This window comes from Astatotilapia calliptera, chromosome 4, assembly GCF_964374335.1.
Source record: "Astatotilapia calliptera chromosome 4, fAstCal68.1, whole genome shotgun sequence".
NCBI lineage: Eukaryota > Metazoa > Chordata > Actinopteri > Cichliformes > Cichlidae > Astatotilapia > Astatotilapia calliptera.
In genome coordinates this window covers 24,110,991-24,237,007 of record NC_137425.1, presented here as the reverse complement: position 1 = coordinate 24,237,007, position 126,017 = coordinate 24,110,991, and the positions used below count along the sequence as shown (strand labels likewise).

At 39.9% G+C, this 126,017-nt stretch overlaps 9 protein-coding genes and 3 long non-coding RNA genes across 18 annotated transcripts; 2 read left to right on the top strand and 10 right to left on the bottom strand.

Annotated features, from left to right (window-relative positions):
* Positions 1-7,954: 7,954 nt before the first annotated feature.
* Positions 7,955-13,636, top strand: ccdc97 (coiled-coil domain containing 97). Its single transcript, XM_026165575.2, has 7 exons — positions 7,955-8,488; positions 8,602-8,778; positions 9,710-9,869; positions 9,962-10,050; positions 10,139-10,331; positions 10,462-10,585; positions 13,382-13,636. The coding sequence occupies exons 1-7, from the start codon at positions 8,339-8,341 to the stop codon at positions 13,503-13,505; spliced, it is 1,017 nt and encodes a 338-aa protein (XP_026021360.2). The 5' UTR covers positions 7,955-8,338; the 3' UTR covers positions 13,506-13,636.
* Positions 9,561-22,697, bottom strand: LOC145428584 (uncharacterized). Of its 5 annotated transcripts, XR_013908878.1 has the most exons (11): positions 22,438-22,697; positions 20,508-20,682; positions 20,302-20,364; positions 19,006-19,103; positions 16,131-16,377; positions 15,885-16,037; positions 14,954-15,211; positions 14,688-14,858; positions 14,409-14,541; positions 10,122-10,553; positions 9,561-10,035 (listed from the first exon to the last, which is right to left on the bottom strand). XR_013908878.1 is itself a non-coding variant. In XM_080300968.1 (10 exons), exons 2-10 carry the CDS (start codon positions 20,650-20,652, stop codon positions 14,154-14,156), a joined length of 1,443 nt encoding a protein of 480 aa, XP_080157094.1. In that variant the 5' UTR covers positions 20,653-20,682; positions 22,438-22,696; the 3' UTR covers positions 13,894-14,153. The 5 variants fall into 5 exon arrangements, 4 of the variants coding, with proteins under 4 accessions (XP_080157094.1, XP_080157097.1, XP_080157095.1 ...); XM_080300968.1 differs by lacking the exons at positions 9,561-10,035; positions 10,122-10,553 and adding an exon at positions 13,894-14,355 and having other exon boundaries at positions 14,436-14,541; positions 22,438-22,696; XM_080300971.1 differs by lacking the exons at positions 9,561-10,035; positions 10,122-10,553; positions 22,438-22,697 and adding exons at positions 13,894-14,355; positions 19,633-19,766 and having other exon boundaries at positions 14,436-14,541; positions 19,006-19,557; positions 20,508-20,575.
* Positions 22,698-23,866: 1,169 nt separating this feature from the next.
* On the bottom strand, positions 23,867-26,966 carry LOC145428583 (uncharacterized). The gene is made up of 4 exons (XR_013908877.1): positions 26,881-26,966; positions 26,209-26,326; positions 25,944-26,049; positions 23,867-24,709 (listed from the first exon to the last, which is right to left on the bottom strand). It is a non-coding gene; the product is annotated as an uncharacterized LOC145428583 (long non-coding RNA).
* Positions 26,967-27,192: 226 nt separating this feature from the next.
* On the bottom strand, positions 27,193-28,826 carry LOC145428582 (uncharacterized). Its single transcript, XM_080300967.1, has 3 exons — positions 28,107-28,826; positions 27,964-28,019; positions 27,193-27,705 (listed from the first exon to the last, which is right to left on the bottom strand). The coding sequence occupies exons 1-3, from the start codon at positions 28,384-28,386 to the stop codon at positions 27,568-27,570; spliced, it is 474 nt and encodes a 157-aa protein (XP_080157093.1). The 5' UTR covers positions 28,387-28,826; the 3' UTR covers positions 27,193-27,567.
* Positions 28,827-28,837: 11 nt separating this feature from the next.
* Positions 28,838-30,787, bottom strand: LOC113021119 (uncharacterized). The gene is made up of 3 exons (XR_013908876.1): positions 30,391-30,787; positions 30,120-30,271; positions 28,838-29,177 (listed from the first exon to the last, which is right to left on the bottom strand). It is a non-coding gene; the product is annotated as an uncharacterized LOC113021119 (long non-coding RNA).
* An 11,016-nt stretch (positions 30,788-41,803) lies between these two features.
* LOC113021570 (uncharacterized) lies at positions 41,804-56,108 on the bottom strand. Of its 3 annotated transcripts, XR_013908875.1 has the most exons (18): positions 56,030-56,108; positions 55,411-55,488; positions 54,736-54,798; positions 54,445-54,578; positions 54,276-54,360; positions 52,561-52,950; positions 52,418-52,473; positions 52,073-52,190; positions 49,838-49,926; positions 47,904-48,021; positions 46,032-46,214; positions 45,859-45,944; positions 45,509-45,626; positions 44,560-44,648; positions 44,111-44,228; positions 43,515-43,590; positions 43,344-43,419; positions 42,338-42,491 (listed from the first exon to the last, which is right to left on the bottom strand). XR_013908875.1 is itself a non-coding variant. In XM_080300964.1 (17 exons), exons 2-17 carry the CDS (start codon positions 55,472-55,474, stop codon positions 42,338-42,340), a joined length of 1,941 nt encoding a protein of 646 aa, XP_080157090.1. In that variant the 5' UTR covers positions 55,475-55,488; positions 56,030-56,108; the 3' UTR covers positions 41,804-42,337. The 3 variants fall into 3 exon arrangements, 2 of the variants coding, with proteins under 2 accessions (XP_080157090.1, XP_080157091.1); XM_080300964.1 differs by lacking the exon at positions 43,344-43,419 and having other exon boundaries at positions 41,804-42,491; XM_080300965.1 differs by lacking the exon at positions 43,344-43,419 and having other exon boundaries at positions 41,804-42,491; positions 47,904-48,018.
* A 2,445-nt stretch (positions 56,109-58,553) lies between these two features.
* LOC113021117 (GTPase IMAP family member 8-like) lies at positions 58,554-82,474 on the bottom strand. The gene is made up of 7 exons (XM_080300681.1): positions 82,317-82,474; positions 79,227-80,180; positions 72,052-72,138; positions 64,964-65,916; positions 64,435-64,481; positions 61,834-61,934; positions 58,554-59,825 (listed from the first exon to the last, which is right to left on the bottom strand). The coding sequence occupies exons 1-7, from the start codon at positions 82,372-82,374 to the stop codon at positions 58,870-58,872; spliced, it is 3,156 nt and encodes a 1,051-aa protein (XP_080156807.1). The 5' UTR covers positions 82,375-82,474; the 3' UTR covers positions 58,554-58,869.
* LOC145428581 (uncharacterized) lies at positions 73,245-75,841 on the bottom strand. The gene is made up of 2 exons (XM_080300966.1): positions 75,459-75,841; positions 73,245-74,384 (listed from the first exon to the last, which is right to left on the bottom strand). Exons 1-2 carry the CDS (start codon positions 75,741-75,743, stop codon positions 73,503-73,505), a joined length of 1,167 nt encoding a protein of 388 aa, XP_080157092.1. The 5' UTR covers positions 75,744-75,841; the 3' UTR covers positions 73,245-73,502.
* Positions 82,475-83,502: 1,028 nt separating the features above from the next.
* Positions 83,503-89,123, bottom strand: LOC113021115 (uncharacterized). The gene is made up of 4 exons (XM_026165568.2): positions 88,448-89,123; positions 88,242-88,310; positions 85,678-85,970; positions 83,503-84,655 (listed from the first exon to the last, which is right to left on the bottom strand). The coding sequence occupies exons 1-4, from the start codon at positions 88,665-88,667 to the stop codon at positions 83,768-83,770; spliced, it is 1,470 nt and encodes a 489-aa protein (XP_026021353.2). The 5' UTR covers positions 88,668-89,123; the 3' UTR covers positions 83,503-83,767.
* Positions 89,124-89,170: 47 nt separating this feature from the next.
* On the bottom strand, positions 89,171-103,811 carry sp100.1 (SP110 nuclear antigen, tandem duplicate 1). Its single transcript, XM_026165566.2, has 16 exons — positions 103,668-103,811; positions 102,016-102,181; positions 101,414-101,632; positions 100,136-100,255; positions 99,798-99,931; positions 99,660-99,704; positions 98,085-98,124; positions 97,407-97,469; positions 97,191-97,313; positions 96,760-96,896; positions 95,065-95,133; positions 93,701-93,837; positions 91,631-91,742; positions 91,455-91,529; positions 90,560-90,703; positions 89,171-89,878 (listed from the first exon to the last, which is right to left on the bottom strand). Exons 1-16 carry the CDS (start codon positions 103,809-103,811, stop codon positions 89,789-89,791), a joined length of 1,818 nt encoding a protein of 605 aa, XP_026021351.1. The 3' UTR covers positions 89,171-89,788.
* Positions 103,694-107,628, top strand: LOC145428580 (uncharacterized). Its single transcript, XR_013908874.1, has 2 exons — positions 103,694-103,950; positions 107,284-107,628. It is a non-coding gene; the product is annotated as an uncharacterized LOC145428580 (long non-coding RNA).
* On the bottom strand, positions 106,906-124,755 carry LOC113021114 (extracellular serine/threonine protein kinase FAM20C-like). Its single transcript, XM_080300963.1, has 11 exons — positions 124,638-124,755; positions 117,933-118,466; positions 115,542-115,720; positions 112,030-112,108; positions 111,809-111,901; positions 111,168-111,283; positions 110,862-111,042; positions 109,196-109,305; positions 108,906-108,987; positions 108,732-108,791; positions 106,906-107,446 (listed from the first exon to the last, which is right to left on the bottom strand). Exons 1-11 carry the CDS (start codon positions 124,733-124,735, stop codon positions 107,185-107,187), a joined length of 1,794 nt encoding a protein of 597 aa, XP_080157089.1. The 5' UTR covers positions 124,736-124,755; the 3' UTR covers positions 106,906-107,184.
* Positions 124,756-126,017: the final 1,262 nt, after the last annotated feature.

The following is a 126,017-nucleotide window of genomic DNA, read 5'->3' as shown; positions in this document are numbered from 1 at the left end:
AAAACTAAACTAAAGTCTAATGACTATTACATGTAATACATTTTTGAATCATAAAAATGATCTAAGCAGGGATTATGCTTTCCATGTCTATGAGTCTGCTAGGGCCCACTCAGGACCCAGTGACATAAAAATTACATTATCAGATGGTTAGCATAATGGTTCTTACGGATGTTCATGCACCTGATTGTTTTTGGGCACCAACTAGACCTGGTCCCCAGACGGCAGACCTCGAGTGGATGTCAAAGAAGTATAAAAAGAATGACTATTCCACTATCAGAGGTCTATCTTTCTGTGTCTGTGTCCACAACAGAGTATAACCTAGGCTTTAAACTAAACTGCACTGAATATGTAAAATTAAATAAAAATAAATAGAAATTAAAAAATGCAAAACTATAATAGCTATCACAAAAGGAGGAGGAGAAGGAGAAGGAAAAGGGCAGCTTTTCATCTATAAACTGCTTTAAAATCTAGTGAGGACAAGCTGTTTATGTGGCTTTTGCTCAAGCTACAGCCAGAGCCATGGCATGTGATGACTTATGCAGAAGAGTGGATTTGCATTTGATGTCCCATCTCTATCATCCAGGCTTTGATGATAACACATTTACTTGCAAACACTGGCTCTGTTTCTACACATTGCAAAGAATAGCAACTGATCTCAGTGCACTGAAACCAAAGCAAACAGTAGCTTGTCTAGTTCACTAGTGTTCTATAAATTTCCCGTCAAACACGAGAGATTTATCTGCAATGCACATGTGCAACAACCAGAAACAGCTGCTGTCCTCTCAGCTCGACAAGCTTGAACTTTCAAATTGATAAACTTGTGCGTACTTTCAACAACAAAGATCTGTATGCACTTGCCTGCCTGTATCCAAAGCTATTTGGGTTTTAGTCTATTATTTTAATCACTTCTTTCCCATGCTGTCAAAATCAATTCTTATTCTTCAGCTCTTCTCCATCTCCACTGCGTTAATCAGAGATCAATCTTCCACTTGTTCCATTTCTACTACCACAAGCATCTAGACTGCACAGGTCTTCTCCCGCTTCCTCCTCTGCTCCGCTCTGCTACCTCAGCATAGAGTCCAGTTGCCAAATAGGATATAATTATATTAATATAATATGATAAAAGCTTTGTACTTAAACAAATCTAGTCAATGTTTTCCAGTGAATTTCTCCTTATTGAAATTTCTGGTTTGGATTTCACTGGACAAGCACTGCTTGCCCTGTTGGACCACTGCCGCAAAAAGAAAATATGGAGCATCAAAGTAGGTTAAAGTACATTGTAATTGTTTCCAATATTGCTGCCAAAATATGCCAAAAAATGTTAGTTTCTAGTGGATTTTTTAACCAATTTTGTATTTCCATCTAGTGAACTGAAGGGTCTTCAGTTGTGGTTTTGACATTCAGCAGGAGAGTGTAGTGGTACACTCCTCTTGGAAAATACGTAGCTGTGTATCTCTTTCCCAAGATGATCTGTTTTCTCCCAGTGCCTAATTAAAGTGTATACAGTATACTTGCCTGCAGCCGTTCATGTTGCCTTTATCACTTTCCTTCAGCGCGACTGTCTTCTCCTCTCTGTGCCTGCGTGTCAGTATAAAACACCTGTTCCCTTCCATTGACAGTTCCATTCATCTCCATTATTAACGCCCTGTCCCAGGTGACATCAACTAATATGACATGACATTAAAAGAGAGCCCTTTCAAGGTGAAAAAAACTAAGCGCTCTATTCTCATCTGTCAGTTAGCATTACAAGGAGCCGATGGTACTTGTCATGTTTGCATTATGTAAAAAAAAAAATATATATATATATTTATATATATTATTGCCTGTGCTTCAAAAACAAAGAGCAAGCTGAAGATGAAAACACATGATAAAGCATGTGGATTTGTAAATGATAAGATCATATAGTGAGAATCTGCATATTTGTGTTAAACATGCAGGATGACTCCCAAGTGTGTTCTTGATACTGAGGGTGTTATTATGCGAGAAGTGTTGTCCCCAGGCAAAGAACTCCTCAGTGTGACAGGAGAGGGGAAAATGAATCAAGACTCTCATCCACCATTACTTCAGATAAGGCTCCAACCAAAATGCTGCCAGGGCTAATCCTGCTCTGCTGCATGTGCTCGTGTGTTTTGTGTGTGCAATTGTTTCCTGTCACAAAGAGTCTATCTACATGCACAAACAGTTTAACTATGCTCGACACTAATGTATCTGTATAAGCAATGTAAGTGCAAGATTAAGACTTATTATTAAGACTAAATATGTTTACATTGCTTTATATCTGAGTCAAACTTTTTAAAGTGCGTGTCCTGATATCAGTTGTAAACACTGAGATGAAAGCCAGCAAAGAGAATTGTGAATCTCCCACACAGAGGGCTATCTCTTGTTGTTCCAGATAATTGCAGATGATAATCTGTGGATTAAAAAACATAAATAAACATAACAGATCTCAGAGTAGTTCTTGAAGAAGTCATAGTTCTTGACCATTCAAACAAAGGAACAACCAGGGTGAATGTTTTAGTGACAGATTTTCAAATCACCATTGGGCCTCATAGAGGTAAGAGTGGTATTTGAGGGTGCCTGGGTGATTTGAAGAATAAGGTTTGGTGAAAAGTATCAACAATTGGCTAAATTAAAGAGAATAAAGCTTCAGCAAAAGTATAAAAGTATATAGAACAAGTTTATTGTTTGACTGACCTCAGCTTGTGGCCTCATTGGAGTTGTCATAAAGGTCGCACTTCTCCAGTTCATTCATCTATTGCCAGGGAAGCATGACTGTCTTTAAACCACATGAACATATTATCCAATAATGTCTCATTTGTGATCAGTATGTCAGACAGCTATTATTAATCATTTAGTTTTTTCTACTCTACATTTAACCTATTTTTTTTCTGTAATAGCTTATAATGAGCTTTATGAAACCCACAAGCTGAAATGTATTAAATACATGTTAAAATTGCCACTGGCGATTGCACCTCTTTAGATTTTAGTCGATACTCCAAGAACTTTGTAGTTGAAGTTGTGCCAGAAATCTCCCAAATCTCAAAATTGATCAGACATTGATATATTGTGCTGGCGAAGATTCTCAATATGTCGTAAATGTATTGCTGTGGGGATCTGAAAGTATATTTGGTAAGTGCTGTATAACAAAGCACTGTTATGGAAGTCTCCATTCCGGTGCTGCTTTACAGCATTTGACAGGAACAAAACATTAGCTCACTCAACTAAAAAGCTTTGAGCTGTTACCTTCATCCTTGTGCCAACTCAGCCAGCATAATAACATGGGAGATATCTGTCTGAAGGACTGCTGTGAAGGACAGTAATGAAACTCCATGCTGAAATACAGTTCTATGCATCACTCTTGAGTCATGTCTGATTTTTTATATTTAGCTGGGAAAATGGGAAATAGGTGAAGGTGAATTATTGAAAACTATGCAAACACATATGGAAATACAGTACACAAGGCAAAAACATTGCTGTACAATTCTAATAAGCTCTTCAACAATTGGTTTGACCACCTTTATTCTTCAGCATTGCCTGAACTCTCTTTGGCAGCTTTCTTATAATTTCTTAAAGTAGTGTTCAGGAATAGTTCTCCAGACCTGGTGAAGGACATTCAAAGCTCTTCTTTAGATGTTGGCTGCCTTTGTTCTGTTGTCTTTGAAGATGATCCCACACTGCTTCAAAAATGTTGAGGTCCGGGCTCTTAGGAGGCCAGATGATGACCTCACTATTGTCATGGGTGGTCAAACTTTGTGTCGAGGAACAGACAATAGTGTTCCATTGTGTGTTTTTCTATCCAGGTATCCATTCCGAGGGTGTTTGGGATCATTGTCATGAATGACGGTGTTGCCATCAGATGCTTTGAAGATAGTATTGCACGGTGAATCTAAATCAGATGGTACTTTTGGTTGAAATGCAGCCCCAAACCATGACAAAGCCTCCGCTGCCTTTTAAAGATGGCTTTCGATGCTTATTGTTTTACCTCTCTGCTGAGCTCTGTTGTAGATACTGACAAATATTTGAAACAAATATTAGAAATGTTGATTCATCACTCCATCTGACCTGTTGCCACTGATTTCCAGTTCTTCTCTAATGTGGCATGCCTCAGCCTTTCCTCTCTGCTTCCTTCCATAATAATGGCTTCTTGACAACCAACCTTCTACTGAGACCATTTCTGGTGAGGCTTTAGTGAACAATAGGTGTATCAGTAGAGCATTCAGATGCATCTGTCAGGTCCTTTGTCAGATTTTTTCCTCTTCGTGACTTTCAGATGTTGTTCATCAGCTACAGATAGTTTTCTTTTAGGGCTGCTCCTCCTTCTTTTTCCCTCCACTTGTCCAGTTTCCTCAAATTTTTTAAGGACAAACTGCACATCGTGTTGAGATGCTTATGCTTATAGCACTTTGGGAATTATCTTGTTGGTGGAAAAATAGCAACAAGGTAATTGCCTGTCAAACTGTCTTAACTTTTGCATTTTTTATAGATTAAACTAAAGAAACTGCAACAAATGATCTTCTTGTTCAACAGGAAGCTAAATACAAAGTACCTAAGGATACAATTTGAAACTGGCGCTTTGCTACATTTAAACACAACCGTGGATCATCTCTTGAGTTAGAGGCCTATTTTATGCTTCCTTGAAAATGGTCAGGCACCAAGGCTGGCCTAAAAATGGATGAAAAAAGCAGCCAACAGAAGATCTTTAAAAAGCCCGGAGAACTATACAGAGCACTTTGAAAAAGCACGAGAAAGTCTGGCTCCTTGGAAGCAAAATATAAAGAAATGAGGGTAGCTCATAACTGGCACACAGTACTGTGTGCATCACCTCTAAAGGCAAATGTAAAGGCGTACATAAAAGGATTTTAGCTGGCACGTACAATGAAAAATACATTTCTCTTAACAAAAAGTTGAGGAAACAGTCACAACTCCACTGACCTTTAAAATCTGCAATAACTTGTTATTGGGCCCTGCACACATGGAAGCAAACTATGATAACCTTTTTCATTAGATGGTTCAAAGGTATAATTTAACATTGTGACATAGTCAGAAGTTAGTTCATTTTAGATACGTTTTTGGTCGCCTGGTGATATTTCCTTTCTTTCTGGCCTGTTTTTTCACCCAACCCTTCAGCTGCTCAGTGCTCTGTTATGTTTACCATAGTCTCAGATGACTGTTTCCGCATGCTGAGCAGTATTGCAGCCCCAAGGCGCTTTATGTTATAAGGTAAAGATCATAAAATAACAAAGCGGCAGTCCAAACAAGTGATAAATAAACCAAAGGTTGCTTACAACCAACGCAGTTGTAATTACTGGGCCACCTTCTCCCCTCTGCTCTCCGTCACTGTCAAACACAATGTGTTCATCAATATCTAAAATGATTCTCTGCTGTGTCACAAAGAGGAAATTATAAGACCAGGTGTCAAAAGTCATTGCCTAGAAGCGGTCGCAGTAATCTAATGAGTCATCTTGTGCGTTCATTTAGAAGCTGACTCAATACTACTGACAGACCTCGAATGAATACAGGAAATTAAAGGCTGCAGTACACAAAAGAATATGTATCCAGGTAGCTAGTCGATGGATGCTGTTTATTTATTTCAAGTCTAATATTTCATCATCATGTCACACAAACTCTTTAAATGGATTAAAAAATAAAACCAGGTCTAGTCTATTTTATCTTTGAAACCTAAACTATACTACGCACATAAATCAACCTCTTCTATATTTTCATCATCCAGACTGCTGCTCTTCCCCCTGGTGGTACTGTTATGTTATTATGACTGTGCCATAACCACTTCTGCCTTCTATTTATTTCTGCTTTCCTAATAAAGACTCCATTGTCTCCTGTAAGAAAGTAACTGAGCAATTACAATTTTAATTAGCTGTTGACTCAGTGGTATCCATTTTTGGCATGTTTATCAGTATCTTTTTTTCTCTCCCTTTGGGTTCCCCTGAGAAATAATTGACTGCAAAACCAAAATACAGTTATTAACTATTGATTCACGTGTCAGTCAACCTGAAGTGTACATGGAAAGCAAACAGAATGAATTAGAGGCTCAGGGTTTTTTTGCAAACTATTCACAATAATGGGACCTTGCTTTGACAGTTCAGAAAGATGCACAAAGTTCTGTCACAGTGAAAACTGCACTTTGGGTTCCGATCATTTTATGCTCACCGGTTTGCTTTCCATATTTTAGTCAGCACATAATTTTTTGTGATTTGTTTTTTAAGGTTGTGTGGATGGTCTATTTCACCTCATTTCTTTCACTTTTCTCTAACATACCAGTCTAATGTATAATGCCTGCAGCTATAGTGCTGTAAATACAGATCGATATAATGAAATACTCATAAAGTGATTTGCTCTTTTCTTGGCCCCTAAGTTTAACCCTTTTCCTCTGTCAACACTCAGCCCTCATATCTCCCCCACGCCTCCTCTGATATTACATCTCTCTTTCCTCTAAACTCCCTTACTCTCTGCCATGGGTTTAAATAGCAGGACCAGCTGGCCACATCAATATACGCAGGACTTCTTTATCACAGGTGCTGGGATTACAGACACACACATACATGTGCTGTAGAGCTTTAAAAATGGGACTTGATGGAGAGTAACACTTGTCTAGAGAGAACAGTGTGTGTTCATTAACCAGACACCATAGATTCGTATTTGTTTCTATCTTGCAGAAATGAGAGTTGTAGTACTTCTGCTGTCCAGCGGGTGGAGACGTGCCATTTTGAAAAGGGGCCCGCAGCATACTCCTGTCTAAATAGTACAGTCATTTGAACAGCTGTGTCAGATTACTGTGAGCTCACTGTAACACCTCTGAAACACCAAAACAAGGCTAGAGAAGAAGATGATACTATGGGTTAAACATTATCCACGCTGATTCTTTTTCTTTAATCATCTCCCTCATGTTCTCCTGCCATTGAAGTATATGGTTGATCTGAAAACTGCATGCTAAAATATTTTGAAATCTGGTTGATGATAACCCTCTGATACTTTCCACTAAGTTTTATGCCCATGGCTCAAAAACTCCAGCACCACCAATGGGTTAAAGTTGGAGGTGCACTTCATACAACAGTTTATTTTAAATGAATTCCACAAGAAGTTTTAGCCAAACACAGAGAAAAACTCTGCAAGCATTATCTCATAGCATTCACCAATTTAAAAAAAAAAAAAGAATGTTCACTCTTAACCCAAATAGCAGCAGCAATCGACCTTTATTTTATTTTATTTTATTTTACTTAGTATTACTAGTTGGAGAAATGGCATAATACACATTTAGTGTTAAAGTAAATTCATATTTTGTTCCTCAGTTCTACCACAACAAGATGTAGATCTACCAGCCCTCAGAAGTTGCAGCAAAGGTGAAACCACGAATCCATCCAACAGCTCTTAATAGTAAAATGCACTTTTGCAAAAATACAACATAGTAATTCCAACCCTGACCACAAGACGCATCATTTCCATTACAAGAGCAGCTTTGTTTGTTTGTTTGTTTTCAAAGACTGGCCTTGAATGCCAAATCCTGCTGTACCTCCTCTTCTTTTTCTCCCTTCTTTGATTTTCATGCTTCACAGTCACACCTGAAAGTCTGGAGAGTAAGAAGAGGCTCTTACTCTCCAGAGTGGCTCTCAGACAGAGGACAGCTGTGACCTATCACTTATCTCTCTAAAGCTGAACAGTCCTTGCACACAGAAGCAGTTTAGGGTTCATTGTCTTGCTGAAGAGCACTTCAACCAAGACAAAGCCATGCACAGAGCCTCAAGGTGAAAACATTTCAACCTGACCTTGATAATATTTGGAAAAATACTGGTCATATCACCTAACATATTATTTGAAATCATAGATTTCATAGATTTAAAATAATAGACTATACAGTGATTAAACACCACAGTATGATATGTAAGCAATAATTGATAAAATAATAAAAAAGAAACCTGAGGTGACCCATGTGCAATTTATGTTTAATATTTATTTCTAAAATATTTCTCTATCTTGGAAAAAATTATAAGTATTAAAGTCTGTCACAAGGTGGCGACATATACATATCAAAGAAAAGGCTGTGGGGGAGGAACAATTCTTTCGGTTGCACAGAGAAAAGGGGACACACAAAAGTGACGGACCGTTATTGCGATGAAACGTTATACAAAATAAGTGAAAGGTAAAATAACACGCGAGGTTTCCATGAAAGAGATTTTCTCATCCAAGAGGTTTTACATTAAATTGTAAAAACTAATTGGTCGTTTAAAAGAAACAAACAGGGGAAGTTGGCAGTAGGCTGAGCTTTTCTTAGTGAACCATCGTTAGCTCCTGGGAAGACGGTGGCTAAGTGACACCGCGGTTAATGATGTGGGGAGAGATCGACCCTCCTGTTAAAACACAGCCAAGCTTGTGTGAGACTGAAGACGAGAGGAAAATAGAAGAGATAATACTGCCACGGAGATGTGACTCCAGCAGCTCTGAAGACACACAGCGGGTGGTGCAGGACATCCAGGTGAAGCAATCAGCGACAACAGCGTTTGTTTGTTTTTTCTTTTCAACCACAGTGTCAGGTGCGGTCTGCCATTATGACGCCTCGCTGATTTACTCTTTCTGCTCATCATACAGAATATAAACCTGAGCGAGTCCAGCTGTGTGAATGCCATGATGGAGGCCATAGCTGTGAGCGGCGTCTTGGTGAAGAGCCAGCAGATCGGAGAGGCTGAGCTGACCGTGCAGGAGCGCAGAGAGGAGCTGCTGCATCAGTACCGCAGCAGGCCGCTGGTGTTCCTGGAGAGGTACCATGTATGTGCCCACAGTTCAACGTGTGTGTGTGTGTTAGTGAAGGGCAACATCGCCCAATATAGATGCTTAGAGGCAATGACATTCATAAGTAAATCAAGGCAAACTTCTTTCCCAGTGACGTGCTGCCATTGATGGCACTCTTTATCACTTAATGTGTTACTCTGTTGGAACAAGGTGCCAGCATTGTAGTTCAATAGTAGTGACAGAGCATGAATCAAATTTAAGCAAAAAAGTAGCCTAGTTAGTGCTAGTGTCAGTAATTCCCACATCCCTTTTAGTGTTCCTGTCATATGGAGTGCAACCAGCGAGTGCTCAAATGACACAGTGGAGTCGTTTGTTGACATTTGGGTCACACATCATCAGCTGTTAGCATCTCCTCCTCCTTAGCCTGGCTGTACTTAGCTTTGTTTTTGCCTTAAGGAGTGAAAGAAGTGTGTCTTGTTTTCACTTTCAGTGGGAACAAATTCCTTGTATATTTTGCAGAGTACAGCATTGGCTGATGGTTGTTGAGCTATATATATTTTTTTAAGTACTAAATCATCCTCTGTAGAGGTGGGCCTATCGATCTAAATATCATTTTGATACCAGTGCTGGCATTGGTATTGGGTTTGTACTAGTCCGATACAACTGATACTTCTGTCCTCTGAGTTTAGTTTGCAGAGCACTGAATTGTGTTGAATAAACTGTTATTATTGTTTAGAAAGAAAAGATGTACTTCAAACATGCACTGAGACTGTGTGTTGACTGTTACGTCTACCTATAGCACATTAAATAACAGAAGCTGACCCAAAAGTTCTTTACAGACAGGAACATTTACATTACAGGTCTGCAAAAAATCCAGTTTCAAAATACATTAACTAAATATTGTGGTGTTGGTAAAGAAGTGAAGAATTCCATTATTATATTTTGTTTTTCATCTTACAATTTCCAGGCTTGCCTGAAGCCTCAGCATCTCTCAGCATTTGCACATGTCAGCTCAGACCCACGAGCACAGCACTACAGCAAGGTGATACAGAGACGGGCTGCAGGACGCACCGACAGGACCAGAGTCAGGAATCAGCGCTATGCTGCCCTCAGGGCTCTGCAGAAGGGTAGGGGCAGCAGCAGTTAATGATACAGTGGACCCATGCAGCATTTGTGCAGATAGCTTTAGTCTTTGATAGTGCCATTCCTCCTCTTCTAGACGGCCAGTACTTCAGTGAAGAACAGATGCGAATGAGGGAGCCGCTGCTGTACGAACAGTATATCGGCCAGTACCTGACAGATGAAGAGGTGAGTTCTGTTTATCTTGCGTTTTATATGTGATTATGTTTTTGTATATTTCAGAGTATTTTTCTAATTACCTTCATGAATGCTTCAGGTGCTACAGCGCTCCCAGGAGGCCATGCTAGATGGTGCACAGGGAGGACCCGGGGAGCCGGGGCAAGGTACAGGAGGACTCGCCAATCTGCTCCTCAACTCCTACCAGGAACGACTCATCCAAAATCGTCTGCAGGAGGAGCAGGAGAAGGAAGACGGCGCACTGGAGGAAGAAGAGGAGGACGACGACTACGGTCAGTCAGAGTTCGGGTTGAAGAAAAAACTTCACACTGAAGTTAAGCAAAGAAGAAAATTTAGGCTTTTTTCTTTTCTTCTTCTTTTCCCTCCATCTTTTCTTATTCTGCTCTGTGTTTCATGCTGTAGATGACAGAGACCAGCAGAAGGAATGGGAGCCGACACCAGAGGAGAAGGCTCTTCTCAGAGAGGAGTTCATCAGTCAGATGCACCAGCGTTTTCTGGATGGCAAAGACAAGGATTTCAACTATAGGTCAGTCACACAGCACACAGGAGCAGTTCAAAGACTTCTTCATCGCGTTGTAGCCAACCTAAAGCTGCCTTTGACAGCTCGAGTTCCTCAGACTATTAGGCTACGTTCACACTGCAGGTCTTAATGCTCAATTCCAATTTTTTGATCAAAGCCAATTTTTTTGTCTGCTTGTTCACACTACAAATAAAATGCGACAGCAAACGCGCTCTAGTGAAAACCCTCAAAGCGGCCCACATGCGCAAAAGAGGACGTCACACACAACACGCTCTGTTTAGACTCAGAGCAAACAGTATTGTTTGGCCCTTAATATAAAGACTTCGGGCTTCACGTTTCCCAATTTTTGCTTTAAGTTATTTTGTTATTTACATAATAATGTAAATAACCTAATAATGATCCTTATTGCTGTTTTAGAGGAGCGGTGCTTCAAAGGATAGTTGCAGATTTCTGTCAGAATCTGCAGATTATACAGTACAAATAAAATGTTCACGTTGTCTTCCCAACAGTTTCACTGACATCTACACTGGATGGCCAGGAAGCGTTCACAATGTGTTCTCGGGCGCTACTCCGGAGCTGATAATTGGCGTCTGTCTTGTGTCAGTGACGTAAAAGACGGATTTAATTCGACCTGACCGTTCAAACAGCAGTCGCTTTCTAAAACATCGGATATGTATCGGATTCAGGACCACATATGAAAGTGACCCAGATCGGATTTGAAAATATCGGATTTGTGCCGTTCACACTGTCATACCATGATCGGATATGGGTCGCATAGGGTCAAAAAAAATCGGATTTGATGCGCTTTCGCCTGCAGTGTGAGCGTAGCCTAAGTGTATGTTTGTAGGTGTTTGTAATGTAAGATTTTCAAATTAGTAAGCAGGCTTTTTGAGAATGTTGCTGAAAAAATAACTAGTTTTGTTATTAAAGCTTTGAGATGATCATTCCTCATAGATTAATCAGTTCACAGAATAACAGAACTCCGTAATCTGCCAAAGTTATTTTTGTTAAAGCTCAGCGCAGTTTAAAGGCAGTTCATGAGGTACAGACGACCTGTATTTTATTCATTTGTGTCCTGGATCACGATTTTTCATCTGTCCGGACACATATACACAGATTTTTCTTTCCACAGTACTTTCCACGTGTAAAATCATTTTATCAATACCAAATGCATTACATGGTTATGTGCAGGCACTAAAAACAACTTGGTTGGTGTTAAGAATTAAAAGCTGCAGGTTTAAGTTTAGAAAACGATCACAGTTTGGCCTAAAATTCAACGCTTACTAATTCTTTTGAATCTGTAGCTTTATGTCTGTGAAGGTTCTCAGTCATCCAGGTCATTGTAGTCAAAGGAGCTTGCAAAGAAAAGCGTCTGGACTTCTTTAAGTTGCTTGAAGACGTTTCACCTCTCATCCGAGAAGCTTCTTCAGTTCTAAGGTCAAATGGTGGAGAGTCCCAGATATAAACCTAGTGGGAGTTTCCCCCCACAGAGGGACAAAAGGACCCCCTGATGATCCTCTAATCGCCTGAGCCAAGGTGTAAAACTGGGTGTGGGTCCCAATCAGCCAGAGTTTCGGGTGTGTTCATTGTGAAACCTGGCCCCACCTTATTAAGAACGCCTCTTTGCGTTCTTAAAGTCAGCAAAGAGGCACAGAAAAGAAGACCAGACACCAGCGAGGGAGGATAAGAAGGACAGACGCAACAACATTGTCATCCCCTATGTAGCCGGTGTATCAGAAAAACTCAGGAGAGTTTTCTCCAAGCATGACATCCCGGTGTATTTCAGACTCAGAAACACGCTCAGACAGAAACTGGTTCACCCGAAAGACAAAACTCCTAAACACAAACTTAACAATGTGGTGTATGCTGTACAGTGCAGCGAGGAATGCCCAGACCTCTACATTGGAGAGACCAAACAGCCACTTCACAAGCGCATGGCACAACATAGAAGAGCCAGCTCCACAGGACAAGACTCAGCAGTCCATCTGCATCTTAAGGATAAAGGACACTCTTTCGAGGATGCTAATGTTCACATTTTGGACAGAGAGGACAGATGGTTTGAAAGAGGAGTGAAAGAAGCCATCTATGTCCACTGTGAGCGACCATCTTTGAACAGAGCCGGGGGTTTACGACACCAACTCTCTGCCATCTATAATCCAGTTTTGAGATCCCTTCCCAGACGCCTTAACGCCCACTCACATCCTGGGCCATCTGATCTCAGGAATTCGCATGATAAGGTGGGGCCAGGTTTCACAATGAACACACCCGAAACTCTGGCTGATTGGGTCCCACACCCAGTTTCACACCTTGGCTCAGGCGATTAGAGGATCATCAGGGGGTCCTTTTGTCCCTCTGTGGGGGGAAACTCCCACTAGGTTTATATCTGGGACTCTCCACCATTTGACCTTAGAACTGAAGAAGCTTCTCGGATGAGAGGTGAAACGTCTTCAAGTAACTTAAAGAAGTCCAGACGCTTTTCTTTGCAAGCTCCTTTGACCTGTAGCTTTATGGTTACCATAGTGACATGTTTGCCACTTGTCTGGGCATGTTGCGTGACACATGCTCAAAGTATGCTCCATACTGAAAATACATTACTAACAACTGAACTTTTTCACAACTGTTTTGTTTCATATTGACGCTGTGCTGCACAAGCTGTTGTGAAATCACACATGTTAATACAAGTTAGTAAAGAGACTCCAGAGGAGGGGAAAAGTTACAAACTGAAATTCAGTGGAAAATGACAAAAATCCCACACTGTGGGCTTTGAAAGTGACTTAAGGTGTTTATGTGTTTGTGTTACAGGGAGGTGGATGAGAATCCAGACTATGACAACTTGGACATTGTCAACAGAGATGCAGAGGATAAATATTTTGATGACGATGATGACGAAGAAGAGGAAGAGGAGGAAGAAAATATGACAGAATAGTACCCGTGTTATTAATAAATGAATGAACTGTAAATATAAATGTACAAAAAGAGTTTCCATTCTATTTTTTAGTTTGACATCTGAACACAAACAAAAGATGTAATAAACATGTTTTTGGGGTCTTTTGAAAATTTGTATAAATATGATTTTCTTGTTCAAAACTCAACAGAAACATGTATTTATTTAGGTTTAGATGTACGCGTGTCAGATTGCTTTGTATTGTGTGGACTGAAAATGAGTGACAAAGCAGCCAATGATGGCTGGAGAACTTTTGCTCAAGGCCACTTCAAAAAATTCAAGGAATGTATTCTTCTAATTACAATGCTGTTCCTTACAATGATTATTACAGGTTGGGCAAAGTCCAAAGAAAACAGTTTGACAACATCTGCACAATTTACCGATAAAAAGCATCAATGTTGTTTATTCAGAATTTCAAGAAGAAAATATCAGCTGTATGTGGAATTATTAAAACAAAGTAAAACACGGTGATCAGCAGTGTGAAAGGAAAACTGAGACAAAGTACAGTTTTATGATTTTGTTGCTTTTCTCAAAAGTAACAATTAACCAAAGAAACCTCCAAATAACGCATGTCATTTGTGGACATACTGCAGCCATTTTTCAAATTTAGCTTTACAGAAGCATTAATCTTCATTTTTTAAGTTCTTTTATTATCAAAGTGTAACACTCTTCTTGTAATTTTAAGACCTTCAGTTGCATTTTTAGTTTCTCCCTCTTCAGTTGATCAAGATCCGTTGTATTCAAACCAGAGCTGACTGAGGGCCCAGGCGACAGAGTCTCTGACATGTGAGAGAAATTAATGCCGACAGAGGTTTGACTTGCTGGAGATGAGCTGTGGAAAAAAGTTAACTTTTAAGATTGTTTGACTAAATTAAAAATCTTTACCTAAATGATAGGACAGCTACATCTTACTTCCTTTCTGGCCTCGTGGATTGTAATGCAGCTACATTGTGGCCAGAGCAGTGGACATCTTTATGTTCACACTCATCTGACGCAGCCCGAGGTTCACAAGAAAGACCTGTACATTTAGAAAACATATTGGGGAAAAAAAGACCAGAAAAGATTAAAAATAATAATAAAAAATAAAATAAATACATGAATTTTTTTCTCTTAAAAAAAGCTGAAAGAAATCCTGCTAGTGATTTCCGTTTTTGAACGACTCACTCATTTCCTCTTCTGTTTTTTCCTCCACATTCTGCTGTTTGATTGGTGTGTTTCTTTCCACGTCTCTGGTTTTTACAGTGACTTCAGATTTTGGCATGTTAGGAGGATCGTCTCCTTCTTTCTCATTCCCACAGTTTGCTGACTGTGCATCTCCTCTCTCTGCTGAGCTTTCTGTACAAAAGACAAAATGTTACCAAAAAGTGAAATTAATACACACATAGAAAGTATTTACTATTTTCCATTAGGAGAATTGTGGGAAATATCACCTTTAATAACACACTTGTCAGTGTGGTTAGAGGCAACAGCAGGTACAGCTTCAGATTCCATTCCTCCCGTTTCCATTTCATCTTCCTCTTCTTCATTCCCAGCATCTTCTGAGTTTACAACCTCGTTTTCATGTCCAGACCCGACCTTCTCTTCAGCTCTCTGCTCTGTTTTCACTGCCAGCTGCCCACTGCTTAGAAACTGGTCCTTATCTTCAACAATATCTCCCCCAGCTTCTTCTGCAGGCTGTATTTTTGCTTCTTGATAGGGATAACAATGCATTAGATTTATGCATGTACACTTTATAATTATTTGTAATTACTATTAGTAGAATCAAATAATTTCTCAAAATAGTTTTCAAGTTAGCAGCACTCAAACTGTGTGGTCTTCTGCTGTTGCAGTTCATCTGTTTCACTGTTTGGTGTTCAGAGATGCTCTTGTGCATACCCTGATTGCAATTAGTCATTATTTGAGTTACTGTTACTGTCTTTCTATCAGCACAAAGCAATCTGGTCATTTTTCTTTGACCTCATTTTACACCAGAGAACTGCTGCTCACTTGATATTTTCTCTTTTTAGGACCATTCCCTGTAAACTCTACAGATGATTGTTGGGAAAACCCGAGTAGCAGATTCTGAAATATTCAGACCGGTGTAACTGACACCCACAGCCATGCCATGTTCAAAGTCACTTCCAGTTGTGGTCATGCATTGATTATGGCCATGAATGTACGGAAGAGGATTAGGACCACCGGAGGGGAAAAAAAGCGGGCACGTCTTCCTTTCCAGAATTCTGAGAAAAAGTCAGAATTCTGACTTTTTCTCAGAATTGACTTTTTTCTCAGAAGAGATAGTAGGAATCTCTTCTAGAAAAACACTGACAAAATAAGAAAGCCAAAACACATGCAACTGTTTTTGGGTTTTGAAGAACTCACTCAGTAGCACTTTTGGCACAGTTTGTATTGCCACATCTCTGGTATTTCCACTAACTTCAGACCTGGACATATCAAGAGGATCTTCTCTATTTTGTTCTTTGTCATCCCCACAGTGCACTAAATGGCCGTCTTCTCTGTCGTCCATCCTTGCATCTTTGCAAAAGTCAACATGTCAATTAATCAAATATATGAAAAAAATGCACAGTGGCTATTAAATATTTATTTGATGTTAAACTGTTTTAATACCAGAGTTTAAGACACTGGATTCAGTTTTATTCACTATTTCCAAAGATGTGGAAGCTTCCTGTTCTTTTCTTTCACTGCTTTGTGGTAACTGGTCTTCACTGGCTTCCCCATCACTTCCATTGATGGATAGGTCATGTATGTGTGAGGGAGCAATGAGTGTCGCTGCTGCAGTGGGTGTGTTAACTTTTGCTGAGCTGCTGCACTCTCCTGGACGGGTCATCCACTTGGAGTGACAAGCACCTGTTCCCTGAGGCAAAATTAAACATTTAAATTAGATTTACATTTACAACACCAGATATTCATTTTTAAATTACACAGGTCTACAACCAAAAAACTGCATAAGATTTCAGATTTGTTCATTTTTCATCATGCTAAATAAGTTCCGGATTTTCTCTGCTGTATAAGCCACACTCAGTTTACATCCTGCATTCAATCTGGACCATGCACATGTTTTAGTTCTGTATTATGGCTCCAAGAGGTTGTGTAATTTCTCCAGACAACTTTTGTTTTATTTGTGGTGAATAAACTGTTAACAAAGGAACACAAGTGATTTTGTGAAGAAAGTTTATTTTGCTTACTTCAAGTTGAAACTTGGGAATCAAGACAAACCATGGGCTCCTCACAAGGTGTGTAGAAGATGTAGGGAAGATATGTTTTGGTGGTTTAAGAGTAAGAAAAACTCATTTCCTTTTGGTGTGAACTGCAAAACCACACTACTGATTGCTATTTCTGTTCGGTAGATTTAAGAGGCTTTAATACTAGAAATAAAAAGAACATATCTTACTCAAATTTTAGTTCAGCTATCAGTGCCTCATACCTCAGAAATACCAGTTCTACACCCACCTTCAAGTTAGATGATATCAGGAGTGATTCTGAGGACGGAGACACATTACCTCACCAGGACAAAACTACCTCAGATTTTTCTGTTGATGAGGGACCCCAGCCATTTTCTCAGAGCGAGCTTATTGATCTAGCCAGAGATTTAGGCCCTTCCAAAGATGGAGCTGAATTGTTGGGTAAAGACTTTTTATGTTTTGCAAAAAAACTGTATGTGATGGAGGAAAATTGAGATCATTTTGGATTCAGCACCCCAAAAAACCCACCAGTGTTTAAGATTAAACAATGGAAAACTCGCATTTGCTGTTTCCAGTGTTTCTTTTAATTGCTGTATGATCTTGTATGATGGTAAAAGACTGTGAAATACTGAAAACTAGAATTTTGAGTGGTATAGAGTGGCACTGGTCCCAAGTTATATATTACTCTTCTGTTTTAAAGAAATCCAAAACAGTTTGAAAAGGATCTGTTTGGCAAAGGGGTCATTTTCCAGCATGACAATGATCCCAAACACACTGCCAGGGCAGTAAAAGAATGCCTGAATAGAAATGGATGGATTGGCCTCAAGACACCCCGGACATCAACATTATTGAATCTTGAGAGAGAACTGGTAGACAGAACAATCAGCCGAGACTGCAAGACCAGACTGACCAACCTGTGCACTGCCTGGATTGATTACAAGAAGGCCTATGACTCAATGCCCCACAGCTGGATACTGGAATGCCTAGAATTGTACAAGATCAATGGGACCCTAAGAGCCTTCATCAGGAACTCAATGGGGATGTGGCGTACAACACTAGAGGCCAACTCCAAGCCCATAGCACAAGTCACCATCAAGTGCGGGATCTACCAAGGAGATGCTCTGTCCCCACTGCTGTTCTGCATAGGCCTGAACCCCCTCAGTGAGATCATTAACAAGACTGGCTACGGATACCGACTACGGAACGGAGCAGTTGTCAGCCACCTCCTGTACATGGATGACATCAAGCTGTATGCCAAGAGTGAACGAGACATCGATTCACTGATCCACACTACCAGGCTATACAGCAATGACATTGGAATGTCGTTCGGACTGGAGAAGTGTAGTCGGATGGTAACAAAGAGAGGGAAGGTAGTCAGAACAGGGGGGATTGAACTACCAGAAGGCAACATTGCAGACATAGAGGACAGTTACAAGTACTTGGGGATCCCACAGGCAAATGGGAACCATGAAGAGGCCGCTAGAAAAGCTGCAACCACCAAGTACCTACATATTTATATATATATATATATATACATATACACGGTTTATCCTTCAAGCTCGGGTCCTCTACCAGAGGCCTGGGAGCTTGAGGGTCCTGCGCAGTATCTTAGCTGTTCCCAGGACTGCGCTCTTCTGGACAGAGATCTCCGATGTTTTTCCCGGGATCTGCTGGAGCCACTCGCCTAGCTTGGGAGTCACCGCACCTAGTGCTCCGATTACCACGGGGACCACCGTTACCTTCCCCCCTCCACATCCTCTCGAGCTCTTCTCTGAGCCCTTGGTATTTCTCGAGCTTCTCTTAAACCAGATAGATAGATAGATAGATAGATAGATAGATAGATAGATAGATAGATAGATAGATAGATAGATAGATAGATAGATAGATAGATAGATAGATAGATAGATAGATAGATAGATAGATAGATAGATAGATAGATAGATAGATAGATAGATAGGTGTCACGTTAATCGTGATGATCCATGTTAACACTGACAGCCATAATTTTAGATCAAATTTCCAAGTTTCAGCAATTAATGCATTATTTTTTTATAGTTGTATTGGTGATATCAAGTTTAAATGATAGGCAAAAAGGAAATGAAACTTTGATGGAATTAAAATAGTTACTAGTAGAGTAACCAGTGATTTGTAGTATTACGTTTTACATTGAAATTCTGACCTGATGATATGGCCTGATTAAAAAATAAGGGTAATCTTATGTCATTAACATTCACACGAGGACCAAAAATACCAGACAGTAAAGTGTATTAAAATTTAAAAAAAAAAGATATATATATTTACCTGTCTTCCATCAAAACATCTCTTGAGAATAATTCTTAGTTCTTTCCCCCTGAATGGATGTTTCGCTGCTGTTGAAATTGTATGTTTTGTTGTCCTCTCTGAAAAGAGAAGAGTGATTTTCATACACAGACACTTTTTGTTAGGATAGTTACATGCCAATAGGAAATAACATCATTTAATTAATAACACTTTTGTCAGTATGGGGTAACAGCAGACACAGTCTCATCTTCTATTTCTCCCTCTGCCTGTTTCTCTTCATCTTCTTCACTCCCAGCATTTTCAGCTTCTACTCTCTCTGCTCTGTTTCCACGAGCATTTCCTCACTGTTTGAAAGCTGATCTTTACCTTCAGCATTATCATCTTCAGTTTCTTCAGAGCCGGATGATTGTATTTCCTTTTGATTCAAGGTTCAGGAAAAATGACCTTTAATTATCATTCTCAGTGTTGTTTTAATTCATTTTTGAAAATCAGAATTACAGTGCTCTCATGCTCAGATAAATTTCTAGTCTTGGATCTTCCTTTTCTGTATCCCTCGGTTTTTAGGTAACCTTTCTGTGAAAAGTTAGTTTGACAGTTTATTTAGTGAAATCTGATTTTCTTTGATTAATAGAAATGGGAAAAAAGTACCTTAATCCAATACTCCAGAGGTTGATCATCATAGAAAATAGTTGCTTTCCATTTTTTACACAATCCTTTCTCTGCAAGTATCTCAAATCTAGGGGGCTTATACCATTTGCCTTCATACTTAATACACGCCTTACCTAAATTGATCATCCAAACACACAGGAAAATTGAAATGACAGTAGAAAAGAACACTTAAAAAAATAAAGCTAACTTTTGACAAGTTAACATTTGATCCTCTTTAAAACAGTGCACATTGTTTAAAATTGTATATTTGAACCACAAAAGGAAAATGCTTTCTCTTTATTTTTTTCTTAATTCTTAAAGATGTTCAAAACACTCACACCTGATCTGCAATCCAATCCAAGGTTTAGAGATTTTTCTTTTTTAATGTAGGTTTGTATTTACTTTTCGCAGATGATTGATGGAGAGCAATAATGTTTCCCAGCTTTCATGAGATGGGGGGAAGGCAATTCAGCATCACCAATGCATAATCTATCATGCATTCATTCAGCTGGAGAGAAACTGATGACTACAGATCATTGAAGTCAAGTTCCATTTTTTATATACATGATTTTTATTTGTGGGCACAGTTTCAAAGAGTATAAAGTGTTTTCTTGTTTAATGGTTTCCATGAAATGTGCTTATGCTTCTCAGATGATTGTATTTGCTTACTTTGTTCCAGCTTCTCACAATCAAGGATGCCCTCTGTGGTTCCACAGATTACAGGCAAAAACTCTAAATTACAACAACAACAACAACAACAATAATAATAATTTCCCTATAATAAAATAATATGAATGTATTTTCATGCCATAAAATTAGAGAAACATATTCAAAAATCTAAAAAGATCTTCAGTGCTGGGTGACTAAGGACTTACGTTTTCCTTCTGTCTTCCAGGTTTTATGATCCTCCTCCTCCTTCTTGTCTTCATCATCAGAAGGTTCATCATATTCAGCCTTCCATCTTTTCCTTAATCTACAGTCTTCTTGGTCTTCCTCTTCCACAAATCTTTTCCTCTCCATTTATTTTTCAAAACTGAAAATATAGTCTTCCTAAACAGATTTCAGGGTAATCATTGATTTGTGTCAAAAGGTCTTCCCACCCGAAACAACATGTGTGAGCCCTTACCCGAGTGACATGATCATAAAAAGAAATAGCACAACTCAATGTTGAATTCTTTGTTCGTCTTTTGTTGTGCGAGAGACGAAAAATGTTTGCTGACCACCGCACAGATCTCGAGTTCAGCTCATACCGATACTAATGGTTTGGTCCTGAAAACAGTTCTCAGTATTAACATTTTGAGGATTTGTCATTGTGGTCTGACGACATAGTTTTCATGTCTTGTTTTATTTCAGTTTAGACTTCATTTGACAAAACTCATTGTAACTTTCAAATCAGTCAATTAATCAGATAGATGACAGATAGATATGTCTTCTGTTTTTCAAAAAGATGCACAACACCATTGACTTTTTAAAATATTTTGTAAATTTTATATATGTATTAAAATGTAATCTTCCATTACTTTTTAACATATCGGACTATATTTGAATTCCTTAGTGCAATATAATTGCGAATTAACTTAAAGAACACATCAGCTTGGATTAGCTGCTTTCTCAGTTGTTTTCAGTGCCGTCCTTGTGCCTGAATATTTCAGAGGGATGTTTCTTTTAGATTGTTAGGCCCCTTAACACTGACCTATGAATCATTCAAGCATTAAAAACACACCTAACTCGAGGGACTTATATATACAGTGTTGTCTAAATAACACTGTATATATAACAAATAACTTAGCAAGGAACCAGTATTAAATTGTATCTTTAGGTACTTTGTTACTAGCAGCCTGTCACAAAAACATACGATTTCTTCCAATTTCTTTAGTGGAATCTCTGAAAAATGCCACAGATAACACAGTTTGACAGGAATTTTCTTTTTTTATTGTAAACCAACTGATGTCCAAAGAGCTATTAGCTGAAAACTTGACATATCTCCGCATGACGTGTCCTGGCTCAAGACTTTTGCACAACACTGTAACTCTCTTTTATTTATTTCACATTTTGTCAATATGGCTGGACAAATTTGTATGAAAATGTTGTTTTTGTTTTGTCTAACTTCTTTAGAACAGTTATATCCATCTGTCACAGACATGATTGATATATTACTCGCTATGCTTCAAAGTCAAAGCACACCTCTTGTTTTTCTCTTGCAAATTTAAATCTGAAGACCTGACACGAACTGCTGTCAACACACTAAACACTTTACATCTACTTTAATGTAAATACAATAAAAGTAAAAAGTGAAATACACTATAGGGACAAAAGTTCTGGTCCACCTACTCATTATTCCTACAGGAGCTGCTCATGACATAGAAACCCACGTCAACAGTTTTATCAAGATGTTAATACCAGAGGATGCTTACTCTATTACTGATAAGCAAAATTTGGCCACTTTTATGAACCTCGGCGACTCCACTCCGTGCGACTCCGTGTGGCCAAGGCGAGAAAAAGTGACTTCTTAGTGACTGCTTCACAGTGGCATACATACATATCTATCTATCTATAGACACACACACACACACACACACACACACACACACACACACACACACACACACACACACACACAGCGGTATGTGAATGTGTGTGTAGACCGAACAAATTCTATGAGGTCTATCAGCAAACACATCAGCAACCACAGGAGAGCAAATAGAAAGCACATCTGCACATCAGTGCTAACAATCACATTATCCATGTATAAAAAACCCACTTGTTTTAAAAAAAGAGATGTGAAACTCCAGAATAGGGACTTACCTCTGTTGCCGACTAGACAGCAAACGATGTCCCACACAGGAAAGTAAAACTTTACTTTTCAGTTACACTGAAAAAAAACCCCACCCCCCAGTTATTAAAGTGTGTGCCCAAACACTGACTTCCGGCAATGACGGCAGGTTTTACAGGTAAGACGATTTAGACTGACATTTACAGTCGCTATTTATATATGGAGAGAAACCTCGAAACGGTTGCAAGTGCACGTACGATATGATTTACAAATGTGTATAATTTTGAGACGCATTTCACACTGCCCGCTTCACAGATATCCGCAAACTTAAGATGCGTTCATGTCCCAGTGTTAAACTGGGACATCTGACTTTCCTCGGTATACCTGCATTTTATCTATAAATTTATTCAAATAAAGTGGTCGCTTTTTCTAAATATAGCAGAAAATGTGATTTACCAATTAGAGGCAGTACACAGTAGCCCATAAAGGTTAATATATGGTTTAAATAATCTGATGCTACATGCTGGAGGATCTTCTGCTGGGAAAAGTCAGTCAGTGCTCAGCCGCATATGGGGAACACAATGGCTGTACATCACTTTGGATCAACTTCTGGAGTAAACATATGCTTGTCTTGGACAATCATTGTATATTTTTTTAATATAAATATAAACCAGGTAATATGGAATTGACAATTCTCTAATTGGTAAATCTACATTTTCTAGTAAAGTGGTCAAGAGCTATTTAGAAAAAAAAAACTTCCAATTTATTTAAGAAAAACAAAACAAAAAGTCGGTGATGTCAAGAGAAATACAAATAGAAAAAGCAAGGATGCGATGTCGTGATGTCCCAGTTTTACGCTGGATCTTAATACAGCTTACTACACAGTAGTTTATGCATATTTCTCTCCATATCCATGTAACAAGATACATCCACATTAAAGGAGTATGTATAGGTTTCAAATAAACTGAGGGAAAGTTTTTTTCATCTGAACAACCGTTGAACCACAATAGTTTACTACGATTTAAATTTTAATGTAAAATGAACTGATGTGAATGTCCTATGATAACTTCAAATGTTACCTTTGAGTTTTTTTGTTTTTAGAAGGGAAATACATTTAGTTAGTTATTTATCAAAATATTTATTTTTGAAGTGATTGAAACAACACAATTTTCTTTGTTTATTTAGTTGAGCCTTAATTTGCAAAAATCATTGGGATTTTCCAACAGTGGCCAATCTACAAAATTTTACATGGGATGCAAAGGAGGGGCAAGTTGTCTAGGCAGGGTGGCACATACATCTTCAGTGAAGTGAAATCCCCCTGTTTAAATGGAGTCAACAATACAGCCACAAAAACTCTTTAAAACTATTTATTGTATCATTGTCTCTAAGAAATCAAAGACAAGGTGATTTTTTTTTACAAGTTTTAAAGTAGAAAAACTTAGTGTAATAAAATCATTTGAATGTAATTATGTATGCCTTTATTTGAAGGGACAATAAGAAAGACAGTTTCATTTAGGCAGTCTTGGCTTGTGAAGAATGAATTTACACATGCTGATATATATTTGCATTTGCACAAGTAGGACAATAAGAATAGGGAATACCCTCAAAACAGTTATGTCACATTATTGATTTCAGAAGAAAACAGAAGATAAAGGGAATAACCCCATATCCCTTCTTCACCTAACTTTCACCCCCTTCTATTTCTGGACGTCACATCTTTTGAGACATATGAATTTTCATTCATATGAGTACACTTAATTTCATGTCTTATTCAGGGTTAGCTATTTTCTCTTCAGTTAGGTTTACGATTAGCCAATTTTTACACAAACATCCATTCTTACATGATATGTTTTACAGATAAAAATCATGTTTATTCACATTCTACAGAAGAAAATATCAGCTATTTGTTTAATTCTAAAAGCAAAGTAAAACATGGTAATCAACAATGCTAAAGGAAAACTGAGTATAGCAAAGAAAAAGTATGGTGTATAAATGCAGCACACTTCTATGATTTTGTAGCTTTTGTCAAAAGTAATGTTCCACCAAAGAAACTTCCAACTAACGTGTCAGTTTGTGGATATAAACACAGCAATCGTTTAATTTACTGTCTGCAATGTCAGCTTTACAGAACCATTAATCCTCATTTTTTAAGTTCATTTACTTTCAAAGTGTAATAGTTCTCTTGTAATTTTAAAATTTTCAGTTGCATTTTTATTTTTTCCCCCCTTCAGTTGATCAAGATCCATCGTATTCAAACCAGAGCTGGCTGAGGGCCCAGGCGACGGGGCCTCCGTTATGTCCGCACTGCAAGTAAAAACACTCTTGTTTATGGAATTTTTTTTAAAATATATTTTTTATACATTTTGTCTAGAAAGAAAACATTCTTAACAAGCAATTTTTGCACAAGAAAATTAAGCTCATTCAAGAAAAATGTCTGAATGTTCTCAGTCATCCAGGTCATTGTAGTCTAAGGAGCTTTGAAAGAAAAGTGTCTGGACTTCTTTAAATAGCTTGAAGACGTTTCACCTCTCATCCGAGAAGTTTCTTCAGTTCAGAACTGAATATTCTGGTTCTGATTCTTGAAATAAGAAAGATAATCTTATTCTAGAAGAATAAGATTATCTTTCTTATTTCAGGAGTAAGGCCACTTTAACGACTTTTCAATTTAAGAAATGCATAAAGGCAGCCAGCCCAGGTGTCACTGTCGGAGAAAGAAGACCCAGTCGCACACAGATAACAATTGATCACTTATCTGGCAAGTAATACTCAAATACGCAAACGGTCCAAGAATACTACCAGGCTTAGTGCAATACTTCAGCACTGACTGTCATTCAGTCACACCAATAAATAGTCCTGCCTAAGAGAGCGGCAGCACTAGGTAAACAATCGCCACAAAGCCGGAGAGAAAAAGGAAAGAAAAACAAGAACAAACAAACACAGGCAGGTCGACCAGTTGGGGAACCGTCCGGTCGACCAGGCTTGAGCCTGACCCATGGCCTTTTGTTGCATGTCTTCCCCTCTCTCTCCCTCTACTTTCCTGTCAGTTCTTCACTGTCTCTATCAATAAAGGCCAAAAAATAAAATATAAAAAATTTAAATCTAGACTTACCTATAGAAAGCTTTTTTATTTATGTGAAAATCTAAATTAAACACTAAAATAACAAAATAATTCTTTAAAATAGCTTGTTCAAGAAAGCATAATACTCATTATAGGTAAAAAAAATTTAATAATCAGTGTCTTTCCTTGTAATAATTCAAATTTTCTTAAATTAATCACACATTTTAGACAGTTTTGCCTAATTTAGGCATAAAACAGATTCATTTGCTAGTTTTAAGGATTCTAGCAAAACAACTTACCCAATTGGCAGATTTTTTCTCTCAAAACTAGACAGTTTTGTCAGATTTAAGAATATTTGGCTAATTTCAAGTAGAGTTGCTTTTGCAGTGCGAGAAATAAATGCCGTCGAAAAACAACCCTTTAAGACTGTGTGAATAAATTCAAAATCTTTGCCTAAATGATATGAGAGCTTTATCTTACCCCCCTTCTGGCCTCATGGATTGTAAATCAGCTACTTTGTGGCCAGAGCAGTGAACAGCTTTATGCTCTTGCTGATCTGACACGGCCAGAGATTCACAGGAAGGACCTGTACATTTAGAAAACATGTTGGGAAAAGACCAGAAGAGATCAAAAGAAATAATAAAAAATAAAACAAATACATGAAACTGGATTTTTTTTTCTAGAAAAAAAAAAAAAAAAGCAGAAAAAAAATCATGCTAGTGATTCTGGTTTTTGAACAACTCACTCAGTTTGTCTTCAGGTTCTTTCTTAACATTTTGCTGTTTGATTGCTGTGTTCTTTACCACATCTCTGTTATTTCCACTGACTTTAGATCTTGGCATCTCAGGATGATGTCCAGTCTTCTGTTTCAAAGACAGCCAATTATATATGAGTATCCTTATTTATAATTTCGTTTGAAAATAATAAAACTATTTTGAGCAACATTTAGTTTAATCCAAGTTTTGGTAAATGGACTAGTTCTTATATAGCGCTTTTCCACTCTTCTGAGCACTCAGAGCGCTTTACACAACTTGTGCATTCACCCATTCACACAAGCACAACTGACATTCACACACATTCATACTCCGATGGATGCATCGGAGAGCAATTTCAGGTTAGTATCTTGCCCAAGGATTTTGGCATGCAGACTAGGGGAAGCCGGGAATCGAACCACCAACCTTCCGATCAGTAGATGACCTGCTCTACCACCTGAGCTACTGCCACCCATTTTATTTATATAACACAGAAACTATAAAGAGTCAGCTCATGGTGCTTTATACTGTAAAGACCCTACAATAATACAGAGAAAATACCAACAATTAGATGACCCCCTATGTGCACGTGCTTTAGTGATAGTGGTGTTTTAATTTGTCTTTATTTTGAATGCTAAGTTTTTAATAAAATATAACAGTCTTACCTCAGGAAGGCTATTAACCACACCCTTTACTTCGATCTTCAGTGCAGGTTTCACAGGTGTCAAAATTGTGCTGGTTGTTGTCTTCTCTGAAAAAAGGATGATTAAAATATGAGCATACACACTTTGGAATTATTAGAATTAGTTTGATGTTGATGTTCAGTCTGAACTTCAGCAGATCATCTTGACCATGTCTCCATGTCTTTATTGAGTTGCTGTCATGTGATTGGCTGATTAGATTTTTGCATTAATGAGCAGTTGGACAGGTATACGCAATAAAATGGCCGTTTAATGTCTTTTGGAAAGTACAACTATTCATTACAGAACACACCCGACCTGTTTTGATCACAAAGACATGCGGAAATAATATTTATTCAAGCTGCAAACAAAACTACTAGTTAGCTGTGTGCACATGTGCTAACATATCTGTAAATGCTTACATAAAATAAAAAAAGCTCCTAATTTTAGCACAAGCCTGTAGAAGGATTTCACTCATTGTTTGGAGAACTTCAATTATCATTTCAGAACTGAGCCAAATTAACTGTACACCCACACTCATCTCACATAATCAGAGGTTAAAGAAGGACGAACCTGTGAACTTAGAAAATAGATTGAAAGTGTTTTTCTTCTACTTCAACAACAAAAAAAGCAAAAAACTAAATAGAAGTTGAATACAACCTTAAAGTGCTTTTAGTATTTGAACAACTCACTCAGTTTCTCTTCAGGTTCTTTCTTAACATTTTGCTGTTTGATTGCTGTGTTTGTTGCCACATCTCTGTTATTTCCACTGACTTCAGACCTTGGCATGTCAGGACGATGTCTAGTCTTCTGTTTTAAAGACAACAAAGAATATATTTGTATTTATTTTAAATAGTCGGACTGGATGTTGTCAAAGCATACATTTGTAATTTGTCATGCTGAACCATAATATTTGCCAAATTTCTATCTTAATGATGGTGATGGTGTAGAGCAGAGTACTCTAAGATGGTTAACATACTGAAAAGTTCCAGCAATGCAAAGTACAGTGAAACATTTAAATAAAATAATCTGTCTTGCCTCAGGAAGGATGTTAATGATACCCTTTACCTCTTTCATCTGTAATGCATGTTTTCCAGGTGTTGGAATTGCACTTGTTACTCTGTCTGAAAAAAGAGGAAGAGTTATTTTCATACACAAACAAGGTCTTTGTTATCCAAACATACCAATAGGAAATATATTGGAAATGTCACCTTTGGTACTACTGCTGTCAGTATGGTTAGAGGCAACAGCAGGCACAGTCTCTTCCTCATCATTATCATCTTCTTCATCCTCATCTTCCTCAGTGCTACGCTGATCGTCACCAACATCATCTTCATCCATATCCTCATCTTCATCTTCATCAAGATCTTCCACGCTTTCTTCTTCTTCATCAAGATCTTCCTCGCTTTCTTCTTCTTCAGAAGCGTTATAAATCGGTGTAGCATCTTCATCTTCGTTTTTCTTAGTGTCAGGCTCATTATCTTCATCCATATCATCATCATCATCCTCTTCTCCATCATCATCTTCATCTTCATCATGATCCTTGGGTTCTTTCAAGAGATGTTTAAATGTTTAAAATATTACAACGTACATGGAGATTTTTGTGACTTTTTCTATGCAAATACTCTTTTTTTTTCTGAAATCCTGTGGTGTATTTGACAAAACTACTGACGTCTTCAAACAGCTGATTAAAAACAATATAATAATGTTTGCATGCTTTTGATTCATATTCTCAAACATTCTCTGGTTTTGAGGCACAGATAAAATAAAATAAAATAAAAAAAAAAAGAGCAGACAAACCTGTTGAGAGTTTGTGGGACTCAAGGTCTGATGATTGTGGTTTTCTTTTCTTTTGTCTATATCCTGTAGTGGTTAGGTAACCTTTCTGTGATAAGTTAATTCAACAGTTTATTTAGTGAAATCTGATTTTTGTAGATAGATTCATAAAAATGCAACAAAGTACCTCGATCCAATAGCGTAGAGGTTTTCCTTCGTAGTAAATAGATGACTTCCAATTTCTGCATGACTCTTTTCCTGCAAGCTTCTCAAACTCAGGTGGAGTGTAAAAGGAGCCTTTATGTTTAATACATGCCTCACCTATATTTATAAAGAAAAAAGTAATCGTTTTTATGAAAAAGTTATTCATTGATTGATGTATTTATATATGTACAAAAGAGAAAAGGAAAGACTGGTAAGAAAACAATACTGTATGTACTTACCTTTTTTCATCTTCTCTTTATCCAGGATGCCCTTTTTGGGTCCACATTTTACACGCCAGGGTTCTGTTTTTTGAATCACCAAAAAAGAAGAAGTACTTTCTCCATAAAAATATATATTAAATGTATTTTCATGGTCAATTTACAATGTACTAATAATTTGCAATTGTAGAAGTTGTATAAAGAGAGATGCCAGTTGTGGGAGTATTTCCTACTTTCATTGTAATAGTTGTTAAATGTCACAGGGTGAACTTCCTGTTTCTAGAGACAGAGCGAGTAGTACATTTTGTTCTTTTCCTATTAAGAGTAAAATATGAACATATACTTTAATGCAACATAAAACTCATAAAAGCGTTTCCTCTTTAACAACCCCTTATGAGCAAGCACTTTGGTGACAGTGGCAAAGAAAAGCTTTTTAACAAGAAGACTCGGGCAGAACCAGGCACAGAGAGGGTCAGCCATTCTGTCACGACCAGTTGGAGTGAGGGAGGGAGACAGGACAAAAGACATGCTAAATGAAGTGAAAATGTTGCCCGTCTTATTGTCACTTTGGATGAAAACTTGAAATACATCAGTTTGCTCCATTATCCAACACTTTTTTGGGGGTTTTCTTTCCTTAAATATTACATTTAAATAAAGCCAAAAATGTCCTCCAGTTAAGGTATAATGTGATGCTAAGATCCCTGGAGAGTGTTTCCTAAACCTATATCTGCCAAAAACTTTGCAGTCACGTAAAATAATTTTAATGTAATTATGCATGTCTTTATCTGAAGGAACAAAAGAAAGGCAGTTTCATTTAGGCAGTCTCGACTTGTAAAGAATGAATTCACACATGCGTTTATATATTTGCATTTACACAAGTATGACAATGAAGAATATGAAATACCCTCAAAACTATCATGTCTCATTATACCCTGCAACTTCAACAGCTTCAGAGAATTATATTTCGCATGCAGAAATATATTTTAATAAACAGATCTTTAAGGTAAAATGACACAAAGGACTTACTGTTCTCATTTTTATCATCCGCAAATCTCTTTCTTTTCTTCAAGCCAATGCTTCCTTTTTTCCTTTTGGGCTTCTCATATTCTGGAAGCGGGCTTTCAAGGGATTTATCCATTTTTTATTTTTCAATATTGGATATCTCCTTCCTAAACAGACTTTAGAGAAGAAAAGTTATTTTCAGCTAAAATAACGCTCTTGAATCACTTAAATCAATTACAGTCACAATCATTTAATAAAAAAGTGACAAGTGTCACGAAGTACAAGGTGGACTCACGCGCTGGACTCCGAGGATGATGCACACAAGAGAATTTATTAAAGAACAATATCCAATGAGTGTATATACACAGATGCGGGGCAGTGCTATGTACAAAAGGTGAGGGGGGCAGGGCTCCTGGGAAAATCCAGGGGAACACGCTCGTCTCTCTCCACACAATCCAAACACGAATCCACTCGCACACCAGGGAAACAGTCCAGGGAATCTGCACACAAAGAAACGCTTGTTAGATTCTAAACACACACTGCACGGGAAAATACTTGCTGGGCCGCTCGACTTTCACTGACGCGATTCTCACAACAATCCAGCGAAGAACAGCCGTTGCTTCCTGTCTTAAATACCATCCACACTGATGAGGCACAGGTGTTTCTTCCTCCGAGGGCGTGGGCCAAGGGCGTGAACCCATAATGAGTTCAGCCCTGGCGAGAGAGAGAGGGAGAGAGAGAGAGAGGACTAGAGAGAAAGAGGGAGAGACAGCTGGGCCCTGTTTCAGGAAGCCGGTTTAGAAAACTCAGAGTGAAAAACGATACGCAGGGTTGAGTAACCCCGAACTGTCCAACTCGGAATATTTGGTTTCAGAATCAGAATCAGAATCAGAAACTTTATTGTCATTGTCATGAGAACAACGAAATTAAGAATGGTCCCCGATCATTGCATCATCCCTAGCAATATCAAAATATAAATAAAACAATAAAATTCAATAAATAAAATAGATAGAATACTTAAAATACTAATAAGATATAACAGTAAAACATTCACATACATTCCCACACACATGCTTCAGACCGTGCATAGATTAACACAAGAGTGGCGTGATGGACATTTTTTTGTAGTATTCAGATGTGTTATTGCAGTTGGATAACAGCTGTGTTTGAGTCTATTAGTCCTTGCTCTGATTGCCCTGTACCGTCTGCCTGAGGGCAACAGTTCGAACAGGGAGTGGCCAGGATGTGAGGTGTCTTTTATGATGTTTTGGGCCTTTTTAAAACAGTGGGTGTTGAGGTGTTACTTCCTTTGACAGTATCACAGTATCAGCTTAAAGCACTTGTTGCAGGCTGCTGAGTTTGCATATTTTGCTGTGAAGTACAGCCAGACTTTTGACCGCTTCGCCTTGGGCATTTTTAATCTGTAGCTCTGCATAAAAGAACGTACGTACCTGGCCCCGCCTACTATCCTCGGAAACGTAAAATGATTGGCTAGAAGTGTATCACAGCTCAGGAAAAAAAAGCACCGAAATAAAGCACCGAAATGTGCGCTGCTTTTCGGTCTGGTTACTACCGTTTATGGCACCGGACACCGGTACCCATCCCTAAAACTAGCTAGCAGTAAATATCAATAGTTACTAAATAATAAACGATATTGTGCAGCACGCAAGATAGACAGCGCACAGTGTGCTTTGAGGCAGCAGCCAAGAAAGCTGTAGTCCGCGTCTGTGAAAACCCATGTGTACACCTGTGTGCATACCTGTGTGGATCAGCATGCTTGCATTCCAAAGGTTTCTCCATGTAATGATCTGCTAGGGAGTGTGGGGGAGCCACAGCCCTGTCCTCTATGGTATCAAGCAGGTATGGAGGAGATCAAAACTCCAGACATCCAGAGGCCCCCAGAACACAAGAGACCAAGGAAGACCCACAGAGGGGCAGCCGCGCCACTGTCCCAGTAAGAGCTAAGGAGAGTCCCAGATGAGGGCTCATTCAGCAGCCGCGGAGCAGAAGCCAGGGGGAGTTGCAGTGACGCGCCCGTGAGCTCCGCCGGCAGCCAGCTGTGCCTGAGTGACCGAGCCCCAGGCCGAGAGGCCGGGGGCACCCCACCTCCGAAGTGGCCCGAGCGAGCCCCAATTAGCGGCCGCCAAGGAGTAAGCCGGTGTGTACCCGGACGCCCACCCCCAGATACAAAGAACCACCAACGCACCGACACCTGAGGGAGTCCGCCACTGGCAGGGGAAGTGGTGGTGGGTGGAGATAGGCCTCCAAACCTTGGAGGGCCCGAGATGTCCCCAGAGAGGTGGCGTCTGATACCCAACCTGACATATAGACACAGACATACAGGCACACACAGATACAAACATCCATTCCCACCCTCATGCTCTCATGTGCACTTCACACTCAACCGACGTGGAGACAGACATAAAGAGACGCTGTATACACGATCACACTCCCCAAGCGTACTCTACGAACCGGGTCTAGGTACCCTTGCCCCTGGAGGGGGGAACTGCACCCAGACCCAGGTGGTGTTACCCTTTTCCCTGCGGTGGGGAGAGGCAGACCGCCCCGACTCCGCAGCAGCAGGGAGGCCCCACACCCCAGTCGGACGGCCAACTCCTCCTAGCCCCCCCACTCCAGCAGGCCGCAGAGAACGGGGGTGAGAGAAGACTCCAAACCTCCCTCCACCCGCTCATTGTAGTGTTGATGCATGTGTGTTCTAAGGTGCAATTAAAACCCAGGAGGGCTTGGAGCTACCTGCCAGAGAGCAGCAGGTAAGCGCATAGTCCCTCCTGCTAGCCCTCAATGTCTACGTGTATTTAAAATTGAGAGGTGGGCAACGATGCCAGGGGTGAGGTGTACACCCTGATGGTAACTTGGACTCCGTGTATCGTGCCCACCCCCAAGATCCTATATGTATGTGTAATGAGGGTGTGAGTAATGTGAATGTCTAAGTTGTGGGATAAAATTGAGGCAGAGGCAGCCAGAAGGGGACAGAGGGGGGGGGGGGGGGGGTAGCCTCCTCTGCACCCTGGTGACATACCCCTACTCCAAGGCCCTGCATGTGTGGGTGGTTGTGGTGGAGCGGGAAGAGGGAGGCAGCTGGAGATGGGGAGGGAAGGAAGGGAGGGGCAGGTGACCCCTCCCTGGGGCCAGCTCCCCCGCTGACTATCTCTTTTTCTTCATTGCCAGCCTTTTTGATCATCTGGTTCACTGGTCCAATGAGCTCCTCTCTTTGTTTGAATAAAGCATCTTAGAAAGACTTTACTATATCATTGTACTGCTTTTTAAATGATTCCAGCTCCCGTGTTTTATCTAGTAAAGCTGCATCTAGATCCTTGCATCTGATACGTAGACAGTTCAGCTCTTTCTTAAGATTCTCCTTCGTTATTCCAACAAAGGGGATGCCTTCCACTCCGTCTACGTATTTCTTTTTCAAGTTGAGGAACATATCCCTAAATTCCACCTTTTCTTTTCCTCTGAAGTTCCAGGAATAAAGCTGAAAAGTGAAATAAACTAGAGTGACAAACGTTCTGGTCCACCTACACATTATTCCTACAGGGACTGCTTATGACACAGAAACCCACCTCAACCTAACTGGCCTATGATAACTTCATAAATATTACCTTTTAGTTATTTATAAGTTAATTTATTAACTTGTTTAATAGTAATAGTAAAGGAGGGGCAAGATGTCAAGGCAGGTTGGCACACCTCTTCAGTGAAGCAGGTGAAATCCCCCTATTCCCCTAATGGAGTCAACAAAATATCCACAAAAAAACTTAAAAACTATTTATGCATCATTGTCTCTTTTAAGAAAACAAAGAGAAGCTGATTTTTACAAGTCTTACAGTATAAAAACTGCATTTAAAAAACTGTGGCTGTATGGTATGCTGATCACAGCATGCACTAAGAAAAGCTACTGGAGCTCACATTAGAAATGATTGTGTTGTGGTTCTTTTACCTATGCTGAGATCCTATAGACTATAAGATCCCTCACCTACTGAATTTCACTTTAAACCCAGACTGTACTCATTTTACTTTCACCCTCTACAATCTAGGCACCAGAAAATTTTTTTTTTTTTTTTTTGTAAAATCCTTTTTCACTATGTAACGTATTCAATTGAAGCACATCCATTAGAATTAAATGTGAATATTTTTATCATCATGTACTAATAGTATTTTATTCTTATATTAAAATAACATACGAAGGTTCAGTTACCTTTGTACAAATATGATTAGTTGACTTGTGCTTTAAGGAGATTATTTTTGCTTTCATACTTTGAGTACAGTTCAGAGCCTGTATTCTTTTACTTTTACAGTATGGAACGCTATCAAACATGGTTTAGTTATATATTTCAGTTCAGTTCATTTTTATTTATAAAGTGAATTGTCACAACAACAGTTGCCTCAAGGCACGTTCAATTCTATTTCTATTAATAATAAGTATACTGTCTGTTTGAACTTATTTCAGTAAATATTCCTATAAAGAAGTGAGCTGTGGTTCAAGACTTTTGCAAAACACTATTTTTTATACAGTAAATTAATACAATTTATATGTTTTACATTTACCATATTGTTATTTTTATTTTATTTTTTAACTAAAATAATGTTCTTGGTCAATTACAGTCAAAATCATTAAAAAAAAAAGGAGTGACAAGAGTGAATATTGAATTCTTTGTTCACTTGGTCAGCACAAGGGAAGAAATGCAAAGTCCATCCTGGAATGGACTTTGCATTTCCTGGACTTTGCATACAGGAATGCAAAGTCCATTCCTGTATGCAAAGTTCCAGGGATAAAACTGAAAAGTGAAATATATAGGGACAAACGTTCTGGTCCACCTAAACATTATTCCCACGGGAACTGCTTATGACATAGAAACCCACCTCAACAGTTTTCACGAAGATGTTAATAAAAGAAGAATTCTTATGATGATTAAGAGTTATTATTGATAAGCAAAATTTGGGGACTTTTACACTACGCACCTCGGCGACTCCACTCTGTCTGGCACTTTGCATACAGGAATGGACTTTGCATTCCTGTAATAATAATGGATTGGATTTATATAGCACTTTTCAAGGCACCCAAAGCGCTTTACAATACCACTATTCATTCACTCTCACATTCATACACTGGTGGAGGCAAGCTACAGTTGTAGCCACAGCTGCCCTGGGGCAGACTGACAGAAGCGAGGCTGCCATATCGCACCATCGGCCCCTCTGGCCAACACCAGTAGGCAAGTAGGGTAAAGTGTCTTGCCCAAGGACACAATGACCAGGACAGAGAGCCCCGGGATCGAACCGGCGACCTTCCGGTTACAGATGCGATTCCCAACCCCCTGAGCCACGGTCCATAATAATGTCCATCAGTTTCTTTAATGTCCTTTTCTCTGCCACTGACACCAGAGTGTCCAGCTTCATGCCGACCACAGAGCTAGCCTTCCTGATTAGTTTCTCCAGCCTGGATGAGTCCTTCTTTGCTGTGCTGCTCCCCCAGCACACCACAGCATAGAAAAGTACTCCAGCAACCACTGGCTGGTAAAACATCTTCAGGAGCTTCCTGCAGATGTTAAAAGACCTCAGCCTCCTGAGGAAGTACAGTCGGCTTTGGCCTTTTTTATAGAGGTGCTGCGTGTTGCATGACCAGTCCAGTTTATTTTCCACCCACAGCCCGAGGTACTTGTATGTGTTGACCACCTTCACCTCCTCTCCCTCTATCTGAACTGGCAGTGGACCTGGTCTGGACCTCCCGAAGTCCACAACCATGTCACAGTTCGGCTGTGTGGCAGGCAGGAGAGGACCCAAACGCAAACTCACAGAGACAAAAGGTAAACTCAAAAAACACAGCTTTATTGCTGGCGTGAAGTGGGACACGAAAAAACAATACAAAATAAACTAAACTGGGAAAACTAAAGCACAAAGAACCACAGGGAAAAAAAAATCACACAGCTATGATGGAGGACGCAACACTGACAAAGAGAAACATGGGGCTTAAATACACTGAGGGATAACGAGGGGGAATGAGCCACAGGAGGAGAGCACAGCTGAGAGTAATTGAGCAGGACGAGGCAAGGGAAGCAAAACTAGAAACATTAACATAGAACAGACTGTGAAAGTAAAAAAGGAAACACACTGACGGAACTCAAGACATGTGGACTTAACAGACTGGGGGAGACAGAACATAGGGATCTGAAACATGGAACAGAAAGGCACAGTAGATCAACATGAACATAACAACGCCACAGGGGAAGAGTAAAACTGAACACGATGAACACAGAAACACCAGACCTCTTCACAATAAAACAGGAAACATAATGAGACGTAGACATGACAACCCAAACTTCACAATGTAAGACACAGACATGAAACACATGAAAAGCAGGGGAGATTTACCATAGTTGGAAACACGAGGGGGAAATAATAAGAACTAGAAACACTTAAGCATGATAACAAATGAACTTAGGAACCTGAAGGGCTTACATAAACTAAAACATCAAAATGAACTAAAACTCAAAACACTGGGTCATAAGACCCAGGATCGTGACAAACCAGTTCCTTGGTCTTTGAGGTGTTGAGTTGCAGGTGGTTTGTGTGACTCCATGTGACAAAGTTCCTCACCAGACTTCTGTACTCCTCTTCCTGGTCATCCCAGATACACCCCATGATGGTCGTGCCATCTGCAAACTTCTGAATATGGCATAATTCAGGGTGATAGCAGAAGTCAGAGGTGTACAGGGTGAAGAGAAGAGGGGACAGCACAGTTCCCTGTGGTGCTCCTGTGCTGCTGACCACAGTGTCAGACGTGGCCTGACGTACTGCGGTCTGTCTGTGAGGTAGTCAGAGATCCAAACAACCTAAACAATCCTGTTTAGTTTCTCCTGGAGCAGACAGGGCTGGGTTGTATTGAAGGCGCTGGAAAAGTCAAGAAACAGGATCCTGACCGTGCCTTTTCCCCTGTCCAGGTGTGAGTGGGCTCTATGTAGGAGGTACAGGATGGCATCCTCCACTCTGACATCCACCTTGTAGGTGAACTGTAGTGGGTCCTGGGCATGTTGTCGGAGGAGGCTGAGGAAGAGCCGCTGTAGAGTCTTCATAAGATGTGACGTCAGTGCCACCGGTCAGAAGTCATTCAGCTCATTGGGCCGGTTTTTTTTGGGGACCGGGACGATGCAGGATGTCTTCCAGAGGGTGGGCACGCTCCCCAGTCGCAGGCTGAGGTTGTAGACTCGTTTTAATGGCTCCCCAAGTTCAGCAGCACACGCCTTTAGCATCCTAGGACACACCTTGTCTGGGCCTGCTGCCTTCCTGGGGCGAGAGGGCTCTGTAGTAAAGGTGAGGGTGGGGTGGCACTGTATGCATCTCTCAAATTAGCATACAGTAGGTCAGTTGTCCTGTTGCTCCATGTGGGACAATTCACAAACTGGTGAAAGTCAGCCAGAGTAGAATCTATTCCTGAAGACTACTTAAAGAAATGAGAACAAAGCTGCATAAGAGAGTTCAGACTGTGTCGAAGAATAAAGGTGGTCGTACCAAATATTGATTGACTTTCAAACTCGTTGCCATTTTAAAACTCTGTATTGTATTTCCATGTATATTTCCACAAATCCTTACATCTACTTTTTCCTAGTAGTATAAAGACTAATCTTTACTCTCTTTATTAATATAAAGAAAAAGAGGTGGGTCAATACTTTTGTGCAATACATTTTTACAGTTCTGTTATCTGATTAAATATGAGATTAATGAGATAATATCAGATGACTATATTTTCTAACTATGGACGGAAAAATTTGTGTGAAAATTATTTTTGTTAATTAAATCAGTTCGATATATCATCTGTCACACATTTGAATGATAAATAACTAACACAGTAAAAGCTCATCTACTTCTTTTTCTTAGAAAGACCTGGTACTTTTCCTGGAATAATTGGACAAATCTTATAAGACACCACAATCAAAATGATTCCGATTCCACAAAGCCATTTAGCTGCTACCCCAAGATACCAACATAACAGTAGACACAATACAGCCAGTAACAGGATGCTCTTCATGAGGTAGGACTTGCTGCACAACTCACTGTTTCTTTAGAACTTCATGGCTTTCACATATTAGCCCATACTGTTGCATCCCAGTGCACAACCAGTATGAACCTTTTTATTATGTTCTTACATTGTGTACATAGCATTTATAATAGCATTTGTTGATGAATATGATAAAAAGCGAAGATTAATATGTTGTATGTGGTGTTGGGATACAATATATGGTTTGTTTTGTTTTTATATGCCTGTTGAAATATTTTTTCTTAGCTTACTTTTTCAGAAAATAAAATTTTGTATGATTAACCAAAATGATCCAGGCATTAATGATTCTTTTACTGCAGAAATTGCTATTACGAAATTTAACCACTGATTGTATTTATGTTATACTGATATTAGTCTTCTTATTATCCATAACTTAGTTGCTTTGCGGCAACAGATTCACTACTGAGCAGAGATCCAAGAGACAACAGGCTCCAGGTGGCCAAGCTGAGACGTGAGGGCGAAAGTTAAAATTAATTTTGTAATGGAATACATTTTAAAAGTAACCTTCCCAACACTGGCTATGACTTTAGCTATCCACGGATTGCTTAAGTACATAGTGTTTATCATCAATCCAAGCAAAACAAACAAAAAGAATAATTACCTCAGTTATGTCCACAGGCAGCTGATGATTCCCAAAGCAGTAAAAATGAAACTAGTAACTCCCACTACCTTACTGAGACACCCGAAGAGCTTCCGTTTTTCTACACCCACAAGCTTATGTTCAAACAACCTCCAGGGGGGTTCTCTAGTGTCAGCCTTAGCTTCATTGAAAAGGTCTGTTTATCTCACATGCGCATTAGAAAGACAGATAAAGCCTCACAATCAATAACAGCTGCGTTCTGATTAACTTAAAATAAATTATTCTCAAAATTTATTTTGTCTCTTTTATTTCTCCATATCACATTACAGCCACTGACATTTATACATGTTATTGTGAAGTCATACTACTAAAAACCTAATAAAATTACAGTTAATTTTAAAATTGCACATGTGTACAATGTGCACAATTGCAGTACTGTGCAAAAATCTTGAGTCACGTGTCATTTTTCATATGTTTTGGTTCCAAGGAGGCAGATTTTCTTTTCTTTTTTTTTTCTCTTTTAAATCTTAGCCTAACTCTTATCAGTCCAGTCCTTCTGTAGCTGACCACACAGTACTGTGCAAAAGTTTAGAGTTGCATATCTTTTTTTTCTCTGGGATTCCTTAAAGTCTTTCGAAGTCTTTTAATTTTTTTAGATTATTAGGCCACTTATAACTGACTATGAATCATTCAAGCAAAAGAAAGAAAAAAAAAAACATCATGCCAGTGTTGGATTCCCTTCTGTCTCCTTCGGGCCACCTGTGCCTCAATTTTATTCCACAACCTAGACATCCACATTACTCACACTCTCATAACACATACATGTAGGGCCTTGGAGGTGGGCATATTATACGCCATTCAGAGGACAGTCTGTGTATTCAACCTCACCTCTGGCGCCGGTGCCCACCTCTCAATTTTAAATACATGTAAACATTGAGGTTTCTTGGGAAGGGCTGTGCTGACACCTGCTGCTCTCTGGCAGGAAGCACCATGCCCTCCCGTGTTTTAAATGCACTTTAGAACAGCATGCAGCAACACTACATATCAGCGGGCGGAGGGAGGTATGGGGTCTTCACACACCCCCATTCTCTGTTAGCCATTGGGACGGAGGGGCTGGGAGGAGGAGTTGGCCATCCTGTTGGGGTCTGGGATGCAGGGCCTTTCTGCTACTGCGGAGCCGGGGACGGTGTGCTTGTCTCCACCCCAGGGAAAAGGGTAACATCTCCTGGGTCTAGGTGTGGGCAAGGGTACCTGGACCTGGGGTATAGAGTACATTTGGGGAGTGTGATTGTGTGCACAGTGTTCATTTGTTTCTGTCTCCGCGTTGGGTGAGTGCAGAGTACTTGTATATGTGTGCATGAGGGTGGGAATGCATGTTTGTGTCTGTGTGTGCCTGTTCGTCTGTGTCTATATGTCAGGTTGGATGTCAGACTCCACTTCTCTGGGAACATCTCAGGCCCTCCAAAGTATGGAGGCCTAACTCCCCTCACCACACTCCCTGCCAGTGGCTGATGCCCTCAGACGTCGGTGCATTGGTGATTCTTGGTGTCCGGGGCTAGGCGCTCAGGTATGTACCGGCTCACTTGCAGAGGCTGCTTGGCGGTACCTGGAACCCGTGGCTTGATTGGGCCCCTTCTGGGGGGGTGGGGGGCCCTCGAACCTCGGGCCTCCGGGCCTGGGGCTCATCCACCTGGCGCAGCTGGCTGGCATGGATGCCCTTCCGCTGGGCTCTCGCACTCTGGGTGCCTCTGGATGTCTGGGGCCTGGATCTCCTCCATGCTTGCTTCATGCCCTGGGGCACGGGGCTATGGTTCCCCACACCCTCTAGCAGATCGTTACATGGAAAAAACCTTTTGAATACAAGCGCGCTCATCAACACAGGTGTACACACGGGTGTTTACTGTTCACAGACACAATTTGCACCTTTCTTGACTGCTACCTCAAAGAACATTGTGTGCTGTCGGCCTTGCATGCTGGATAATAACATTCTATATTTAGTATTTACTGTTATTTACACGTAGCTAGATTATTGCGATGGTGTTGTGTTTATTATGTTGCTCTCTTTTTCCCTTGTTTTCTCTTTTTTTCTTTTTTCTGCTCTCAACAGGTGATTTTTTTAAGTGCACTTTCTCACTGTCCCTCTTCCCCTGTTTTTCTTTCCCTCCCTCCCTCTCTTTCTTTCCTTCTCCCTTTCCTATACCCCAGTCATGTCTGTCCTGTCTGTAAAAACTGAAAATAAAATAAATAAATAATAATAACAAAGGTCAGTGGCCTGTATTTGTATAGCACTTTACTTAGTCCCTATGGACCCCAAAGCGCTTTACACTACATTCAGTCTTCCACCCATTCACACACACACTGGTGATGGCAAGCTACATTGTAGCCACAGCTGCCCTGGGGCGCACTGACAGAGGCGAGGCTGCCGGACACTGGCGCCACCGGGTCCTCTGACCACCACCAGTAAGCAACGGGTGAAGTGTTTAGGATTCCCTTAGGATTCCCTTAGGATTAAAGGGGCAATCTTTAGGATTGCCCCTTTAATGGACCAATATAGCAAGGCTGTGATGATCCACTTGGTAAAGTAAAGCCGTTGGGCATCTTTCTTGGCCTTCAGACAATAATTCTGATGGCTAAAGAACCAGACGGGACAGGCAACAAAAAAAGAAAAAAAAAAGATATTGCAACATTTGTATCGCTACATAAATAAATGAGATAAAACTCAGTACTTACTTTTAAAGTTTACTCTTCAAAAGACATGAGATTTTTTTAAGTTTACTTTTTTTCTCCCAAGGAAAAAAAAATCTTCTTGGTGTTTGTCCGTGGTTGTCAAAAAGCTAGTTGGTTCATTAATGCCACCAACTGGCATGGAGTGTGGACCTGAATGTCAATTAAGAATTAGAGCCTATAGGATAATTAAATATAGCCTGATAACTTTTTTTCTTGAGTTATTTCACGTAAATCAATTGAATCTAGTCTATATATACCTAACTATATTTAGGTTTTGAATAAAAAAAGAAAAGAAAAATGCCAAAGATAACACACACAGCACTGAAACTCTCCTTTTTTCATTTTGTATTTTCTCATTATGGTTGAACAAATTTCCATGAAAATATTTTTGTCTAATCTATTGCTTTTGTCTTACAAATTTCTAAAATCTCTTGCTCCTTATGCAAAATATAAAGAAATGAGCAGTGGTTCAAGACATTGCATGATGCTGTTTACAGGCTATGTCTTACAATGATTACTGCAGCTTGGGCAAAGTCTAAAAGAAACACAGTTTCATAACATTTGCGCAATTTACAGATAAAAAGCATCAATATTGTTTATTCACATTTTACAGAAGAAAATACCATCTATCTATTCCATCACAGAAACAAAGTAAAACACTGTAATCAACAATACTAAAGGAAACCTGAGTATAGCAAAGAAAAAGTACGGTGTATAAATGCAGCACACTTGACTTTGCAGCTTTTCTCAAAAGCAACATTCCACCCAAGAAACCTCCAGATAATGTGTGTCAGTTTGTGGACGTAAACACAGCGATCATTTAATTTATTCTCTGCAATGTCAGCTTTACAGAAGCATTAATCCTCATTTTTTAAGTTCTTTTATTTTCAAAGCATAATAGTATTCTTTTAATTTTAAAACCTTTAGTTCCATTTTTACTTTTTCCCTCTTCAGTTGATCAAGATCCAAACCAGAGCTGGCTGAGGGCCCAGGTGATGGGGCCTCTGACATGTCCGCACTGCGAGTAAAAAAACGCTTGTTTATGGAATTTTTTTTTCATATTTTTTGTCTTGAAAGAAAACATATTCTTAACAAGCAAGTTTTGCACAAGAAAATTAAGCTAATTCTAGGAAAATATGTCTAACTTTTTCTTAATAAAATATTTCAGCTCATCTTGAGCTTTATTTACCAGTTACAGGCTACACTGCAAAAACAGCTCTACTTAAAATAAGCCAGATTTTCTTAAATCTGACAAAATTGTCTTGTTTTGAGAAAAAAAATCTGCCAATGGCGTAAGTTAAAGTTGTTTGGCTAAGGTCATTAAAACTAGCAAATTAATCTAACCTTACTCAATTCTGATCGTGGTTCTGATTCTTGAAATAAGAAAAATAATCGTTCTTATTCTGGAAGAATAACATTATCTTTCTTATTTCAAGAGTATGGAAAGGCCTGTAATGGCCTGTAATAAATTAAACACAATTAAACACAATTAAACACTAAAGTAAGGAAATAATTTCTGAAAACAGCTTGTTGAAGAAAGCATAATACTCATTATAGGTAAAGATTTTTTTTTAATAAGGATGTCTTAATAAGGTTGTCAGGGTGTCTTTCCTTGAAATAAGTCACATTTTCTTAAATTAATCCTAAATTTTAGACAGTTTTGTCTAATTTAAAGGTATAAATCAGTTAGATGCATGATAGATAGAAAATGTCTTCAATCTTCAAACATCTGAAACAAGCCCTATAAACTGCAATAGCCAACAGCTCGGCTAAAGCACCAGTATGACGCACACTGATCTCTTTTTCTTTCTACATCTTGAACAAAGGAAGACACGTGATTAAGGATTCTAGCCAAGCAACTTTTACTTACCTTAATGGCAGATTTTTTTTCTCAAAACAAGACAGTTTTGTCACATTTAGGAATATTGGGCTTATTTCAAGTAGAGCTGTTTTTGCAGAAATAAATGCAGTTAAAAAAAACTTTTAATACTGTGAATAAATGATAAATCTTTGCCTAAATGATATGACAGCTACATCTTACCTCATCTCTGGTCTCATGGATTGTACTTCAGTTACACTGTGGCCAGAGAAGTGCACCTCTGTATGTTGATGGTCATCTGACACAGCCCGGGGTTCAGAAAACATATAAAAAATTTAAAAAAAGAAACACACAGGTTTTTTTTTGCTTCTCTTGCTTTTTGATTACTGTGTTTGAGGCCACCACTGGTTTCCACTGACATCAGATCCTGAATTTACAATTTCTCTTTCATTTTCAGGCCCTGCCATCTCTGGTTTGCTATCCTCATGGGGACATCCCATTGACATAAGGCTTTCCCTAGCTGCTTACTCTAACAATCAAAAATGAATGCCTAACCCTAAACCTAACCACAACCCAATTGTAACCCTGACACTAAAACCACATTTTGAGTGTGAGGCCTTCAGCCCTGTGGGGACCAGGATTTTAGTCCCCACCAGCATAGTAAATTTCAGATTTACAGATTTTCAATTTACAAATTTCCAATTTTTAAATTGGATTTTTACCTTCTCCACTACAAAAATTGATAAATTCATAGGCACAAAACAACAACAACAACAACAAAACACAAATGCAGAATTTTTAGTGTTTGAAGAACTCACTGAGTTCCTTGTTGGGTTCTTTCTTAACATTTTGCTGTTTGATTGCTGTGTTTTTTGCAACATCTCTGGAATTTCCATTGACTTCAGATCTTGTCGTGTCAGGATGATCTCTAGCTTTCTGTTTCAAAGACAACCAAGAATATATTAGTATCCTTATTTATTATTTCTTTTGAATGGTAAGCTTGCAGAGAAAAACAAAACAGGAAAATAATATGCAGTTTTATTATGAAAATCATTTTGAGCAAGATTCAGTTTAATCCAATTTTATTTATATAGCACCAAACTATGAAAACAGTCGGCTCAATGTGCTTTATATTGTACAGACCCTACAATAATACACAGAAAACACCAACAATTAGACAATCCCATATGAGCAAGTGATTTAATGACAGGAGTGTTTTAATTATCTTTATTTTGAATGGTAAGTTTTTAATAAAATACAGTCTTACCTCAGGAAGGCTATTAACGATACCCTTTACTTCTTTGATATTCACTGCAGGTTTCCCAGGTGTTGAAATTGTGCTGGTTGTTGTCTTCTCTGAAAGAAGAAAAGTGATTAAAACATGAGCATGTGCACTTTGGGATTTTTAGAATTAGATTCATGTTGATGTTCAGTCTGATTTTCAGCAGATCATCTTGTCCATGTCTCCATGTCTGTATTGAGTTGCTGTCATGTGATTGGCTGATTAGATATTTTCATTAATGAGCAGTTGGACAGGTATACCAGAAAAAATTTAAAAACATGGCTGGATAATATCTTTTGAAAAGTACAACTATTCATTACAGAACACACCTGATCTGTTTTGAATACAAAGACATTGGGAAATAATATTTATTCAAACAGCTAACAAAACTACTATAGTAGTTAGCTGTGCGCACATATAATAATAATAATAATAATAATAATAATAATAATAATAATAATAATAATAATAATAATAATAATAATAATATATTGCATTTATATTTCGCTTTTAGGGGCCCTCAAAGCGCTTTACAATTCCACTATTCAGTCACTCTCGCATTCACACACTGGTGGAGGCAGCTACAGTTGTAGCCACAGCTGCCCTGGAGCAGACTGACAGAAGCGAGGCTGCCATATCGCACTATCAGCCCCTCTAGCCATCACCAGTAGGCGGTAGGTGAAGTGTCTTGCCCAAGGACACAATGACCAAGACTGTCTGATTACAAGACGAACTGCCAACTCTTGAGCCATGAACGCCCGAAATGTACTAAAATATTTGTAAATGCTGACATAAAGTAAGAAAAGCTCTTAAAGGACAACCTTGAAACTTGTAGAAAATAGACTGAAACTGTTTTTCTTCTACTTCAACAAAAAGTACACAAAATAGAAGCTCAACACAATATTCAAGTGCTTTTAGTGTTTGAACAACTCACTCAGTTTCTCTTCAGGTTCTTTCTTAACATTCAGCTGTTTGATTGCTGTGTTTTGTGCCACATCTCTGTTATTTCCACTGACTTCAGATCTTGGCATGTCAGGATGATGTGTACTCTTCTGTTTTAAAAACAATGAAGGATATTTTAATATTTATTGTGAATAATTGGACTGTATTGGGTAAAAGCTTACATTTGGAATTTGTTTTGTATGTCAAGCTGAACCATAGTATTTGCCACATTTCTAGCTTAATGACGGTGCTTGTATAGAGTAATCTCAGATCAGTGACATATTCAAAACATCCAGCAATGTAAAGTACAGTAAAATATTAAAATAAAATAATCTGTCTTGCCTCAGGAGGGATGTTAACCATACCCTTTACTTCTTTCATCTGTAATGCATGTTTTCCAGGTGTTGGAATTGCACTTGTTACTCTGTCTGAAAAAAGAGGAAGAGTTATTTTCATACACAAACAAGGTCTTTGTTATCCAAACATACCAATAAGAAATATATTGGAAATGTCACCTTTGATACCATTGCTGCCAGTATGGTTAGAGGCAACAGCAGGCACAGTCTCTTCCTCATCATTATCACTTTCTTCATCCTCATCTTCCTCAGTGCTAGGCTCATCATCACCAACAACATCTTCATCCATGTGCTCATCTTCTTGTTCTTCATCTTGATCTTTAACACGATCTTCCTTGTGTTCTTGTACAAAAGGGATATAAATGTTTAAAATATTACCATGTACACTAAGATTTTCATAACTACACTGAACAAAAATATAAATGCAACACTTTTGTTTTTGCTCCCATTCCCCATGGGATGGACGTAGACACCTAGAATTCATTCCAGATACACAATATAACCATCCCTCCCAAACAGTGGTCACAAATCAGTCCAAATGTGTGGTAGTGGGCACATCTGCTATATTGAGATAATCCATCCCACCTCACAGGTGTGCCACATCAGGATGCTGATCTGACATCATGAGTAGTGCACAGGTGTACCTCAGACTGCCCACAACAAAAGGCCACCCTGGAATGTGCAGTTTTTTGCGCTATTGGGGGTCTGGGGACCCAGAACCGGTCAGTATCTGGTGTGACCACCATTTGCCTCATGCAGTGCAACACATCGTCGCATGGAGTCTATCAGATTGTCAATTGTGGCCTGTGGAATGTTGGTCCACTCCACTTCAATGGCTGTGCGAGGTTGTTGGATATTCGTGGGAACTGGTACATGCTGTCGTATACGCCGGTCAAGCACATCCCGAACATGCTCAATGGGTGACATGTCCGGTGAGTATGCTGGCCATGCAAGAACTGGGACATTCTCAGCTGCCATCTGCCCTGAACAATGTGAACCATGATTCATCCGTGAAGCGCACACCTCTCCAACGTGCCAGACGCCATCGAATGTGAGCATTTGCCCACACAAGTCTGTTACGGCGACGAGCTGGAGTCAGGTCAAGACCCCGATGAGGACGACGGGCATGCAGTTGAGCGTCCCTGAGACGGTTTCTGACAGTTTGTGCAGAAATTGTTTGGTTGTGCAAACCAATTGTTCCAGCAGCTGTCTGGGTGGCTGGTCTCAGACGATCTTGGAGGTGAACCTGCTGGATGTGGAGGTCCTGGGCTGGTGTGGTTACACGAGGTCTGTGGTTGTGAGGCCGGTTGGATGTGCTGCCATATTCTCTGAAACGCCTGTGGAGACGGCTTATGGTTGAGAAATGAACATTCAATGCACGGGCGACAGATCTGGTTGACATTCCTGCTGTCAGCATGCCAATTGCACGCTCCCTCATTGCTTGTGGCATCTGTGGCATTTTGTTGTGAGACAAAACTGCACATTCCAGGGTGGCCTTTTGTTGTGGGCAGTCTGAGGTACACCTGTGCACTACTCATGATGTCAGATCAGCATCCTGATGTGGCACACCTGTGAGGTGGGATGGATTATCTCAATATAGCAGATGTGCCCACTACCACACATTTGGACTGATTTGTGACCACTGTTTGGGAGGGATGGTTATATTGTGTATCTGGAATGAATTTTAGGTCTCTACGTCCATCCCATGGGGAATGGGAGCAAAAACAAAAGTGTTGCGTTTATATTTTTGTTCAGTGTAGTTCTGAGCTAATGCATACTCCTTTTTCTGAACTTCCTTGGTATATTTTTTAAAGGTTTTAAAACAACTGATTAAAAATAATACTACAATGTTTGCATGCTTTTGATTAATATTTTCCAAAGTTCTCTGGTTTTGGGTTATGATAGAAGGAACAGCAGACAATAGAAAGAGAGCAAAGAAAATAGATTGCAACCGGATTTCTACTACTTCTACAAAAAATGCACAAAATAGAATTTCAACATTCAAGTGCTTTTAGTGTTTGAACAACTCACTCAGTTCCTCTTGGGGTTCTTTCTTAACATTCAGCTGTTTGATTGCTGTGTATGTTGCCACATCTCTGGTATTTCCACTGACTTCAGATCTTGTCGTGTCAGGATGATGTCTAGTCTTCTGGTGCAAAGATAGTCAATTATATATTAGTACCCTTATTTATAATTTCTTTTGAAAGGTAAGTTTGGATGGAGTAAAAGTAGATCAGGAAAATAATATGCAGTTTTATTATGAAAATCATTTTGAGCAAAATTCAATTTAATCAATTTGTATTCATATAGCACCAAACCATAAAAACATTCACCTCAAGTTGGACAGTTTTATTTTGAAAGCAATTTTAAACAAGATCCGTTTGAAACACATGTTCAAGTGTGAGGCATTGGTTGAAAATAAATTAGAAATATCTTTAACACACAATGGAACACTGTCCGTCATGGATTGGCCGCCCCACAGCTTTGACCTCAACATTAGTGAAGCAGTGTGGGATCATCTTGTCAGAGAACAGAACAGAAGGCAGCCAACATCCAAAGAAGAGCTTTGAATGTCCTTCAAAAAGCCTGGAGAACTATTCCTGCTTCTCTCCACCCCAGGGAAAAAGGTAACACTACCTGGGTCTGGGCGCAGTTTCCCCCTCCAGGGGCAAGGGTACCTAGATCTGGGGCTTAGAGTACGCTTGGGGAGTGTGATTGTGTGTACAGTGTCTATTTATGTCTGTCTCCACGTTGGGTGAGTGCTGAGTAATTGCATATGAGAGCATGAGGGTGGGAATGGATGTTTGTATCTGTGTGTGCCTGTTTGTTTGTGTCTATATGTCAGGTTGGGTATCTGACGCCACCTCTCTAGGGACATCTCAGGCCAGTGGCAGATGCCCTCAGACATCGGTGCATTGGTGCTTCTTTGTGCCCGGGGATTGGCATCCAGGTACGCACCGGCTCACTCCTGGTGGCTGCTTGTAGGGGCCTGGAGCCTGGGGCTCACTTGGGCCCCTTCGGGGGTGGGGTGCCCTCGGCCTCTCGGCCTGGGGCTCGGTCGCTCTGGCGCAGCTGGCTGCCGGCGGAGCTCACGGGCACGTCACTGCAACCCCCCCTGGCTTCTGCGCCACGGCTGCTGAGTGACCCCTCATCTGGGGCTCTCCTCAGCTCGTTCGGGGACAGTGGCGCAGCTGCCCCTCTGTTGGTCTTCCTTGGTCTCTTGTGTTCTGGGGGCCTCTGGATGTCTGGAGTCTTGATCTCCTCCATACCTGCTTCATACCCTGGAGGACGGGGCTGTGGCTCCCCACACCCTCTAGCAGATCATTACATGAAGGAACCTGTTACATAGAAGCGCGCTAATGCTCACAGGTGTACACACGGGTGATCACACACACAAACTACACCCCTTTTGGCTCCTACCTCAAAGCACACTGTGTGCTGTCGATCCTACGTGCTGCACAATAACGTTTAATAATAATTTAGTACTAATATTTAGTATTTACTGTTATATTCACATAGATCATTGCGATGATGTTGTTTATTATATTGCACTTTTTTTTTGCTTGTTTTCTCTTTTTCCTTTCTCAACAGGTGATCCAGGTGATTGATATGTGTTTTTTGTCTGCTTATTTTGTTGGTTTTTGTTTTTTGCCCTTTATCTCTGTTCCTCTTCCCCGCTGTTTTTCTTTCCCTCTTTCTTTCTCCCCTTTTTTTTTCCCCCAGTCAAGTCTGTCCCGTGTTTAGCAAGTGAAAATAAAATAAAATAAACAATAAAAGCAAAGGTGAATCAAATAGACCAATACGGCAAGGCTGGGGACAGGCCAAAAAAAAAAGAAAAAAAAAAAAGGACAATGCTGGATTAAAAGATAAAAGTAATTTTGAATCAGCTGTATTTTCATGAGGGTGGAAACTACCAGCACTGTAACGTGCTGTAAAATATTTTGAAGAAACTTCCTCCATCTTACCTCAGGAAGGCTATTAACGATACCATAAGCTTCTTTAATCTTCGGGGCAAGTTTCCCAGGTATTGAAATTGTGCTTGTTGTTGTCTTCTCTGAAAAAAGAAAAGTAATTAAAATATGAGCATGTGCACTTTGGGATTATTAGAATTAGTTTGATGTTCAGTCTGATCTTCAGCAGATCATCTGGTCCATGTCTCCATGTCTTCAATGAGTTGCTGTCATGTGATTGGCTGATTAGATATTTTCATTAATGAGCAACTGGACAGCTGTTGTCCTACTGGGAGACTTCAATGCTCACGTGTGCAACGACAGAGAGACCTGGAGGAGCGTGACTGGGAGGAACGGCCTCCTGGATCTGAACCCGAGCAGTGTTTTGAGGTTGGACTCCTGTGCAAACCACAGTTTGGTCATAATGAACACCATGTTCAAACATAAGAGTGTCCATAAGTATGGCACCAGGATGCTCTAAGCCGCAGGTCGATGATCGATTTTGTAATCGTATCACCAGACCTAATGCCATATGTTCTGGACACTCGGACCTGGCACACCTAAACGTATAGTGAGGGTGTGCTGGGAACGTCTAGGAGAGGCCCAGGTCCGTGAGATCTTCAACGCACATCTCTGGCAGAGCTTCAACAGCATTCCAAGGGAGACTGGGGACATTGAGTCCGAATGGACCATGTTCAGCATCTCCACAGCCAAAGCCGCTGCAGTGAGTTGTGGCCGCCATGTGGTTGGTGCCTGTTGTGGTGGTAACCCCCGAACCAAACAGTGGACAACAGAGGTGAAGGGAGCCACCAGGCTGAAGAAGGAGTCCTATCGGGCTTGGTTAGCCTGTGGGACCCCGGAGGCAGCTGACAGGTACCGACAGGCCAAGCGGAATGCGGTGCAGGCAGTAGCTGAAGCAAAAACTTGGGTCTGGGAGGAGTTCGGAGAGGCCATGGAAAAAGACTTTCAGACCGCCTCGAACAGATTCTGGCAAACCGTCAGGTCACTTAGGGGGGGAAAGTGGTGCTCTACCCACACTGTGTATAGTGCAGGTGGAGCACTGCTGACTTCGACTGTGAAAATTGTCGGGCGGTGGAAGGAATACTTCGAGGACTTCCTCGAAGTTGCCAATGTCCGGGGGCGAGGTCACTGAGGAAGTCAAAAAGCTCCTTGGTGGCAGAGCCCCTAGGGTGGTCGAGGTCTGCCACGCGTTACTGAAGGCTCTGGATGTTGTAGATGACACGCCTCTACAATTTTGCATGAAGATCAGGGGCAGTACCCCTGGACTGGCAGACCGAGTTGGTTCCCATCTTTAAGAAAGGGAACTGGAAGGTGTGCTCCAACTATAGGGGGATCACAGTCCTCAGCCTACCTGGGAAGCTCTCTGCCATGGTGCTGGAAGGAGAGTTTGTCCTTTAGTCTAACCTTGGATACAGGAGGAACAATGCTATTTTTGTTCTGGTTGTGGAACACTGGATCTGCTATTTATCCTCTCAAGGATACTTGAGGGTGCATGGGAGTTTGCCCAACCAGTCTACATGTGTTTTGTGGACTTGGAGAAGGCATTCGACCATATCCCTCTGTGTAACCTGTGGGGGGTACTCCGGGAATATGGGGTGTCTGGCCCATTGCTACCCGCCATTCAATCCTGATACAACCGTTGCAAGAGGTTTGTCCGCATAGCCGGTAATAAGTTGGATGTCACTGATTCTGTTTGTAATTTTTATGGACAGAATTTCTAGGTACAGCCAAGTAGCAGAAGGCTACGAAAGAGAGTCTAAGAGTAGAGCAGCTGCTCCTTCACATCGAAAGGAGCCAGCTGAGGTGGTTCATGCGTCTGACAAAGATGCCTCCTAGACGGGTGAGGTGTTCCGGCCATGTTCCACCAGGAGGAGGCCCCGGGGCAAACCCAGGACACATTGGAGAGATTATATCTCTTGGCTGGCCTGGGAAAGCCTTGGTGTTCTCCCAGACAAGCTGGAGGAGGTGACAGGGGAGAGGAAGGTCTGGGCTTCTCTGCTTGGGCTGCTGCCCCTGTGACTCGGCCCCGGATAAGTGGAAGAAGATGGATGGATGGATGGGACAGGTGTACCAAATAAAATGGCTGTTTAGTGTCTTTTGGAAAGTAAATAATACTTATTCAAACTGCAAACAAAACTACTATAGTAGTTATCTGTGTGGACACATGTGCTAAAACATTTGTAAATGTAAAAATGTAAATCAAGTGCTTTTAGTGTTTGAATAACTCACTCAGTTTCTCTTCAGGTTCTTTCTTAACATTCAGCTGTTTGATTGCTGTGTTTTTTGCCACATCTCTGTTATTTCCAATGACTTCAGATCTTGGCATGTCAGGATGATGTGTACTCTTCTGTTTTAAAAACAATGAAGAATATTTTAGTATTTATTATGAATAATTGGACTGGATGGGGTAAAGCATACATTTGTAATTTTGTATGTCATGCTGAACCATAGTATTTGCCACATTTCTAGCTTAATGACGGTGCTGGTGTAGAGTAATCTCAGATCAGTGACATATTCAAAACTTCCAGCAATGTAAAGCACAGTGAATCATTTAAATAAAATAATCTGTCTTGCCTCAGGAGGGATGTTAACAATACCCTTTACTTCTTTCATCATAGGTGTTACACTTGCTGAAAAAAGAGGAAGAGTTATTTTCATACACAAACAAGGTCTTTGTTATCCAAACATACCAATAGGAAATATATTGGAAATGTCACCTTTGATACCACTGCTGCCAGTATGGTTAGAGGCAACAGCAGGCACAGTCTCATCCTCATCATTATCATCTTCTTCATCCTCATCTTCCTCAGTGCTAGGCTCATCGTTACTGACATCAACTGCATCTATATCCTCATCTTCCTCTTCTCCATCGTCATCTATATCTTTAACATGATCTTCCGCACTCTCTTCTTCAGAAGAAGAGATAGAAATCTGTGTAGCTTCTTTATCTTCCCATTTATCTGCCCATACATCATCTTCATCCATATCCTCATCATCCTCTTCTCCATCCTCATTTTCTGTCGTGTCCGGGGTGGCGGACGTGTGGAGTTGAAGATGGGACCCAAAATGCAGCAGCTCTGATGCAGGTGAGTATTTATTGAACAGGACTAGATACAAACAGAAGTGGCAGGTGAACATTAAACTGGAAAACCTAAACTGGGCAAAACTAACAAAACAAACCAGAACGAAGATGCAGGGAGGTATGGGGAAATACACAGAGAGACGGACGGCGAGACGCAGGAAGACCGAGGGGAACAACACAGACAAACCAGCAACTAACAGAGGCAGACACGAGGTTTAAATACACAGAAGGATAACGAGGGAATGAGACACAAAAGGAGGGCACAGCTGGGAGTAATTCGACCTGACAAGACAGGGGAAAAGTAACCTGAACACACTGAGATCAGACACGGACCTTCAAAGTAAAACAGGAAACACATACATGTAATGACATAACACACCAACTTAACACAGACTGGGGGACACAGAACATAGAAACATGAACCATGAAACAGAAGAGTACCACCCAAGGTACCCAAAACCACAGAATAATAATGAACTAAAACATAAACACGGAGTCACAGACTCCGGACCATGACATCTTCATTATGAACTTCCTTGTAATATTCTTTCAAGAAATAGAAATGTTTAAAATATAACAACGTAAACTTAGATTTTTGTAACTTTTTCTCAGTTTCAATTCAATTTTCACACAAGTGCCGTATTGCGGGATTACAACAATAGAAGAACAAAAAAAAATACAGTTATCATTACAGAATAGTTAAAGGTAAGTGGCGTGGCACAAACTTGATACGGGTAGAAGTTAAAATCTAATTTGTTTCGAAGGCTAGCTTAAACAGGTGGGTTTTTAAACGTGACTTGAAATATTGAATGGATTCCGATGGACGGACATCAATCGCCAGAATATTCCAAAGTTTAGGTGGAGCAATAGCAAAAGCACAATGCTCCCTAGTCTTCCATCTGGACATTGGTTGCACTAAGAGCCATTGATTAGAGGATCTAAGTGCTCTCTTGGGGGTATATAGGTCAAGGAGGTCGATTAAGTAGCTGGGCGCCAAGTTATTTAAAATTAAAAGTGTACAAAAGGATTTCAAAAACAATACAGTATTTGACGGGAAGCCAGTGAAGGTTGGCTTACACAGGTGTAATATGATCAGGTCTTCTGGTGCCACTTAAAAAAAGTGCTGCAGCATTTTGGACAAGTTGCAGGCGTTGGATGAGGGAAAGTTGGAGGCCGAGATAAAGAGAATTGCAACTCTTTTTTTCTCAACTTCTGTAGGGTATTTGTCAAAACTACTGAAGTTTTGAAAGAGCTTATTAAAAATATTACAATAATGTTTGCATGCTTTTGGTTCATATTCTCAAACATTCTCTGGTTTTGAGGCACAGATAGAAGAAAGAGCAGACAAACCTGTTAAGAGGTCCTGGGACTCAAGGTCTGATGATTGTCGTTTTCTTTTTTTTTGTCTATATCCTGTAGTGGTTAGGTAACCTCTCTGTGATAAGTTAATTCAACAGTTTATTTAGTGAAATCAGATTTTTGTAGATTCACAGAAATGCAAAAAAAAAAAAAAAAGTACCTTGAACCAATAGTGCAGAGGAGCTTTCTTGTAGTAAATAGATGACTTCCATTTTCTACATGAATCTTTTCCTGCAAGCTTCTCAAACTCAGGTGGACTGTAAAAGGAGCCTTCAAACTTAATACAATCCTTACCTATAGTTATAAAGAAAAACGTAATCGTTTTAATGAAAAATTATTTATTTATTTATTTATATATTTATTTATTTATTTATTTATTTATTTATATATTTCACTGTATGTACAAAAATAGAAAAGGAAAGACTGGTAAGAAAGGTAAGACTGTACTTACCTTTTCCCAACTTCTCTACATCCATCCAACCCTTTTTGTCTCCACATTTTACACGCCAGAGGTCTGTTTTTTGCAACACCAAAAAAAAAGGAAGAAGTAATTTCTCCATTAAAAAAATAATGTAAATGTATTTTCATGGTCAATTTACAATGTACTAATAATTTGCAATTGTAGAGGTTGTATAAAGAGAGATGCCAGTTGTGGGAGTATTTCCTACTTTCATTGTAATAGTTGTGATAATGCAAATATTTATAATTCAATTCAGTTTTATTTATATAGCACCAAATCACAACAACAGGTACAGACCCTGCAATAATACAGAGAAAACCCCAAAAATCAGATAACCCCTTATGAGCAAGCACTTTGGTGACAGTGGCAAAGAAAAACAAGAAGACCCGGGCAGAACCAGGCACAGAGAGGGTCAGCCATTCTGCCATATCTGCCAAAATCATGCAATCACGGAAGATAATTTTAATGTAATTATGCATGTAGGCATATATATCATATATATGCATTTAACAACTAGGAGGACAATAGAGAATAGGAAGTACCCTCAAAACTGCCATGTCTCATTATAGCCTGCAACATCAACAGCTTCAGAAAAATTCTACTGCGTACACAGAAATATATTTTAAATAAATAGATCTTCAGGGTAAAATGACCCGAAGGACTTACTCTTGTCATCTTTCTCATCCGTGACTCTCTTTCTTTTCTTCAGGCTAGTTCTTCCTTCTTCCATTTTGTAATTTTAATCTATCAACACAGATAAATAAAAAAGTTTTTTTTTTTTCAAATATATGCACCACACTATATGTGGCACTTTTTATATGAGATAAATCTTGCATTTTCTATTAGCTTTTAACATTTTAATCTAATTGTAAGTAATTCTGTTGTTCCTCTGTGGGTGACAGGAAGGAAGGAAAAGCAATGAGACTGAAAACATCTGAATACAAAGATGAAGACTCTTACCACGTACTTTTACCCATATTATCCATATAGCTTAGCCGTTTAGACTTAACTGCTATCACTATCCAAATCAACAAATCTACTGTATACACAAATGCCCCTTATATAGATATGTGTGTGTGCATGTATATGTATAAACAAAGTTACATTCTGTAATTACAGTAACACTAAGGTCTATAACATCAGAAACCACAGGAGAGCAAATAGACAGCACATCTTTGCACAAGTTCTAGCAATCATACATCCGTTATCCATGTATAAAAACACTATATATTACTTAAAAAAAAAAAAAAGAACAGAGAGGCGAAACACCAGAATAGGGACTTACCTGTGTCGCCGACTAGATAGCAGATGATGTTCCAGAACAGGAAAATGAAACTTAACTTTTCAGTTACACTGGAAAAAATAAACACGCCCAGTCGTTAAGGTGTGTACATTGACTTCCGGTAAAGACGGCAAGTTTTACAGGTAAGACGATTTAAACTGACATTTACAGTCGCTATTTATATATGGAGAGAAACCTAAAAAAGGGCAAGTGCACGTACGGTATGATTTACAAATGTGTATAATATGTATAATTTTGAGACAAACTTCACACTGCCAGCTTCGCCGAGATCCGCAAACTTGAGCTGTGTTCATGTCCTAGTGTAAAACTGGGACATTTGAGGTTCCTCCGTATACCTGCATTTTGTTTATTTATTTATTCAAATAAAGTGGTCGTCCCTTTTTCTAAATACAGCAGAAAATATAATTTACCAATTACAGACAGTACACAGTTGCCTATATAATAATCTGCTGCTGCATGCTGGACGATCTTCCGCTGGGAAAAGTCAGTCAATGCGCGGTTGCAGAACACAATGGATGCACATCACTGTGGATCATCCTCTGGAGCAAACATATGCTAACTAATCTCTTTATATTTCTGAATATAAATATAATCCAGGTAACGTGGAATAACACTGATGTTAATTGACCTTTCTCTACTTAAAGCAGGCTAACATTAATGTTAGCATAATAAATAACTAAGGACATTTGAGTGTGTAACAGGTGAGTGTCTGTAATTGGTAAATCTATGTTTTCTAGTAAAGTGGCCAAGAGCTATTCTGTTTATTTAGAAAAGAAACGTCTGGAAGTGATAGCAGTTATGTAAAATGAACTGTTGTGACCGGTCGGAATTAGCTCATGATAACTTCATAAATCTTGCCTTTTAGTTATTTAGGAGTTAATTTATTTAATAGTAATAGTAAAGGAGGGGCAAGATGTCTAGGCAGGATGGCACACCTCTTCAGTGAAGTAGGTGAAATTCTCCTATATGTAAATGGAATTAACAAAATATCCACAAAAACACTTAAAAACTATTTATATGCATCATTGCCTCTTCTAAGAAAACAAACAGAAGCTGAGTTTTACAAGTTTTATAGTAGAAAAACTATTAAAAAACTGTGGCAGTACAGTGTGCTGATTAGAAATGATTGTGTGGTTCTTTCACCTATGCTGAGCCACTACACAGACTCACCTACTGAGTTTCACTTTAAACCCTGACTGTACTCATTTTACTTTCACCCACAATCAGAACAGAAAATAGTTATTTTTTAAAATTCTTTTTCACTGCATTTAAAGCACATCCATTAGAATTAAATCCGAAAATGTTTTATTATCATGTACTAACCGTATTTTATTCTTATATTAATATAATATACCATGGTTCAGTTACCTTTGTACAAATATGATTAGTTGAATTGTGCTTTAAGGAGATTATTTTTACTTTCATACTTTGAGTACATTTCAGAGCCTGTACGTTTTCACTTTTACATTATGGAACGCTATCACATTAACACTAGAGGATGCTCGGTACTAGAGTTGGATGTCTCGAGACCGGTCTTGGTCTCTAGACCACGTGGTCTTGTTCTTGTCTTGTCTCGACGGACTTTGGTCTTGGTCTTGTCTTGGGCTAGGATCCCTCGGTCTTGTCTTGGTCTCGCTGTCTCGGTCTTGCTGTCTCAGCTCGACAAAGTGGTTGGGAGAATTGGAGTCAACAGTATCCATGACACACAACATAACGTTCGATAATGTGTCATGCACAAAAGCATCACCTCTAAGAGCCGTGCTTACAGAGTGCTTTGTAGTGAATCAGAAGAGTCGACTCCTATTGAGCGAGAGCCGGCTCCTCACTTAATTTCCTTTCGCTGCTCAGCTCTCACACAGTGGCTCAGCTATGCTACAAGCAATATATATATATATATATTTTCAGCTCCAAGCTGGACACACGACCTGAGAGATCTACTGTTCACTGAAACCACATCAGGAATGGTCTCGGTGGAAAAGATGGCTGTCAAGATGTCATTTTTAAAGAAGGAAAAAAATCTAAAAAAGACTGAGGTATGCCAAATTACACAAGAACTGGACAAATGGAAAATCAGTGGCAACTGGTCATATGAATGAATCCAAAAGTGAAACTCCTGAGTTAAATCATTTGAAATTTGAACACAGAAAAGTACCATCAGATTTGATCCATCATGTGTCAATGTGTCAATCAGTGCTTCATTTTATGACATGACAATGATTCCAAACACACTGTTATTCCAGAAAAAGCATACCCGGATAGAAAAACACAATAAAACATTATCAGTCATGGACCGAGCTCCCCAGAGTCTGGACCTCAACTTCATTGAAGCAGTGTGAGATCATCTTCACAAAGAGCAGAACAAAAAGCGGTCAGCATCCAAAGACAGCTTTAAACATTCTTCAAGAAGCCTGCAGAACTATTCCTGAAGACTACTTAAAGAAATGAGAACAAAGCTGCATAAGAGAGTTCAGACTGTGTCAAAGAAAAAAGGTGGTCGTACCAAATATTGATTTTAAAACTCTGTATTGTATTTCCATGTATATGTCCGCATATCCTTGCATTTACTTTTTTTCCTAGTAAAATATAAAGAAAAAGTGGTGGGCCGAGACTTTTGTGTAGTACTTTAAATATTGTTTTCATTAGCATTTTTACAGTTCTGTTATCTGATTAAATATGGGATCAATGAGATGATATCAGATGACTATATTTTCTAACTATGGACAGAAAAATTTGTATGAAAATTATTTTTGTTAATTAAATCACTTCGATATATCATCTGTCACACATTTGAATGATAAATCACTAACACAGTAAAAGCTCATCTATTTCTTTTTCTTAGAAAGACCTGGTATTTTTCCTGGAATAATTGGAAAAATCGTAAAAGACACCACAATCAAAATGATTCCTATAACACAAAGCCATTTAGCTGCTACCCCAAGATTGCAACATAACAGTAGACACAATACAGCCAGTAACAGGATGCTCTTCATGAGGTAGGACTTGCTGCACAACTCCCCCTCTGCATCTTTTCTTGCCCTTTCCTCCTCTTTTCTCCACAGCTTTGTCTTCATCTTCTTTAGCTCTTCATCCTTGTAATGCTCCCTCAGATTTCCCTCCTTTTTGCTGATTTCTTCATCTCTCTCTGCAAGGATGCTTTCCTGTCTTTTTCTGATTTTCCTCTCCTTCTCAGGATACAGCTCTGTCTTGTAGTAACTACCTCCATTCAGGGCCACCAGGGTCTCGATCTTCTCCATAAAAGTTGTGACCTGCTTCTGGTCCTCCGGGGTTTTGTTGTTGAAGACGTGGAAGCCACCGCTACACTTGCGTATGAAGTTGCGGAGGTTCTCGTCACTCTCAGTAATGATGTTGTTTATTGTTTTGTCTTCCAGGCGATCCCCGTGGGTGAACAGCACGATGGTGTAGTCCCACACTCTTGGGCCAAACTTTGCTTCAATCAGCGTGTGGGTGTCTTGGTCTTCCTGAGTCAGCCTTCCTAAAGGAATAACATATGCAAAGACGTGGGGTCCTGGTTCCTGGAGTTTCAGGCGTTGAAGAATCTCTCGGATGATGTCCTCCTTGTTGCTTCCCTTCTCGAAAAGCCCAGGTGTGTCAATCACATCAACAGGTACATCTCCAACCACCGCGGACTCTTTTTCACAGTGAACAGTGATGCCGACCAGCTTCATCTCTGAACAGAACACCATTTTATTGAGGATGGTGTTCCCACTCGAGCTCTTGCCTGCACCACATTTTCCAAGAAGCATGATCCTCAACGGCTCTGTCAACCCAACAAAAAGCATTTTTAAACACTATTCAGAGTTCATGAAAGTCGTTGTGCCCTTCATTCTGACTTCTGATATTATTATTGTTTATTTGTAGAAATTCGTGGCTTTCACATATTAGCCCAGACTGTTGCATCCCAGGGCACAAACAGTATGAACTTTTTTATTATGTTCTTACATTGTGGCAAATGCAAAGCATTTTGGCATTTGTTGATGAATAAAATAAAAAGTAAAGTAATACACTGTATGTTGTCTCATGTTAGCATTTGTGGCTTGTTTTGTTTTTATATGCCTTTTGAAATATTTTTTTCTTATCTTACTTTTTCAGAAAATAGATGCCTACTAATCTTTTGTTAACAAGTTGCACCTCAACCAGAAACTTCTGGTAGTCATCAACAAGTGTGTGGCATAATGTTTAACCGTTCTTCTTTGCAGAACTGGTACAGTTTATCAAAATTATTTGCTTTGTTGGCAAAGAACCGGGTTTTAAGCTTAGTCCTGTTGTTGGAGACTGAAAGTCTATGATTGAGATGCAACTTGCTCAAAAACGCCCATCCCACCTTCTTCTTCTTCTTCTATGTTGGATAACACCTCCCACCCACTCCATGACATGTTGGTCAGTCACAGGAGCTCGTTCAGTGAGAGACTGAGATTACCGAAAAGCACCACTGAACGACACAGGAAATCATTCCTGCCTGTGGCCATCTCCCTGTACAACGCATCCACTTAACACACTGTTTGCTGCTACAACTACACATGTTTCTTTTCCAAATATTTATTTATAAGTGACTTATGTATGTATGTATGTATATATATGTATATATTGTACTATTCTTAGTTAGCGTATTGTCTGTCTTGTCTTAATGTTGGTTTAAAATGGAGCACTGTAACAAAAAATAATTTCCCCCAGGGATCAATAAAGTATTCTGATTCTGATTCTGATTCTGATTCAAATGCCACAAGAATGGTGTCAAACGTTTGCGCTGCAAAAATTTTCTTTTGTGCCACTATCATTTTAAATATATTAATAAAGGCTTCTAGAGGTCATCAGAGGTCAACCATTCATGTGATGAAAATTTCCAAAACATTGGAAATGTTTCTATGCAGGCCCTTAATGAAGGTCTTAAGGTCTGTTGCATCATCTTGTGTGGGTTAAAGGTATTCTGTTTATAAATAGCCTATAATTAAATGAAGTGTTTTTAGCTCAAATGAAAAGGCTGCGGATCACTAACTATCAATGTTTCATAACATTATATTACTCCAGCAAATAATTTTTTTCTCTGACAGAATGCATACTTTATTTTAACTAATATGTGTTAACCTAGTTTTTTACTTTTAAGAGTGTGATAATGATAAACAATATCCAATAGTGATATTATGTTTCACAACCTTTTCACAGGTTAGACCACCAGTAAAGAAAGGGGCTGAATGACCTTAGGTGACCTCTACAAAAGTGGGAATAAGGAGCACGAGAGTGAGATGGAGACATTAAATGAACATTAGAGGCTAACAGTACTGTAGTTTAATTACACATCTCAAAATCACTGTTGGCTAACTTGGTGTAGGTGTGTTAATTAAACACACACACACACACTTACAGGAAGAAAGCAGATAAAAAGAGTCACTGCCATTTTGGAATTTTATTTTTATTAAAGTACTGTAAAAAAAAAATTAACATATCATATTAATTATATTATCTGGTTTTGTTTTCTCCCCATTGTAATGTCATATTGTATATATTGGCTTCCATCTTCAAACATCTGAAACAAGCCCTATAAACTGCAGTAGCCAACAGCTCAGCTAAAGCACCAGTATGACTCACACTGCTCTCTTTTTCTTTCTACATGTGTCAGCTGAACAAGGGTAGACACGTGCTTAAGAACATGCTGTAACTACACCAACTACACCCACAGGGGAAAAATACATACAGACATACAAAAAATAGAATAAAAACATTAAACTAAAAACTTTTGACTCAACAGCATTTCCATATTTCATACTGACCCTGCTCCTGCTCACTTTCTGCTGGACAAGGTATGCTGTCAGCGGCCTGAGTGCTCATGGTGGACGAAGACAGAAGTATCACCAAAACTGTAGACGTCGGTTAACTTGTCCTCGCTGGCCTGACAGTCCTGATTGAATCTCAAAGCAAGTCTGTTAGGTGAAACTTTTTTTTTACACAGCTTCCTCGGTGCTTTCTGTTTCAAACTGAGGGTGGGGCTCTACAGTCACGTGACCTGCTGGGTGCCCCGCATCCACCAAGTTAAAGTCCAGTCCACATACGCTGAATAATTAGGTCAGCAGCGACAATCGGCCGCAGTCCTATGTCCGTAGATGTTATTTTTCTACCTGTTTCGAGCCAAGAGTATTTCCACCCAGCCTGTTTTAAATAAACCTCTGAACTTGGCACTCTACCCGCGTCTTATAGAGAGTCACTGGATGGGACACACTTTTATTGTGCAAGGGATCAAAGATCTGATGACTTCTTGCATAACAGCTTAATGTGGAATAAAGTTATGATTTCAAATAGAATATCATTACTTTCATTTTGACTGAGAAGTAGACTGTGATTCGTTGGTATTTTATAGTGAGGCTGAGAAGCAATGCAACGAGGAAACAATTAAACTATTACATTTAAGGATACTGCGATTTTTATATCACTAAAACACACGTGTGTTAACACACGAACCGCCTAAAGTGTGTTAAGACAATTGCGCTTTAAAAGTTTGAGAAGCAATACAATGAACGGTCTCAGCGCGCCATCTAGTGGTCAGTATACTTTAATGCTTCATAAAACGTCCTGATCAGGGATAAAGCTTCGATAAATTCACCCCTTTAACAAAATGTAAAATGAAAGTATTTTAAAATGTGCGTATTTACTTTCAGCAATGAAAAGTAATCAACTACACTTACACCGGACCTATGTAGTATTTTGAGAGAACATCAAGTTAATGGTTAATTTTTCAGCTACATTTCAATGAGATATTGTATTTTTAACTGCAACATTTGTCTGAAAGGTATAATCATTATCCAAAGATCAAATGATGCCTTGGTGGCAGTCATTTTTTCATTCATTAATGAATAAATAAAGCACCTTGAGGCGACTGTTGTTGTGATTTGGCATTATATAAATAAAATAAAATTGAATTGAATAAATGAATTTTGTCTCCAAATCCTCAACAAACATTAACAGGATGCAACTAATCTTATTGGCTTGTACTTTATTTTAGGGTTGACTCTGTGATCATAACATTTGCTTTTAAGACACATACAGTTAATATCCTACAAGCCTACATGGAACCTGAGATTATCTGTTAGGTCACTCATGAGGATTTCCTGTTAAAACCTAAAAATGAAAAGTAACAGGGATGATTCAGAGCCCTGCTTATGAAGATAAAACCTTGTTGTCATTTAAGATTCTTTATTAAATAAATTTTGGGGGATTTTCTTTGCCTTGATAATATTATAATAACTGCAGCAAGAGTCCTGACAGAGACTAGAAAGAGAGAGATCATATTTCTCCTGTTTTGGCTTCCCTTCATTGGCTTCCTGTTAAATCCAGAATTGAATTCAAAATCCTGCTCCTCACATACAAGGTCTTAAATAATCAGGCCCCATCTTATCTCAATGACCTTGTAGTACCATATCACCCTATTAGAGCACTTCGCTCTCGCTCTGCAGGCCTACTTGTTGTTCCTAGAGTATTTAAAAGTAGAATGGGAGGCAGAGCCTTCAGTTTTCAGACCCCTCTTCTGTGGAACCAGCTTCCAGTTTGGATTCGGGAGACAGACACTATCTCTACTTTCAAGATTAGGCTTAAAACTTTCCTTTTTGCTAAAGCATATAGTTAGGGCTGGACCAGGTGACCCTGAATCCTCCCTTAGTTATGCTGCAAAACACATAGGCTGCCGGGGGATTCCCATGATGCATTGAGTTTTTCCTTTCCAGTCACCTTTCTCACTCACTATGTATTAATAGACCTCTCTGCATTGAATCATATCTGTTATTAACCTCTGTCTCTCTTCCACAGCATGTCTTTATCCTGTCTTCCTTCTCTCACCCCAACCGGTCGCAGCAGATGGCCCCGCCCCTCCCTGAGCCTGGTTCTGCCGGAGGTTTCTTCCTGTTAAAAGGGAGTTTTTCCTTCCCACTGTCGCCAAAGTGCTTGGTCATAGGGGGTCATATGATTGTTGGGTTTTTCTCTGTATCTATGAAGCGCCTTATGTTGTGATTTGGCGCTATATAAATAAAATTGAATTGAATTGAATAGAAGCTTCCAGTAAATTTTAAAATGCAAATGTAAAGTTATATACACAAAATTTACAATGTTGACAAGTGCTTAATATGCCCACCTCCAGACCAGCATCCAGTTTCAAAATGCTTTAATTCCACAATCATTCACCTAAAGAAACACGTAGTGGCTGCAGTGACTCCAGACATGCTCATGGGATGAGTTTGGCATATGCTGGGTATCCACGGGGGGACTTATTGAGCACTTGTGCACACTGTAAGTTTATATTCAGCCATTACTTGAATAAAAGTATAGCCAGAAAAAGCATACCCGGATAGAAAAGCCCAATAAAACACTATCAGTCATGGACTCACCTCCCTAGAGTCTGGACCTCAACATTGTTGAAGCAGTGTGAGATCATCTTCACAAAGAGCAGAACAAAAAGCGGTCAACGTCCAAAGACAGCTTTAAACATTCTTCAAGAAGCCTGCAGAACTATTCCTGAAGACTACTTAAAGAAATGAGAACAAAGCTGCATAAGAGAGTTCAGACTGTGTCAAAGAAAAAAGGTGGTCGTACCAAATATTGATTTTAAAACTCTGTATTGTATTTCCATGTATATGTCCGCATATCCTTGCATTTACTTTTTTTCCTAGTAAAATATAAAGAAAAAGTGGTGGGCCGAGACTTTTGTGTAGTACTTTAAATATTGTTTTCATTAGCATTTTTACAGTTCTGTTATCTGATTAAATATGAGATCAATGAGATGATATCAGATGACTATATTTTCTAATTATGGACAGACAAATATGTATGAAAATATTTTTGTTAATTAAATCAGTTCGATATATCATCTGTCACACATTTGAATGATAAATCACTAACACAGTAAAAGCTCATCTATTTCTTTTTCTTAGAAAGACCTGGTATTTTTCCTGGAATAATTGGAAAAATCTTAAAAGACACCACAATCAAAATGATTCCTATAACACAAAGCCATTTAGCTGCTACCCCAAGATTGCAACATAACAGTAGACACAATACAGCCAGTAACAGGATGATCTTCATGAGGTAGGACATGCTGTACAACTCCCCCTCTGCATCTTTTCTTGCCCTTTCCTCCTCTTTTCTCCACAGCTTTGTCTTCATCTTCTTTAGCTCTTCATCCTTGTAATGCTCCCTCAGATTTCCCTCCTTTTTGCTGATTTCTTCATCTCTCTCTGCAAGGATGCTTTCCTGTCTTTTTCTGATTTTCCTCTCCTTCTCAGGATACAGCTCTGTCTTGTAGTAACTACCTCCATTCAGGGCCACCAGGGTCTCGATCTTCTCCATAAAAGTTGTGACCTGCTTCTGGTCCTCCGGGGTTTTGTTGTTGAAGACGTGGAAGCCACCGCTACACTTGCGTATGAAGTTGCGGAGGTTCTCGTCACTCTCAGTAATGATGTTGTTTATTGTTTTGTCTTCCAGGCGATCCCCGTGGGTGAACAGCACGATGGTGTAGTCCCACACTCTTGGGCCAAACTTTGCTTCAATCAGCGTGTGGGTGTCTTGGTCTTCCTGAGTCAGCCTTCCTAAAGGAATAACATATGCAAAGACGTGGGGTCCTGGTTCCTGGAGTTTCAGGCGTTGAAGAATCTCTCGGATGATGTCCTCCTTGTTGCTTCCCTTCTCGAAAAGCCCAGGTGTGTCAATCACATCAACAGGTACATCTCCAACCACCGCGGACTCTTTTTCACAGTGAACAGTGATGCCGACCAGCTTCATCTCTGAACAGAACACCATTTTATTGAGGATGGTGTTCCCACTCGAGCTCTTGCCTACACCACATTTTCCAAGAAGCATGATCCTCAACGGCTCTGTCAACCCAACAAAAAGCATTTTTAAACACTATTCAGAGTTCATGAAAGTCGTTGTGCCCTTCATTCTGACTTCTGATATTATTATTGTTTATTTGTAGAAATTCGTAGCTTTCACATATTAGCCTAGACTGTTGCATCCCAGGGCACAAACAGTATGAACTTTTTTATTATGTTCTTACATTGTGGCAAATGCAAAGCATTTTGGCATTTGTTGATGAATAAAATAAAAAGTAAAGATTAATACACTGTATGTTGTCTCATGTTACCATTTGTGGTTTGTTGTGTTTTTATATGCCTGTTGAAATAGTTTTCAAAAAATAGAATTTTGTATGATTAACCAAAATGATCCAGGCATTAATGATTCTTTTACTGCAGAAATTGCTATTACGAAATTTAACTACTAATTTCAGTCATGTTATACTGATATTTTTCTGGTTATTTTCCATAACTTGGTAGCTTTTTGGCAACAGATTCGCTACTGAGCAGAGATCCAAGAGACAACAGGCTCCAGGTGGCCAAGCCGAGACGTGTACGGCGAAAGTCAAAGTTCATTTAGAGAATAGAAAAGAGACTCAAAAAGTGACCTAAAACTATCAAGGTAAATATGTTACAAAATGTGAGAGCTTGAAAATTTTTAGTTATATATAACAACCAGCTGTACGTTCGTGCCCTATCCTCTCATATAAAAGGCATAAAGAGAACTCTTATTTACAGCTGTGATTAGAAGTTTATATTCACTCATCGTGGGCATGAATATCATGGTAATTTGGGGGCATTTAACTGTTTTTTTAATTGTTCTTTCTCCAAGGTGAAATGATTGTACAGCATACATATTTAAAGTTGAATTTCGTTTGGATTTTCTTGAATCTGCACAGGGTCAAAAGTTTACATACAGGGTCAAATATAAAGGTACATGCCCGCTAATCTTTTCTTAACAAGTTGCACCTCAACCAGAAACTTTTGGTAGTCATCAACAAGTATCAATAAGTATTCCGGCTGAATGTTTGACCGCTCTTCTTTTCAGAGCTGGTTATTAAATTTATTTGGTTTGTTGGCAAAGAACCGGGTTTTAAGCACAGTCTTGTTGTTGGCGACTGAAAGTCTCTGATTGAAGTGCAACTTGCTCAGAGTCATTTAACCAAATATCACTGAGTGTATGTATATATTTCAGTTTCTATGTATCCTTTTCACACAGGGTCAAATATTTAGGTATATAAGCAGGATGCAGATGCAGGCAAAGCAGACAAAAGTAAAACGACGCCTTTGTTCCAAAGATATGTACACTGTAACAGTTGGTGAAATGTTAGTATTTGACCACTAGGCGGAGCTCTTGTAATGATAATATAACTAACGCATTTTATTTTGTATGTTTTATTTTTGTGTTGAGCATGTTAACATTTTCCTTTTTTGCCTACCGGATTGGTGTACAGTTAATTTGATACATGGAAAATAGCCGGTTAATTTTGTAAATATAAGGTAAGGGCAGAGGTCACTTCCTGTTTTGGAAAAAAGTCAGAGAAGCTGCGCATGGTGACGGTCTAGCCGTGTAAAAGTCAAGCTAAGAAAGAAGAAATAAGCCCTAAGTTCCAGTTACACCGGTTTGTCTACTTGCAGGCCAAAGTGGTATGTTTGTTTATATTTTGTGAATTTTATATTGTAATATGTAGTGATGGGCAGATGAAGCCCCATGAAGCACTGAAGCTTTTCATCCAATTGGTTCACCCTAACGCGAAGCTTCATGAAGCTTCATTTGCTCTAGCAGGACACCTACTGGACGTAAAAATAATAGCTGGCATGAATTTGAAGAGTGTGGCATTTTGCACACAGCCTGTAAATGTCAACAACAAAAGGAGTGTGTAAAACATCTATATTGTAGTGATGGCAGTATACTGTGTATATTTATAGTGGCAGTATGGGAAATGATTATTTGGAAATGCTTGAAATGGAAATGATCATATACTGTGAGGTGTGGACAGTGGTTGTGCTTTTGTAACATTGAGGCAAGGACAGTGATTAGTGTTTAGGGGACACATCATTGGTTTTTATTTAAAAACAACAGTTTCTCCACTGTGGCAGGTCGTAGGCGATTTCTTTTTTTTCTAAACTGTCTCTAACTCTCACTAACCGCAACTCTCCATCAAACACCCACATTTTTGAATGAAGTCTGAGGGGTTTATATCGCTGTCATAGCTCGCGGCAAAGTTCGAACCGCTTCCTGAACCAGTCACGTGGTACAGCCGGGCAGCGAGGCTTCGGACGTCATCATTTTCAGCTCCTCCCATAAATGAAGCAAGCCTCGATACGCGCTTCGCGGAAACGCCCCCTCCATTACTCGACACACGCTTCGAAGCCTCGATACAGAACGTCACATCACTAGTAATATGTTTTAATGCTGAAATATAATTTTCTTGTACATTTGTATTCACCAGTTCTACGGTGTACCTGTGTACGTCAAGAGAAGCACAGTAAACATCAGTAAAGAAGAACTCTCGTGTCTCTCGTGTATGTGTACAAGCCGGCATAGTAGAACACTCCACTGCTCCGGAGAAGGCAACGAGATGGTTGGACCGACGCTACTAGCAAGAGACGCTACTAGCAAGAGACGCTACTAGCAAGAGACGCTACTAGCAAGAGACGCTACTAGCAAGAGAAGTATCACATGCTCCAGCAAATGCATTGAATACGTAAAGAAGCAAGCTAACAAGTGAAAGATAGTCAAGCAAGCACAAAAGTCTGTGTCTTGGAAGTAACAAAGCACTTGTAAATTGTTATCAAGCCTCAGTTCCATTTGAAATTCAAAGTGACCTTTCATATTAAGGAGCAGCTAAAATCAAGATTTATCAAGTAAATGTTAAAGTCAAGTGAAAATACTATGAAGACAACATGGCAGATGAAAATGAAGATGCAATACAGCCCACTGAAGAAGAAAGTGCTGATGATAATTTTCAAAATGATGAAAGTAAAGAGCAGACAAATGGAGAAGAAACTCCACAGTGCTCAGTATTTACTGAAGGCACACAGTCAGAAAGCTTACGCAGAAGCCAGCGCACACGCACTCTCACTGAAAAGGGACAATCCTTACAAGAAGCCAAGTTAAATGACTTGACAAACAATTTTGAGCGAGTTTACAAGAAGTGGAAATACCACATAAACTTATTTAAAAGAATGGTGAAGAGTAAAGACATTGAGTTAATACCTGAAGCTGTAAGTGTTATAGACACTAGTATGACTGACATCTGTAACATTCATGATGAGATCAGAAAAATACAAAGTCCTGATATTGAAATGCGCAGAAGATGTGATGTGTGCATGGCTATCAGTGAAACTGCCAGAGCAAAGGCTCGGTGCCTTTTAGAAGAAGATGGTGATCCAAATAGTATACCCTGGCCTGATTCAGAGTCCGTGTATGACAGCAGTTCATCCAGCGCTTCTTCAAGGATCACATATAAGTCAAGGTCTATCTCTGGAATGTCAAAGCAATCATCTCTGGTCACACTACAACAAAGACAAGAAGCTGCAGCTGATGTAGCAGCTACAGAAGAAGTCATTAAAATAATGAAAACACAAATACTCTTGTTGGAGTTCTGTGTCGTTTCAGGAAAGGACGTGTAGCTGTCATGTGTGACGTGGAGCGCATGTTTCACCAGTTTCATGTTGCCCCAAAGGATCAAGATTACCTCCGATTCCTATGGTGGGAGGATGGTAACATGGAAAAGTCCACATCAGTGTTTCGCATGAGAGTCCACTTGTTTGGTGCAGCATCTTCACCAGGATGCGCAAACTTTGGATTCAAGCATGTCGCTGCGCAAGGTGAAAATAAGTTCAGTGAAGCCACGGTGAAGTTCATGCAATGCAACTTCTACGTGGACGACGGTTTGGTGAGTGTGGATTCAGTGCAAGAAGCTATTCAACTTGTAAAGGAAGCTAGAGAACTGTGTGCCACCGGTAAGCTGCACCTGCACAAGTTTATTAGCAACAGCAAGGAAGTGATTGCTGCTATCCCAAAGGAAGAATGTGTAGCAGGAGCAACTGATCTGGATCTGGCACTAGGAGAGCCAAAGATAGAAAGAGCCTTAGGGGTCCAATGGTGTGTAAGCTCAGACACCTTTCAATTCAGGGTGATTGTAAAGAATAACCCCTTCACTAGAAGAGGAGTGCTCTCGACAGTGGCCTCAATATTCGACCCACTTGGATTCGTCGCTCCGTTCATTTTAGTTGGTAAGAAACTCCTCCAAAGAATGTGTCAGGAAAAGCTGGACTGGGACGAGCCGCTAAAGAAGATCTCTACCTCCAGAAAAGATGGAAACGAGTACAATATTTGGCGAATGTATTTTGGACAAGGTGGAGAAAGGAATATCTGTTAAACCTGCAACAGAGAAGCAAATGGAATAAAAACAGAAGAAATGCAAAAATAAATGACATTGTGTTATTACAAGAAGACTGTCTTCCAAGAAATCAATGGAAACTCGCCAAAGTTGTGGAAGTCACTCCAGGAGCTGACGGCAGAGTCAGACAAGTTAAGCTTCTCATCGGTGACTCTACTAGAGACAATAAGGGGAAGCACACAACTAAGACGATTTTAGAGAGACCCATACATAAGACTATACTTTTACTTGAAGCAGAGTAAAGACTCAACATAATGTTTATTGGTTAACCTTCGCTAAGTTCATTGTTGGGTCAAATTCCTTTAGGATCACACATGCTGTTGCGATAGTGTGATGGTGGGAGTGTAACAGTTGGTGAAATGTTAGTATTTGACCACTAGGCGGAGCTCTTGTAATGATAATATAACTAACGCATTTTATTTTGTATGTTTTATTTTTGTGTTGAGCATGTTAACATTTTCCTTTTTTGCCTACCGGATTGGTGTACAGTTAATTTGATACATGGAAAATAGCCGGTTAATTTTGTAAATATAAGGTAAGGGCAGAGGTCACTTCCTGTTTTGGAAAAAAGTCAGAGAAGCTGCGCATGGTGACGGTCTAGCCGTGTAAAAGTCAAGCTAAGAAAGAAGAAATAAGCCCTAAGTTCCAGTTACACCGGTTTGTCTACTTGCAGGCCAAAGTGGTATGTTTGTTTATATTTTGTGAATTTTATATTGTAATATGTTTTAATGCTGAAATATAATTTTCTTGTACATTTGTATTCACCAGTTCTACGGTGTACCTGTGTACGTCAAGAGAAGCACAGTAAACATCAGTAAAGAAGAACTCTCGTGTCTCTCGTGTATGTGTACAAGCCGGCATATACACTTTTCACCCTGTGTGGATTGGAGAAAATCCCAAAGAAAATCAGACTTGTACACCTAACTCTTTGTTTGTTTTTAGGTCATTAAAGATGTACAATCATTCCACCCTTGGAAATGAAGAGTCTCTTGGTTTTGTGATGTACAGTTAGATTTGCAATCAGTGATTGGTTTAGCTGTGATGTAGAGTGAGATGAGAAGAGGTAAAAGCAGTAAAAGCAGAACACAGCGGCAGACAACACAGACAAAAGTAAAGAGAAGCCTTTATTATAAAGATACAAAGACTCTAACGAGCAGATAGGTGGGAATAAGGAGCACGAGAAACGAGATGCAGACATTAAATGAACATTGCATCAACATTAGAGGCTAAAAGTGCACTTCTCAAAATCACTGTTTGCTAACTCAGTGTTTGTGTGTTAGTTAAACACACACACACACACACACACACACACACACACACACACACACACACACACACTTACAGGAAGAAGGCAGATAAAAATAGTCACTGCAATCTTGTTTGTTTTTGTTTTTTTATGAAAGTACTGTAAAAAAACATTATAAAAGTTCTGTGGTTTTGTTTCCCCACATTGGAAGCTTATATTTTAGAGAATGGCTTCAATCTTCAAACATCTGAAATAAGCCCGATAAACTGCAGTAGCCAACAGCTCAGCTAAGGCACCACTATGACGCACACTGCTCTCTTTTTCTTTCTACATGTGTCAGTTGAACAAAGGAAGACACGTGATTAAGAGCACGCTGTGACAGTAAGAAGGAAACGCCGTCCAACGACACCCACAGGGGCAAAAAAACATACAAAAAACTAAACAGAAAAACATTAAACTAAAAACTTTTAACTCAGCAGCATTTCCATATTTCATACTGACCCTGCTCCTGCTCACTTTCTGCTGGACCAGGTATGCTGTCAGCGGCCTGAGTGCTCATGGTGGACGAAGACAGAAGTATCACCAAAATTCAAAACTCAAAGTCTGTTAGGTGAAGCTTCTTTCATCACAACTTCCTCGGTGCTTTCTGTTTTAAACTGAGGGTGGGGCTCTACAGCCAAGTCACATACTGGCTGCACTACGAGAATACCGCATCCACCAAGTTACAGTCAAGTCCACATACGCTGAATAATTAGGTCAGCAGCGACAATCGGCCGCTCTGCAGGACATTATTATTTTTTCTACCTGTTTCGAGCCAAGACTATTTCAAATGTTTTAAATAAACCTCTGAACTTGGCACTCTACCCGCGTCTTATAGAGAGTCACTGGATGGGACACACCTTTATGGTGTAAGGGGTTGATGATTTCTTGCATAACAGCTTAATGTGGAATAAAGTTATGATTTCAAATAGAATATCATTACTTTCATTTTGACTGAGAAGTAGACTTTGATTCGTTGGTATTTTATAGTGAGGCTGAGAAGCAATGCAACGAGGAAGCAATTAAACTATTACATTTAAGGATACTGCGATTTTTATATCACTAAAACACACGTGTGTTAACACACGAACCGCCTAAAGTGTGTTAAGACAATTGCGCTTTAAAAGTTTGAGAAGCAATACAATGAAAGGTCTCAGCGCGCCATCTAGTGGTCAGTATACTTTAATGCTTCATAAAACGTCCTGATCAGGGATAAAGCTTCGATAAATTCACCCCTTTAACAAAATGTAAAATGAAAGTATTTTAAAATGTGCGTATTTACTTTCAGCAATGAAAATTAATCAGCTACACTTACTCAAACACTGGACCTATGTAGTATTTTGAGAGAACATCAAGTAAATGGTTCATTTTTCAGCTACATTTCAATGAAATATTGTAGTTTTAACAGTAATACTTATCTGAACATTATACTCGTTATCCAAAATAATCCAAAGCCTGGCTCTTAGTCATTTATTCATTCATGAAGCTAAAACCTTTTTGTGATTAAAGATTCTTTATTAAATAAATTTTGGGGGATTTTCTTAGCCTTGATAATATTTTAATGGTTGAAAGTTTATTGCAACTTTTTAGTAGTTAATCAGTGTTTTATTCTTGCAATCTGGGGACAAAGTGTTCAAATGACCACAGCTTTAAGGTGCATATCCAAAGAATCTTTTTATTTGATGTCAGTGAAGCAAACTAACATATTTACAAAGCACAACAATTTAAAAGCACGGAACAATGACTCACCTTTGCGCTTGTCTGTTATTTAGTTAAGAGTTCGTCAAATTCAAATTTATATTAAATTATGCTCATTAAAGTAGCGTTATAGTGCATGAGAGCTTCATAAGGAGGATCTCAGGTGGGAAAAAAACAAGGTCAGGAGATTCTACTTTCCAGGCTTTCACTGTAGATTATTTCCGATCAGCCAGCCTCTGTAGGAGGGCGATGACTGTGTCCTGTTTGGAGGAGAGCAGCTCCAGGGCCGTGGCTATCCTTCCTAGGGACTCGGACATTCGCACCTCCCTCCTCTCGCGCCTCTTCTCTCTGGCTTCAACCCTGCGGCGAGCCACTCGATCGAGGTAGGCCTGCTCCTCCTGTCGCTTCAGAATCTCCTGGAACAAAGTGGAGCCGCCTTGCTCCGCTTTCGCCTTCTGGTTCTGTCCTTCAGTTCCAGACACAGTTGTTGTAGACAAAGAGGTGGCAGCAGAGGAAGTGAGGCAGGAGGACGTGAGGGGGAATGAAGAGGAGAGGCCGAGGAGATTCTGGCTTTGGGTGAGCGATGTTGTACTCAGGCGAAAAGGGATGACACCTGATGAGATGGATGGAGCTTTGCGGCTCGTGTAGCCCAGTGTGTTGAGGTCTGTGTTACTGGCGGAGATGAGGGAAGGGGATGTGGTGGCTGTTTCTGTAAAACAAGGCGAGGTGATAAAAGAAGGAGCCGGCACAATGGTGGCTGGGTGAATACTGGTAGTAACAATGTCACCATTGAGGACGATCAGGGGCTTGTGGTCTGGAGCATTAGCTGAGCTAATGGTCGCTGCAGTCACCGACGTACTGGCAGCGCTGCCAGCACTGGAGCCCAGACTTACTGAGTCCACACCACCAGCACCAGCAACAGCAGCAAAGTCACTGCTAGGACGGATGATGGTGGACGTCGGCTGTGGAAGCTGCAGGGGCTTTGCAGCGATCTTAGCCAAAGGAGCAGGCAGTGTAGAAACCGTGCTGCCGCCTTTGTTTCGTTTGTTGTTGACGATCTGAGTGCCAATGGTGTCGCAGAGGGTGGCGTCCATCAACTAGAGTGGAACAAGACACACACAGAGATATGGAGAAAGTACACCAATGAATACATCAAACAGCATTGTAATCCATGACTTACAAATACCAGTTAACAATGTAACCGTATGCTGTCTTAAACCTTGTTACTTTATGTTATAATCCTAGTTATTTCTGCTGTACTTCCTCACAGTTGTTCAGATTAAACATCCCTGTACAAGAAGAGTAAGGATTTGGGGGTGACAGGGTCATGGGCAGCCAAGGGGGACTGATCAGGCCGGGAACGAAAGCTGGGCCCATGTGGTCTGATCCAACAGATGAGCTACTGTAGCTCCAATTGCAAAAAAAAGTTAATACTAATTCTGATAGAAAGGTGTCAGAATACACAGTGCATCACAGTTTGTTGCATATGGGGCTGCGTGGCCACAGACCAGAAGGTGCCCTGGTCTGAGAGGTCTAGTGGAGCCCATGGTCAGGGATGTTTTGGCAGCAAAAGGGGAAAAACACAATATTAGGCAAGTGGTTATAATGTTATAGCTGGTGGTATATCGCCAACAGCAGAAGAATGCTTCTGATTTCTAGCCAGTAACCCTGAGTTTTGAATTTTGTAAGATAGACTAGGCCTGTACTCTACATCGACCACACCTTCCAAAATATATAAAGCAGCCGTTTCTTCTTTCTGCACAATTTTTATATATATATATAGACACACACACACACACACACACACACACACACACACACACACACACACACACACACACACACACACACACACACACACACACACACACACACACACACATTATCCACAGATGCAGAGTGCAGCTGTTAAACTCTGAGTGGATGATGATTATTGATGGCTGCGTTTGAGGTCAGTTACATTTGTCCTGAGGGGAAATTCACATTTCTACAACTGGAAATTTCAAGCGTCTCACTCTATAGTGCTAAAGCACTTGAAAAAGGAAAAGGAGAAAAGAAAGAGGGCTAAAAAATTTCATAGCAACTATGTCCAGCTGTGAGGTTTACTTAAATCAGTACTTAATGTCAGCAACTATTTTTTATCCCCAGGTTTGTCTTCCCGTTAGACTCACATCAAAGAACTCCCAAGACGTCTTAGCATGTCCCGTCTCCCGGCTGCGGTCTTTAACCCTCTTGTATGTCACAATGAGGTTGTTCCACTTGCGACGGATTTTCTCAACAGGCAGTATGTGCCCCTTGGAGGCCATCTCCTCTTGGACACTCTGGAAGAGCTGCGAGCGTTCCCGAGTCTCATAGAGACCCCAGCGACGCCCGACGGCCTCAATCAGACACAGAACGGCTTTGGAAGAGAAATCCGAGCCAGAGCAAAGCGTCTTCTCGGAAGGAGCAGGGGGCATTACTGAAGCTGGGGGAGAAAGAAAGCCACTTGTGGTGTCACTTCATATGTAAGATAAATGGGTTAAACTGGGGAAAATCTTATATGCATACAGTTGTTATCAAATGTTTAGATCCACTCATCATGGGCGGGAATATCCTGGTAATTCTGGAATTTTAATGATTTCTTTGAACTGCTTTTCCAGGGTAGACTTACTGCACAAGTTTGAATTTATTTTGGATTTTATCTAAAACATCTAAAACACACAGTCAGTAGTAAACATACAGGTGCAAATATATAAATATACTCAATTAATTCTTTTAATAAGTGAAAATTCTATAAAGCTTGAGAAAGCTATTAGTGACTGACTATAACTGGTAGTTTCCCTTTGCCATCATGAAAAGGATTTGTTTGATAGCACTCACAGGTTTGAACAATACAAGACACTTATGTACAGATACCAAATACTGTGCATAAGTGTGAGTTATTTGGATGTGTCAGCACTTTGCTAAGGTCTGGAAAAAGACCCAAACTGTCAACCTCAAATGAGAGAAAAGTGGTCAGGATGTTTAGGAACAATCCAGGAACAACCAGTGCTCACACACCAGCATCACTGTCCACAGTGAAACGAGTTTCACATTGCCATGGACTGAGAGGGTGCCGACCAAGATAAAAGCATCTGGTCAAAAATCCGCACCTTCAAGCTTATCTGAAATTTGCAGCTGCCCACATGGACAATCCAAATGTCTTCTGGAGAAAAGCTTCGTTGCCAGACGAGACAAAGATTGAGCCACAATCAGGTATGTTTGGAGGAGTAAAGGTGAGGCTTTGAAATCTAAGAGCCCTGTGCTAGCTGTCAAGCATAGTGCTGGTAGATTCTGACTCTGGGGCTGTTTTGCTACCAGGGGTAAATCAGGATTTGAGGTAAAACCTGAAAATAGAATCTCCAGTTCTGTCCAAGTTTGAACATACAGTTGAAACTTGGACCCAGTTGAATGTTCCAACTGGACAATGATCCCAGGCACACAGATAAACTGGTTTTGGAATAGATACAGTAGACAAACATTAAGCTTCTGGGATGACCTTCCCAAAGCCCCGACCTCAACCCTGCTGAACTTCTGTGGACAACACTTAGAAGCTGAGTCTGTGCCACGAAACCAACAGATTTAAATGAATTCTACCAATTCTGCAAAGAAGACTGGTCAAATATCCAGCCAGGATTATGTCAGAAGCTTGTTAATGCTGGTCGAGGTGCAAGTTGCAAAGAGACATTAGTGGGGGTGTGTGTAAATATTTGAGCCCATATGTAATGTTTGATCCTGTGTAGGTTGATGAGTGGATGTAAACCTATGACCACAACTGTATTTGCAGATGCAGAAAAACTGCATTTTCTGCATCTGTAATTCCTAGTGAGAGATTTTCAACATTTCTGTTTTCCCTCTTGTCGTTGGTTTGACGTGTGCGGGGGTTAGTTTCAACAGCCAGAGTCAGAATTTAGCAACATTTGATGAGCTATCAAACACCCCAACAGATGCCCATCAAATCTGATCAAAACACACACAATCCCAGTGATGCAGAAACTTTATTAATTGTGAAGGATAAGAACTGAATGGCTAAGACTTGAACCCTAGTTTTTGTGGACTTTTTCAGGTGCATGAAATAGGCACAAAATACATGGTGTATCAAAAAGAATCATCTGATTTCAGAAGGCTATATGTTTTTTTAACTATTAGACATAGAAGCTAACTATTCATGCATTTATTACTTCCAGGCTGAACTACTGTAATTCATTATTATCAGGATGTCCAAAAAACTCACTGAAAAGCCTTCAGCTAATCCAAAATGCTGCAGCAAGAGTCCTGACAGGGACTAGAAAGAGAGAGATCATATTTCTCCTGTTTTGGCTTCCCTTCATTGGCTTCCTGTTAAATCCAGAATTGAATTCAAAATCCTGCTCCTCACATACAAGGTCTTAAATAATCAGGCCCCATCTTATCTCAATGACCTTGTAGTACCATATCACCCTATTAGAGCACTTCGCTCTTGCTCTGCAGGCCTACTTGTTGTTCCTAGAGTATTTAAAAGTAGAATGGGAGGCAGAGCCTTCAGTTTTCAGGCCCCTCTTCTGTGGAACCAGCTTCCAGTTTGGATTCGGGAGACAGACACTATCTCTACTTTCAAGATTAGGCTTAAAACTTTCCTTTTTGCTAAAGCATATAGTTAGGGCTGGACCAGGTGACCCTGAATCCTCCCTTAGTTATGCTGCAAAACACATAGGCTGCCGGGGGATTCCCATGATGCATTGAGTTTTTCCTTTCCAGTCACCTTTCTCGCTCACTATGTATTAACAGACCTCTCTGCATTGAATCATATCTGTTATTAACCTCTGTCTCTCTTCCACAGCATGTCTTTTATCCTGTCTTCCTTCTCTCACCCCAACCGGTCGCAGCAGATGGCCACCCCTCCCTGAGCCTGGTTCTGCCGGAGGTTTCTTCCTGTTAAAAGGGAGTTTTTCCTTCCCACTGTCGCCAAAGTGCTTGCTCATAGGGGGTCATATGATTGTTGGGTTTTTCTCTGTATCTATGAAGCGCCTTATGTTGTGATTTGGCGCTATATAAATAAAATTGAATTGAATTGAATAGAAGCTTCCAGTAAATTTTAAAATGCAAATGTAAAGTTATATACACAAAATTTACAATGTTGACAAGTGCTTAATATGCCCACCTCCAGACCAGCATCCAATTTCAAAATGCTTTAATTCCACAATCATTCACCTAAAGAAACACGTAGTGGCTGCAGTGACTCCAGACATGCTCATGGGATGAGTTTGGCATATGCTGGGTATCCACGGGGGGACTTATTGAGCACTTGTGCACACTGTAAGTTTATATTCAGCCATTACTTGAATAAAAGTATAGCCAGAAAAAGCATACCCGGATAGAAAAGCCCAATAAAACACTATCAGTCATGGACTCACCTCCCTAGAGTCTGGACCTCAACATTGTTGAAGCAGTGTGAGATCATCTTCACAAAGAGCAGAACAAAAAGCGGTCAGCATCCAAAGACAGCTTTAAACATTCTTCAAGAAGCCTGCAGAACTATTCCTGAAGACTACTTAAAGAAATGAGAACAAAGCTGCATAAGAGAGTTCAGACTGTGTCGAAGAAAAAAGGTGGTCGTACCAAATATTGATTTTAAAACTCTGTATTGTATTTCCATGTATATGTCCGCGTATCCTTGCATTTACTTTTTTTCCTAGTAAAATATAAAGAAAAAGTGGTCGGCCGAGACTTTTGTGTAGTACTTTAAATATTGTTTTCATTAGCATTTTTACAGTTCTGTTATCTGATTAAATATGAGATCAATGAGATGATATCAGATGACTGTATTTTCTAATTATGGACAGACAAATATGTATGAAAATATTTTTGTTAATTAAATCACTTCGATATATCATCTGTCACACATTTGAATGATAAATCACTAACACAGTAAAAGCTCATCTATTTCTTTTTCTTAGAAAGACCTGGTATTTTTCCTGGAATAATTGGAAAAATCTTAAAAGACACCACAATCAAAATGATTCCTATAACACAAAGCCATTTAGCTGCTACCCCAAGATTGCAACATAACAGTAGACACAATACAGCCAGTAACAGGATGCGCTTCATGAGGTAGGACTTGCTGTACAACTCCCCCTCTGCATCTTTTCTTGCCCTTTCCTCCTCTTTTCTCCACAGCTTTGTCTTCATCTTCTTTAGCTCTTCATCCTTGTAATGCTCCCTCAGATTTCCCTCCTTTTTGCTGATTTCTTCATCTCTCTCTGCAAGGATGCTTTCCTGTCTTTTTCTGATTTTCCTCTCCTTCTCAGGATACAGCTCTGTCTTGTAGTAACTACCTCCATTCAGGGCCACCAGGGTCTCGATCTTCTCCATAAAAGTTGTGACCTGCTTCTGGTCCTCCGGGGTTTTGTTGTTGAAGACGTGGAAGCCACCGCTACACTTGCGTATGAAGTTGCGGAGGTTCTCGTCACTCTCAGTAATGATGTTGTTTATTGTTTTGTCTTCCAGGCGATCCCCGTGGGTGAACAGCACGATGGTGTAGTCCCACACTCTTGGGCCAAACTTTGCTTCAATCAGCGTGTGGGTGTCTTGGTCTTCCTGAGTCAGCCTTCCTAAAGGAATAACATATGCAAAGACGTGGGGTCCTGGTTCCTGGAGTTTCAGGCGTTGAAGAATCTCTCGGATGATGTCCTCCTTGTTGCTTCCCTTCTCGAAAAGCCCAGGTGTGTCAATCACATCAACAGGTACATCTCCAACCACCGCGGACTCTTTTTCACAGTGAACAGTGATGCCGACCAGCTTCATCTCTGAACAGAACACCATTTTATTGAGGATGGTGTTCCCACTCGAGCTCTTGCCTGCACCACATTTTCCAAGAAGCATGATCCTCAACGGCTCTGTCAACCCAACAAAAAGCATTTTTAAACACTATTCAGAGTTCATGAAAGTCGTTGTGCCCTTCATTCTGACTTCTGATATTATTATTGTTTATTTGTAGAAATTCGTAGCTTTCACATATTAGCCCAGACTGTTGCATCCCAGGGCACAAACAGTATGAACTTTTTTATTATGTTCTTACATTGTGGCAAATGCAAAGCATTTTGGCATTTGTTGATGAATAAAATAAAAAGTAAAGATTAATACACTGTATGTTGTCTCATGTTACCATTTGTGGTTTGTTGTGTTTTTATATGCCTGTTGAAATAGTTTTCAAAAAATAGAATTTTGTATGATTAACCAAAATGATCCAGGCATTAATGATTCTTTTACTGCAGAAATTGCTATTACGAAATTTAACTACTAATTTCAGTCATGTTATACTGATATTTTTCTGGTTATTTTCCATAACTTGGTAGCTTTTTGGCAACAGATTCGCTACTGAGCAGAGATCCAAGAGACAACAGGCTCCAGGTGGCCAAGCCGAGACGTGTACGGCGAAAGTCAAAGTTCATTTAGAGAATAGAAAAGAGACTCAAAAAGTGACCTAAAACTATCAAGGTAAATATGTTACAAAATGTGAGAGCTTGAAAATTTTTAGTTAAATATAACAACCAGCTGTACGTTCATGCCCTATCCTCTCATATAAAAGGCATAAAGAGAACTCTTATTTACAGCTGTGATTAGAAGTTTATATTCACTCATCGTGGGCATGAATATCATGGTAATTTGGGGGCATTTAACTGTTTTTTTAATTGTTCTTTCTCCAAGGTGAAATGATTGTACAGCATACATATTTAAAGTTGAATTTCGTTTGGATTTTCTTGAATCTGCACAGGGTCAAAAGTTTACATACAGGGTCAAATATAAAGGTACATGCCTGCTAATCTTTTCTTAACAAGTTGCACCTCAACCAGAAACTTTTGGTAGTCATCAACAAGTATCAATAAGTATTCCGGCTGAATGTTTGACCGCTCTTCTTTTCAGAGCTGGTTATTAAATTTATTTGGTTTGTTGGCAAAGAACCGGGTTTTAAGCACAGTCTTGTTGTTGGCGACTGAAAGTCTCTGATTGAAGTGCAACTTGCTCAGAGTCATTTAACCAAATATCACTGAGTGTATGTATATATTTCAGTTTCTATGTATCCTTTTCACACAGGGTCAAATATTTAGGTATATAAGCAGGATGCAGATGCAGGCAAAGCAGACAAAAGTAAAAAGACGCCTTTGTTCCAAAGATATGTACACTTTTCACCCTGTGTGGATTGGAGAAAATCCCAAAGAAAATCAGACTTGTACACCTAACTCTTTGTTTGTTTTTAGGTCATTAAAGATGTACAATCATTCCACCCTTGGAAATGAAGAGTCTCTTGGTTTTGTGATGTACAGTTAGATTTGCAATCAGTGATTGGTTTAGCTGTGATGTAGAGTGAGATGAGAAGAGGTAAAAGCAGTAAAAGCAGAACACAGCGGCAGACAACACAGACAAAAGTAAAGAGAAGCCTTTATTATAAAGATACAAAGACTCTAACGAGCAGATAGGTGGGAATAAGGAGCACGAGAAACGAGATGCAGACATTAAATGAACATTACATCAACATTAGAGGCTAAAAGTGCACTTCTCAAAATCACTGTTTGCTAACTCAGTGTTTGTGTGTTAGTTAAACACACACACACACACACACACACTTACAGGAAGAAGGCAGATAAAAATAGTCACTGCAATCTTGTTTGTTTTTGTTTTTTTATGAAAGTACTGTAAAAAACATTATAAAAGTTCTGTGGTTTTGTTTCCCCACATTGGAAGCTTATATTTTAGAGAATGGCTTCAATCTTCAAACATCTGAAATAAGCCCGATAAACTGCAGTAGCCAACAGCTCAGCTAAGGCACCACTATGACGCACACTGCTCTCTTTTTCTTTCTACATGTGTCAGTTGAACAAAGGAAGACACGTGATTAAGAGCACGCTGTGACAGTAAGAAGGAAACGCCGTCCAACGACACCCACAGGGGCAAAAAAACATACAAAAAACTAAACAGAAAAACATTAAACTAAAAACTTTTAACTCAGCAGCATTTCCATATTTCATACTGACCCTGCTCCTGCTCACTTTCTGCTGGACCAGGTATGCTGTCAGCGGCCTGAGTGCTCATGGTGGACGAAGACAGAAGTATCACCAAAATTCAAAACTCAAAGTCTGTTAGGTGAAGCTTCTTTCATCACAACTTCCTCGGTGCTTTCTGTTTTAAACTGAGGGTGGGGCTCTACAGCCAAGTCACATACTGGCTGCACTACGAGAATACCGCATCCACCAAGTTGCAGTCAAGTCCACATACGCTGAATAATTAGGTCAGCAGCGACAATCGGCCGCTCTGCAGGACATTATTATTTTTTCTACCTGTTTCGAGCCAAGACTATTTCAAATGTTTTAAATAAACCTCTGAACTTGGCACTCTACCTGCATCTTATAGAGAGTCACTGGATGGGACACACCTTTATGGTGTAAGGGGTTGATGATTTCTTGCATAAGAGCTTAATGTGGAATAAAGTTATGATTTCAAATAGAATATCATTACTTTCATTTTGACTGAGAAGTAGACTTTGATTCGTTGGTATTTTATGGTGAGGCTGAGAAGCAATGCAACGAGGAAACAATTAAACTATTACATTTAAGGATACTGCGATTTTTATATCACTAAAACACACGTGTGTTAACACACGAACCGCCTAAAGTGTGTTAAGACAATTGCGCTTTAAAAGTTTGAGAAGCAATACAATGAACGGTCTCAGCGCGCCATCTAGTGGTCAGTATACTTTAATGCTTCATAAAACGTCCTGATCAGGGATAAAGCTTCGATAAATTCACCCCTTTAACAAAATGTAAAATGAAAGTATTTTAAAATGTGCGTATTTACTTTCAGCAATGAAAATTAATCAGCTACACTTACTCAAACACTGGACCTATGTAGTATTTTGAGAGAACATCAAGTAAATGGTTCATTTTTCAGCTACGTTTCAATGAAATATTGTAGTTTTAACAGTAATACTTATCTGAACATTATACTCGTTATCCAAAATAATCCAAAGCCTGGCTCTCAGTCATTTATTCATTCATGAAGGTAAAACCTTTTTGTGATTAAAGATTCTTTATTAAATAAATTTTGGGGGATTTTCTTAGCCTTGATAATATTTTAATGGTTGAAAGTTTATTGCAACTTTTTAGTAGTTAATCAGTGTTTTATTCTTGCAATCTGGGGACAAAGTGTTCAAATGACCACAGCTTTAAGGTGCATATCCAAAGAATCTTTTTATTTGATGTCAGTGAAGCAAACTAACATATTTACAAAGCACAACAATTTAAAAGCACGGAACAATGACTCACCTTTGCGCTTGTCTGTTATTTAGTTAAGAGTTCGTCAAATTCACATTTATATTAAATTATGCTCATTAAAGTAGCGTTATAGTGCATGAGAGCTTCATAAGGAGGATCTCAGGTGGGGGAAAAACAACGTCAGGAGATTCTACTTTCCAGGCTTTCACTGTAGATTATTTCCGATCAGCCAGCCTCTGTAGGAGGGCGATGACTGTGTCCTGTTTGGAGGAGAGCAGCTCCAGGGCCGTGGCTATCCTTCCTAGGGACTCGGACATTCGCACCTCCCTCCTCTCGCGCCTCTTCTCTCTGGCTTCAACCCTGCGGCGAGCCACTCGATCGAGGTAGGCCTGCTCCTCCTGTCGCTTCAGAATCTCCTGGAACATAGTGCAGCCGCCTTGCTCCGCTTTCGCCTTCTGGTTCTGTCCTTCAGTTCCAGACACAGTTGTTGTAGACAAAGAGGTGGCAGCAGAGGAAGTGAGGCAGGAGGACGTGAGGGGGAATGAAGAGGAGAGGCCGAGGAGATTCTGGCTTTGGGTGAGCGATGTTGTACTCAGGCGAAAAGGGATGACACCTGATGAGATGGATGGAGCTTTGCGGCTCGTGTAGCCCAGTGTGTTGAGGTCTGTGTTACTGGCGGAGATGAGGGAAGGGGATGTGGTGGCTGTTTCTGTAAAACAAGGCGAGGTGATAAAAGAAGGAGCCGGCACAATGGTGGCTGGGTGAATACTGGTAGTAACAATGTCACCATTGAGGACGATCAGGGGCTTGTGGTCTGGAGCATTAGCTGAGCTAATGGTCGCTGCAGTCACCGACGTACTGGCAGCGCTGCCAGCACTGGAGCCCAGACTTACTGAGTCCACACCACCAGCACCAGCACCAGCAACAGCAGCAAAGTCACTGCTAGGACGGATGATGGTGGACGTCGGCTGTGGAAGCTGCAGGGGCTTTGCAGCGATCTTAGCCAAAGGAGCAGGCAGTGTAGAAACCGTGCTGCCGCCTTTGTTTCGTTTGTTGTTGACGATCTGAGTGCCAATGGTGTCGCAGAGGGTGGCGTCCATCAACTAGAGTGGAACAAGACACACACAAAGATATGGAGAAAGTACACCAATGAATACATCAAACAGCATTGTAATCCATGTCTTACAAATACCAGTTAACAATGTAACCGTATGCTGTCTTAAACCTTGTTACTTTATGTTATAATCCTAGTTATTTCTGCTGTACTTCCTCACAGTTGTTCAGATTAAACATCCCTGTACAAGAAGAGTAAGGATTTGGGGGTGACAGGGTCATGGGCAGCCAAGGGGGACTGATCAGGCCGGGAACGAAAGCTGGGCCCATGTGGTCTGATCCAACAGATGAGCTACTGTAGCTCCAATTGCAAAAAAAAGTTAATACTAATTCTGATAGAAAGGTGTCAGAATACACAGTGCATCACAGTTTGTTGCATATGGGGCTGCGTGGCCACAGACCAGAAGGTGCCCTGGTCTGAGAGGTCTAGTGGAGCCCATGGTCAGGGATGTTTTGGCAGCAAAAGGGGAAAAACACAATATTAGGCAAGTGGTTATAATGTTATAGCTGGTGGTATATCGCCAACAGCAGAAGAATGCTTCTGATTTCTAGCCAGTAACCCTGAGTTTTGAATTTTGTAAGATAGACTAGGCCTGTACTCTACATCGACCACACCTTCCAAAATATATAAAGCAGCCGTTTCTTCTTTCTGCACAATTTTTATATATATATATATATAGACACACACACACACACACACACACACACACACACACACACACACACACACACACACACACACACACACACACACACACACACACACACACACACACACACACACATTATCCACAGATGCAGAGTGCAGCTGTTAAACTCTGAGTGGATGATGATTATTGATGGCTGCGTTTGAGGTCAGTTACATTTGTCCTGAGGGGAAATTCACATTTCTACAACTGGAAATTTCAAGCGTCTCACTCTATAGTATGTCCAGCTGTGAGGTTTACTTAAATCAGTACTTAATGTCAGCAACTATTTTTTATCCCCAGGTTTGTCTTCCCGTTAGACTCACATCAAAGAACTCCCAAGACGTCTTAGCATGTCCCGTCTCCCGGCTGCGGTCTTTAACCCTCTTGTATGTCACAATGAGGTTGTTCCACTTGCGACGGATTTTCTCAACAGGCAGTATGTGCCCCTTGGAGGCCATCTCCTCTTGGACACTCTGGAAGAGCTGCGAGCGTTCCCGAGTCTCATAGAGACCCCAGCGACGCCCGACGGCCTCAATCAGACACAGAACGGCTTTGGAAGAGAAATCCGAGCCAGAGCAAAGCGTCTTCTCGGAAGGAGCAGGGGGCATTACTGAAGCTGGGGGAGAAAGAAAGCCACTTGTGGTGTCACTTCATATGTAAGATAAATGGGTTAAACTGGGGAAAATCTTATATGCATACAGTTGTTATCAAATGTTTAGATCCACTCATCATGGGCGTGAATATCCTGGTAATTCTGGAATTTTAATGATTTCTTTGAACTGCTTTTTCAGGGTAGACTTACTGCACAAGTTTGAATTTATTTTGGATTTTATCTAAAACATCTAAAACACACAGTCAGTAGTAAACATACAGGTGCAAATATATAAATATACTCAATTAATTCTTTTAATAAGTGAAAATTCTATAAAGCTTGAGAAAGCTATTAGTGACTGACTATAACTGGTAGTTTCCCTTTGCCATCATGAAAAGGATTTGTTTGATAGCACTCACAGGTTTGAACAATACAAGACACTTATGTACAGATACCAAATACTGTGCATAAGTGTGAGTTATTTGGATGTGTCAGCACTTTGCTAAGGTCTGGAAAAAGACCCAAACTGTCAACCTCAAATGAGAGAAAAGTGGTCAGGATGTTTAGGAACAATCCAGGAACAACCAGTGCTCACACACCAGCATCACTGTCCACAGTGAAACGAGTTTCACATTGCCATGGACTGAGAGGGTGCCGACCAAGATAAAAGCATCTGGTCAAAAATCCGCACCTTCAAGCTTATCTGAAATTTGCAGCTGCCCACATGGACAATCCAAATGTCTTCTGGAGAAAAGCTTCGTTGCCAGACGAGACAAAGATTGAGCCACAATCAGGTATGTTTGGAGGAGTAAAGGTGAGGCTTTGAAATCTAAGAGCCCTGTGCTAGCTGTCAAGCATAGTGCTGGTAGATTCTGACTCTGGGGCTGTTTTGCTACCAGGGGTAAATCAGGATTTGAGGTAAAACCTGAAAATAGAATCTCCAGTTCTGTCCAAGTTTGAACATACAGTTGAAACTTGGACCCAGTTGAATGTTCCAACTGGACAATGATCCCAGGCACACAGATAAACTGGTTTTGGAATAGATACAGTAGACAAACATTAAGCTTCTGGGATGACCTTCCCAAAGCCCCGACCTCAACCCTGCTGAACTTCTGTGGACAACACTTAGAAGCTGAGTCTGTGCCACGAAACCAACAGATTTAAATGAATTCTACCAATTCTGCAAAGAAGACTGGTCAAATATCCAGCCAGGATTATGTCAGAAGCTTGTTGATGGCTGGTCGAGGTGCAAGTTGCAAAGAGACATTAGTGGGGGTGTGTGTAAATATTTGAGCCCATATGTAATGTTTGATCCTGTGTAGGTTGATGAGTGGATGTAAACCTATGACCACAACTGTATTTGCAGATACAGAAAAACTGCATTTTCTGCATCTGTAATTCCTAGTGAGAGATTTTCAACATTTCTGTTTTCCCTCTTGTCGTTGGTTTGACGTGTGCGGGGGTTAGTTTCAACAGCCAGAGTCAGAATTTAGCAACATTTGATGAGCTATCAAACACCCCAACAGATGCCCATCAAATCTGATCAAAACACACACAATCCCAGTGATGCAGAAACTTTATTAATTGTGAAGGATAAGAACTGAATGGCTAAGACTTGAACCCTAGTTTTTGTGGACTTTTTCAGGTGCATGAAATAGGCACAAAATACATGGTGTATCAAAAAGAATCATCTGATTTCAGAAGGCTATATGTTTTTTTTAAACTATTAGACATAGAAGCTTCCAGTAAATTTTAAAATGCAAATGTAAAGTTATATACACAAAATTTACAATGTTGACAAGTGCTTAATATGCCCACCTCCAGACCAGCAGCCAATTTCAAAATGCTTTAATTCCACAATCATTCACCTAAAGAAACACGTAGTGGCTGCAGTGACTCCAGACATGCTCATGGGATGAGTTTGACATATGCTGTGTATCCACGGGGGGACTTATTGAGCACTTGTGCACACTGTAAGTTTATATTCAGCCATTACTTGCATAAAAGTATAGCCTTTTCTTTTCGATGCACCCTGTGTAATAGCATTTCTATGCAAATGATTAAAAAATGACATGTTTGAATTTTTAGGTTATTCAAATTCCTTTTAACAGTCATGAGATTTAATGTGTATATGTGCGGATACATCATATCATCATTTTATATGAATTATTAAAAGAGGTTAATGTACGCAAGTGTTGCCAGTTATTACTTCTGCCAGAAAGACTTCGGTCAGTCAGGTTATGTGTTTTGTTACATTCTTGCTGGTGCTCTCCTCTCACTTTGAATCTTACTTACCTGGAGCTATCTTCAGGTATGTTTTTCCATCTCCAGATGTGGTGAAGAAACGCTCTGTGCTAACAGGGTCTGATGACAGAGCAGATAAAAGCTACATAATCTACTGAAAAGCAACAGATTCTGAGTGGCCATTAAGAAAACAAAACAAAAAAGGAAGCAAATAAACGAGGCCGAATGGCCATAAATCATCTCAGGTGAGCACTCACACAGTAGTACAGGAGTAGTTGTCGTGGCAGCTTGCAGCTCTGTGTCAGCCAGCTCCTCTGCAGTCTGTTCCCCTCCTCCTCCTCTGCATGCGGTATCTCCGCAGGGCGCAGGCGACTCCTGCCTGCCCAAAAGCAGCGCAGATGCATTTTCATCCACCGCTTCAGTTTTCACATGCAGCGCTGCGACGTGGTTGCTGCCTCCTTGCAGATCTCCCTCCATGGCTGACACAGAAACAGAAAAAAAGGGAAAAGGAGCAGGAGCTGAAGGGAGAGAGCTTGTATTGTCTGCGCAGGCGTTGAATTGAGGAGAAAGTTTGGAGATCTCGGCTGTTAATCGATGATGCAGACTTCAGCGTGAAGTCGTGCAGCCAAAGTCATGACTGATTTAGCTGTGAGCGTGATGGACAAATGCCACCCCCTGCATGTTTTTCCGTGAGGGGCACGGAAATGGCTGCGCTGACCACCTCAGCTCAGCCGACGGATGCGCAGAGCGGCTGCGCAGCTCTCAGCAAGGATTTGCTGCTGGCAACCGTGATGGTGACGTCAGCTGACCGCACGTTTGGCACATGTTTAGTAACAAAAAACCAAAAAATAATTTTCAAAATAAGAAAAAAGAATCCGGATTTAGCTGTCAACGTGCCAACGTAGGGGCAAATTCTGCACGTTTTATTGCATTAATAATAATAAATATTAATAAATTAAAATAAATAATACTAAACGAGGTAAAAGAAAAAATGCATTTTATTCTTTTATGTGTTATTTGTGGCGTACACAAACAAACATTTTATTTAAAAAAAACCCCACATGTTACAGATAACAGTAAAAATAAATTGAACTGTAGTGACAATAGTCCTCTTTGGACCAACACATTCAGATTTTAATGGTATATAACATCAGTTATATGTGAAACAAAGTTAGGGCAAACAAATGAAACTGGGAGCAATATATACATATATATAATGATCATTTTAACTTGACTTTTAAATAGGACTAGAGCTGTTTTTGGTTTCAGTGCACAAAACTGGAGAAAACATTATTACAAATCCCCTTTAGACATTTGTCTTTGTTTTCAGTGTGCATTTTGTATGTAAACAACATACACTACGGAACTACTTTATTTAATATTATACTGTAATGGGTTGTACTATGATGAGGATTATCCAATAATAGCTTTTCCATTAGTTGCCAGCACATGAACATAGAGTATACTGTATTTGACATTCATACTGTGTGCAAACACTGATATCTAGTTACATTTTGCTACAGTGCCATCGCTGTAACACCCGTTTTTGATTGTTTTCTCAGCTTTGAAGTGTTAAAAACTGTCACACTGGTTCGAAGTCACTGATCTTGGATGTTGAAAGCCTTCTTAAACTCGCTGTCAAATAACTCCCTCAGTTGGTTGCCGATGGCAAGGATTTCTGGATTTCCCTGAAAAAGAAAAACAGCGATTGTCATTATGTTATTTTCAAAACTTCTGTTCTGTTTAAAAAAAGTTGTGTTTGTAATCCTACAGATGTGTCAATGCACCTTTAAGGACCTACAGTAATTGAGGGGAAAAAAAACAATGAGCAAACACTTGGCGGTGGTGGGAAGGAAGAACTCCCTTTTAACAGGAAGAGACTTCCAGCAGAACTGAGAATAAAAGACAGTAAGACAAAAGTTTTCTATTTGAGATCCACTGTGAAATTGCAGGTACCCATGAAATTGGTCAGACCAGGACCCCCAGGGACCCAAATGCAGAAGAAGCACTGCATGGAAGCAAAGGTGAAATAGATGGTAGTTGTTTTGATTATGCCTTGTAAAAGCTGAACAAGGCAATTTGACTAAACTTTGAATGGCAGTCAGAAGAAAGTGAAAGCTTAAAGTCCTGAAAACATTTAACAACACAACACACAGAGTCCCAAGTCCCAAAAGAGATACAGAATCACATTTTTTGTCACTATAAGGTGTAATTGAAGTTTCCAAAACTTGCAGTGAATGTAATCTAATTCTTCTTTTTTACATGCAGATGCAAACCTTTTAAAACCATATAAAAAATAAAAACAAGCACTTAATAGACTATTGAGAGCACTGAATGCCATTATCACACTTTCACTAAGAGTTTCTTACCCGGTTGAATGTCGCACAGTTGGCAAAAATAAGCTGGACATCAGAAACAAACTCGCCGACAGTTTGATACTGTTTCTGCTGGAGTTTCTCTGTTACTTTGCCCAGCCACATCGGACTCTTGATAGAAGTGCTGTAGTTTGCCAGCTGTGGGTGAAAGCAGACATCCAGAAAACCAGAGTATTCTAGTCAGAGTTTTACACATATAGTGCTGTGAAAAAGTATTCGCCCCCTTCCTGACTTCTTAGCTTTTTGCAAACTTGGTACACTTACATGCTTTACATCAAAGCTAATTTTAATTTTAGGAAAAGAAAATACAAAATGTTGTTTTTAAACACAGAATTCAGGTTCACTACTGTTCCAAATTTTCAATTTGTGGATAATGATTCTCACAATGGTTTGCTTGAGTCCCAAAGCTTTAAAATTGCTTTGTAACACAGACTGATCAATGTCGATGACTTTGTTTCTCATCCGTTTCTTTAGATCGTAGGATGTTTTGCTTTTTGAGATCATTTTTCCTACTTTTCTCTTTCAGACAAGTTCCATGTAAGTGATTTCTTGATTCAACAGGTCTACCAGCAATTAGTCCTTGGTGCTGCCAGTGAAGCTGAACTGGCTAGTTACCGATTTAACAAGGGAGAGCGGTTACTTTTCACACAGGGCCAGGTAGGTTTGGATTGCTTGTTTGCCTTAATAAATGAAATCATCATTTAAAATCTGCATTTTGCGTTTACTGAGCTTATTGTTGTCTAATATGAAACTAACTGATGATCTGAAGTGTGACCAATATGCAAAGGCTAAGATAGCTCACGTTTTCAGTGCACTGCACTTTAATTTCTATGAATGTTTTAAAACTTGATTCTAATGAATAAAAATTGCTTGCTTAAAAAATACTTACATAGCCCATTGGGTCTGGAGAAAACATTTGCTCCTCGTCAGCACTGCGCAGACTCAGGAGGAGATACTGGCATTGCTGTAGATGAAACAACAGAGGGGCAGGTCACAGCAATGTCACAGGGAGACGGGTAGTTAGATGGTTACATGGACAAAGTTGTAGACAGAGAAAATTCTCACCATCATGTGTTGAGATATTTGCTGAGACATCACTGCGTTCACGTCCAGCTGGTCAAGGCAAACGTGATTGGCTCTAAAAACGCAGAATGTGCACAACCAGGGGCTGTCGTCGCTGCACACACATACACACACAGATATATATCAGTCTTAAAAATATAAACCCTTTTGATTGTTGTTTCAATCAGCTATATCCTTTTTATTTTTATCAGCTGAATGTCTTAGCTTCATGTTATCACATAAAACAGGTACATTTTAAAAAAGCAGAACGTATGCCAGGATCATATACAGTAGTGTGTAATTCAATACAATATACATGGATAATAGCAGCACAAATGTTGTTTTAGTAGAAACTGTCCACCTGACTTCAGCTAGTACCAGTTTTAATGTGAAGGTGAAAAATATTAAAACAAAAATCAAATGAAATGATGTTAAAATTTAACGCTGAGCAAGAATTTAGTTTACAGAACTAGAAGATCTGGAGTAACACTCCACTTATTTGGACTCATGGTACAGGTCAATTTGCAAATGTCCTGTTTTGTTATCTACCAGGTCCAGAAGGAAATATCCTTAGCTCCTTCACTCTCTTTGCCAGCTGGCACCTAACTTTGTCTTTTCATCATAAGACTGTCAGTTTGTTTGGGAAAAAGTACTTCTACTTAAACGACGGAAAAACAATTAAGCAAGTGTGCTATTTTACACTTGCTTAATTGTTAAGAAGTTCACAGACAGCACTGTGCAAAAGTCTTCAGCCACCCCTCATTTAAAAAAAATATTTTTCTGGGAAATAAAGGGAAATAGGGCACGGTGGTTAGCACTGTTGCCGCACAGCAAGAAGGTCCTGAGTTCAATTCCACCATCAGGCCGGAGTCTTTCTGTGTGGAGTTTGCATGTTCTCCCCGTGTTTGCGTGGGATCACTCCGGGTACTCCGGCTTCCTCCCACCGTCCAAAGACATGCAGCTTGTGGGGATAGGTTAATTGGATAATCCAAATTGCCACTAGGTGTGAATGTGAGTGTGAATGGTTGTCTGTCCCTGTGTGTTGGCCCTGCGACAGACTGGCGACCTGTCCAGGGTGTACCCCACCTCTTGCCCTATGACAGCTGGGATAGTCTCCAGCACCCTCTGCAACCCTGAAAAGGATAAGCGGAAGCGAATGGATGGATGGATGGATAAAGGGAAATAGATGCAGAGATTTGGAGAATAATTTTTGACTGTCTTTAATTCGGTTTTCTGTCAAGCTGATCACACACTGCTTCACTAATGTTGAAGTCCGAGCTCTGGGGAGGCCAAGACTGTGTGTGGTGGTTTTGTTTTATGTTTTTTATTCAGGTATGCTTTTACTGCATTGGCAGTGTGTTTGTGATCACTGTCATGCTGAAAAATGATGCTGCTCCTGATGAGATGCTTTCCAGATTCCATCTGACCGTACTTTTTTGTGTTTATAATTCCTCATTTTCACAAGACTCCCAGCACCACTGGATGAACTGCATCCCCAGAGCCTCCACCATGTTTTACATTTAGCTGTAGATGTTCAGTGTTGGACCCTCTCATCCTCCTCCATAAATAAGACAACGATTTGGACCAAAAATATCAATGACATTATTATATAAGACCTTTTGCCACTAAATTTCAATCCAGTTCTTGTGTAAACTGGCATACCTCAGCCTTTCCCCCCATTTTCCCTTTGTTTAGTGTGGATTCTTCAGTAAACCTGGAAAACTGTTGCTCCAGGCCAATTTAAAATATTACAAGAAAGTCTGGTTCATTGAAAGAAAATCATACAGAAATGAGAAGTGGCTCGAGACTTTTGCACAGAGCTGTAGGGATATTCATTAGTGCTGCTTTAAAATGCTGAGTTCAGTTCAGTTGCAGGACTGTATAATGGGAGCATTTCTTTCACCCTGTTAAAGCTGATTAGGTTTCTTTCCTGCCAATGCATTCTGTGTTGATACGACAAATTCATGCAGGTTTAAAATATAAGAGACTCAAACAAAACATACAAAAGGACAAAAGAGAAACAGCTGATTTGAAAAATATTTTTTAAATGGCTGCTCTCCCAGTAAGGCTCACTTCAGAATGATGTCGTCCACATGTGGCAGGTGGCATTTCTGGTGGAAGGATCGTGGGCATTCCTCGCACACTACCAGCTCTTGGTCTTCTTCTTCATTTTTACAGATGCAACAGTCGTCATCGTTTTTCTCATTCTCCTGGCAACACAGACAATAAATCACAGAAAATCTGTTTGTACACAAAACTGCTCCAAAGCGCCTTTCAGACCCAGGAGATGTAAAATTGCTGACTTCATCAAACGGTAACTTATAACTGCCATCTATAAATTAAGAACACAGCACCGCCACAGCACACATTCACAATAGGTAATCGGCCATGCATGAGGCCATGTTATTACTGTTACTTTTGAGAGGCCACATCTCACGTGTGGTTACAGTAATGCATAATCATAAACACTTTAGTAGATTTCAGCCAGTAGGTGAGACCAGACTTTTACTTATAGCTAAATGAAATAGCTTAAGTACTGTAATGGAGAGTGATGGCTTCATAACAAATTATTTTTCATCTGCGTAGTGACAGTGTAACTGCAGATCTATCTGAAGTGAAGATGAGACTCACTGTCTTTTACTTTTTTATTAATCCTGTAGAATTTAATCCACCTCTGCTGTGCCTTGTTGGTAAATGAGCTCTCTTTCTTTGGAAGCACTCATGGATTGATCTGTAGGTATATAAAAACTCAGAGGAAGGGACTACTGCAATCGGCTGCATCAAGCTTCAGCTCCTATTAAAGTTTTGTCAAAACCAGGATTAGGCTGAATCCATTATTGGTCAGACTCATTAATCTGACCTGTCACAGATTTTTCGTTTAATGCGGTAAAGGCTTTGCCACGTAAAGTCCATTTTTAAGGCCCTTCAGTGTCTGATGGATGTGAAATTGCACAGCAGAGTGAATAATGAAAAATCCAAAGGTATTTTGGAGATGTCCGCGTGCTCCTCTGGTCAGCGTTGGTGCGGAAATGTAGAAAGGTCTTAATTTTTAGACTTTAATCCATTTGCAAGCATTTTTTTACAAAGTTGTGCTCTGTTAAAAGCAACAAGTAAATGTCTGGTCTGACCCACTGAATGTACAGTAAAGTGACCGAGGGCAGAGAATATCCATTAAGTTGCTGTCAGAAAGAGAAGGAGTCCCACTCCTGTATGTGATGTTAGGCTACAAATACAACTAAACTCTAAATTGGGGTTGGAATCGCATATTTCTGCACCAGAACAAGATAACTGAGAGAGGAAAAAAGTTTCTTGTTTGTCGAATTATACTACAGATTTAGAGAGACAGATTTTGTACTATTTAGAAAAAACAGCATTGTGCAAGAAAGTATTTTTCAAACCAGTGTAGCATGAGGAAATGCCACTTGTCTGAAACTTACCAGGTCTTCAGGATCTGGTTTACACAGAGGGCAAGCACACAGAAGGGAATGAATCTTCAAGATCTCTGCCTGAAAGAGACAAAGTAACAATGTATTCATTTTTCAATCATAAGTTCTCACTTTTGGTTTAACAAAGCTTATAACGCTCATATTGACTAAAGTTGCTCTTGGGTTTACAGGTGAGACACAGTTTCATGCAAAAAAAATTGTTAAGTCCTGTAATTTTTTGGGCACGAGTGGCAACTTCAAAATTATAATTCAAAAAGATCCTACAAAACCAAACTGGCACTGACCCAATTCATTTTTCCTGAATTAGCCCCTAATTGTCTTTATATTCTTTATTATTTGTTCATTCTCTATAGCTGGTGTTAATAGTAACAGAAGAGTCTTTGGTTCTGCTGTACGGTGCTGAAACATTGATGTGCATTTGGTGTGTGCTTAGGGCTAACTGTGGTTGTTCATCAAAATGCCACCACATGTTAGCTTTCTGCATTTGGATAGGGATGGGTATCGTTTAGGTTTTATCCGATACCGGTGCCAAATCGGTACTTTTGAAACGGTGCCGGTGCTCAAACCGGTGCTTAAAGAATGGAGAACACAAAATTGGTCCAAAAACCTCTCATGTTCAGCTGTTTTTTGTAAAAATATAACAATGTTAGCCTTTTCTGCAGCTATGGGGCATATATGGTATCACTCTTGGCTGGAAGCAGTGCTTAAACAATGGAAAAAACACAAACTTTGTCCTAAACCTCTCATGTTTAACTGTTTTCCACTTTTTCTTTGGTCATTTTAGCCTTTTTAGCCAGGGTGAAGGGAGTATCTGCCATCAAACAAGAAGACAGCCGCATGTAGCTATGATGATGTTTGCTAGTTCACCTTACATGCATTAATGTAATAACGTGGTTAGCCTACTCAACGTAAATTAGCTACTCACGCAGAAAAGAACGGCTGCTGCTGCCTTCATCATCCGTCATCATTTCTGCTACACTGGCAGGGCTAGGGGCCAGGACTCTCCTCTTCGTGTTTTTGGGGGATGTTGCATAACAGGCAACCCACCCGCAGTAGATGCGCTCGGTGTGAGGTCTCGCAGCAAGCTATCAAATACGGCGCATTTCTGGGCTTTTAAAAAAAACGCTATGCGTCGCCAGGTGTTTCATCGGATTTGAGGTGTTACCTCCTTTGACAGTATCAAAGTATCAGCTTAAAGCACTTGTTGCAGGCTGCTGAGTTTGCATATTTTGCTATGAAGTACAGCCAGACTTTTGACCGCTTCGCCTTGGACATTTTTAATCTGTAGCTCTGCTCTAACAGAACGTACGTACCTAGCCCCGCCTACTATCCTCGGAAACGTAAAATGATTGGCTAGAATCTAAAGTGTATCACAGCTCAGGAAAAAAAAGCACCGAAATAAAGCACCGAAATGTGCGCTGCTTTTCGGTCTGGTTACTACCGTTTATGTCAGAACCGGTGCCATCATGGCACCGGACACCGGTACCCATCCCTACATTTGGATATATATTTTTACCATATTAGCTGCTTGAAGATTGATGACCGCAAATAAATATGAGTCAAAATGTAAAGATTGTAATCTTGAAGTGTAATTTTCCTCCCTCATTCTCACAGAGTACCTCACAAAAGTACCCAAAGGCGTAGAGATAAGTTGCGGTGAACTAGGAACCTGCAGTGTAAACACACCTCCATGAGAGCACTCAGAGGTTTTCCATCCCATCTGATGTCTTTCTTCCAGGAAACATTTGTCGGACCAGATTCCTTACAAAAGTCCACTGGGGTCATCCAGCTTGTCTCAGTACGAATACTCTTGCCAAGTGTCCCTAGAGGGAGAAAAACATTTTGAGAAGAAAGTTCCTACAGCTTAACTAAAATCTTGTACGGAAGCCCCAAATGCAATTTCATTGTTCTCTGACAATGACAATAAATAAATAAATACCAAATACTAAATCTTTCCATTTAATTCAATTCAAAGTAGCATTTAGCAGCACCTGGATGCTACTTATCCTCTTAATTCCAATGGATGTAATCAGAGTGTACTTTGTTTTTTTAAAGAACTGTTTAAACTTTTTCAAATGACTGTATCTGTATCACAGTACATTCTTTTTTTAAGATACCTGATGCAAAACGTTTTTTGTGTAACGTCCCAGCTAAACCACCACATGTAACTTTGAACACTTTGGTGTTGGAAAGACCAGCCTCTGGCTGCTGCACCGTCTGCTCTTCTGCCTCTTCTTCATCTAAAACAGACACGTTATGAAGATAATATGTAACACAACCATGCGTATCTAAAAGAGCTTCCATCATAAATATTACACTGTAGAAACCAGCACCTGTGGTGGGTTCATCACTTGATGAATCCTGGTCTTCCTCGTCATCTTCTTCTTTCTCCGACTCTAAAAAAGAGGATTTTATCCATGAAAACAAGCGGGAAAGAAGCTTGCCTTGCCTGTGCATGTTTGTCTTACACATGTATATTTTAAATTCAGAGTTTTATGAATATAAATATGTGCACGATATTAATAGAATGCCAGAAAAGATTTTAGTGACAATCATTATGCTCAGAGAGAAACTAGAATCACTGCCTCGCGGCTGTATGCCTTCACCCATTAATATTCTTGTTTTTCATTTTGGATCTTAATGGTAGCTGTTCCTCATCCAAGTTGAGGGTCTAAGGAGAAACAATGTTGTTTTCTGTACAGATTGGAAGCTCCTTGAGGCAAATTTCAGTTTTCTGATATAAGGATACAAAAATAAAATTGTTTTGACTTCAGTTCGTTGGGCTTTTCCAGTTCTGCTCTGTTTCTATTATACTGGAGCATAAAGGGGGGAGGGTTATAAATGTCTGCAGTGCCTGCCTGCCTCAATTGATGCCATTAGTTTTAAATGCTTTAATATTTAATGTGAGATAACAGAAGCTCTTGTAGCAGCCAGTGGGAAAGTGGGCTTATATGCTGTTAAGAACACTCACGTTTGATAAAAATCGGTGTTTTTGCAGTAATAGAACAAACCTGTGGTTGCTTCTTCGAGTGAGAACAATATTTTCTTGGCCTAGCAGCAAAAAAAGAAGCACGTGGCTTAGATTAGAAAAAAATAAAACAAACTAATTTACTTCTGAGTAAGAAATACCCTACCAGTCAAAATCTGGACACACAATTTTCATGTAATGGTTTTTCTTTACTTTTACTACTTTCTACATCATAGATACAAACTGAAGACATCAAATATATGAACCAAGATCAATGGGATTATGTAGCAAAGAAAAAAAAGATATATAACTCTAAATATGATTTCTATTTTAGATTCCTCAAAGTAGCCACCCTTTGCTTTGTTGACAGGATTGCAAACCTTTGGCCTTCTCTCAATGAGCTTCATGATCGAATCACCTGAAATGGTTTTCATTTCACAGGTGTGACTTGTCAGGGTTCATTTGTGGATCAGTTGTGTTGTGCAGAAGTCAGGTTGGTACACAGCTGACAGCCCTCTTTGACAACTGTTAGAATTGATATTATGGCAGTGTCCCCAAAAGCAGTCACAAAAACCATCAAGTGCTACGATGAAAGTTGCTCACATGAGGACCGCCGCAGGAAAGGATGCCCAAGAGTCACCTCTGCTGCTGAGGATAAATTCATCCGAGTCACCAGCATCACAAATTAGAGCGCAGATTAATGCCACACAGAGTTCCAGTAGCAGAGACATCTCTACATCAGCTGTTCAGAGACTGCATTAATCAGGCCTTTATGGTCAAATAGCTGCTAAGAAACCACTACTGAGGAAAATCAACAAGCAGAAGAGATTGTTTGGGCCAAGAAACACAAGGAGTGGACATTAACCAGTGGAAATCTGTGCTTTGGTCCGATGAGTCCAATTTTGGGATCTTTGATTCCACCCGCCATGTCTTTGTGCGATGCAGAAAAGGTGAACGGATGGTCTCTACATGCATGGTTCCCAAGTTGAAACATGGAGGAGGTGTGATGGTGTGGGGGGGCTTTGCTGGTGACGCTGTTGAGGATTTATTCAAAATTTAAGACACACTGAACCCGCATAGCTGCTACAGCATCATACAGCGACATACCATCCCATCTGGTTTGCGTTTAGTTGGACCATAACTTTTTCTTTAACTGGACAATGACCCCAAACACACCTCCAGGATGTGTAAGGGCAATTTGACAAGAATGATGGAGTTCTGCACCAGATGGCCTGGTCTCCACAGTCACCTGACCTAAACCCAATCCAGATGGTTTGGGATGAGATGGAGCGCAGAGTGAAGGCAAAAGGGCCAACAAGCACTCAGCATCTCTGGGAACTCCTTCAAGACTGTTGGAAGACCATTTCAGGTGACGACCTCATGAAGCTCATAGAGAGAATGCCAAGAGTGTGCAAAGCACAAAGATTAAAATAAATTATAAAACAAGCTTTGAGTAATTTCACACTTTTTTGTTTACTACATAATTTCACGTGTTCATTCATAGTTTTCATGCCTTCAGTGAGAATCTGCAATGTAAATAGTCATGAAAATAAAGAAAAACATTAAATGAGAACGTGTGTTCAAACTTTTGAGTGGTCGTATATACATCTGTTTTTACTTTTTTATTTCCTCCTTTGTAGGCCACTGTTTTCAGGTGACCCTCCTGTGAAAAATGACAAAAACAAAATAAGTGAAATTCACACTGGAAACTGCTGGAACATTGATCAAATAAGTTCAGATTTTCTTTTTGACAAACCTTTATAAGCTTTCCCAGCGGCGTCCCCCCACATCGAATGCTCAGCTTCCAGTTCTTGCAGCTCTGCTTTCCTGCAAACCTCTCAAACTCACCTGGAGCAAACCACTGCTTATTAGCCAGAATGCACTTCTCTCCTAAGAGATGCAGAGGAGGAGGAATTCAAAGAAATGTTTTACACACGCAGAGTTTAAATCTCAGTCATAAATGATCTCTTGTTATCTCCCAACTGCCGCTTTTTCTAGCTTGTACATTTTTCTATTATTTCACAGCTGTTGAACAAAGAACATGCAGCTGCAGTAGACTGCAATGCAACAATGAAAAGACTTTGCTTATCTGACCTTTAGCCAGTTTGTCACGTTGTAGCGTTCCCGACATCTGTCCGCACGTCACAGGCAGCTGGGACTTGTAGAGGGGCCAGGTCCAAATTTCACCCTTCTCTCCCTTCTTCATGGGAGGAGCTGAGAAATACAAAATGTTATAAATGCCGATTCAAACATGCTGCAGTGTAGTCAATATACATGTTGTGGCTTTGGAAAAGACATGACCACATTCCCTCAGACATCTTGCAGTGAACGCTGCAGGTGTAGAAGCAAGAAGGGCTGTGGCTATGCTCCAGTTTTATAGAACTGAGTGAGGCCTGTATCCATCTTGGCAGGGAGTCAAACATGTTCCGGTTCATACTGACCACTTGGGAGGTACCTTTCCACGGATTCAGGAGAATGATTGGAAGAACCAGAGTTCCTTTTTTGAAGTTGGTCAACTGAAGGTTAATGTAGAGCTTGATTATTGTGGTATTCTCCACCTGCTATAACACTATTTACTCAGATGGAGTAGAGGAGCTGTAATGGTGTAACTTTGTACAAAACATCAGAGAAGAGACAATTCCACTTCCAACATAAAGAGAAAGTAATGAACATATGACAACTCTATGCAGTCCTGTGAATAACTCGAGCCCACAGTTCATTGAGGTTTGCGGACATTTGTTTATGCACAGCTGTCTTAATTTCCCACCACACCAACATTTCAATCACGTTGAGGTCTGGACTTTGACCAGTCCGTCGCAACACCTTCATGCTCTGCTAGTTTAGCCATTCTGTTGTATATTTGCTGCTGTGGTTGGGATCATTGTCATATTGCATGACCCAGTTTCAGCCAAGCTTTAACTGTCAGACAGATGGTCTCACATTTGACTCGAGGACACTTTGGTATACGAAGGAGTTCATGGTCGACTCAATAATGGCAAAGTCCAGGCCCAGGTCCACCAAATGATCATCCCTTCACCACATACCAACTGTGATTGACAGCTGAGGTGAGTTTTGGTTTTCTCTAAATGTGCATTATGGTCAAACATCTCCATTTGGTCTGATTTGTCCAAATGACATTGTTCCAGAAGTCATGTATTTGTAACCTTTCGAACCTAAGTCATGTTGCCATGTTCTTTTTCAAGAGAAGAGGCTTTGTTTTTGGTTGGGTCTAGCCTGGTGTAGAACCAGGGTACTTTACCCCAGTGAGAGCTGCTAAAGGTTAGAGGATGAGAGATGTCTTTTTAACTGTATAACTCCTGTTGGCATATAGTCACGCTGAGAACAGTAAAGCATAAGTGAGGAGTAACTTACTGAAACATATTTTCTTGGACTTCTTCTGAGCCGAGGTAGACAGGCCTGATGGGCCAGGCTGCTCATCCTCCTCATCACATATGCTCTTGCTATACTTCCTCTTCTTTTTCACTGAGTTTTCTTTCCTCACCTCTTCTTCTGAATGTTCAGTTTTTTCCTTTTCACCGTTGTCTTCCGTTTCAACTTTCTCAGGCAATTGTGTGTCAAAATGGTAAGACCCTGAAATTACATTGAAGTCCAAGAACATAATAAATATCTAATAGAGGCCAAACAACTTCTACAGGTCAATTTCAAAGTCTCAGTACATAGCATGCCCACTTGCTAACAAGGTTTTATATAGTCTAAATTACAACATATTAGCTGTTACAAGATGAGTCTTCACATAGACAGAGGTTCTCTTTGACTGGTTACAAGCCTATCAAATTATTTTTAGTCCTGCAAAGGCATTAATGCCACCACAAAACTCTCATCTTAAAGTAGATGACATATTATTCCTTTCAGATTTCTTTGGCCAATTCTTTGCTTTATCAATTAACTTGTCAGAGACACAAACATACTTATTATAAAGTCATTAAGAGCATCATGAAATAGAAATATCTTACCGTCCATGAGGCTTTTGCGCAGCATTTGCAGTTTGGGGTTGTGGCTCAGGACAGTTTCCTTGAAGGCACACTTCCAGAACAGTTTGATGTGCTCTGACTTTTTTTCCTCGAACCAGTCCAGGATATCATAAAGGCCCTTCTCTTTTTTCTTCATTCGACTCACCTTCTGCACACACAGTATCGAGAAAATTATTATTGAGCTGTTTAGCCTAGGATTCAGTAAGTAAATACCAACATACTGTCGTTTTCACAAAGTGTCTATGATAGTAGATTTAGAAAAAACTGCCCCTATGAAAAAAGTATGATGTTTATGTTTGCCACTCCAATAATGGTGATTGGATTGATTATATGTGATTATTTAGGAGAGGGCGTTTCCTTCTCTGAATAAGCTGCTGTTTTTTTGCGTAACAATGGGGACCTATATTTACGTAAGGTGGAGTACTGTGCAAAAATCGTGACCCACCTTTCATTACTTTATATTTTATTTCCAAGGAGACAGTCTTTTTTGTTTTTTTTAACCGGCCTTGATCAATAGTTTCAAAAATTATAAAGTTTTACTTTGGACATTGCCTCCTTTCTTGCCAATTTTCATTCCAGTCCTTGCATCTGACCTTTTTCAGAGGAATGCTTTTATTATTTGTTAAGCCACTTAACACTGACCCATGAATCATTCAAGCATAAAAAAATCCACCTAACTCAAGGGATGAAGCAGAGTTATGTCTGTACACAACAGAAAACTTAGCAAAGAACTCATTTTAAATTGTGCTGTGCAATATGTCCTTAAAAGATTTGACAAAACTGACCAAGTGGAAGAAAATTAAGGAAGCAGTAGGTCTAAAGAACTATCTACAGCAGATGAACCTGAAAAACTGTAGTTTGGAAAAAACATTTCAGTTAGTGGTGTTTGCAATCTTGCCAAAATTGATGGAGTTACTATGGCTTCATTTTTCAGGATGATAATGATCCCGAACACACTGTCAGTGCAGTAAAAGCGTACCTGGATAGAAAAACACACAGTGGAACACTGTTAGTCGTGGATTGGCCTCCCCAGACCCTGGACGTCAATATTATTGATCATCTTGACCGTTATACTCGGTGTATTTCCTTTTATGTTTGCACATTCAAATAAATCTACAAACTTATTTCCCATTTTCTCCGCAAAATTTGGAAAAACGACGCGTGACTTAAGACTTTTCCAGACTACAGATTTTATTTCATTTTAATCTGTTTTTAATAACTGGCTCTGGTTGTGAAAATGCCTTCTTTTTTAGTAAATAGCAGTGTGAGTTACAGGCGAATGTCAATTCGCAGTGTCTTGATGATCCGGTAAGTAAATCCCAAAAAGTTGATTCTGTTCATTCCGTGTTGCTAGTCTCAGTCAGGCAAAGGTAGGCTAAGGCTGAGAAAACCTGCAGTCAGCTGAGACTGAAGAAGTTCAGATAAACAGAATCAGCTTTTTGGGGTCAGTTCGCCGTATTTCCCTTGTTTGAAATCGACGCTTCATGTGTACCAACAACTCTGACGTAATCATGTATCACTTCCGCTGTTCACTTCCCGCTCTCTCATTAACGTCCTATTCAAATAGCACTCGCCTGAAATGACTGTAACGAGGTTGATAACAAATGCGTAACCTTTCCACTTGAGCTCCTCACCTTGAAACGGTCTTCCGAGATCAGGTTGTAATCCTTGAGCTTGCAGAGGAAGATGACCGGGCTTTCCATGCAAGAAATTTCTGTTTTATTGCAGTGTAAAAAGCGCAGCATTTCCTCCAACTCCAGGAAATCCAGCGGATCCATCGATGGTCTGTTCTCCCTACTCTTCTACAAAACTGTGCCAGTTCCCAAGAGATCGCACTCACTTATCACCCAGATGTGATATTAGAGCTGCAGCACAGAAATAAAGCGCTGCATTCGTGGACCTTGTGCCGTTTAACAGGTAACAATAAACTCCTCACAGGTCTCGTCACCCTGCTCCACCGTTTACATGCGCGCACAGTGAAACTCAATCCAAGTTTATGTAAAACAAAAAATCACAATGTTGAGTAGATGCAGACATAAGCGGAAGTTTTCCCTCTACGGGTCAAAGTGTCTGATCTGGGAAATCCTGGTTTCTCGGTTCCTCCTCTCAGTGACGTTTGGAAAGTGAAACCTTTTTCTAGCGCTCTTCTGTCGGCTCACCAAAAACTGCAGACCGTGCGCATTTCTGAGATTTATTATCCCCCCTTTAAATTATAGCCATGCTTATTTTTAAAGTAGACCCGAGACTAACAGTCTGTGGGCGAAACAAATCAAACTCATTCCTGAGCGTCTGACACGAAGAGACAAAAGGGGGATTCATTAAGGTCGCCCACAGTGAGTAACAGTGCGAAATTCAACAGCCTCTTTGATAAAACAATGAGCATTCATGTCGTGGTTGGAAACAGCTCGGCCCAAATATTTTCAGTGCTTTCTGCGCTATGCGCGCTCCCGCTTGGGGCATTATTTCAGCAGGGAGACAGAAATGAGTATAACGTCATAGAGATATGTCACATTTTTTCTTTTCCAGTAACAACAACATAAAATAAATCAATAATTTCATAGTTGGTTTGTATTTGTATATGAAAATAATTCCTGCATGTATAACTTTAGTTTTTGTGATTATTGATACACAAGCACTTCAAAGAATAACGTTTTTTGTTTTGTTTTGTTTTTTTGTCAAGTGAGTCAACACGAGAAAACGAGTACAAGCTGGTTGATAATCCCTTTGGAGATATAGGAACAGGTTTTCACAGTGCTTGGACAAAGCTAACCACAGCATGACCACAGCACTCAGCTCTATTTGTTTATGAAGTAATTCAAGTCTTTTAGTTTTGTAAATATTTCTGCCTAATGAGATAAACGCCAGCTTATCAATAGCAGGCACTGATTGAATTAATGTTTTTATTTTTTCACAGCCTGGTGGCACGGTGGTTAGCACTGTTGCCGCACAGCAAGAACAAGAAGGTCCTGAGTTCAATTCCACCATCAGGCCGGGGTCTTTCTGTGTGGAGTTTGCATGTTCTCCCCGTGTTTGCGTGGGTTCCCTCCGGGTACTCCGGCTTCCTCCCACTGTCCAAAGACATGCAACTTGTGGGGATAGGTTAATTAGATAATCCAAATTCAAATTTTATTTGTCACACAACCATACACAGTATGACATGGGGGTGAAATGCTTGTAGCTGTACAATGCCCGACCATTAAATGACAGAAGAAAAGTTTTACAATATTTACAATTTACAGTTTACTAAAAAAATGTACAAATTAACTTGGGAATTTACAGTAAAGAATGTGCAAATAGCAGAAGAGATTATAAAGATAAGGATTATAAATTATAGGAATTATAGGATTATAGGAAATGTGTGGTGGTGCGTGTGGTGACGTGTGTGAGAGTCCAGTCTTATAGTGACGTGTTGGTAGAGTCCAGTCCTACACCTGGTTCAGGCCCCGAATAGCCTGGGGGAAGAAGCTCCTCCTCATTCTCTCTGTTTTGGCCAACAGTGAGAAGAGTCCATTGTTGCGATGGGAGAGGTCCATCATAATCTTCCTAGCTTTGGACTTGCACCGCTTGGTGTAGATGGACAGCAGGTCAGGGAGCTCTGATTGAATGATGCGTTCGGCCGAGCGCACCACCCTTTGCAGATCTCGTCTGTCCTGCTTGGTGCTGTTCCCAAACCAGGTGCAGATGTTTGCCGTCAGGACGCTCTCGATGGTGCAGGAGTAGAAGTTCTTGAGCACCTTCAGTGGCAGATGGAAGTCTCTAAGTCTTCTGAGGAAGAAGAGACGCTGACGGGCTTTCTTAACCAGGGTGTTGATGTGACAGGACCTTGTCACTAGGTGTGAATGTGCGAGTGAATGTGAGTGCGAATGGTTGTCTGTCCCTGTGTGTTGGCCCTGCGACAGACTGGTGACCTGTCCAGGGTGTACCCTGCCTCTTGCCCTATGACAGCTGGGATAGGCTCCCGCGACCCTGAAAATGGGAAGCGGAAGCGAATGGATGGATGGATTTTTTCACGGTGTGGTTGGCGTTTTGATTAAGAATACATGTCCTCTTTCATACTGATGCTTTTTAGGGGTTTTAATTTATATGTCTGGTGTTTGTTCCCTAGAGTGTCGACCATCTGCTCTTGTACCTCATGATAAACTCTCTGTCACACCTCTCCATGTTGTCACCTTTTGTCATTGTCTTCATAAACACCTACATGCGAACCACTGCATACCTTCCCAGACTCACTTATTGTGTCGCCCAAAGCAAACATACAAATATCCGTATGTGCAGGTCATTTACTTTTTATGTTGATGTCATAACAAGAAAATAGATGAGATACTAATTATGCTATAGTCTATAGTGTGTTCCTCTTGAGCGACATTGCACATGTGTCTGTAATATTCAATCTAACTCATTTGCAAAGTTGAAATAAATAATTTGATGAAAAATATGACATTAATAATCTAAACAGAGATTTAGAGATCAGCTGTAACGTACACTCAACCATAGAATACAGGCCTAATATTAATATTCGGCTATGCAAACACTTTTAACACCAAACGGTTAAAATAAAAATATAACTGACATGTGCACTAAATGCACAGAGGCTAAAGGAGCAGTTTCATTATGTTTGAGAGTGCAGAGCAATGAAGAGATCACAGCGATGCTAGAAAATGATTTCAAAAGAAATTCCATAGAACTCCAAAGTTATTGGTTCTTATATCCAGAAAAACTTAATTGCGTGTAATAAAAATAAGCAAACATTATTATTCCTCATTACTTAAGCATTGTTTTGGGAGGGGAAAACACCCCATTGGATAGAAAGTTGTACGCTGGAGAAGAAAAATGGTGTCAGACCTTAAAGAATGAATAATGTCTACAATGAGATGGTTTGAGGACTCCTTTATTTAAAACTTTGTAAAAGACATAGATATTAAAAAAAAAAAAACTTTAAGTAAACATCAAGTGTGTAGTTTGCTGCATGTTTTGTTTTGTTTTTTTCATGTAAATTTGAACATTTTGATTTGTGTATTTGTATTTTTGCATATGTTTGTTGGTTTGATGTTTTGTTGTAGTTTGTCAAAAATATGAAAAAGAGTATTGGTAAGGTAACAGTGGGACAATAATCTATATGTCAGGTGTAATTGAATGTTTTTCTATATTCAGTTAGGCTGTAACAGCTGATCGTGGTCCTTGATCGTGTCCCTCTATGTCATTGTAAATGACGTCATCATGCTTTTCCTGACACGTCTTCACTACTTGCAGAACTTTTGCAAGGCGCCGGTCCAACGCGGACAGATGTGGTTCTGAGAGGAGAGGGGCCACTCGTGACAAAGGATCCTGAGTCAGCGATTCCCGCATGATGTCGCTCAGTCGGAAATCAGGAAGAGACAGCAGACGCAAGCGGAGGAAGGTGGAGCGACGGATCCTGTGGAGATAAGTCGTGTAAGGGGATCGAGAAGATTTTGGAAAAGGAAAAAAGAAACTGGGAAAGAAATATATTTAAACTAAAGCATGTAATTTTAAAATCTTTTAACCATATGCACCATATCGTTTCCACCTTTGGTCGTCTTTTGATAATTTATTAATAAAAGAAGTAGTTTGATGCTATGTTGTGGGATCATGTAATATTATTTACACCTCTGCTGACTCAGGTACAAATCCTGTTCCCAAACAATATGTTGTTTTAACCTTTTAGCCGTGTTACACTGAGATTATGTAAATGTATTCTAACAAACTAGATAAAATGAACACTTGCTAATGTAATGTTAATTGCCCACTTACCATTTAATAGCTTGATTACCCATAGAGCTACAGCAGCTAACATTATTACTGTGGTCAAAGCAATCACATTAAAATTCCTTTATGAGTTTTTTGAATGTTGTTGTAGTATTTCTGTATAAAACAGCTTGGGAAATGCCATAAACAACTATGAGATTTTACCATGAATATCACATCTTAAAGGCCTTGTAGGAATTTAATACAAATATAGGGTGTACGTATGTTTGGCAACTAAAGTCACAGCCATAACAGCAGACAAAGCCTCAGAAACAGAAGCTGCTGCTTTAAGCTCGCAGCCTCTGAGTGCTGTACACCTGCTTTCATTTCAAGGTGGGTCTCCAACATTAGCAGCCCGTAGTTTCATTACACAATACTCTTCCACTGCATGATATCTTGTGGCCAGAAAATACGTTTTAGCATAATCTCATCATGCCAAAGTGACCTTTGACCTCTGCATTGTCATCTTCTTCTATTAAACATTCATGAGGCACATTTTGTGACGTTACAGGCTTGAAGAATTTCCTTAAGCTGAGGCGTAAAGGACATATTAGATTGATGAGAATTTGACGTATGAGAGGTTGACTCATAATAACTTTACCTTTGGGGACCAAAATCCAATCATGTCATCTTAAATTTGAAAATAGTCGCTCAAGCTGTTTCTGAGGTATCGAGATCATGAGAATGGTGTGATGTGAGGATAATATAAATCCATCAGGCAACAAGTGGCATTAGCTTAGTTGTTTTTAGATATCTTAATGCAGAAATGTTACTAATTTGATGCACTTCTTCGCTAGAGTTGAGAATTTCTATCACACCTTGTGGGTTTATACACATTTGAAAACTTGACACTGACTCTTTTCTTACACCTGTCCCCCCGTCCATCATTTTTCAGCGCACAGATCAGTAAGCACACATCTTTTTTCTTGTTTTACCTGCAACACTGCTGCAATGGAGCTAGAATGGATGGCTCATCTTGAGAGTGACGCCCAAACCTAAAAAAACAAAAAACAGGATCAAAAACATTTAATGACGAAAAACTAACCTGACACCTGAGGAAGAAATCAAGTGTAACACGAGATAAGAAGGATCAAAGTTTTGGTACTCACGCCCGTCCATTATCAAGGTGCAGAAGAAAAGTGTTGTTGCCAAATTGCTCAAACGTCTCATAGTGATGTCTGTCCATGTTGCCTTCAGATGGAAAACAATCAAATATCATTTAAGGTTCATGACACTGTTAAAAATATTCTTTAAAAAGCTCTTAATGCAACTGTAGGGAGCATCACACTGCTACTTTACTGATTCAGTTTGTTAAAATTCCTTAGGAAAAAAAGAAAATAAGGAGCGTTATACAGATGAGTGACTCCTATCAACCAACAAACAAATGGGCCTAACTGACTCATGAGGAAGTCCAGGACAGCCATATCTATGAGATCCACCAGTCTGGTTCCTTGATTGTAAGGAGGTGTCTGCTTCACTGTATCACAGTAAGCTGGGTCTTTTTCCCACCTGGGAACAAAAGAACAGAGACACTCAGACAGACAAAGGAAAACAGATCATGGCCTCCCTGTTAACAGTTTTTATTGCTTCCCTTCACATTTTTCTGCTTTTGGGGTTCGAGTTAGTGCAGTTCACCTTTGCTGTCACCTCATTTTGTTGTTTAGGTTAACTCAGATGTTTGAATTCAAAACTTTATCATTAAAAAGAATGCAGATTCTGGATATAGTGCCTATTTGTTTTAAGATTGTTTACATCTTGCAAGTCTTTACAGATACCACTAGAGGGCGGCAAACACCCACGATTCTCTAAACGCTTTAGACCAGGAACGTCAAACTCGTTTAACATCATGGGCCACATACAGCCCACTTTGATCTTAAGTAAGCTGGACCAGTGAAACTCCCCAGTGCAAAGTAGCTTAACTGCACATTTAATCCCTGAGAAATCTCAATATAAGAAAAAGAAGTGCAATGTCTCAGTATTTCTACGTGATAAAGAAATGCTGCTGCTGCCGTTAATGAAAGAAACAAGTCAGCACAACTCTTTGGGCCGAAATTGTAAAAAAAAAAAAAAAAAGTGTAAAATTCAACAACATTCTGGTAACTAATCGGCCAGACTGTCCTGTAATTATAAAGTGGACAGATTTGTTAATTAACAGAAAATGTCAATTTTTTTTTTTACTTTTATTTTTGTTTTTTAATGTGGTTACATTGGAAAAAAAAATTCTATAGCAATAGTGAAAAAACAGTAACTTTCTTCTCATGTTTCTTAACTTTTTTATCTGTTACATTATTTTTGTAGTATGAGATGTTTATCAGCAGGACAAGCTATAAAATTTATGAAAATACCATTAAAAGTCCAAAATGTTTGCAGGGCCAGTTCTGGCCCAAGGGCCTTATGTTTCACACCCCTGGTCTAAATCTAGATCTTTATTTACACTCTATGCACACACTTATCAAAAGTTCCATCAGAGCTGCTTAATAGACAGTATTTTACTAATACCTAAAATACACGCAGGAACTGTTTCTATTATCTTGTACTGGCTGTATTAGATTGTAAGCAATATTACTACAGGGTTAGTAATCATCCTTCTATTGAGCTGGGGTTCAGATTGTTTAAAAGAAAGACACTGTGATCATTAGAAGTGACTCATTAACAAAGCATTCCAATATTTTTACCTTTAAAAAGAAAAACCATTAACAGACGACATCCAACGAAACTCCTAGACTCCTAAAAGTCTTGTTTCAAAACAGGCCACTCAATATAATGTCATCAGTCCATCCATCCATCCCCATTTAAACAATTCAGGGTCGTGGGGGGACTGGATGCTAGCCCAGCTGCAATAAGGTGAGAGGTGATGTACACCCACAGAGAGACAGACAGCCTTTCTCACAGTCACAGCTATGGACAATTTACAATCACCAATTAACCTAATATCACTAAATATATAATTCCATTCAGGCAGTTTCCCACTCACAGTTAGGACGTTTCTAAACATGTACTCTGTTCAGTTGTATTAAACTACATTCTGTATGTTAGTCAGACTGAGGTATGATCAGTGAACCCACTGTGCAAGCTTGGTGCGGCTGTAAGATCGCCTCCATGGGGACCTCCAGGACCTGCGAGGGGCAATGGTGAGGTCAGGCAGCATGGTAGCCAGGGAAACCTCCAGCATATGTGGCTGACCGCACACCGGGTGCTCCACTGAGCAGTAGTATTCACACTGCCCATAGAAACACACGTTCCCAGCTAGAGAGACAGCCATATATTAAAAATAAAGATTTTAGCAGAATTCAGTCCAATAGTTCGTTTTTGTTAAATAAACTGAGTGCTGGCGTGAGCCAACACTTACCCACATGCACCTGCACACATACCAGGGGAAGTGAAGAAGGTCTTAGACAGCCTGCGGTCGGTGGTAATCTCTTTGATCTCTGTGGTAACATTGATGAGCCGTCCAACCACTGGAGGGATTCTGTTAAAGCCCAGCAATCTGAGAAGGAGGAAGATACAGAGCGAGATGAAGAGATGGAGCGAGTACAAAGAAAATACATTTAAAAAGGGAACACAATGTGTCAACAAGAGCACAGGAAGTGTTTTCTTTTTTTAATCTTTATTTGTGTGCAGCATTAACGTCCTGTTTACTGGAACACCATCATCATATTCACGCATTGCACTGTCACACCAGAAAGCTGCCCAGTGCTACGATCCTCTGACCTCCTGGAAACTCCACATGTACACCAGGATCAAGACCTTGCTCAAGGGCACGACAGCGGGGTTAGTAACCACAGAAGAAGTGCAGCTTTTTCTCTTTACTTATCCAGCAAAGTGCAAGAATGAAACACTTGGTCAGGTTTTATTCTTCAGCTACCACTGACTGCTATTAAAACCTTTTCACACTTCTACACTCTGCGACATCTCCATGAACAAAATACTCAAGTGCCTGAAGTGTCACCTGTTGTGCGCCTGCCCTCAAGGACGCCTGCTACCTGCCGATCGGATGTGTAATGACGCGTACCTGTCAAGGTGAAAGGCAGCGATCTCGGCGTTGTGTCTTTCAAAGTCAGAGAAGTAAAAGAGGTTTACATCAGTCTCTGCATGTCTGGTTTGCCTGTGCAACAAACAAAAGCGAGCACATAAACATGCTGCTGTAAGCGCATCTTGTCATTTACTAGTCAGCATCACAAAACACAACAGGATGAATGTTTCTCAGATCGCTGCATTGCACCGGTGTCTTACTTCATGGGTTTGAGCAGAGCTTGTCCATAATTTGGGAACGATATGAGCAGTTTCAGTTGGGTGCCTCCTTTCTTTTGAACTAAAAGATACAAAGAGGGTAGATATCGGGAGCACAGCAATAATACAAAGGCACATCATTGCTTACACAAGCACTCTTTATCATATTGATCAGCCACTGATAAGAAACGCATCACAGAGATGCATACAATTTAGATTCACTGCAGTGCATTACATCAGTTCCTCCACATGGTGGCCTGTTTTATAGTCAGAGCACCAACTGCCACCTCCATTTTGAGCATTACTCCAACAAAACATGTATAAAATCGATTTATCTTAGTGCTGAGGCCCAATATTATGCATCATTATTTTTAATACTAATGCTTATGTTATTCTTGTAAAGCCTTTGCATATTTATGATACCTTAAAATATTCCCTGCTGCTTCTAAACAAGCAGATTAGAGTATCATTTACATGCTTTGCCAGTAACGTCACCCCGTTTTACCTTCACAGAGGTCTGCATCGGACGGTTTAGATTTTTTTCTCTCCCCCATTCTTTCATCCCATCAAACCTGACCCACTTTATCCACACTTCAGACAACTGGGCAATGTGAAGCATGTGTTTATTCTCTTTCAAGTGAACTAGTTCAAATCAAGGTTTCAGAAAAAGAAACAGCTTTTATTTGCTGCAGACCACGGCTCTGTGAGCAAATCCTGTAAATGAATAGAAAGAAATTGTTAATATAAACCAAGCTGTGCCACATTTTGATCCATAATTCGTATTTCTGATTCTGAATATGTACCCAAATTTACACAAGATATAGGTACATGCAGGAATGAGAGCTAAATGTGGGGGAAAAGGGATGACACAGTGAGAAAATTAGCCTGTAGCCGAGATTAGTGCTTAATCTGCACCATATAACACAAATCTCAATGCATTATTCATTCTGCAGCATGCTGAGCATGGGTTTGCCTGTCTAAGAGAACCAACCACAAAATGAACATGTAGACATAAGCATATGTTGATGCAAAGGAAGGTGCATGAATATTTTATGCTTATATTTTTTGCTTATGGATAGTACATGTACATCCAGTCTTTATGTAGGCACTTGTGCATAGTGGTGGGCCAGCTTGCATGTGATTTTATAGCCTTGTTCGGTTATGCACCCTTTCCATTTATCTAAGAGTTTCTCAACAGATATTAATAGTAGGTAGGATCTAAAAACATCTCTTTTAAAATGGCACAAGTCTGAATGCCTGCAGTTACATTTATGGAGAAGCATGCGAGAGAATATAACAGTCTATGTCTCTCATGTACATGTGAGCTGCACAGTTTGCTGTTTTGTTTTTATGAATGTCTGAATATCTACATACTGTATCTCAATTCTGCTTCTCGTTTGTAATAAAATTAAGACAGTAATCCACAGTGCATTTTGCTATATGTGAGGCGGTGCATCATACAGCCACACACACACAAAGATCCGGTTGGTCCCTCCCAAGTTTAATGATGCTTGGTTTCATATTTGAACATGCTAGTCCCTTTTTAGCATCATTTTTCAGCATGCAGTGTATACCCCGCTAATGATATGAAAAAGGTTTTAATCCATTATCTGTTTTGGGTTTGATGTCTAAAGCCAATAAACAGCAAGTGAAATTGAAAAGAAAATACACGAAGCATCAACAGGGAAACCACAGTTATATCGATAAAGGATTTTCAAGACTGATACTAAGACCAATATGTGGTGGCTTATAAATCTGATATATTCAGTGATTTATTTTACTTTCAGACACACAAAACAGAAAAAAGATTTCCCTAAATTAGTTTTTGTAGTCATGTATGAGTCCTTACTAAGACAATGGCAAAGCTGTTTGGAAATTGTCCAGTTTTATCATCTCAAGAAATAGTCGATTACTTGGCTGTAAAAGAGGTGTGTTTGGAGGAGTAAATTTGAGGCTTTCAAACATAAGGCCACTGTAGCAATTATCAAGCATGGTGGTGGTAGCATCAAGCTTTGGGGCATTTTAGTGGACAGAATCATGAAGGACTACCTCCAAAATCTTCAGCTTCAACTTAAATCAACGTCTGATGGTTGAAACTTGGACACAACTGGGTGTTCCAACATGACAGTGATCCCAAACACACATGGAATGGCTTTCTTAAAGCCCTGATCTCAACTCTATTGAAAATTTGTGGACTATGTTTAAAAGCCTGGTCCATGCCAGGAAACCAACCAATTTAAATGAAACCACCTCCACCAATCCTGCTGAGAAAGTGGTCAAATATCCAGCCAGATTTATGCCAGAAGTTTGTTGATCACTGACAAAAGCTTCTGGTTGAGGTGCAAGTCAGGAAGGGACATTTAACCAAACAGTGAGGGTGTATACACAACTCCGAGCCTGTACTGCATGTATAAGTTTATATTTGAAATCCTAATTAAATTCAAATTCTTGTTTTTTAAAGTTATTAAAGATGTATGCTGTACAAATATTAGACCCTGGAAAAAGAATAGTTGAAAGAAGTCATTAAAAACCCCAAATTACCATGACGTTTATGGTCATGTTGATTGGGTATAAACTTTTGACCATAATCTGTGGTGTATAGGAAACCTATACTGACAGGTTGAGATGTCTGAATATCTGAATAGCTTCTATACACTGGCCTTCTGTTTTTAATTCTACTTGCATGTTATTCCATAGTTTGTTTGTTCCAGAGCATGTATGCAGTTCTTCTGGGGGCTGTAAGAAATCTATATACCTTCACACATCCACCTTCCTCATCCTCTCACTTTGTGTCCACAAGGAGTTGTGAGTTATATAACAATATACCTAATCCTCCTGGGTTTGCGCTTTCATTCTCTCTAAATGTGTTTTGTCGTTTTATTTGCATACATCAGTTTGTGCCTTTATCATCCCATATATGTGTCTTGTTTCCCCAAAGACAATGCTCACTGCTGTAAATATGAGCTTTGGCACACTTTATTCTATTCACTCAGTGAATACTCAGTCTTGCCTACGGCTCTCTTACAGATTAGCTTGTTTGTAATAACGGATCAGTTAAAATGAGAAAGCAGCAGGGTTGTGACTTTGTAGCTGCTAAGAGGAATCCAAATGAACATAAAGAAGAATTTACCACAAGTTCAAAACGCAAGGTAATGAAAAGCTCATTTTTTAAGTAAAGAAAACTTGCTGTATCAAACTATGCAGTCCTTAGAAGTCCCTCTTTTGGTCACCCTAAAAGCAGTACAGATTACAGACGGATGTTTTGGCAGAATATTTATGAAGGACTATGGCCTGAGCAGGTTTCCTAATTGACTGTCCTCATCGTGGCATTGCAAAACAACCTAAGTCTCATTTCAGGATGTAGTTTGTGGGAGTAGCAAGATAAAAAGGAGGTTCATTAAGAAAATTGTACCTGCCCCCCTTCCTCTGATTTTTCTGGCACATTTCCCAGGCCTTGTTCTTTCCTTCCAGTCTCTTTGGCCTTTTAACCCTGCCTGCCTCCCTTATGTGCTCACCTGAGCCAAGGATACGCTGTGTTGCCAAATAGTGAGTCAGCTGAGCTAGGTTGGGGTCTTTCCTGTTGTACAGCTCCCAGCGAGAGATGCCCAGGTGGAACCGCAGCCAGGGAGGGTGGGTCTCCACATCAGTTGTCCATGTGACTTTGTCATAGCCTTCCTCGTGACTGTTGCTTTGCCTTCAGGAGAGTATGTAGACATAATACTATAACACCTGCAGAACTGTTTAGTCATGAACAGAAATTCAGATATGAAACAAACTGCAGTTTTAAAATAAGTTAAAAGTCTAAACACACCAATTCTGTGGAAAGTTGAGCAACACAGTGATATAAAAAAAAGAGCTTCCATTGCATAATATTCATTTGGCAGCATGAAGTGACACAAGCCTCATGGCGAGGAAATAATGGGATGCTGCATTCCTTTAATAGTTATTTCTAAGCATGAAAGTGTGTTTCAAAAGTAATTTGTTGTATAGTCTATTCCAATTTAAAGACAGTCATGTTTCTGTGGCAGAGTGAAACTATATACCCACGGTATGCTCACATGCTTATAGAACAAAATCATGTGAAATAGAAAAGTACATCCTCTTTCAATTCTAAGGTTTTACATATCAGGATTTATTGAATAAACATGAATTCCTTACCAGGTTCTACAACTATTTAAACTTGACATTAACAACAACATCATGCGACACACCATAGGTGTCAAACTCTGGCCCGCGGGCCAAATTTGGCCCGCAGCCTAATTACATTTGGCCCGCGAAGCCATACCAAATTATTATTAGAGCTGGCCTACTGGTATTATACAGCTAATATATATATTGTTTAGTATTAAGCTTTGCTTGTTCCATATTCAGTTTTTCAGCAAAACTTGTTTGAGTCCATAAGAAAAGATTCATTCTTATATCTAGAGGAAGATTTTTTTTCCAATAAATATTAATGTTAGCCCGTGACTTTGTTCCAGTTTTGAATTTTGGCCCACTGTGTATTTGAGTTTGACACCCCTGCATTAAACCATGTGATTATTCATTAACAGCCTCGAGAATCACCTTCAGCTGTAATAACTTTAAGTAATTTGTGCTTGGGATCATTGTCCTGTTGCATGACCCAGTTTTAGCCAAGCTTTAGCTGTTGGACAGATAACCTGATGTTTGACTCTTGAATACTTTGGTATACAGAAGGGTTCATGATCAAAACAGACTGCAAAACAAGCCCAGAATTATCACCCCTCCATCACCATGCTTGACAGTTGGTATGAGGAGTTTATGCTGATATGTTGTGTTTGGTTTTCTCCAAACATGGCGTTGTGCATTATAGCCAAACATCTCCTCTTGTGTCTGTCCAAAGGATGTTGTTCCAGAAGTCTTGCAGTTAGTTCAGCTATAACTTTGCAAACCTAAGCTGTGCTGCATGGTAATCCTTTCAAAGAAGATATTCTTGTTCACTCTTTTTCTCATCATGACCTTTAACATTTAATAGCTAACTGATGCTTGTAGAGTCTTATATTGTCAAGACGTTTGTCAATTAACAAGATTGTTTTGAATGTTTTCCACTTGTGAATAATCTTTCTCGCTGTAGAATAATGGACAGCAAAGTGGTTGGAAGTACCCAGCATTACAACCTTTCCTACATTGATGTTTTGCGTCAGACCTGCAAACCTCTGCATTTATAGAGGCGCCTCAACTTGCTGATGACCAGTTAATAAAATGCATTTGATGGTAGAGGATAAGTAGCAGCACCGGGCTGCTATTTACCCTCTTAATTCTTAAAGTAGCAGCAAGTGTAAATTAATTTTTTTGTTAAAAAATAATGACATGGTGTCATATGTGGCATGGTGTTTGAGGTTGTATTTACTGCATTTTAAGCTCACTAAGAACCAGATTATTTTTATGGTGTCCTGTGTGTAAAACCTTAGAACTGAAAGAAAATGTACTTTCTATTTCACATGATTTTAAAACATTAATTGTTTACTTTTAATCAGTTTGTATTAGCAGTTTAGTTTTGACTATCTAGCTAGAAAAACAGAATATTGTTTTTTAATTTAGTTTACAAAATTTACAGATCTACAAAAATCTAATTTACTATCAAATCGTCATTTTACACTAAAGACATGCACGGTGTCGCTAGCTGGTGAGCATAAAGGTCTGCTGGATGGGACTAATATTTCATAGCTACATCAGTAAAGAAAGTAAAGTAAAGTAACCTTTGAATGTTACCAAATGAAAAGCGGGCTACTGTAATTAGGGCAGCTTAAAGAAGAGCTAATCTTTTAGAAACCAGTGTTAATTATTCTAGGGGAGCTTCACAATGATGCAGAACGTAGGGCAGGTTATTTTCAAAGCCCTTCATGTTTCTATGTTATTAAAGTGTTTTTGACATCTTTTTTACTCACCACTCACTATCATCAGGGAAGATGTCTTCGTTCTCTTCTTCGTGACTTTCTGTATCCTTTGCATCTTCTTCTGTTTTCAGCCTCATTAGCCAATCATCTTGCTGCAGCTCTGGCTGTGGCAGATTGTAAAGCGGATGCTTGAACAGTGCCCCAAGCTTAGAAGGACCATCGACTTTCTGAATTATTTTTCCAACTCCAATCAGTTTCTTTGACTTCTCAGCGACCTCATTTAATGAGCCTCGGACTTTATGGTGTAACATGTTTGCAGTCGGTTTGTGACGCACTTCATCATGGGGGCGCCTCTGCAGTTTGTTTGAGGAGGCAGCATCAGAAGCAGGAGACTGGGAGACAGACTCGTGATGTTGAGTATCTGTTCTGGGAATGGAGGAGGAAGAGGAAGAAGTGGGAAAAACACAGGCAGTCTGGAGGACTGAAAGGCAAAAAAATGCCAGAAGGACATGGAGACTGAGGGACAGACAAGCCAGTCCCAGATAGATGGAGCGAGTGGACTGACCCAGGTTCCGTCTAACCATGCTGGAAGATAAAAGGATAAAACAGACCAAGGAGGCCTGTCAGCATTTCAGACTTGCACATGATAAAATATTTCCTACATATTGCATAATACACAGACACCCAGATAAACAGCAGCATGTATTTCATGCTTACTTGTAAAAACAGACCTGCCATATACCAGATTTCATGGTAACATGCTGTAATGCAGCTGGACTAGGCAAACTGCCAGTGCTTGCAACATCTGTGTGCTGCTTTGTTTGGTAGGTATGAGATTTACAACTCAAAACAAAATGACAGCCTTGTGGTCCGTGTAGCAAGAGGGAAAGTTGGGTGATCATCATCTTCATTAAAATCTGTCATTTTGGAGCCACGAGGATGGTAAAATCCCAGCGGAATTGGGAAAATGTGATAGTTCCTCTAACCATCTGCTGTCAGTGCTTAATATGAGAGCCGCGTTAAAAGTCATTAAGCTCACTGAACGTCTGCGTGGTTGCTTCCAAATATGGCAAACTGACACCATTCAAAGTGTAGTAAATGTTTTTACAGCATCATGATCCGATACACTGCACATGGACATTTAAAGAAAATAAAAGAATTATAATCATAATGTCTCGAATTGTAAAAGGTTTCAACATGCTTTATTTATGACTTTTGCTTCTTTCATATTAAACATGATACTTGCTTCATTTGTGGTAGATTCATATATTTATGCAGTATAAGAGTAAAGTAAAAGACAAATACACTCACTGGACACTATATTAGGTAACGGGTTGAGTCTCCTTTTGCATTCAGAACTACTTTAACTCTTCATTTCAACAAGATGCTGGAAACACTACTCAGAGATTTTGGTCCATATTAACATGGCAGAATCACAGAGATGCTGCAGATCGTAATCTCCAGTTTCACCAAATCCCAAAGGTTCTCTATTAGATTGAGATCTGGTGACTGTGGAGGCCACTTGAGTACAGTGAACTCAATGCCATGGCCAAGAAACCAGTTTGAAAGGATATGAGATATGGTGTGTTATCCTGCTGGAAGCAGCCAACAGAAGATGAGTAAACTGTACTTATAAAAGGATGGACATGGTCAGCAACAACACTGAGGTAGGCTGTGAGATTTAAACTATGCTCAGCTGGTGTGAAGGAGCTCTAAGTGTGCCAACAAAATGTCTTCCAAAACCATTACACCACCACCACCCTGAACCATTGGTAGAAGGCAGGATGGATCCATGATTTCATGCTGTTAATATCAAATTCTGACCCCACCATCCATTCAATGAATATTTTCAGTTTTTTAGACCATACTTTGTAAACACGACAGATGGTCATGTAGGTAAATCCCAGTACACAGCAGTTTCTGAAATACTCAGACCTTCCTGTCTGACACCAACAAACATGCCACGTTCAAAGTTACTTAAATGACCTTTCTCCCCCATTCTGATGCTCAGTCAGAACTCCAGCAGGTTGTCTTGACCGTGTCTACATGCCTAAATGTGCTGAGTTGCTGCCATGTGATTGGTTGCATTTCCAAGCAGCTGAAACAGGTGTACCTAACAAAGCAGTTAGTGACTGTAAGTCATATAAAATGTAGAAACCAAAAGTATTTACTAAGTTTGTTCTTTTTTTCTGTTCGTGTTGATACTACCAGAATAATACTGAACTTTGAAAAATTCACGAGCACAGTCACAGTCATCAAGATGCTGTTAGACATCTGCTTGGGTCTTCTAAGTTTAAACATAATTGAAATAATTGTGATATTAAGGAAAAGGGTGTGAAGCACATTTTACACACAGTAAATCTTTAAAAATCCCAGCAAACCCTAAACACAGCTTTTGTGAGGCCAGCTATTCATCCTACTTATTGTCACCAACAGTCCTTAATGCACAGCTCTTACTGCATTGTGTGATTGAAAAGGAAAACAGGTTGAGAGAGACATGCGTGCATGCGGTCACACAGCAGTAGTTAAGCATGAAGCTACCAGGCAATCATTTGCATAAAATTCTCAAAGAAAGAAAAGTTTACTAAGAAAATCAATATATTATTGATCAATTTGCTGCTTCTTTATGTGGAGCAGCAGACTGGAGACTTACATCTCTTTCCTGTCAAGATCTTTTTTCTTCCCACTCTCGCTCCGTTCCACTCCCCTGCATGTGTGGACTAGAAAGAATTTAGTAGTAATTTTCTGGTCCTGATCTTACCCAGTAAGACTGCATTTGTGTGTTTGTTTGCTGTCATGCGGTCACTGCGGCGCAAACAGAAAACTGGCGTGTTGCGGTGACCCGTGTCTCTGTGACCCAGAGTTACGATATTTTACTTTGGATCAATGCAGATTGCATAATTAAGTCAATGCTAAACACAAGTCCTGTTAGAAGTGGCTCCAAATCAGGATGTCACTATTTGTGATTGGTAGGTTATCACCACGTATTCAAAAACTATGGATCCATTAGTTCTTCCATTGTAGCCCACCTTGCTTCTCTTTATATTTTCTTGTCTTCTCATAGGCCCTGACTTAAAATGAAAATCATTTTTGCCCCCTGGATTTGACTTTCAAGAGGACACTTGATGCAGTTTGTGGTTTGTGTTTGAGGAGATACATATATATATATGTGTGTTTATATACATATACTCCAAGTGATGTCCAATGCAGCAGGCTAGATCCACTTTAGATTAGATTCTGGCAGTGCAGGTGCACACACCCACATAATGAATTGGTATTCTGAAAGAGCTCAGATTAAATCAAATATTCATTTTGTCTTCTTTCAACCTGCCTCTGTCCTTTATCATAAGCCATCCATCTTGTATTTCATTCCACGGCTTTAAAATCCTTTTCTCCGACTTTCGATATTCGGTGCCTTATGGGGATTGAAAAATTGTTCTCTCCTGCAATCTAATTAGCTAACGAAATGTTCCTATTAATTAGCTCACTTTGCTCTGAGAGACAATGTATTATTTATGTTGAGGCAGGTCCCAGTAGAACAGATTGATGTTTTCCAAGCCTGCGGCAGTATGCTGTGGCATTATAAGACGGTTCCTGTTGTTTCATTACTTGCAAACAACTCTTAAACATCGCAAATCAGGTTACAGTTAAAACACACATGCATAAACACTAGCATGAAGAAAGGGAGAGAAAGAGAATAGATGACTAGTTACAGCTCTCATACTTTAAAATGCATGACGAATTTATTCCAATTACTCATCGTGATGATAATGTCTCTGCAGTCGTAAACTGGAATAATACTTGGATGTAATGTGGACTGGAGCCATTAAAGCTTTAATGATTCATGGCCTGATGTGCTAAAGTGCTGTGATGTTTCAATGCATTTTCAATGAAGCATAAAAGTAAAAGTGTGACGAGTGCATCAGAATCTATTTGGATGCATTTTCAGTGTTTGGAGGAGGCTTGTGCCGCACGCTGTATGAGGTTTTGCAGATTAGCAGGGAAACAAATGCTCTGTTTTATTTTTTGAGCTTAAAGGTTCCTCCAGTTCATCCAGAGGGAAACATTACTTATTATAATTCACGGCTTTTTTTGTAGTGCTTTTATTTATGTAGCACCAAATCACAACAACTGTCACCTCAAAATGCTTTATACTGTAAGGTAAAGACCCTACAATAATAGAGCAGAAACTCCAACAATCAAATGACCCCCTGTGAGAAAGCACTTGGCAACAGTGGGAAGGAAAAAACACCTTTTAACAGGAAGGAAGCTCCAGCAGAACCAGGAAGATGGGTTACAGCAGCAGAAGACCACACCTGCCACTCCTGTGAGCTAACAACTAAGACTACCATTCACATAGGTTTCACCAAATCTGGACAATAGATGATTGGAAAAATCCTGCTGTGATGAGTCCTGTTTTCTGCTGCAACAATCAGATGATGGGTTTTAGAATTGGACATAAACAACATAAAAGCATGAAACCATCCAGCCTTGTATCGATGGTCGTGTGGGGTAGGGGAAGGGAACTCCAGGCTTCGAGAGAAGGTGTCCGGTGTCCTGCAGGTTTTAGATGCGCCCTTGAGCCATCACAGCTGATTTAAATGGCTAAATTACCTCCTCAACATGTCTTGAAGTTCTCCAGAGGCCTGCTAATGAACTAGTCCAGGGGTCAGCAACCTTTCACATCCAAAGAGCCATTTGGACCCAGTTTCCACGCAAACGAAAACACTGAGAGCCGCAAATACTTTTTGACATCTAAAATGAAGATAACACTGTATATATTGTTTTTTACCTTTATGCTTTGTGTGAACAACTAAGGTGTGTTGCTTATGAAATCCATGAAGTGCTAATGAGAAAATTACATTTTCTTTATATAATTAACACATTTTGAACTCTTAAATAAATATAACAAAAGGAAAGACACCCAGCTGAACTAAAATGATCCATGTAGCAAACAAAAACTGTTATATCGCCTTTGGGCTTTTGGATCCTTGACCTGACCGAACTTCTGCTCCTGAACCTCTGCGCACAGCGTCTGCAAATCTGGGCTGTACGAAGTCACTTTCATCTTTACGCAGGACAGTAAGCTGTCATCGGTGAGGCGTGAACATAGTTCACGGTGGAGAACAGCTGCTGACATAATGTGGATCCGAAGGTCCATAATTGGCCTACCTGGGGTTGAAAGTCTCGATAAATGCACGGCGTTTTGGCGGGTACACCGGCTTCCAAGTGTGACGCTTATTTTGAGCGATGAAAAAATGATAGAATATAATTATATTTTTATATTTCAATATCACAATAATCTTCCAATTTATAACTACAAGTTAAAAAAGAACTAACATAAATAAAATACACTTCAGCTAAATACTTCTAATTTATTTTCCCAAACCACGCGGAGCCGCGCTATAAGGACTAAAGAGCCACAGGTTGCCGACCCCTGGACTAGTCATTTGATTCAGGTGTGCTGACCCAGGGTGATATCTAAAACCTGCAGGACACTGGCCCTCTCTCGAGGCCTGGAGTTCCCTACCCCTAGTGTGGGGGATACTTTCTTTGCACACTGTAGGCCCCTTAATACCAACTGAACATTGTTTAACTGTATCACTGTATACCTGATTATGCTTGCTGGCCAAGTCCTTTCCTTTATAACCACAGTGTACACATCTTCTGATAGCTGCTTCCAGCACGATAACACACTATGTCACGTATCTCAAAATATCCCAGCTGGATTCTAACTGTTTGATGCTATCATGTCAATATGGAGCAAAACCTGTGAAGAACTGCTTCCAGCACTTTATGTCGAATGCTTCCAACCCAGTATTAGCAGTAGCATGTAACGAGACATAGTCGTCATGCTCCAAATTATGTTAAATAGGCCATTTGTTTGAAATGACTTGTTTGAAATTATTTTCTGAATGGATGCTAATACATTAGTAAGTATTGAAAGGATAATTACAGTGTATTTCATCATGCTGCACTTCTCATTGACATAGTTAGTGTGGCTGTTAGGTTTGTAGCATAAACCTATTCGCTGGAACGTTAAGACAATATAATTACACTGCTAAGCAAGACACAAATAGGCAAAGTTCTTCATGTTACTCGTGCACGGGAGAGAACCGGACAACCGCTTGACTCCAGTTGGTCTCGTCCGTCCTCCTGTAACACTGCCCTTTTATTGAGGTTACATGAATATGCATAGGTTCGTTAACATACGACGTCTACATACAAACAAAGAGTACCTTGCCTGTGTGTGTGTGTGTGTGTGTGTGTGTGTGTGTGTTGCTGATCAAAGGGTCAAACATCCTTGGTCAGGAAGAGGGTAGCCTCCCCCTCACCCTAGATGGTTCATCCTAGATAACACGGTGAGGAAGTCCTGCAGTTCATCTAAACAAAGAGCACTTAGACTAGAACAGACGTAGCTACGTTAATCCTACCATAAAACAATAAGACACGGTATGACCTCTCATGCTCCCAAAGTGCTGTCTAATACACACAAAGTTTGCAGACTATCAAGGATCAAAACCTCTACCAATCTACAACTAATTACAAAACTCTAAGCATATATAAGTAAATATTTCTAAGCATAAATGACAATCAACAATACAAATCTAACAGTGGCTCTATTGGTCATGCCAGCTTTTTACAGGGGCCTCCTGTGTAGCAACTTGCTGACTGCCCTATTCCTCTGCAGACAATGGGGAGAGAACATTTTTTAAGAGTTTTAAGACTTCAAAACAAGAAAAACATACAACTTACAAAGCACCACTGAAGAGGTTTTTCCAAACAGCAAGAGCGCCTTTTAAAGTTTGGATGTTGAGCTGTTTCACCAAAGACATATGTGTAGTGCAGCACATTATGCCTGCGCCCCCGTGCCCTCTCGTCCCCATCAAAGGTTGCAGGGTCTGCTGCTTTTAAGGGAAGATTGCTGATGTTTTCAAAGCTGACACAATTCACTGAAATCCAGCACACTCGTTCTAACGGCGCTCTGATCACAGAACATCAGTAAATCCATTTTAACACAACATATTTTAAATTTGTGTTGCGTCCACCATTTTTTATTGCTTTTCTCTCACTCACCCTCACATAAATCACACCCAAACACTCCCATTCAAACAGTGAAAAACATCTTTCAAAGCTTTGAAGCCCCGTTTCCCTCGCAGCAGTTGTGGCTTAATGTAGGTTGCTTGCAAACAACCCAGAATTTGGCACCTAATTGGAGCGTGCGTGTGCTCCATTCAGCGGGCAGGCGGCTGGCGACTCTGTTGTGCAAACTCAGGATAATTAGACAAAGTGAATTCTAGATCACATCTGGCACAGTGGAGGGAGAATAAGCAGCGGAGGGCCTATTGGATCATGTGGATTGTTGACCGCTGAAGGCCTCAGAGATTTAACGGCTCTGTTTTTTTGTCTATGCTTGCGTGCACTTGCAAGAGTACTTGCAATTTTATTTGCCTGTGTCCTTATTTGTGTACTAGAGATAGCACATGTGTGTAAATTAGTGTTCTGTGGAACTACTGAATGAAAAAACTGCTCGACAGGCCTTTTGAACACGCAAGGGAGCAAGAGTTTGTGCTTTTTTTTTTTTTTTTTTGAAGTACTGAGTGCTGAATACAAAGAGGGTGATGTGTTTAATCATGTCGGTCGATGTCTGAAGTGCTGGAGGCGCTATATCTCCCTGTGGTTTTCTTTGTCTTTGTGCTTAACCTACACAATCTGTTTTTACGAGTGTGTGTCTGTGTGTGTGTGTGCGTGTGTGAGACAAATGCGAATGATACGTTTCATCATGTGTTTCCCGGTGTTTGATGTGGCGTAGGAGCTCCTTAGTCTTTCACTCATCATTCTACTCCCTCTCTTCCTTTCTCACTCCGCCACAGCTCATCTCTCCACCGCTCTGTCTCCCACCTGCTTTCTTTCTGCCTTCACCTCTTCTCTCTCTTCCACCCACTCCTCACTCTTCCTCCCCCACCACCTCACTTTCTTTCCTCCCCCCCTCTCTGTAAGCTCAGAGGCCCGGAGTCTTTGAAAGCTTTGACTCCTGTGGCTCTGGCTGCTGCTGCTGCTGCTACACTCCCAGTATGGATGGGCATGAATATTTCATCTCTGGAGTAAAAGAAGGGAGTGAGAGGTGGTTGGGGG

Bases quoted from the DNA above. Each gene is read 5' to 3' on its own strand.
- ccdc97 (XM_026165575.2), top strand. From the start codon at position 8,339: ATGATGTGGGGAGAGATCGACCCTCCTGTTAAAACACAGCCAAGCTTG. The intron at 9,870-9,961 runs GTAGGGGCAGCA...CTCCTCTTCTAG, and splicing joins CCTCAGGGCTCTGCAGAAGG to ACGGCCAGTACTTCAGTGAA. The intron at 10,586-13,381 runs GTCAGTCACACA...TTTGTGTTACAG, and splicing joins GACAAGGATTTCAACTATAG to GGAGGTGGATGAGAATCCAG.
- LOC145428584 (XM_080300968.1), bottom strand. From the start codon at position 20,652: ATGGAGAGGAAAAGATTTGTGGAAGAGGAAGACCAAGAAGACTGTAGA. The intron at 14,859-14,953 runs GTGATATTTCCC...TCTTTTGTACAG, and splicing joins TGACAAGTGTGTTATTAAAG to AAAGCTCAGCAGAGAGAGGA. The intron at 14,542-14,687 runs GTGAGTCGTTCA...CTAAATGTACAG, and splicing joins AAAAACAGAAGAGGAAATGA to GTCTTTCTTGTGAACCTCGG.
- LOC145428582 (XM_080300967.1), bottom strand. From the start codon at position 28,386: ATGGATGAAGATAATGAGCCTGACACTAAGAAAAACGAAGATGAAGAT. The intron at 28,020-28,106 runs GTGACATTTCCA...CTCTTTTTTCAG, and splicing joins TGACAGCAGTAGTACCAAAG to ACAGAGTAACAAGTGCAATT. The intron at 27,706-27,963 runs GTAAAGGGTATC...TCTTTAAAACAG, and splicing joins ATGCATTACAGATGAAAGAG to AAGACTAGACATCGTCCTGA.
- LOC113021570 (XM_080300964.1), bottom strand. From the start codon at position 55,474: ATGGAAGAAGGAAGAACTAGCCTGAAGAAAAGAAAGAGAGTCACGGAT. The intron at 54,579-54,735 runs GTAAGTACAGTC...TTATAACTATAG, and splicing joins TGTAGAGAAGTTGGGAAAAG to GTAAGGATTGTATTAAGTTT. The intron at 42,492-43,514 runs GTAAGATGTAGC...TTTTACTCGCAG, and splicing joins TCCATGAGACCAGAGATGAG to TGCGGACATGTCAGAGGCCC.
- LOC145428581 (XM_080300966.1), bottom strand. From the start codon at position 75,743: ATGCCCCCTGCTCCTTCCGAGAAGACGCTTTGCTCTGGCTCGGATTTC. The intron at 74,385-75,458 runs GTGAGTCTAACG...GTTCCACTCTAG, and splicing joins CGTCTTGGGAGTTCTTTGAT to TTGATGGACGCCACCCTCTG.
- LOC113021117 (XM_080300681.1), bottom strand. From the start codon at position 82,374: ATGAGCACTCAGGCCGCTGACAGCATACCTGGTCCAGCAGAAAGTGAG. The intron at 80,181-82,316 runs GTCAGTATGAAA...TTGGGTTGACAG, and splicing joins AGAAAGTGAGCAGGAGCAGG to AGCCGTTGAGGATCATGCTT. The intron at 64,482-64,963 runs TAGATGAGCTTT...CTCTTTGTGAAG, and splicing joins GTCTTTCTAAGAAAAAGAAA to ATGATCTCACACTGCTTCAA.
- LOC113021115 (XM_026165568.2), bottom strand. From the start codon at position 88,667: ATGGAGGGAGATCTGCAAGGAGGCAGCAACCACGTCGCAGCGCTGCAT. The intron at 85,971-88,241 runs GTAAGTAAGATT...TTTCTCCCCCAG, and splicing joins ATACCTGAAGATAGCTCCAG to CTTCAGTAATGCCCCCTGCT. The intron at 84,656-85,677 runs GTGAGTCTAACG...GTTCCACTCTAG, and splicing joins CGTCTTGGGAGTTCTTTGAT to TTGATGGACGCCACCCTCTG.
- sp100.1 (XM_026165566.2), bottom strand. From the start codon at position 103,811: ATGGATCCGCTGGATTTCCTGGAGTTGGAGGAAATGCTGCGCTTTTTA. The intron at 101,633-102,015 runs GTAAGATATTTC...ATGTAATTTCAG, and splicing joins GCGCAAAAGCCTCATGGACG to GGTCTTACCATTTTGACACA. The intron at 95,134-96,759 runs GTGTGTTTACAC...TGTCTCTTTCAG, and splicing joins CTCTGAGTGCTCTCATGGAG to GCAGAGATCTTGAAGATTCA.
- LOC113021114 (XM_080300963.1), bottom strand. From the start codon at position 124,735: ATGTGCTGCACTACACATATGTCTTTGGTGAAACAGCTCAACATCCAA. The intron at 112,109-115,541 runs GTGAGCACATAA...TGTATCTTTTAG, and splicing joins ACAGCGTATCCTTGGCTCAG to TTCAAAAGAAAGGAGGCACC. The intron at 108,792-108,905 runs GTGAGTACCAAA...TTGTTTTTTTAG, and splicing joins CACCTTGATAATGGACGGGC to GTTTGGGCGTCACTCTCAAG.